At 42.3% G+C, this 142,526-nt stretch overlaps 5 protein-coding genes across 7 annotated transcripts in view; 3 read left to right on the top strand and 2 right to left on the bottom strand.

Moving 5' to 3' along the window:
- Positions 1-27,811, top strand: part of ZC3H12B (zinc finger CCCH-type containing 12B) — a 31,129-nt gene extending 3,318 nt beyond the window's left edge. Inside the window, exons 2-6 of the mRNA XM_015626420.1 lie at positions 17,248-18,013; positions 20,084-20,223; positions 20,931-21,165; positions 21,253-21,359; positions 21,886-27,811. Of these exons, the coding sequence (XP_015481906.1) occupies positions 17,412-18,013; positions 20,084-20,223; positions 20,931-21,165; positions 21,253-21,359; positions 21,886-23,306 (2,505 nt within the window). The 5' untranslated portion in view covers positions 17,248-17,411 and the 3' untranslated portion in view covers positions 23,307-27,811. The remainder of the gene's footprint in view (positions 1-17,247; positions 18,014-20,083; positions 20,224-20,930; positions 21,166-21,252; positions 21,360-21,885) is intronic.
- A 1,442-nt stretch (positions 27,812-29,253) lies between these two features.
- Positions 29,254-42,278, bottom strand: LAS1L (LAS1 like ribosome biogenesis factor). Of its 2 annotated transcripts, XM_015626421.1 has the most exons (13): positions 42,058-42,278; positions 41,222-41,347; positions 40,980-41,049; positions 39,755-39,836; positions 38,548-38,745; positions 37,879-37,925; positions 37,403-37,512; positions 36,630-36,715; positions 35,500-35,715; positions 34,157-34,292; positions 33,205-33,584; positions 32,129-32,270; positions 29,254-29,629 (listed from the first exon to the last, which is right to left on the bottom strand). In XM_015626421.1, exons 1-13 carry the CDS (start codon positions 42,252-42,254, stop codon positions 29,539-29,541), a joined length of 1,881 nt encoding a protein of 626 aa, XP_015481907.1. In that variant the 5' UTR covers positions 42,255-42,278; the 3' UTR covers positions 29,254-29,538. The 2 variants fall into 2 exon arrangements, with proteins under 2 accessions (XP_015481907.1, XP_015481908.1); XM_015626422.1 differs by lacking the exons at positions 41,222-41,347; positions 42,058-42,278 and having other exon boundaries at positions 29,259-29,629; positions 39,755-40,565.
- A 23,106-nt stretch (positions 42,279-65,384) lies between these two features.
- On the top strand, positions 65,385-106,813 carry MSN (moesin). 2 transcript variants are annotated; one of them, XM_015626728.3, is made up of 13 exons: positions 65,385-65,510; positions 88,057-88,140; positions 96,248-96,343; positions 96,869-97,143; positions 97,603-97,686; positions 98,034-98,180; positions 98,645-98,741; positions 99,794-99,957; positions 100,425-100,555; positions 101,161-101,321; positions 101,827-101,919; positions 102,330-102,563; positions 103,593-106,813. In XM_015626728.3, exons 1-13 carry the CDS (start codon positions 65,499-65,501, stop codon positions 103,755-103,757), a joined length of 1,743 nt encoding a protein of 580 aa, XP_015482214.1. In that variant the 5' UTR covers positions 65,385-65,498; the 3' UTR covers positions 103,758-106,813. The 2 variants fall into 2 exon arrangements, with proteins under 2 accessions (XP_015482214.1, XP_015482215.1); XM_015626729.1 differs by lacking the exons at positions 65,385-65,510; positions 96,248-96,343; positions 96,869-97,143 and having other exon boundaries at positions 88,082-88,140.
- A 6,115-nt stretch (positions 106,814-112,928) lies between these two features.
- On the top strand, positions 112,929-119,273 carry LOC107203959 (adrenodoxin-like). The gene is made up of 4 exons (XM_015626665.3): positions 112,929-113,205; positions 116,282-116,406; positions 116,782-116,911; positions 117,168-119,273. The coding sequence occupies exons 1-4, from the start codon at positions 112,952-112,954 to the stop codon at positions 117,286-117,288; spliced, it is 630 nt and encodes a 209-aa protein (XP_015482151.1). The 5' UTR covers positions 112,929-112,951; the 3' UTR covers positions 117,289-119,273.
- Positions 119,274-120,801: 1,528 nt separating this feature from the next.
- On the bottom strand, positions 120,802-137,217 carry LOC107203958 (rho GTPase-activating protein 20-like). Its single transcript, XM_015626663.2, has 14 exons — positions 137,113-137,217; positions 134,362-134,532; positions 133,685-133,834; positions 133,120-133,161; positions 132,321-132,405; positions 131,373-131,450; positions 131,123-131,189; positions 129,668-129,856; positions 128,757-128,932; positions 128,075-128,236; positions 126,889-126,998; positions 125,774-125,963; positions 125,071-125,188; positions 120,802-124,522 (listed from the first exon to the last, which is right to left on the bottom strand). Exons 1-14 carry the CDS (start codon positions 137,190-137,192, stop codon positions 122,796-122,798), a joined length of 3,345 nt encoding a protein of 1,114 aa, XP_015482149.1. The 5' UTR covers positions 137,193-137,217; the 3' UTR covers positions 120,802-122,795.
- Between the last annotated feature and the right edge of the window lie 5,309 nt (positions 137,218-142,526).

The raw sequence follows: 142,526 nt of genomic DNA, 5'->3' as shown, positions 1-142,526 counted from the left end.
GCTGACTCAAGTTCTGTTTTAATTGGATGCTGTAACAGGGGCATCAAGTATCAACCTTAGGTTAAAGCCAGAGGTTTAGACTCTTATGTTTAGTGAGGACATGCATAAGAAGTATGCACTCCTTTAATGGGCTCACAGACAACTCCACCAAATCACATAAAGTCCAAACTAAGTCTGACAATTTCAAGCTAAGACCACACACTATTGCCCCCTCTGCACAATGCTTTTCCTTTTTTTGTAAGATCAAATACTACTTTCCACCTCTTTGCCAAGTCTCTCCCTTTTTTGATTTCTAGGTTGTCCTGATTTAAAATACAAACAAAAACCTCACTCCCTAAAACAAAATAATCCATCACACCAGAAAACCTTCCTTGCTCAGGTCTTGTCCATAGTTAGATCTCCCTTTAGAAAGGGAGTGGTGAAGTTGCTGGGGCATAGGGATTTGCTGTTTTCATTTTCAAAAGCAGAGTGCTAGGCTTTTTCTCTTCTCTTCTCTTCTTGATGATGACTTTCCAGCTTCTTCACCTTGGAAATGAGTAGTGTTGCCATTATATGAATAAAGGAATCTTAGCATCAAAGAATTAGTTTGCATTGGACCTCCTTCAGATCACTTAGTCCAACACCATGCTTCAGGCAGACTTAATTAGCCATGGGCTGACTGTTTTCCAAAAGCACAGTAACCAGAGTGAAAATAAAAAGTCACAAGACGCCTTCAAGCTCCTCTTGCTGCTTTCTGTAAAGGTACTGTTTGATGCTTACTGAGTGAAGTGTCTTTATCTGCTTCAGACTTTTTTTTTTTAGTAGTTTCTGAAGTGATTGTTTCAGTTTATCAGAAAGCTTCTGCCCTACCAGGTGAGTCCATCCTGCCTCTTGTTGGATGGCATAGCATGTGAGGGTCCATCCAGTATATTGAGGTCTTTAGAAACAGAATATCCCTTTTTTTTCAGGTTTCTCAGAGATTTCTTCTGGATGAGAATTTTGGTTAAAGGAACATTTTGTTTAGTCTGTCAGAGTAGTATTCTAAATATTCAATTACAAACTGAATTGGTGTAAGTTAAGATGATAAGATGCATCACATCCTTGATGTGTCTTTGATTTAGCTGCAATCACAACTTTTTTTTTCCCTTCACAGAGCATTAATGAGTCATTTATATCTGCAGAGTAGGTAGTACCAAATGGCCTCCTATCAGAATGTGGATTAGGAGAACTAGTGTATTCCTTTGGTCATAGATCCAAATAAATCATCTCAGTTTATAAGAAACTGCCCACAAATAAGATTTAGGAGTTACATGTCTGCTCTTATTTTATGTAATGTTGTCAACTGAAGTGTAAATGTTGCCTTAGTAGGGTCAGCAGTCCTCTTTTGAGTAGCAATAACACTAGCTGTAGTATTAGAAAGGGAAAACTGGTGGGAAAAGAGTACTATATATAATTGTTAGAACATCTGCTTTTAAATGTGTGTTTACTGTATAATTATTTTCCTTTTTTCCCCTGTCATATGAAATAATGATTAAATGCCTAATGCAATAGAAATACTCCATATCCTTCCCTTCAGAAGGCCTGTACTTTATACTTGTGCTCATCAGTACCTGTTCTTTCTAGGTTGGGTTAACTCCAAACAGGAGTCATGTAAGAAGGAACTAAAATGCTGCTTCCTCTGTTTATAATTCTGACTATGTCCATTCCGTCCCTTTGAATTAATTCTTACGAGTATGACAAAATTAATGAAGTTTGAGGCAAGGTGCTTAAATTTTATGCTACTTTTGCATTTCTCTTCAGTTCACACTTGATTTGTAGTTCACAGAATTATAGAATATACTGAGTTGGAAGGGGTCTACAAGGATCATCAAAGTCCAGCTCCTGGCCCTTCACCCCAAGAATCCTGTGTGCCTGAGAGCATTGTCAGAAGGCTCCTCCAGCTCTGAGGCTTGGTACCATGACCAGTGCACTGGAAGCCTGTTCCTCTGCCCAACCACCTCAGGGGGAAGAATCTCTTCCTAACAGCAAACCTAAACTTCCCCTGTTGACTCCTTCACAAGCGATTTCAAATTCTTTTTGTGATATGGTAGAGACAGCTTGCTTTTATGTATAGTCCAGTACATATATCAGAGATCACTGAAAATACTTGCTAAAGTAAATTTGGAGTACCTCAAACATTGCTGTAGTTTTTTAGGACAATTTTTCAGTTTAACAAAACTCCACAATATGCTAAGAGTGCAGTAAAAATGGATGCTTTCCTACCAAGTTTTCTATTCCATGGTGTTGTTTCTGTCATGTGGTTTGAGTTAAGTTGTGTAGTCATGATCAAAACAAAATGACTTCTTGTCAAGTTTAGATTTGGTAAAAGCTGTAAATTTGGGCCAAGGGATTAATTGCGTATGTGCACAGCAAAGAAAACATTGTTTTATTTAATATATTTTATTTTGGGATTTCAGAAATAGACATAATTTCTCCAACTTTTAGCTAATCAAAATGCTTGTTCTCATTTCCCTGGTGTCTGTTGGTAGGTTCATGTTTTTCTGTTCCTGGCATTTTCTAAAAGGTCTCTAGGTTAATTTCTGAACTCTTTATAAAAGGTGCCACAAATGTTTAGTCATACTCTTGTCAATTTTGCAGGGCCAACACCTGTTTGTGATGTACAAATCTACAATTTGTGCAGAGTTAGAAAAAGAAAATGAAGTTCTGAGCACCTTTTTTGAGGTCTTATTTCTGATGCAGCAAACTGCGCTGCTTTTCTATTTTGTTGCTTGCTTGTTATGGGGAGGTTGAGCATAGTAACATAGTAATTCAGTACAATTTCTGCTAAGCTGAATGAGGAAGTTTTCATCAAGGTCAGCCAAAAAAAAAACTAAATTTGAAACGTGTGCAACTCAGTTGCAAATATGGGATGTTCTTAAGATTGTTGGGTTGGAGTTTTTTTAAGTCGTGATCACTAGAAATGCAGTATTTAATCTAATTTTCCTGAAATAAAAAGACCATTGAAAGGCAGAGCTGTGCTCATTACTTTTTACAGCCTGGGAAGTAAGGACTGGCTCTTGAATCTAATTCAGCTGAATGTCTTGTCATTGCTGAAGGATACTGTCACTCTCTGATTCCTGTTCAATAATTCAGCCAAACACCAATAGCTTACATTCAGCAACCTTGAAAAGGAAAGTGAGAAACTTAAGTCCCTAGGGTGGTACTTGCACAATTACTTTCTTGCATGATAATGCTTAAATATATTTGTCTGTCATGATGGTTCTTTCTTGCCTTTGTGTTGCAGGGTGTTGTTCCCCTTTGCACAGGTGTAATTATTTTTTTGAGGTGCACTGTAAACTTGATCTGTGTTAAGAAACAAATAAATTCCTCAAAAAGTTCCCACCCAATCCCTTTTCCAGCTGTCACAAAATGAGCCCATCAGCTTCTTCATACTCTCGGGAGAGTCATGAACAAGTAGGTTCCAGTTAATTAGGTGTTTCAGTGAAGTGTCCAAGGCATGATTTCATGAATCCAGTTTTTCATACCCACTTAATGATACTCTCATGATGTTTGAAAATTCCTTGGTCTGTTAACTCAGGGGCTTACTTTACATAGTTGGCAGTGCTCTGCATTTCCATAGTTCTCAAACAGTTTTCATGACTTTTTTAAACTGAGCCAACTGTGGTAAAAGGATTTCAGGAACAGTGGGCTAGAACTTGGTGAGGAAGGAGAACAACCAAACTTTTAAGTGTTTGCAGCATTTGGGAAAGAAGAGCTCTATTTCACTTTTCTGAACTGATCTGTGAAATGTATCAAGTGATACACTGACAGAATTAGAAGTTACATGTATACATGGGCATATCTATCTATCTGTATTTATTTATGTATGCACATGGTGGGGTTTTTCCATCACTGTTCAGTGTAGACAAGAACTACAGTATAGGTTGTAGATCAGAAAGGTAAAGCCTAGTGGTATTTCTAAAGTAATTTCCACTTCTATATATTCTGGTGTATGAACTCCTGAAATTCAGCCCTCTCTGCACAACTCAGCTTTTCTTACTATTACAAGTGTTCCATCAGCATTTGTCAAGGAAGAACATCCCCGTCAGGGTTGGGTGGTGGTAACAATTACATTTATCTTAACTGGTGAGTCAACACTGAAAATCTTTCTTTGTCCTTTGCCTCTGTAATAGAAGAGTGCTAAGTCACATTCCTTATTGTTCTTCTCCAAAGATGGTTACAAGAGGGAGACAGATGCAGAAACAGAAATGGCAAATTTGTTTTTTCTTTTAAAATACTTTATCTGAATTGACTCAGAAAAGAGGAAGCTTCTAAATAAAATTTATTACTAACCATAGCTAGAAGACTATTTTTCAATTGCTGTTTCAATATTAATTTTAAGGACAAGGTATTCACTGCTGGTGTAACCAGCTAGTACTTCAGATTTAATGTATTAGTGTTTTATTTTAGAGAAACCATAATAAGAAAAAGTAAAATATTTTTCTTGACATTGTACCGAGTTTGACTTGATAAAAGACTATACAATACTAGACCTTTGATTTGTGTAAATTTAAGGTTTCTCTGTTCATCAAAATGACAGTGTTGAGACTTCCCAGGAATGTGTTGAGACTGACATTGCATAGTAAGATAAGAAAAAAAATTCATTAAACCGAATCAAAATGCTGTCATTTATATGGCTCTAATTATCAAGGGACTGAAAAGCCTGATCTGCCATTTTAACACTTCAGTTAAAAATGCTGCTTGACTTAGCACATATTCTGTGAATACTACTATACACGTCTCTAAATGTATAAATGAGCTGCGGATCTGTGCTCAGATCTTACTTTAGACCATATCTAATTTATTAGATTAAAAAGTACAAGAACTATTTGAACATGTATTCATTTTAAGCATCTTAAAATTAAAGTATTCCTTTCATATAAGCTTCCTCACTCCTCAGCAAGCACAATATTGTAAGCACTGTTAATGCCAAATATTTGCATCAAAATGCTTTTGATATATTTGCATCAGATGCTTTTAAAGCCTTCACTTGTTTTCCTTCACTTATATGTATTTTGGACTTTTTATGGAATCTATATCAGAATATATGTTCTATGTATCTTCACTGATTTGATGCTTACATCAGTGTTGTTTGCTAACTAAGGAAGCTCTTAGGACAGTTTTAATGAAACTGTATAAAATAGTTCTAAACTGTGACTACAAATTGTGAATATTGTAGTTTTCTAAAAACACCTAATTATGGAGTCACTTTAATTTCCAAATGGCCAAGTTAAATAGGAAAATATTCTAAAAAGCCAATTTTGTCCTATTTTTCTACAATCATGCAACATTTGATGCAACAAATGAAAATTAAATATGCTAAGCTACCACATTTGTTATATAGTGAAAATAATTCATTTTAAAGTTAAAAAAAAAAATAAATTGATGACAATAATTAATTCCTGTTAAACTGCAACATATTCATAATTATGATATGCATTATTATGATATGCACATGTAAACTGTAATGTATTCCTGTTACCTCTATTTTAAATAATCCTAAGTATGAAAATCTAGTAGTTCAAGGTGTGCATACAAGGCAAAGTGCTACTAGTCTCTAATGTCCTTTTTATTAAGGACAAGAGATAATTGCCTTTTGCCCGACCTGGAAATGAAACTTGAGATAATTTTAGTAAGGAAGTAATATAAAAGAGGATCTTTATTTGAAGGCCTTCAGAGGCTGTTATGGAAAGATGTCCACAAAAGCCCACCCCCACAGGGATGAGTACATTTTTATAGGTTTTAGGAAATTAGCATAATTGATAAAAAGCACCAATTAGGAGGACAAGTGATGATGCAACTCCCCCCCAGGTCAAGCCCCTTCTCTGGAGTCCCTCCCTTCAGCACTAGCTGTACTTTGTCCATGAGAATGGATCTGAAAGAGTTGTTCTCAGCCTTGATTCCCAGGAAGAACCAAGATAGCCCTGGAGCCTTGTACCTCCTGGTGTCACCCTGAAAACTCAGTTTTCTGAGCTTGCTGACATGGTTTTCTAAAGACTTTCCCAGGACAGTAACTGTGTACATAGATATGTGTACATTCTTTCTGATACATGTCTTTTGATGGACATCTCTCACGGCCAGTGCAGTTGGGAAGGTGTCCTGACCATCCAATACCTGGCTGTGGTCAGAAACCTATAAATTCTGAGAGAATAAATAAAGTGCTCTCTTCCTTTCACCACACCTCAAACTGTGTTCATGTGACCTATTTCATATCCAGCAGCAACATCCTGGGGCTTGGAGTTATGGAATTTGTTTTGTCTTTCTGGTTAAGGAAAGGCTACGGAAAAGTACTGGGAAAACTAGCTACTAATACAATAGCCTACAGAGCTACAAATATATGTGTGAAGAATATAGAGAACATTAAAAAAAAGGGCAAAACCTAAACAGCACCATTCCCTTCGTTTTTTTAGAGACTAATGACTCTTGTTTAGTCTCTACTCCATATTTAACTCCACTACTGGTTTATACAACCAGCTATCTTACAAGCTGTTATACAGATACCAACTATAGTTACAACTACTATGAATACTTTTTATCTAGGCTCAGTTTGGTAACCATGATGTGAATGTATTGAAGATACTCAAGATTCAGTGAGCTCTTTTGAGAGCTAGCTGGTATAGAATGGGTTTGCTTCCAAATTTCAACCAAATCCTTAGCAACTCTTTCACTCTGATCTGCATAAGAACAACAACCAGTGGTAATTACATGGTTAGTAGGAAATTAAGAGCCATTCTGTTTTGTTAATAGCCTTAATATGATTAAATATTATATTTGGCATCACAGTCCCAGGGACACAGGCCTGATCTTTATCCAGGGGCAAGACTTACCAGGCCAAATTTTCATATCCAACACCCCCCTGACAAGTTGTTCCTATGAAGAGTTTTTGGATACATTTTGGACTAGAGCTACACGCAAATTTTTAGGGCCAAATCTGAATCATGGTTATCAGCTGTGAAGATAAGAGGCACAAAAGAACAATTCAAGTCACATAATCTTGATTTGAATCAGTCTTTGTTTTCTGGTTGTTTCAGGAACAGACGTCTTCTTAACTCTGGGGCAGTGAATTCAGGGTTCTTTGTCAGCACCTGGTTTTGGTGAGGGTGATCAGAGCTTGGAATAGTCCTTTCAACTTAGCTTGAAGGTTACTGTTTTTCCATTTTACATACACTCAGTCTCCAGGCTGGAACAGATGGGCAGGTATGTCTGGATAACATGACGAATCTCTGGAGCTTCTGCGATGTGGAACTTAAAGCTGTTAAATACCTCAGCCAGTCAATTTTCCCCTCATATGGATTTCTCCCATAACATACACAATTTGGTATGTCCTGCCATGCAATATTTCATAAGGATTCATGTTGGCTCTGCCTTGATTGCATGCAGATTCTCAGCAAGGCTATAGGCAAGACTTGAACCCATGTCATAGATGTTTCTGACAAATATTACTAATCTGTGTTCTGAGGGTTCCATTCACAGACTTAGCTTTACTACTCATTTGGAATATTTAGGGAATTTACAGATCTCAAACAATTCCCAACATTTGACCAATTTCCCTGATCACTGGGGAACCAGCCCCAAACCTTTGGAATTATATGTTTGAGAAAAACTTTCACCACCTTCCTCAGTGTTAGTGTGACAGGGGTAAGTTTTAGATGTTCCACTAAAGGTGTGAACTAACACAAACACATTCCTGTTTCTTTCTTTGCTTGGTAACTCAGAAGAATCTATTTGTCAATAATCTCCAGAAAAATCTCCTGGCTCTGTTATTTTTAACACAACTCTTTTGCCCGTGTTTGGGTTGTTTCTGGTGTAATAGCCTGTTCACTTTCCTTGATTTCAGCCTTTGTGCCAGAAAACTGATGGTCCTTTGGATCACACTTTGGGGCAAACCTTGACAAATCGATTTCCTTCTGTGGAACCACTGTTAAGATGCCTTTTTTTGCAGCCCCTTTTACTATTTTATCAGCAAAATGATTCTTTAATTCAGGAGTTGTTTTCCATTTTGCTGAGCTTTGAAATGCATAAAAGCTGCTTCTCTACATTCCCAAATATTCTGTAGCAGTGCATGGATCTGTTAAGTGTTCAATTCTATTACCTTGAATAATTTGCCAGTCTTCTTTCCTTCCTGATGACTTTGCTCAGTTTTAGATCTTCCATTGATGTAATCAGTTCAGCCTTTTGTGATGATACATTTGATGGCAAGGCCTTTTCCCTGGTTACCTGGTTCGTGATTGTCACTGCATAACTTGTCACCTGTTTGCCATCTCTCATGGAGCTGCTCTCATCGTCATGCAGCTCCCAGTCTGGCACATCCTTCAGGTCTGGTCTGCTGGAATAGGCTTCCTCTACGGTTTGCAAACAGATACATTATCAGTTAGTGTTGGGAACAGAGACATACCAGCATTAACAGCAAACATTTTCAGAATAACATTAACCTGTTTCAGTAACACAGCATAGGGTACATGTCTCCAATGTTCACAGAACAAACTTACAGTGGGTTGCATGCAACTGTTGCATGTAGCAATTCTTGGCTGCTGATTGGATGCAGCAATTCTCAGTTGCTGACTTCTCCACTTCTCTAGTTCCTTTGCCAGCTGATTTCTTAATATAGTTGGGCTTGCTTTAAACCCTCTGGCAGCACTGTCTTGGTGAGCTGGCTCCTTTTTCCTTATTTCCTTCCATGTAATAGCAGAGTCCTTGGCCTTTCTTATTCACAATGATGTAGGAGAAGGTACTTTAAATTTTCAGTTCAGAAAACCATCCTAACTATTTGTTTTTCTCCTTTTTCAAAATTCCAGTGGATCCTTCCTAGGAGTTTGGCAAATACAGAAACTGATAAATCACCCGGAATTTTTCTAATTCATATTTTAAAGGTTGAAAGAAAGGCCTCATTTGTCTTACCACTCTGGCACTAAAAGCCCTTACAGTATCTTGTCTCAGTTTCCATACTAAGGTATTTGTTAACACAGGACTCTGCTTGCTTATAGCCTGGTTTAAGGGAGCCTGAAAAACAATTTCTTTTTCTTTGGACTCGGTGTTTCCCTCCTGAGTACTTCCCAGCACAAAGAGCGCTCGCTGCCCGCCGCACGGCCCGGGCACAGGCGCTCGATGCGGGCACACCCGCCCCGGGGCTGTGCCGCTGCTCACAGCGGCTCTCGGGTCTCTCTAAAACAAGCCTCGTTATTGTGGAAACTGCGGTAGAGTCATTCCTGCCCACAGAGGTGGCGCTTCCTGGAGGGACTCAACTCTGCCTTTTCCCCGTCTCCCGCAGCAGCAAAATCCGTGCTGCCCTCGGGGGTGAGGCTGCCGCCGACAGATTTCACACCCGCGGCCCCTCTGGGGCCGAGCCGGGCCGTGGCTGCGCAGCGGCGGCCCCGGTGCCGCTTGCCGGGGCCTCTCCCCCGCGCCATCACCATCCCGGCCGTCACCAGGGCAATCAATGTCAGGAGTCATCTCGGCTCCTGTCAGAGCCGCTGTCCCCTCTCTTGTGACACGGGGAGCGTGGCCGCCCCGCTCGCCGAGCCGTCCCGGGAGTCCGGGAGCCGCCCCTGCCCTAAAATCATGGAAAAAACTTTCCACAGATGCAACACAGGAAGGGGGGCGCTTCCCCCCTCCCCTGCAATGGTGCAAGCCCAGCTTTTTTCGCCGCTCCGCAAAACCTGTAGGAAATGGGAACTTCTCCCCCTCCTCCTTCCATCCTGTGGGAAGTGGGGACCCTTCTCCCTCATCTCATCAAGGAGCGGGCCTGGCCTCCCCCGGCCGCTCCGTCCCCAGGCCAATGCTCAGTTCAAAACCCCCGCGTGTTAAACACGAATTAAACTTTGCCGTTGTAATTTGCTTTTCTCCACCAATGAACAATAGCCAGAGGCAAACACACGCACGCCCCGCCTCCCCCCCAGCCGAATTTGGGCTCGTTGGAAAAGCGGAGAAAGGAAAAAAAAACCTGAAAAACCAGTGCAAAAGCAAATTCCCCCTCCACCAAGCCTGGTCGTCCTGGGATTGCAAGCAATTACTGATCTTGAACAGATACACAACAGACACAGATACGAACTACACACTACACAACAAAAAGCTATCTTTATATTACCTCCTGCGGGATCTTGGAGCCGTGGTGTCTCATCCTCTGGCTGCTGCCCGGAATTCTCAAGATTGCCAGCAGGAAAGAATTCCTTGCAGGATGTTCTCGGTCCGGAGGAACCATACCAGGTTCTCCCATCCTGTCTGGATTTGCCAGAATAACTTTTGCCCTTTGCCCAGCCTGGAAATGAAACTCGTGATAATTTTAGTAAGGAGGTAATATAAAAGGGGATCTTTATTTGAAGGCCTTCAGAGGCTGTTATGGAAAGATGTCCACAAAAGCCCACCCCCACAGGGATGAGTACATTTTTATAGGTTTTAGGAAATTAGCATAATTGATAAAAAGCACCAATTAGGAGGGCAAGTGATGATGCAGCTCCCCCCCAGGTCAAGCCCCTTCTCTGGAGTCCCTCCCTTCAGCACTAGCTGTACTTTGTCCATGAGAATGGATCTGAAAGAGTTGTTCTCAGCCTTGATTCCCAGGAAGAACCAAGACAGCCCTGGAGCCTTGTACCTCCTGGGGCTTGGAGCTCTGGAATTTGTTTTGTCTTTCTGGTTAAGGAAAGGCTATGGAAAAGTACTGGGAAAACTAGCCACTAATACAATAGCCTACAGAGCTACAAATATATGTGTGAAGTATACAGAGAACATTAAAAAAAGGGCAAAACCTAAATGGCACCAATAATGTCATGCAGCACAACTCTTCCAATTTTTTAATCTGTTCTGAAGTACCCAAATGTTAATTTTAGAATATTTCTGCTTTTCTTCAGTTGTAAATCTGTCCCAGCAGATGTGTACCACCTAAGTGTATAATTAGAATGAGAAAAAGTTCCCATTTTTATTTGTGACTCATATTTGACCACTTTCTTAGTAGATGAAATAGTTTACTACCTCAGAAAATATTCAAAGCAGCAGGCAGCAATGTGTAATATCTGTGCTGCTTCTGAGATAAGGATACAACAAGATAGTTGTATCTTCAATGCCATGAAAACACTCATGTTGAACTGTGTTACCTTCTTCATAAGCAGTGAAAAAATGCCACTTTCAAAATCAAGGGCTTATTCAAAATCCAGGGCCATGTATGCATCTTGAGCTGCTCCTGGTCTGTGTCCTGACAGTAACTGCTGCCTGACAAATACTATTCTATCGCATTCCTGAAAACAACGGGGGAGGCCTGTGCAATGCATTTTGGTGCTGGTTGGTTTGTTGGGATTTTGTGTATGTGTACTGCAGGCTTGAATCACAATGCCTTTAAAATGCCAGTCAGTCATGTGTTGGGGAAGTTCTTAAAGCTCAGAAAAATGTACTTGGAAGTGCTTTAGAGTTCTTTAGAGTAACCACTGGTCTGTGCTGCAGCACACTACAATGCTGGACGTCTTGTTGATTGTAGTGTCCATGAACACTATTTAAAATAATTTTTTAAGTCTCTTTGTCTCTACCTATTTATGTTGTTTCCATGGGTTTAGACTCTTCTGACAATAGTTGGTGTGTGTCTAACAAGGAAGTTGTCAGCTTTCTGTTAGTAGGCTTATACACTGTCTACTCTTCAATCATAAGGCATAGCTGTTGATGCATCGTATGCCAGCCTGATCAATTGTTTGGTTGTGAAGGTGATAGATTTGGTTTCATTTGTAGAACAAGAAACCTGGGACCATGATAAGTTCACCCAATTGCTGTTAAGGTCTGTGTTGCTCTTCCTGTCAGAACAGATGACATGAAAATGAGTTTGGGTAGATGTGTTTGTGTACTTCAGTCAGCTTCTGATTGCATAGAAACAGCCACGGTAATCAAAGGCTTGGCTGTTGTTTGGAACGGCCTCCTTCCAGAAAGATACCTCTTCCTTCTACACATAGGTGCATGCTAATGATAAGTTAGTGAAATGAAGAGTACAGAGACACACTAAGACATTAAAGTTAATGCTGAAGCCATGGAGGGAATAACTTAATTTTCTTAATAAAAAACACCCCCTTTTTTTAATATGATTGTCAAGTTGTTTATTTTGTTTAATTTGGTTTATTGAGACAGTTTAAAAAATACAAAAGGAGAAATCTGCAGTATTTATTCCCTACTGTGCATGTGGAACTCTCCTAGATCTTACCATTTCACATGTCATTTTTGAGTTATTTTTGGGGGGGGAGACTTATTTAAAAAAAACCCCCACTGATTAGCTACATGTATCTCAAAAGCACACAAGGGAAAACAAATGAACTATCCCTCCTTAAAATAAATAGTATAGAATCATTATTAAGTATTTCTTATCCAGGTGAGAGAGATATTAAAGAAAATACGTGAGTTGGGGTTCTTTGTTTTGTTTTAATTTTGCATTTTAGTATCTGCAGTGACAGAATAAAAGTAAAAATGTTTAAATGTTGGTGAAAGGAGTTGATAAAATGTTTCATTTAAAGGTTGTTCTTCAAAGTAGATGTGTTTTTAATATATTTGCACCTTTGAAGGGCATGGCTCAGAGCACACTGAGATAATGGAAAGGCAGTGCCATAAGGGACCAAAAGAATCTGTTCAATCCATTCTTTTACTTGAGTTTCTGTTGGTCCTGCTGAAATGAACAGGCTTAGAATAGACTATTTCTAGCACCAGCTCTTTAATAGTCATTGTCATTTGAATAGTGATTGTTGAATAATTTGAAAGTGTTTTCATTTATATTATAGTACTTTATTGCTGTGTAGATATTTTCTTTCTGTTTTAATACCAGCAGGTATAAGTTGAGGAGATGCTTTCAGTTTAGCCCCTTATGAACAAAATATACATGATTTTGTCTGACTCTTTTTTCTGAATCACATTATCAGTTCTACTAGTTGCTCATGACTGTGCTGAAAGAGGTGTTTAGGAAGAAAACTTGGTTGGTTGCTTAGCAGCAAGCATTATGAGAATTAAAATTTTAAAGTTGCAGTGTCTGTGTTTTTGAGTTGCAATAGCTTTAAATTAGAAATTCGTAGTAGCTTTCTTTTCTTTCCTTTAAGTGTGTGTTCATATTTGGCTGTCCTTGGGGAGAATGTAATGCATAATAAACAAATTCTGAAATTTCAGTGAGAAAACGTTGCTGTTCATTATCTGCAAGATGAGGTTTGATTCTATCTTTGAAAATATTTTCTGATTTGTTTCTCTATTTTGTAGTTACCAGCAAAATCGAGCATGACTCAAATTATTTATGTTTTTAAATTTTTAGTCTGAGTTTGGTTGTAAGAGGATTTAAAAAAAATTTAATTTAACCCACTGTGATAATTCCTTAGTACATCTATATTAGTTTTAAAAAATATTCATTATAAACAGTAAGAGAAAAAAAAAAGGTGGAATATTATTCACAAGGGTAGTTCTATTAACTGATAATTTGTAAGTTTTTTTCCCTCCATAAACTCCCTTAGTGTGCCCACAAAAGTACTGCATTCTAATGATGTCTTGACAAACAGTACCAAACTTTTCCATGTGTTTTTATTGATATTCCAGCCTGTTTTCATAATTCTAGATTGTATATTCATTGTGCAAGGGACTGGATGGTCAGAATAGGCTTGCAGCTGGTAGAGATCCCTAGGTACAACTGTACTACCACTAGTAAATAATTTAGATCAGAAAGGAAAGAAATTCTGTGTTATTGTCAGTACTCTGCAAGATGATGTTTGAATTTCTGAGAAGTACAGTGTGGAAAAACAAATAAACAAACAAACTATACTGTTGTTGCTTCTGGGTTGTTTGTTTTTTTTTTTTTTTTCAGTCTAAATGCCAGTGAGTTAATTGCATAAATATGTTCCTGCTGACTGGAAATACCCTTGGAGATGTGGCTATAATTGTGCTGGTTGTTTTCACATGTATCAGAGGAATTATGGCATTTGTCACTGAAAGTGGGAAACAGGAGAAATATTAATAACTAGGAGTTGTTTTAATTTGGGTGTGGAAAACACAAACTACCAAGTAGTCTTTCATGAAAAAAAAGTTTTCTGTTTTTGCACATATTTTCTTTCAGACTGTATACATACAAATTATGTATATTACATGCAGACTATCACTTCTCTTTTTTTTGTAGAAAATTTAGTGGTGATTTGGCCAATTAAAAAAATTAAGCCATGAAGTCATTGTTAGAGAAGAAAATGATTACATATAGCTGTAGCTGAAATTTGAAGATCTAAGGGCACTGAATTAAATGTGTGCTCTGTACAGTTACTAGAAACAAAGATAGGCTTTAAACTCAGTAACAAGGGTACATTTTTTCATATGTTGAGTTCTTTACATTGTAGTTTTGCATTTTGCACTTTATAAATATTTTTTTCAAATAAGGCTAAAATTGCAGTGTTTGGGCCCAACATGGTCTTTGGGAAATGCGTGTAATATTAATGTAATATTATATTTTTTATATTTAAGAACTGCAGTATAATTTTTTGTGTGTATCAAGCTTTCTGTTTGAAATTTTCTCACCTCTTATTTATTATGATGCTAGAATATAATTTGATTGTCTTCTCAGTCACAGTTCGTTCACTTGTATGGAAAACATTGTAAAGAAAGACTTGTTAAAAATTACCTGAAGAAGTCCAAGTAGCAGAAATGTAGATATTTATCTACACATAGTAATAAAAATGCATCTTTCCTGACATGTTTGTAATAAACTGATACAGTGTGTGATAAAAACTCATCTTCAGAACCACAAAGGACCTTGGGATTACAAAGGCCAGCACAAGAACTCCAGTAACACAGAGGAATGGTGACCCAGACACGCTTCTCTGGGGGCTGTCACAGAGAGCCACCAGCCCTTTGCTGTGGGGTGACACCCATCACCATGAGCCTGGGGCTACCTGCTCCATCTCACAGACACAGGGAGTGTGGGACACAAGGAAAAAGTGTTTTGTGGTTGATTATTGCTTGGACAGGCTGGGGAAGCATCAAGGGCATTGTAGGGGTCAGGGGAGAGAATGGAGGTTGCAGCATGATAAGTTTAATGAAAGCCAAATTCTTGTGACATTGTGCTTAGAGAGATGACAACTGGGGAAGAAGAATGGAGCTCTTTAAACTTGGATGAACAGAATCATGCTGTTCTTTGTCCAGTGCCAAAGCAGTACAGTCTCGGTAATTTGAAAAAAATCAGTCTTGCCACATGTATTGTAGAGCATTCTTTCATTGCAATATTTTGTAAGCTGCGGGTGCAGTGTGCTGATAACCTTGTTTTTTAACCTTCTTTTACAATAATTTTTATATTTTTTTTTTTATTGGCAAGGTACAAGGTTATGTATGAGACCTAATTAAATACCCAGTCCAGGTTAAGCTATTAATACATCTATGTTGGCAAGTACTTGGGTTGTAAATACACTGCTATTAGTGCTGTGTGAGAGAAAAATCATGTAGAATGAAAATAGAGGGTACTGTAAAAATAATTAAGTATTAAGGGAGATACTCTTTGAATAAATAACATGAAAGAACAGCAGTTTTTAAGTCTAGCTTAAACCTAACTAATCAAGACTGGAATTGCCGTTCAAACACAAGGAAACTGTTTTTATTCCATATAGCATGAAGGACTTAGACTATCACAGAATCCTTTAGGTTGGAAAAATCCTCCAGGATCATTGAGTTCCCACCTTGTCAAATAGACCAGAGCACTGAGTGCCATGTCTGATTGTTTTCTGAACACCTCCATGCGTTGTGACTCCACTGCCTCCCTGGACAGTCAAATCCAATGCTTGACAACCCTTTCTGTGTTGAAATTCTTCCTGATGTCTGATCTAAACCTTCCCTGGCACAGCTTGAGGCCATTTCCTCTTGTCCTATTGCTGGTTGCTTGGGAGAAAAGACTGATCCCCACCTGGCTACAGCCTTCTTTCAGGCAGCTGTAGAGAGTCATAAGGTGTCCTGTGACCTTCCTTCTCTCCAGGCTGACAAAATATAAATATAATAAGAATATATGAAAATGTGAAAAAGTATGGCTCTTCTTTATTAAAAAATAGTGTTGATTCGCTCAAAACTTGACCTTTTAGGGTTTTTATTTAGGTACAAGTGATTAACATTTTCCTAAGGAAATTAGGCTTCTGAGCAGCTGTCTCTGCATGTGTGTACATTTTTGTTTGCATAAATTGGAGTGCCATCTGGTAGAATGTTACTGCATGTTTATGGTAATTATATATTACTGTATAAAGGTTTTGCAGGTTAATAATCTTAGTTTCTCTTTGAGACAATTTTAGGGGGTTTGGTTGTTGTTAGGCCAATATGGACCTGTCTCAGAGATCCTTTGACATTTTTATGGTTTTGCTTATCAAATTTTATCACTCTTTGGTTGTTCTCTGAAATATTCCCATAGACAATAGAAACCCACCAGTTAATGTAGGGAAATATTTAAGAAAGAAACCTTTCTAAGACTTAGTAGCAGAGCTTTGAACTAAATTCATCAGGGGAAGGGATGTGCTTCTGAGTGTCAGAGAGGAACCAAGAAACACCAGCACTCTAGGAAGCAGCAGGGAAACACCTGTAAATTGTCCCAAAGAAATTAGGGATGACCTCTCACAAATGGTGAAGAGGCCATTTTATGATTCTGTGAGTGGTATAATAGGTGCTGTTATTTTCTGCATCTTGTTACCTAAAACCAAAAGGATGTGTGAACTTAAAATGAATAAGCTTTGACTTACATGCACACTGGTGATGCTTTTAGTTTTCTTTTGTGCATTTTATTATTTTGTTAATTTTCTCTTTTGTTTTCCAGAAGATACTTTTGCTAGGTAAACTTGTTGGTTCTGATAATAAATCCTTACTGAAAGAGGCTGAAACGGTTTGTGTGAAATTTTATGCATACTGGAACACTGCAGAGTTGTTCCTAGTGTAGACAGGCTGTTCCTGCAGTAGAAGACAGGTTACTAGTGGAAATGGTGGCTCACCATTTTCTGTTTTATTATCTTTAAATATTACTGAGATAACCATTCATTCCAGCTCTATGTTTATTGTGTGGGAATTGTCCTTTTTTCTGTAGGTAGAGTAACTGAGGGAGGGAAAGCAACTTTTATTTGTGATTACAGAGACAGTGTAATTATATGCTTTATTATAATCAGTTTACATAGAAATGTGAATGACTGGGGACATCTACTGACTTGTAAACAAAATCATTGTAATTGAATATTTTGCAGAATTGATCAAAACCTAATTTTTAATTTTTTTCTTTTTTTTTTTAAGGAACTTCATGTTGGTGTTGCTTATGCCAGAATATAGTAAGCAAGGCAAATTAGCTCCAGCCTTGTGTAAAATTTTAATTGGCCAACATGATGCAATTGAGTATGAATTCCTGGTGGCTTTGGAAATGAAAGAGAACTGAGCGCTCTGGCTGGAAGTTGAACGTGATGACGGCCTGGTCTATGGTAGGGAAGCTGAAAATGGAGAAGAGGCACTCCAGAGAAGACAGAAATGTGGAACAAGATGCGGGGGAATGCAGTGCTGAATCTGAGGAATGGACGAGCTCAGAAAGTGAGCCTGAGCAACCATACTTCAGAAGCAGTACTCAGTGGAGAGAAAAGGAGGTTTCCACCAAACCGCATCGGCCGCTCTGCCGGTCCCCATGTCTGGATCGCCCAAGTTTTTCACAGAGCAGTATCACACAAGACTTGAAGCTAGATGAATGCAAAACAAATTTGGACAAGGAATACCAAGCTAAAATGGATTTTGCTTTAAAGCTTGGGTATGCAGGAGATCAGATCCAGGCTGTACTGAATAAGTTGGGAGCAGATGCGCTCATCAATGATGTTCTAGCAGAGCTTGTGAGACTTGGCAACAAAAGTGAATCAGAGGGACAAAGCACTGCCAGCAGTACCACTGGTACTCTGGTGCCAAGAGGCCCTTGCCCAAAGGAAATAGCAAGCCCTGAATTGTCACTGGAAGATGAAGTGGTGGATAACAGTGATAACTTGAGGCCAATTGTCATTGATGGAAGCAATGTCGCTATGAGGTGGGTCTCCCTGTCACCTTTCAAAAATATTTGAAAATAATTAATCACTAAAACATTTAAGAAAAAAGCCAATATTGATGGCAAAGTAATTTTAAGTCATGTAGACTATTGCACTGATAATATGTCTATTTTATGGACTTTTCAGGCTAGGCTTTTAATTATGCTGTTACTCATTTATACGTAATCCATATTCCAGTTCCCCTGCCCTCATTTTAAATCCAAGTTCTCACCTCAATTCTTTTGTTCAAACAGTCTATTGTAGTGTGCTTTACTAGATGAGTTTAGAATTTTGAAGTCCTTGAAAAATACTGAAAATTGTTTCTGGGCATTAAAGGAAAGTAACCATATAGTGTAGGAAAACTTGGTTCATTCTAAAGTGACACGCAGTGTATGGTAATGAAATACAGTGAATTAATGGTATTTGAGCTCTGATGATTGAGCCTGCTCAGTATTCAAAAGCAATTTAGCTGTGTCAGAACAGGGATAATGCAAACCTGCTGACCTGCACAGCTATGCTGCTTGCCCCACCTCGAGTACTGAGTGCAGTTTTGGGCATCCAAAGGGGAGCCACAAGGATGGGGGAGGGTCTGGAGGGGAAGACTTTGAGGAGTGGCTGAAGTCACTTGGTTTGTTCAGCCTGGAGAAGGAGAGACCGAGGTCAGACCTCATTGTGGCATCTTCATGGGGGGAAGCAGAGAGGCAGGTACCAATCTCTTCACTCTCGTGACCACTGACAGGACTCAAGAAAATGGCAGGAAGCTGAGTCAGGGGAAGTTTAGGCTAGATATTAAGAAAAGGTTTTTCACCCCAGGGGGTGGTTGAGCACTGGAACAGGCTCCCAGGACAGTGGTCACAGCATCCAGCCCTTTCAACTTCAAGAAATGTTTGCACAGCACGCTCAGGCACATGGTGGGATTCTTGGGGTGTCCTGCATGGGGCCAGGAGTTGGATTTTGATGGTCCTTGTGGGTCCCTTCTGACTCAGGATATTCTATATACACTTGGCTGCTTAGATCAACACTAACCCAAGAGATACCTGTCCCATACCACTTTTGAACATCTGTAGAGTACAGAGTTCACCTAGCCAATTATTTGTTTATCATTGAGTTAGTATGGGTTTTTTATGAGGGAGTTACTTAAATTCTGTTTAGTGATCAGTGATACCAAGATTTCTTCGGGTAGTGTTCATACAATAGACTTAGTATCAGTCTTCTGCTCTAAAAGAACTTGTGATATGTTTATTAAGTTTATTAAAAAAATTCGTGTTTTTATAGGTGTATTGAGTATGCTGACTTTTCAAATACACAAACCCTTCAAATCCTGTAACAATATTTTATATACAGATTTTTCCAGTGTCATGTTGGGGTTACATCAATCCATAAGATGTTTCTGTAAAGAAATCTTGTTTTCTATCAAACCTCTTAAAAATTTCTCCTTTCCCTTGCAGAAATTTCTTGGGCCTTTTTTAAAATTAAGCTCTTTTATTTGAATTGTGTGCTGTCTTAGAGACTCCTTTGTGTCAGAAAACAAATTTTTTATGGGGATGGGACTTAAACAACTTAGACACAACTATTTCTTTCCTATAAAAAGTTCTAACAAAAATGCAGAACATTTAGTATCAAAGGAAAAGATTTTATTAATATAGATGTTTAAAAGCACTGATCACCCATGGCAGTCAGCATTGTTCATTCCTTTTTGTGCTTGCATTTTATAGTGCTACTTAAGGTGAGCTCAGTTGTCGGGGAAGGTGATATTTTTCATTAGGTCAGCTAATAAAATGAAGAAAACTGAAAACCTTCATGTTTACTTGCTTTTTCTCTGGAGACAGTGAAATGTCACCATTTATGGACTTTTTAAGTAGCAGGGGTGCTGTAATCTGATGGCTGAATAGCTCTGTTCAGTTGTCTTTTTCCATGTAAAGGGGCCTAATAAAACTTTACAGACTTTGTTTTCCTTATATCGTTTGACCATAGCAGCTTTAGAAGAAAAAAACAACCAAACCACCACAACAAAACCCAAAACCAAATGTAACTTCTGTCCTTGCTGTTTCTAAATCTTGCATGTTCTTCAGCCATGGGAACAAAGAAGGATTTTCCTGCCGGGGAATTCAACTAGCTGTTGATTGGTTTCTGGAAAAAGGACATAAAGATATCACTGTGTTTGTACCTGCATGGAGAAAAGAACAGTCTCGACCTGATGCACCAATTACAGGTAACATCAAGATTTTCTTCAACCACTTGGTTAAAAATGAAAAGAAATTATTGTCGTGTTTCTGATGGGTCCCAGTACTGGGCTGTGGATGTGGTGATGATGTTGCAGTCAGCTGTTTGTTTGAAAACCGAACAGTTTCACTGGTGAGGAAACAAGCATTTAAATATCTGCATGTGTAAACAATGTTGTGTGTTTCTTAACATTATTAGATGGTTTCAACGCCTTTGAGAAGCAGTAGTTGAAATTTTCCCATTCACAAACATTGTTGAGCATACAGGAACTGAGCCTTATTTGCTGGGTGAATATAAAATAAGTGGTAACAGGCCAGGGACTCAGTAGGATTATCTTGAACACTGAAAAGGCAGCATGTGTTTTGACCCATAGAAAGTCCTTGCATTTTAGTCTAGGCTAAGAAGACTATTGTAATACAGTAACACCTGAGTTCCTGACGTGTTCAGGAAGACTGAGTAAAGGTACATGGCTACAGAGTGGTTATGAAGTTCAAATATTGAATATTTACTCAGTGCTTTGAAACCTCAGAAATAAAATCCACATCTAGGTGTTTTTTAATCATAATGAGGACTGTGTATGAATATAATTGCAAGATACTTTGTCGGATGAAAAAGGCAATATTTTCATAATACAAAGGTTGCATTTCTTTCTTTTAAAACTTTTTAAAAAGCTGCTCAACTAAAATTTTTTTACAGATCAAGAAATCTTACGTAAATTGGAGAAAGAAAAAATTCTTGTTTTCACCCCATCTCGAAGAGTTCAGGGAAGAAGAGTAGTTTGCTATGATGACCGATTCATTGTAAAACTTGCTTTTGACTCGGATGGCATCATCGTGTCAAACGATAACTATCGGGATCTTCAAAATGAAAAACCAGAATGGAAGAAGTTCATAGAGGAGCGGCTGCTAATGTACTCTTTTGTGAATGACAAGTATGGGTTTTTTCTTCAAAAGTAAATGAATTTACTAATCCAGCATTCTCAGGAAAAACTGATCATGTTTCATTTCTTTCCCCTTAGATTTATGCCTCCAGATGATCCTTTAGGACGCCATGGTCCAAGCCTTGAAAATTTCTTAAGGAAAAGGCCAGTTATTCCTGAACATAAGAAACAACCGTGTCCTTATGGTAAGTGCTCAAATCAGATTAATTTGTTGAATTTAAAGGTAGGTGAAGCAAGCAATTAACATCTTGTCATTAGAAGAACAAAAAAAAGTACCACTTTTCATGTTGCCATCCAAGCACAATGTCCACTTTTATACCCTTCATAAACATATTTATAAAAGTGTAGCAGAAAATTAAGGATTGCCAGATAAATCTTGTGGATAATACAGCTTTTTGCTTTTTTTTCTTTCTGGTTTGTATTCGAGGGAGGAGATTAGTAATTAGTAAAACTGCGTTAAAGCTGATTTGTTTTATATAGCACTGTGTAAGTTGTCATTATTGAAATCATGAGCCAGTAGAAGAAACATGGCATGGGTACAGGCAGCAGTCTGTGACTGCCTATATGTATCAAGTACATCATTATTCCTTAGGGGTTTAATATAGAAATACTTCTATTGAAAAAATGGTGAAAAATGTAAAGAAAAAAGATAACAACTGGTGGCATTAAGGAGTTTTTGATGTATTTAACCTGAAAACCCTTTTCTTCCAGGTAAAAAGTGCACCTATGGGCACAAATGTAAATATTACCACCCAGAACGTGCAAACCAGCCTCAAAGGTCAGTAGCGGATGAGCTTCGAATAAGTGCCAAATTATCTGCTGTGAAAACTATGAGTGAGGGAGCCTTGGCCAAATGTGGCACAGGGCCATCCAGCTCCAAAGGAGAAATCAGTTCTGAAGTGAAACGCATTGCCCCAAAACGTCAGTCAGATCCAAGCATTAGGTCAGTAGCTGTGGAGCCTGAGGAAAAGTTATCAGCAGCCCGGAAGTCCGAGGCCAGCTCTGTCCCGTCTCTGGTTTCTGCATTAAGTGTACCAACGCTCCCTCCACCAAAAAGCCATGCAGCTGGTGCATTAAATACTCGTTCTGCAAGCAGTCCGGTGCCAGGTTCCTCACAGTTCGTACATCAGAAATCCTCACTGGAACATATGTCCAGTGTGCAATATCCTCCTATACTAGTCACCAATAGCCATGGCACCTCAGTTAGCTATATTGACCAGTATCCCAAATACGAGTCACTGGGGGACCATGGCTATTACTCCTTACTCAGTGATTTCTCCAACTTAAGCATAAGTAGTATCCGTAACTCAGATTATTACGGGGCTGATATGGACCAGGGGATGTATTCTAGAAACTCAAGCCCCTGTCCTGACAATTGCTTAAGCCATACAAGTAATGATTCTTATTCCTCTTACAATGACTTGTATCTGGGTGTAGCAGATGCCAGTCCAGAAGACAATGTGAAGAGCCACAGACTGCCATCGAAAAATCGTCTTCAGCCTTTCCCTCATGGTTACCATGAAGCCTTAAATAGAGGTCAGAGTTACGGAACTGAAGAGCCTAAGCAATCCCTTCGGAAACAGTCAGTTTCCCACTTAGGCCTCCATGCCCAGCATCCCGTTGTTGGAGCACGGTCCAGTTGTCCAGGAGAATACCCTGTGCCTCAAAATGTTCATCCATCAACTGCACAACCAAGCCGTGCCTTGGTGATGACAAGAATGGACAGTATTTCTGACTCACGGCTTTATGAAAGTAACCCTACAAGGCAGAGGCGACCACCTCTCTGTCGAGAGCAGCACGCCAGCTGGGATCCATTACCCTGTGCATCAGACTCTTACACTTACCACTCGTATCCACTGAGTAACAACCTCATGCAGCCATGTTATGAACCTGTCATGGTAAGAAGCATGCCTGAGAAGATGGAGCAACTCTGGAGAAATCCCTGGATTGGGATATGTGGTGAGCCACGGGAACCTCATATCATCCCAGAACATCAGTATCAAACATACAAGAACCTCTGCAATATCTTTCCTCCAAGTGTTGTCCTTTCTGTGATGGAAAAGAATCCCCACATGACAGATGCACAACAGCTGGCAGCTATGATTGTTGCCAAATTAAGAACAGGGCGTTAGAGCAGTACAGCCTCTTTTGGATAAATGAACCTGTACAGCACATAGGACCCAGAGGAAAACTTACATGAAGGAAGAGGCCAATCTTGTAAATATTTTCTACTAAGATAGTATAAAATTCTGTACACAGTAGCAGTCATATATATGCTGAGGCACTATATAAAAGTTGATTGCATTGCAAATTTTAAGATTTTAAATATAGGGATTTTTAATAGTATTTTATAGGAAATGCATACCTTGCTGCATGGATAGCTCACTAAGAACTCTACTGTCACAATCAGTGTCTCAAAGCTGTTACTACAAAATTAGTGTTAGCAATTATATTGCATGTATTAGTGTACACTTACAATTTGCTTATAAATACCTAATCGGCTTCTAAAAGTATGCTCTATACACACCCAGATGACTTTTAGGGTTTCAGCTTTGTCTTTTGACACTGCCTACTGGCATCTTAAGTACTGAAGAAAAAGTAAATTTGCTAAAAATTAGAATTGGTTCTAAAAGGAAAAACTGATTTCAGTTTTTCAATGTCAACATGGTTGTTGGTACTTAAATTTCACAACTGTCCCTCAAGAGTGTGAATAACTATTACATTGTTCAATGTATTGGCTCAATCCAACAGAAGCCAAATACTTTATTAAATTAGGACCAAAACATTAAGGAATGTAAAGGCATGAGTGCCATTCAGTAAACTGAAACTTTAACTGTAGCTTCTCTCCAGAATCTCCTCTCAAACGTGCAGTAAGCAGCTGCTGGCCCAAATGACTAGACAAGCTGAAAATAAATTGTCAGTATTATGTAAACTGGATTATTCAATTTGAAGCAGCAAAAACTGGATGTTAACATGAAGTTCATCACTAACTGCAGCCCTTCCTCTGGGAGCAAGGATGGTGTTTGAGCGGGCCTGACATTCAAGGTCGCTGTACAAGATCAAAAAGGGTGGAGGGGAAAGGCTGCTTCTTGCAAAGAGATGCTCCAGTTTGGGTTTGTGGCAAAGCTGTCCTGGTTTTTGCTCTTCATATCCACGCAAAGGTGTGCATTTGCCTCGTGAAGGCTTTTAGAATTCCTGTTTCAACAGGTGAGATAATTTTGTGTGGCATTGTTTGCGCAACTGGTATCTTGCTCAGGGTGGGAACCTTTGTAGCTAAATGTCTCCAAAAGAGGCGTTTATTGGTTTTTTTAAGCTGCACTGACTGTACGCCCTTTTTTGAATCCACTGTATATTTCAACATTTTGAACCATGACTAACTCGACATGTCTCGAGCTAGGACTTGTTGACTTCTACTGTAGTTTTTTTCATGAAAGTTGAGAAGGCCTGGTTTATGGCCTTTTGTTTCTTCATGAGAAGGTGTGACACTGCCTAAATGTTTCTTACTGTGAAACACACAGAACGTGAGGCTGCAGTCAGGGTTGTTTCTGGTGTTTTGATAATGGCTTGCATGCTGCTTTCTAGTTATCTGTTTGTCTGAAAAACAAAGTTTATCATTTCCTCCACTTGTGTTACTGTAGTGGTTGGTTTGATTCAAAATATCTTGTGGGCTCTTTATCATGTGCAAAATAGGTTCCTGTCATATTTTAAAAACCCACCAAATGAACCAACAAGAAACCACAATTAGGGGTGCAACTACAGTTAATTTACTGACATTTGATAACTGTATCATTTCACACAGGATAAATATCCTTGTGTTGGTACAGGTGACGTATATAATGACTATGTCATTATGTATTTGAAATGAAGTAACTTGAAGGTGATTCTGTACTTACACTTGGTGTTTAAAAAGAACTTGTTTTAATTAATTGGTTATTCTCTCTGTTAGTGGGGAAAATAATTTAGACACTTATAACAGCTGGGGGAAAACAGATTTAACTCTTGACCAGTTTTCAAAAACATTTCATATTTTTAATTTGCAATTAATTCTTATTCTCTTCTCTTGCATGGTATAAGCAGCTGAGAGCAATGCCTCAAATAACCAGAAATGACCTTTTGTTTGTTGATACAAATTGTATCTCTTTTTCTTGATTGTATAAAAACTGTGTATAAAAAAAAATAATCTCTAGATTAACTTCAGTATTACATTTTCACCACAATGTTTGTGACACCATGTGTCACAGGGAAGTAGCCCATGAATAATTATGGATTTTTTTTATTTAAAATGGGCACTTGTAGTTTATAGACAAACAGGGATAACTTTTCAGAACCAGGTTATTATGTGCACAAATACTGTGTGTACACCTCAAAGCATTACATAGGTATCTTCAGTCTATTTATTAAGCAGATACATTCTTGCACTAAACTTTATGTAAAAATGTTGCTGTTAACTCATCTGCATGTGTTTAAAATGTAACAGTAATTGCTATAGACCCTATTTTATTCTAACCAATTAATTTATAAATTATTTAGGTATGAGATGAAGTTTATTGTGCACTCATGTTTTCCATCTTGCATGGAATTAAATATTTGTATGCAGAAAAATGTTTGTTCTGTTTTTCTCCATTTATAAAGATAAGCTATTTTAAGAGAGGGTTAGTAGGTGATTCTGATGTTCTCTAATGTGGAAAACTGAACTGAGATTTCTGTAGGAAGTGCTGGGTGGCTTATGGAGATATCCATTTTTGTTGGATTTGTCCAGTCATTTTAATTTTCACTAACCTTTGTTTTACTGATGGAAGAATTCCTTTTTAAACAATGGGAATGCTGTGAGAATACAAACCCAGCATACTATTTCCCTAAGGCACTCCAAAGGCAAATTGTCTTATTCTGAGGAGCTATTGGCATCTCTCATGCAGAGTTACAGAATTGGCAGAGTAGCCTTGTGGAAATAACCTGTGCAAATTTTGTGCTTGTTTAGTCCTCCTTAGAGGTAATGAAACTTTTCTATGTGATGTAGTCTTTCCTGATCAACTACTTTAAGTGATAATTTGGTCATCCACACCTGTTTTCAGATATGTTTACAAGACAGTTCAAGACACTGACGCATTCATTAATCTTTAGCGCATAAGCTTGGATTTCTTCTTACATGGAAGAGTTGATCTTATTAACACCTGATCATAACTGTCTATATTGTAAATATAAGACTTTGTATAAATGCTCTTTTTTAGAGCATGGTATTTAAATGTTTTTAAAACTGTAAAAGAACAGTTCTAGAAACTATATTTTAATAAAATCCATGAAAAAAACAATTCTAGATGAGGGGGGAAAAATGTGTGAAGGTAAAATCATGAACTACTGCAGTTGATAAGAGTTGAGCAGTAGATTTTAGTGCTTTACTGGGGCCAGAGCATTCTCTGGGAGTTCTGATTTACTTATCTTTCATCTTCAGCTATATTGCTTTCACATAATTTGTCACTTAAAAGTGTGTAACTTTAAATTCATAAATCAAAAACCAAATGCTTTATGGAATGTCAGTCTAAATTATTTCATGTTTTTTGTAAGAATTACATGTCAGTAATATAGTAAATTGTACATGATTTCACTGCTGTTAGTCCTGTTGTTGTCATATTGAGCTGCAGTAGTTGGCTTTATTAATTTGTAGAATTAAACATTACTGTTTAATTGTTGTAAAATTTTATAAATCTCTTTGGGTTTTTTTGGTTGACCCAAATATAATGTAAGTCTTAATGACAAAATGAGTGAAAATGGATGTTAAACCAGTATGTGGTATTCTTAAATCTCTGTAGTGGTAAGTGGGCACTGCTCTAGTTGCTGCAGCATGTAATTTATTTACTAGCATGAGTCTGTTTAGCTTTTGTAAAAATGCTTTAGCTGTAAAGTTAAAAACAGGTATGGAGTATGGTTGTTAGAACAGGTAGAAGGAGCTTCATTGAAAACAAACAAAACCAAAAACATCTAAGTAGGTGAGTTTCCCCCTACATACTTCTAATGCCAGTTTGTCTCAAGTTATGCATTTTGGCATTTTGTTCAAGTAACAAAGTTAAAAATACTTGGTGACATGTATGCGTATCAACCAGCAAACAGAAACATTCAATTATTGTAATTTGTAAAACTCCACACTAAGGAACATGCATCAGTTCTGTGAAACTTTGTTCCAAAGTTGAAATAATACTTGATCTTGACTTGCCAGAAGTTCACCTGAAGCATTTGTAGTCCAGGACTCGGAACAGTCAGACCTTTAGATCTGTCACCGTTACCTCTATGGTGAGAATTCAGCTTTCACACTCCTCTTACGTACCTATTGCTTGTTTGTGTGACAGAGCCCTCATTAAGTGTATTTCCTGCAATATTTCAACTGGAAAAATACAATTGCACCATCATGTAAATTAGTCTTATGCCAGTGAAGAGTCATTATACAATACTGCTGATTTTGGTCTGTATTTAAAGTTTGTAAATGTATTAAAAGAATTGCAAGAATCTAAAAGAAGTGTAGGCTATCACCTGTTCCCCTCCTGCTCTATGTAAATGTTTTGCACAATTATTTAATAATATTAAATATGTTATAGTTTATATATATAAAAAAATTTGCTTATTTAATAAAATTGAGAGCCATTGGATTATTTGTTTCTAGCTTTTTATTTTTCAACCCTCTTTAGAAAAGACCCCCAAAAAGCTTTTTTGCCCAAAACAACTGTTGCAGTCTGTCCAAGTTATTTCTTGGTGGTTTTTTTTAGCTGATTTACTGAAAAAATCCCAGATTTTCTAGGTGGGGTAATGGCAAATACACAGGGCAGTAACTACAGCTGATCAAAATATTGTAGTAGCAGCACATGATTTTACCAAGTGCACTTCCTCCAAGGAGGGAAAGAAGTTACAGATGGTATAGTATGTGCAAGCACCACACATCCCTATTTGAACTGTTACGCTTGTTTGCAATACAAAATACAGTAATTTAAGTAATTTCATACTCAGCCAAAGGCAGTAATAAAGGAACAAATCCCTTTCACTCAGAATTTCCTAAATAAGCCTAATTAACTACTGGGTAAAAGAAATATTTCTAAAAATACTTGAAAGAGGAACAGCTTCCACGAAAAATTCCTCATAACAGAAAATCTATTTCCTTTTGCATTGGCACTGCTTGCTTTTACAGAAGGAAATATGCAATGTACGTTCCATTTTTGGATGTGTGGTAACAAGCAACTGCAGTGGAGCAGGTTAACAAAAACCTAGAGAAGAAGGAATAAAGAAATAATGTTTTCATTTTGGACATCTAGCTAAGTTTTTACTTCAGAGCCAGTCCAAAGCATCCATGAAGCTGCTGCTCTAAGCACGCATTTCAACTCTCTGCAATGTACTGCTAAAGTTGTATGTCCCTTCTTGTATCCCTTCCTACTGACATGTTATTCCTTTTGTTTACTTTGTAAAACCTAAAAACTACTCCATGGACTCAGAGAAAGCCTCTGTTCTACCCTCTAGCAGATGCACTTTAAGAAATCCTTACTGAGGAGTCCTGCAGTAAATATACACTTAAACTCCTGGGGTTTTTGACAGGTAACTGCAGAAGCCTCTTAAGTTCCAAGAACCTGTAATACAGGTAAAGAAAACTGAATTGAGGAAAAACTATCAGGAAGCCATTTTTCTCAACAACTTTCCAGCAAGGTCCTTGTTCAATCCATTTCTGCAGTAATCATACCAGCTCCCAGCAAAAACCACAGTATTGGTTATGAATATCTGCAAAATCATGAATAGAAGTAACGTGAAGCAAAACACTTCAATCAAAAAGAGACAGTAGTGGCTTCAAGACTATCACTTGAAAAAAACATCCTGACAAAATCATTTCAAAGGTGTTTGTGTATCACAGTGCATTCAGCCATGCTCTAGCTAGGATTGATCCCTGATGCTTCATGTGATATTGTAGCCAGGTGAAAACTTATCCTGGCACAATCACTCCTCCAGGACAATATTAGCATCACTGAAATAAGAAGGGCTCAACAGTCTCACTAATGAGGGCCAGAGGACACTTTCCAGAGTGAAAAACTGAGAAACAGCACCCAGGAGCAAGGTTTGCCTTCTGTCAGTTGTATTTATTTATGAAAAAGTTAAGGAACATGGAGGGATTCCAAAGTACTCTTAACTGTATTCGGCAAACTTCAACTGGTTAAGTAAGACAATGGTTACTGTACATGCAACTTAAAACACAACACCTTTATAAAACATTGATTTTACATGGTAAAAAACAATAAATTGCAGCAACAACAACTTGTCCTGGAGTGACTGTTTTCCCACCACCATTACTAGATCTTCCATGCCACTTGTGCAATACAAGAGCGCTCTGCTGCTGTCTCAGAAAAGTTGAAGGCCACTTTTTATTTTATGGAAGTCATTCTGGGTCCATAACAATCCTCCTGTCATGGGAGGATTCAATTCTGCAGAGCTGTGAGGAAGAGAATAAAGCACATTAGCAGTGGGCTGTTTTGGAAGTTCACATCACCAAAGTAATTTTGATAGCACTTTATTTCCAAAACATTTCTCATTTTTAGCTCTAAAACATTTATCTGCTTGTATGTCCTCAGTTTTTAATCAGTTTGTTCAAGAGTGGCAATAGTCCTGAAACATGAAAGGTACAAGGCACAAACCAAAAGAAAGGTGACCAGGTACTAACAATTGTGAGGGAGAAATGACTGCAAAAATCACCAGAGAACAATTCTCATCTGAACTTTCATCTGTCCTTTGCAGCTGGGATTACAAGCTCACGTGAAATGCAATTGACATGAGAACAGTCTCTCCCAAGTTAGAAATCTTACAATACTACCCATTTCTATGGCTTTAGAAAGAATCATGGGACTTTCAGAGACATTCAAAGATGCAACCCCTAAAGCACCAGCATGTCAGCAACTCCATCCTCAGAAAACTCTCCAAGTGGTCATTATTTGCTGAATTTGCTTCTGCTGTCAGGTAAAACTGACACTGGGAGCCAATAAAAAGTGTGTAGGTTTATCACAAAACCCAAAACATCTGCCTGAGGATGCCAGCAACTATTTAAACCTTCAGAGATCGGCTCAGAAACACTAAACATGAATTTTTACAATAAACATGCACAGGATACACCAGAAAACCCACCAAAAAATGAACACAACCTTTTGGGAGGAAGGAATTACAGAAAGACAAAGAAGGGCATTGCTTTTTAGAAGGGTGTGTCCCATGGCCTGTGCTGCAGGTGCTTTTTCCAAGCTAATATTTTCAAAGTAAAACATCAAGTTTTCACAATCTCTCATACCATCCTTTAGTACCTCCCTTCATGAGCCTGGTAGAACAGCTTGCTGCAGACAGAGAACTTAGAGGGCAAGACCAGAAAAGTAAACAGCAAACACCCCTCCTGGATCAGGCCATACAAACACCTTTGATGGGGAAGCAAAAAACCCACATAGCTTTTTAGACAAAGGACAAGGTTTCTACACAGAAGAAAATGAAAGCAGTCAAGAAAATCTTCTTCCTGCCTTGGGGAAGTCAGACCACGCTTCTAACTCCACAAGTCCTTTGGCAAATGGAGAAGCTGCTATGCAAGGAAAATAAGACTAATGAACAAGCTGCAATTGTAGCAGTCCTGATGAAACCTGGATTGTTTCCAGGCACAGCTACAGAAATAAATTAGGTTCTGCTCCTTTCTATTTGTGGTAGCAACAGGTTTTCCTCATGTTTCTTTCTAAGATTTTTTTTTCCTTGGCATCCTGTCAGGCTGTAATCTGAGTGGAACAAACTGTCTGCCCCTTTCCCCACACAAAGAGATGCAGAAACACATGTTACTGTTGGCCTGGTATGTGCTTTCTCCTTTTCTACATGAGTATTTCCTAGTAATATGAGCTGTATGACACATTATACCGTTCAAAAAACAGCCTGAAATTTATAAATCTCGTGTATAGCTTTTCAATATACTATCAGTCCTCACCATGACTGAATCATATTTCAAAATGCAGTTTAGGGCACTTCCTCCAAAGGAACACAATGTCACTGATAAGGGAAGGTTGGTAATTTGATGCCAGGGAGGATGACCAAGAGAATGGAGAAAAATGGAAGCTCTTCTCAGATTTGAAACTGAAAGCTTGGAACCTGAACACAACTCTGAATATGTGAAAATATGAACATGTGCAAGATTTCTTCTCAATGAAATATCCCAGACTGCATGATTCCTAGTTCTTCACATTGCTACTAGATTGGGCCCACCAACCACAGAAAACAATCAGTGATTAGAAAGTTGTCCAATCGAGTGTTAAGGAAAATAACTACAATTCATTTATATTCTGAAGCATTACTTGGATTAAAATAACAGAAGACAGGTTTATATATATGTGATGAAACTAATTTCATGGCTTACAACATTCAAGTTTCTATGACTTTAAAGTGTGAAATAATGACCCTATTAAAACATCTCCAATGGGATGCTTTAACTGGTTAAGCTTCATTCAGTAACAAAGGTGATCTGACTAAAAGCTTTATAGAATGCCCCAGTTATTTCCAGGACAATCTGTGTTTCTTTAGTCAGATCTGCAGCTCTAAATTACTAGCCACAGCTCTAAAAGGTCACTGGGCACTGCCAACATATTGAAGATCAAAGCCCCAGCTAACAGAAACTTCAATTTTCAAGCCTGCTGGGGCTGTGCTGATACCTGCTAAACAGCAGTATTTCATAATCCTTGGAATGGCTTCTTTTAAAAAAGAGCAGCAGGAGTGAAGATAGGATATTATGAGATGGCATCACCAAAGGATATCATTAGGGACAGCTTTAGAGACAATAGTAGATATTTGGGTCAAACTATTTAAATAGAAGTACAAAGGAAATCTCAGCCTTAATTTTTCACATGGTATAGTAAAAGGCACAGAGAGAGAAATGCATTTCATGGTTCAGGGGCAAAGTCCCACCCACACCTTTACTCACTTTGTATTGAGAGACTTCCACTCATCCCTCACTGGCTGATCAAGCAGGGACATCATAGAATAATTATCCAACATGAGACCATCAGGATCATCTGTCTGACCTGGGAGTTTCCCAAGAGGAAAGTCTTTCCATCGTACTTCATCTAGATAAAAACAGTACAAAAACGAGAAGTCTGAGTTTCCCAAAGAGATATTTGAAACACAAGATCATCCTCCCCAAGGCCACAAATACTGCCTCCTGCAACTCAGCCATTCAGCAAATGATCTGAACCAATGTCACAGAAGCAGAGGACAATTTTGCATCAAAACATCCAGTTCTAAGAAGCTGTTCACATCAGCATACCTAAGATGTCTCTCTTTTTTTTTTACTTGAGAAAATTTCCCATTGAATGGAGTACAAGAGCTCAGTCTTCTAGAGGCTGCTTTTTTTTCCTTTAAATGTCATTTTGACTCCAAATCCTCTCCACCAACTTCCTCCTCCTGTGTCTGAGTCCCTCCATGACTCATCCAAAATTCTTAGCTACACAGACCTCCAGCCCCAGTGAGAAAGTACAGCTACTGCAACAAAGCTAACAAAACACTGGATATACTGCTTATTCCTTATAAAAACCTGTCTTGCTCCTTTCTTTTGCTTGCCACCATGTCATAAGAACCATTTTCCTAGAGCATGGAACTTGGGTTCACAGACAGACTGATTTCAAATACCCCAAAGTCTGACAAACAGAAGTCCAAGAAATATCTGTATTTTCTTCACCATTCTCAGCTGGCATATATGCTGCCCCATCAACTGGATACACTGAAATTTTAAACAGTTTGGAAAAGCCTAACATAAAAATAAATAAGACAGTAATAGCATGCTCCTGGAAAACACACTCACAGTATTTTACGAGCTTAAGTGAAATGACTCCTGAGCATAAACAAAACACTAGAAAATCCACATTTTTCAGTAATTTGGCATTTAGATGACTTTGAAGCACAACTTAATTGTGGCCAGGCCCAAAGGGCTGAGATGTCCTTGCATTTCAATTAACATGTGTCAGTGATGAAGACTGTCCAAGTCTTAGAATCACTTTTTACCTGCAGTGATCTGCCAGGGGGACCCCTGCAGTGCTGCCCTTTTCTCAGCAATGGCCACCATGGTACGAGAATGATCAAGTCCTTCCAGAGGATTTGTTTCAGTCACCATCTCCTCCTCCTCTTCTTCCATTTCCTCTGCACCACTGTCTCCCTCTGGCACATCTTCTTGTTTCTCTACAGTCTGCCCTTGATTTTTAACCTGATTTTCTTGCCTGACTCTCCACTGTAAGTTCTCTAGAGTATAAATTTGCTGTTCACTGCCATCTGAAGAGAGTCCTGGACTGGACAAAGGGTCTCCTCCTTCTATGTAAATGGAAACAAGATAGAGAAGCTTCTTCCGAGAAGAACGTGACAAGCGAGGTCTCATGACTGCAAAGATCCTAGAAAGGCAAAAGGGCAATGGAAAAGTCTTAAAAGGGGTTGATAAATCCTCATCTGGAGTCTTTTTTACTTTTAAGTGTTTGTTTTCTCCAGGACAGCTGGCTCACACAGCTCATTTAACAGGCAAAATCTGATTATTCCCTGGTCAGTAGATGCTGGAATACTCTGTGATTAAAATGAAGGACTTGGGATATTTCTAAGTAAATTACTGCTTTGCTGTTTTCACATGTAGAAGTTCGGAGCTGTGGTAAATTTCTGTCACCTGAATAAGGTCACATCTCTACCAAGTCACTTTGCTTCTGAACAGGTTGCTTCTTTAAACACCTCCCCAGATAACCTCTGCTTTCATTTTGAAGGTGCAATCCTTTAAAAATCCTTTTCCTTATTCTCTTTGTGTGTAATCAATGGGGAGATGAATAGCAGCAAGCATGGCTTTATCTGCACCTGTTACAATTTCTACCAGATGCAAAGAAAGGCAAGGGAATGCAGCTATAGCTCAGCATTTCACTAGGGAACCAAAGCTTTTACAGAGCACTGTTTGCTCTTTTCTAGGTCACAGCATCAAACTTACATCTGAAGAAGATGTGGGGTTGCCCAACAGGGAGCTTGCAAGCAAATGTCAGTCAGTTTTATCCACTGCAAAGGAACTTTACGGATGAACAGGTCCCTTGCAGACACCTGCTTGTTACACTGTTGTTTTTTCTTCCCTTCAAAGAAGATAATGAAAAGAACAGGGTACTCAAAACTCATCCAAAATACACCCTTTATTCTTCTGCATTTTTACTGGAACATATCCTCAAGTAAGCTGCCATTTTAACCCAAGTACATGACCAGATGTACCACACCAAATACATCAAGGTTGTTATAAAGGACTTGACAACACATGGACAGCTTGGGTAGCTTCACCAGACCTGACCACAAAGCAGTGAAGACATTCCCTGAGGCCCTTTCCAGACAGGAAAGCCACAAGATGTATTTGAATTACGACAAATAAATGCAGTGTACTGTATCTGGGGCCCAAGATCATTCCAAATGCTCTGCAAACAATAGATGTAACAGCTGGGAACTAGCAGCATTCAGGGATCTTGGTACATCACAGATATGCTCAGCACTGACTGAAAGCACCACATCTTAACCTATGACTGCCTGAGATACTGCCAAAATCTTTGTGCAGTCTGAGGCAGACCAGGAGAAGACAGAAAAGGCACCACAATTAAGGGGCACAAACCTCTGCAAGGATGCAGTGTGTTCCAGTACAAAAATCCTGTTAGCAGAAACCTGTGACACTGAGTAATTAAGGCCCTTCAGCACCCATCTCTGGAATGAGACATAGTCTGCCAAATCAAAGTTCTAAAGAGTTAGGAACTGAAAATAAAATATTACTTCTTATTTGTGTGTAAGTTTAGATGGCATAAAAATCCTGTGATGGGATGAGTAAGGACAGCAACACTACTTAGTATCTTATAAAGGCAGGCTTCTGTTAAGGGAGAAAAGAACTGGGAACAAGGATCTCATAACACCACATGTTACAGCAGCAGACAGCATGTAAGGATGTCATTTCCTACAAGTATAAGGATGTTATTTCTAAAAGTATTGATATCTGGAGAAATTAGGAGAAATTAGCACTTAATGGCCTGATCTTTCCTGTGAGAGATTTGCTTTCCCTATCTTGAGGAGGCTGCAGCAAACTTATCAATAACAATTTCATTTTTTTGTTAAGAAATGCATGACATGCACAAAGTGTAGGTTGAAAAGTCTAAGAAATGCAACAAGCTTTATGTTCACATGACAAAATACACTAATTAGGCTACTGCACTTTATGTATAAAGGTCCCACCATTTTACTAGTATAGTTTTACACTAGTACAGAAGAAACTCTTATGCTTTTTTAAACACAGATTCCAGACACACTCACCATTATTTACTTTGGCAATGCCAGCCAGCAACTCAGAAATCCAGTTGATCAAGAACTGAGGCCGGAGCTCTGAAGAGTCACAACATTCCTTCAACTCTATAAACATTTTCTCTAATAGGACCTGCGCAAAACTTCGTGAAAGGAGGCCTGACAGCAAAGGATGCCAAAAGCAGTAAAATATTGAGGGAATTTTGAATTGCCATTCCTCTTTATTTTCTGCAGTAAGAAGAAAAAAATGAATCAGAGAAGCCAGAAATTTGTGCTTTGTAATTTTTTTTTTATGAAATACAGGTGTGACACTTGTGCCAGACTAAAGAGGTTTTTTTCTCAGATCACTGATTCCAGGATGTTTCCTGAGGCCCTCACTGAACCTGAAGCTATTATTTTTCTTATGCTAGGCAAGTCAAATAAGTAGCAATTTGATAATTAGCACAAGGAAATTAATAACACAGGAAGATCTGTTTTGCTAATTCCTTTCCAGTTTCAGCTTATTTCACATATAATTAAGAGCTATTCTACCTAAAAAATATACTGCAAAAAGAAGGTTCATTGAGCAAAGCTGCATAAAATCAAAAAGCTTTTAAAGTTTTCTACTGTTATAAAGTCATGGAAATTTAAGAACATTTTTTGGAAAGTTCTTTGGCTGTGAAATAGGGAATTTATTTATTTTCATTCCATCTAGGTGCCTAGTTCTCTTGCAAACAAAAAATGTAACTCCACATATGGGCAGCAGCTTGGAACTATGATGCAGCTGGTGAATGAAGCTTAAAAAACCCCAAGTATTTTGATTTGCTTCAAATCTTCAGTGTAGAAGAAAAACAAGTGGGAGTTCCTGAAATCAGCAACTATTGCAGAAAAGGGCAGAGATGCAAGCTTTGAAAGATGTTTTGGCTAGATATTAATTGCCGAAGAGCTGAGATCCCAAGAGATCTATGCAAAAGCAATAGCTAAGCATGGCTATAAGGGGTTCTGGAGAACAGGGCAAAATTTGTTTAAGGACCCAATTATATGTATGTGATAAAACTAATTTGTAGCCAATTACAGATTTCAATATAATGAGAAAAAAAGAACAGACTTGGTCATAACACTAGCTATGCATTTTCTACTTGGGTGATGCATAAAATACTCACCTTCATACTTGATATTTAGCATCTTCAGACAATCCATGCTTGGGATGAGAAAACCATCACTGAGAAGAGCTTCAGCCACTGTATCCCTAGAGCAGAGAGATTTATTATTGCCACTTATTCCTTTATGTATCAAAACACCACTTGCACCAGTTCTGAAACAAGTTTGACTGCCAGTACCTGGAACCGTGAGGAGGGAATGGAGAATTTTTTGTTTGAACAAGAGACCTAATAATGCTGTCCTTGTATGGTATATATATTTATATTCAAAACATCAGGAGTTATAGCTCTTATCTGTAAGATGATACTCTCTCCCCTCTGCAGTTACAGTGATTAGATTTCTCAAAGCAGGTCAAGATTTCCATGCAGATTTATATGGTAATATGGAAGTCTCAACACACTAGGTCCTAGAGGCTCTGCAGTAATAGATAAAAAATATAGAAAATGCCAAGTATTGCCCTGCAATTTTTAAGAATTCTAAAGGTTACTGTGAAATCAAAATCTCTAAGGGTTGTTGGGAGCTTTTGAAGACACTGAAGATGCTGCATGCCTTGGTCCAGCATCGCTAAGTCTGGGACAACAGCTCAGAGACCATCTGGCACAAGGACCATTGCTCATTAGCACAGATCAACAACTGAATCCTTAAAGATGTTGAGGAAATTGACTAATTGCTTTCTCTATGATCAGCTACAGGACACTATGAAAAGGCAATTTAATAGGTCTACAGCCCAGTTCAGCACTGTGCCTTCCACCTCAGTTCTTTATCAGAGACATACCTGTTTTCCTGTGTCAGGTCTTTGATCTGAGCCAAAATCCAGTCCATTTCTGAAGAGGACTCAAGCCACAATTCTTGAGACTTTGAAACAGATGGCATAGTCTGCATAACCTGAGTGAAAGAAAAATTCAAGCATGAACAGAAAATATACTCCCATGGCAAACACAGACATTATTGCTATGACAAGAAGATGCACATGGCACGTGTACTTCATCACCAGCACTTGAAGAAGCTCACAAATGTTCCTCTTTCTTGGAATCTCCAATAAGTACGTATCTCCTTTATAAATCTGAACAAAGTACCCACATTAGGAACTGTCACAGCTCAAATTGCTTGTTCCCTGTAGTGAAGTTTTCCTTTGGCTAGCCACGTATGACAACACTAGCAGACAGACCTGAGCAAGGAACTAACAAGGAAGAGAAAATGTATTACCCAAGAAAGAGAATTAACAGAAGAGATGATCATGAGTGCACTTACCCGGAACTGCTCATTCTTGTAAGATATCAGAACATCTCTGACTTTTTCTAGAAATAAACATAAATACATTGTTTAAGCAGAAGATCAACTATGTAAGGGAATTTTATATCTAAGGAAGCTGCTTAGTTTTGCTAAATTTACACTCAAGGAAGGCATTGATCAAATGAGGCCAGCAATTCTGTTGGCAGACTGAAGACTCCCAAAACTCCCTGACTTTTCCAGCAACATAAATTTTCTCAAGGGGCATTGAACCATGATTTCCATACTTTCTCACTAACAGTAGCAAAAGACAGGTAAGTTGGATAAACCCAGACAGCTCAAAAACAAATTCCAAAATAGATCAGTGCAGGTAAAAATTGTTCCCATATGCATTTTATGTTCTGATGCATATTTGTATCCCTTATACTTGCATTTTGCATCAATTGCAATAGTGCTACAGCTGTACAAACCAAAGTGCTAAAAATTTGGAGAAATACTAGCAAACCAGTCATTCAACCCCAGGAATCCACCAGGACTCAAAGAGGAATCCCAAACCTGAGCTGCAGGTCCATCTTTATGCTAGAAAAGTGCACACATTTAAACGTTTAAACATTCTAAAAACTACACATTTAAACTGCTTTCTCTAGCATATCTAATCCTTGTATCTTCTACTGTTCTAGGAGCTCCTACCATGGAATTCCTTGTGCTTCTCATGGGCCTCATGCTGTGGGGTTCGATTTTCCCATGCATCATTGTCCAACACTTCATTTGCTTCCACTTCTTCCTGCTCTTCCTCCTCATCCTCATACTCATCTTCTTCACACAAGTTATTGCCCAGCTGACGGTTCCAGTACATCTTTCGTAGCCAGTCCAGCACAACATCACAACCTAAAGGAGAACAGAAAACATCTTCTCAGTGAAGATTTCTTTGTTATGGCAAAAAAATAATAGGTGGCATATTGTTAATTTGTATTATGAAAATAAATGCTATTAACCAGTTATGAACTGTGAAAACACAAAAAACTCCATTAATGAAAACGTGAACAAAATAAAAAAAATCCAAACAAATTAACGACCCCCACAAAAACCAAACCAAAACCAACCTCCAGAAAGAAGCCAGGAGAAAAAAAAAAAGATTGGACACTGCTATGGCACTGCACCTTGCTCAAGCTAGCTCAAATTTAAGCAGCAACTAGGTCCCTGCAGTGGCATTCTGATGAGAAAATGAATCAGTACTTTAGTATCACCATGGTCAACACAGCATCTACAATAACGTAATTTTTTTGTGCAGGGACTACACTATGCATACATTAGATAAAATGGAAAGAAAATGCCTTTACTTCCATCAGCATTTTTGAAATTCAATCTAAGGACCATGCTGAAGATTATTTAACTGGATCCTCAAGCCTTAATCCAAAATTCCCAGAAATCTCTTCAAATGCTCTGAGCTGGTCATTCACTCAGGCTTGCAGCATCCACATTTCTCCTTAAATGGGACTTTTTAGAGTCTTAGGTATCACTAAACAATCAGGAAAAGCTTTTTACCTATTTCCCCAAGACAAACTTCCTGCGCTGTAAAAAACCAAAAGCACCAAATTGTTGCAACCAGATGTTGTTATTTCAAGTCATTTTTTCAGGGACAGGAGAAAGCCTCTGAGCATCCGCCCTGTGAGGAACCACAACCTGGAGCCACTTGACATGGCTCAGCTCTCCTGACAGGGAAATCCTCTCAGTGTTTGATATCACAACTCTCCCTGCCAGGACAAGCACGCTGCCTGTCCTGCTTCACCCCAAAACGGAGGCAGGGGTGCTCTCCTCAGGGCCTGCAGCACTGGCATTGCCACCCCAAGCGTGCCTCAGGCCACCCCTCCCAATGCCAGCCGCTGCTGGCACTCACCCTTGCGGCACAGAGCCAGCCGTGGCAGCTTCCCGTGCGTCAGCTCATGACGGAGGTCCACAATCCACACAGGGATGTCCACCTGCAACAGCAGCCAACACACGTTACCCCTCTGCTCCCACTGCATCAGGCCACACCTGCATGCTGCCCTGCAAAGCTGCAGAGAGCCTCTGCCAGGTGGGAACAGCACCTTACTGGCCACTCCTGCACTGTGGCTCCCCTGGTTCCCACTTCCGAGAGTGGGCCAAGATCCCCCAGCCCTCTGACGCCACTCCTCCTGTGGCCCAGGATCCATACAAACTTGCATTTTACAGTTTAAGTTCTTCAGTGTTACATGCAACAAGAGATTTCTTTTTAGACAGAGGTGTTACATGTAATTTAATGATACTGAGAAGCAGTTAAACTATATTTAAATGGATGAAACATTCTGGGTAACTCTATATCAAAGACACAAATAATATCATATATAACACTGAAATTTACATGGTAATTTGCATGAAGTTTTTTGCAACTTTCCTGAGGACAACGACCCTTAACAATGCAAGACCTTTGCTTTTAAGCTTGATCAGTTTTAAAAAGTGAGAAGCACTTTTCTCAAAAACCCAGGAAAAAAAAAATCAATTCATCATTCTCACAGGGGCCCAAACATATACAGAAGAGTCTCAAATACTGTCTGTCCTTCACTGTCAAAACTTGTTCAGTCCCAGGTATGATGTCCAGTGCAGCTGGCAGTAAAAGGACTCAAGTTGGTCCTGCTAACACAGTTACAGCTTGAAACTTTCCTCCTCCACACACAAGTGGAAAAGCTCACCTGAAGAAAGAGATACGAGATGAAAATACCTGCAAATGTGTTTTTTATGTATAGCCTTGCTTGTTAAAGACTAGGATTTAAAAAAACACAGGTTTAGCTCTTTTTCCTATCTCAGTAGCTAAGAAAGAAAAACGTGAGATAGTATGTCAAGTAGGACTACACACATGTAAATCAAAACTTTTGATCACATATGATGCAAAAACTTTTAAGGATCATCAGCCTTGTTGCGACTTCAAAGAACAAAGTTTTAGATCCAGTTGCAATAAACCTGTTTAAAACTTTGCAGCTGGAATAAACAAGCATCTATGGCTGTTATTTTGGTTACAAAAGAATGACCCCCCACAATTTCATCCACTCAGTGTTGTTAATAACCAATGCATATACTTTCTGTATAGATGTAAATTATCAAGTTACCTCTCTGGCTAATTGTCTCAGAGAAATGCTGACCATCTTCTGTTTCCTTTCCGTGATCAAGTTGACAAATCTGCATGCAGGTTACAGAAAAGATAAATGACTATCAAGAGCTGCAGAGACAAACTCCCCATGTGCTGTCCAACCCTGTGGTCCCAGAGATGCAAAGTGAATTCAGACAGTGGAATAATGACATCTCTCCAGGTTTTTCTCTCTCAAAGCACAAGGGCCCTGAGAGCCCTTACCTTACAAGTGCAAGCCCATAAGAGAGGATGAGCTCATGTGATTTCAATCTGCCAGATGAATCGAGGACCTTACAACAAATCAGTTCTGCTGTGCAGTCCACTGCAAGAGGCATTTTTGGACCATACCTGGAAGCAAAGGAAAACCAGGTGTGCAGGCTGACACAAATACACTCACCCTGTAAAAAAAGGCAACGTTCCCACTACATTTTGTCCTCTGTAGTACTTAACAGCCTAAGAAAAGGTGTGCTGAAACAGCAACAAAGGCTCTTTTTAGGCTTCTACTGCAACAGAGTGGTTACACTGTTACTCCTAAGCACACATTAAATGAGTATTTACTGATACGCTAAACGCATACACAAGATGCTTTACCTAGTCGGGGGGGTCTTGTGTACGGATGCAGCAGAGGCAATTTAGGGGCCCTGGATGTGCTCGCTGCCCAGATAAATCAGCCCGTGCAATTGCAATTGCCCGTGCAAATCAGCCCGTGCAGGGGGGCTTCTGCCTCCCCTGCTCCCACGGGGCCACCGTGGCATAAACTACGTGCCCGGAGCCGCCAGTGATGAAGAAAAATCCCTGCAACACGGGGCCGCCTGCCCGGCTGCACCACCGGCCTGCCCACCCGGCGCCGGCTGTACCACCCGGCCCCGGCCAGCCCGCACGGCTCTGGCCTGCCCACCCGGCCCCGACCTCCCCGCACGGCCCCGGCCTCCCCGCACGGCCCCGGCCGCGGAGCTGCTCCGCTGGGAGCGGCGCTCGAGTCCTCGGCGGCACCTGGGCTCCAGGGACAGAGGGGCGGCCCCTAGAGCCACATCGCGCTCCCCGCCCGCGGCTCGTACCGGCTCTTCCACGCCGAGACGCGGTCCAGCGCGTCCTGCTGCAGCCGGCTGTCCCCGCAGTACAGCCCCACCATCACCTGGTCCCACTCCGCCCGGCCCCTCCACGCCACCACCGTCCTCAGCGGGTTCAGCCGCTTGCGGGCCGGGGACGAGGTGGGCCGGCCGCGGCGTGAGGCCGGGCCCGCGCGGGCCGCCATGCCGCCACCGCCAGCGCCGCCCCGCGCCCCGCCCGGCCCTGCCCGCGCTGCGCCGCTTCCGCTTCCGCTTCCCGCGCCCGCCGCTGGGTGCGGCCACCTCAGGTTCTGGTCGGGGCCGTTCTCCCCTTGTGCAGCTGCGGGGAGCTGAGGGACGGAGAGGTGTGCCCTTGAATCAGGGCGAGGGAAGCCTTGCGAGAAAGCGCTGGAGTATCCCTAGCAGCCACACCCCGTAATGTTGTCCAAACGCTTCTTGAACTCTGTCAGCCTTGGTGCTGTGGGCAATTCCCTGGGGAACCTGTTCCAGGGCCCAGCCACCCTCTGGGTGAAAAGTCTTTTCTAAATAGTCAATCTAAACGTCCCCTGACTCAACTTCATGCTATTTCCTGGAGTCACGAGAGTGAAGAGATCTGTACCTGCCCCTCCACTTCCCCTCGTGAAGATGTTGAAGAACACAATGAAGTCTGACCTCAGTCTCCAGGCTGAACAAACCAAGTCACCTCAGCCACTCCTCATAGGCTTCCCCTCCCGACCTCTCCCCTTCCTCCTGGCCCTCCTTTGGATGCCCAAAACAGCACAGAGTACTCAAGGTGGGGCAAGGACACTTCTTGCTGAAGATTTTTTTTCTAATATCCAACCTAAACCTCCCCTAACACAATATCAGGCCATTCCCTTGGGTCTTGTCCCTGGTCACCAAAGGGAAGAGAACAGTGCCTGCTCCTTCTCCTCATGAGGAAGTTGTGAATTGATGAGGTTTCCCCTCAGTCTCCTCCAGGCTGACCAGAGCGAGTGACCTCAGCCCTGCTCATCCAGGCTCCCCTCAAGGCCTTTCACCAGATCTTGATTTTTATGTAACAAAGTCACTGGGCTACTAGTCAAAATATCTACACTGGGTTTTTTTATTGTTCAAAAAGAAGAACATAATCTACACCACTCAGTACCATTTTAATGTAATTTACTTTCTTGGGGCATAGATAAAAATTAGGAATATTTCTCTTTTAACTGGATAGTCTTGTTATATATGTTTAGTTCTAAAATAACTGAAGTTTTTGAGATATAAAAAACCCAATATCCTGTTGTTTAGCAGGATGATGTGCTACGATTGTCTTGTTTAGGAAGTAAAAAATTCAGTATACAATAACATTTAAGTTTTTAAATTTCATTAAGGTTGTGTTTTTATTTCAGTTTTGATTAAGTTTTGTCTGTATGTATGATTTTTCTGTTCATAATAGCATTTTAAGGCTGCTTTATTTTTCTTGAAACGTGAGGTAACTTCCCTCTATTCCAGTGCAATTATAATGAAGTAGTTTTTGTCTAAAGTGGAGGGAAAAACACTGCAAACATTTCAGGCACAAAGCACATGAGAAGCTGCAGAGGCAATGATAGTTGGTAAAATATTTGTATTTTGAATCAGAATAAAAAATCAGAAGCTGGATATCTCTTAAGAATCAGATTGTCAGGATGCAGTGGGGGTCAGCAGTTCCTGGCAGTCAGTGAGCCAGAACCCAAAACTGCTGGATCAGGATCCTCATCAGCCAGGCCCCAGCTACACAGTACCAGGTGAGGTGTGCTGAGCAGGGCAGACCCAGAGATGACAACCAGATTCAGCCAAGACTCCTCATCATGAAGCAAAGCTGTGCTGGTGAGGAGTGAATCTGCAGACCCTGATTAGGACCACATCCAGTGACTGTTTACAGTGACCAGTGATCACCAGTTATATCCAGAGTGAAGCAATCACTTTGGTGAGACCACCACCACGAGATATTTTGACAGAGTAAAACCATTCAGCTACAATAAAGACAAAACAAGAGAAAACATCTACATGCTTAACATGAAGACACAATAGTGTATTGATACACAAGTAATGTCCAAAATCAGAAAGATGTAATGAGGCATTTTTAACTCATGAAAATCTTTCCATCTTTATTGGTTAGAAAGTGAAAAAAACCCCCATTTTTCATAGAACCCTAGAACATCTCAAGTTTGAAGGAACCCATAAAGATCATAAAGTCCAACTCCCTGCTCCTTGCAGGACTTTCATGTGATACTAAACCATATAAACTTTTGCCTCCTGTAATGAAAGTATCAGTAAAAAGAACATATTCTTGCAAAACTGCTTAGGATTTTTCAGTAAAAAATTACTTCACACATGCTGACCAGTCCTGCTAACTTGAACTGACCTGTGAATCAGCATAGAATAAATACAGCTCCCCCTTTTTTTTCATGTTCCCAGCACTCCCCAGTGTGGAAGCATGAGGAGTTGCTTGTCACTGGAAAACATCAACACAGCTTCATACAGTGTAGAGGTGATGGGGAAATGGAGCTTGTGCTTGGCAACATGGCTTTGCCAAGAAATTGAGAGTCCTTCCCTTCTCTAGACCACACTTGTCTCATGGAGTCTCTTAGATGCATGTTTCCCAAGCAAGAGGAACACATTGAGGCATTTTGCTTTAGTCAATGATGAGGGAAAAGTGCTGTTGCCTGCTGGAATTACCTATGATGAGAACAGTTTGTGGTGTGGTTCCCTGATGACTCCAGGGAGGCAAGGAAGGGACTTAGGCTTACCTGTTCTTATGACTGGCTCCTTTGGCTCTGCTGGGGAGCTGGTAATTATAGACTTGTAGAATCCAGTGAGTTGGAAGGGACCCACAAGGATCACTGAATCCAGCTCTTAGGCCTGCACAGGACACCCCAAGAACCCAAGAACCTCAGCCATGTGCCTAAGATCATTGTTCAAATGCATTTTGAACTCAGACAGGCCTGGTGCTGTGACCACCACCCCAGTGAGCCTATTTCAGCACTCAGCCACCCTCAGCGCGAGAAACTTTTTCTTGATATCCGAGCTAGGAGTAGATGAGGGCAATGGCATAAGCATGGATTGCATTGGGTCCCCAGATGTGATTTTTAGCTGTGTGGTTTGCTTAACCAACCATACTGTGCACTTCATGCTTAGAAGTCACAATCTTCCTAGCTTCCTACATTCACCCCCAGTGCTTTTATTTTTACCCTATTCCAGAACTCCATCCTCTTTCACTTATAAATAACACAAATTGTGTTATATGTGTAATATTTAACACAAATTGTCTCACAGTGGGTTAAGGACTAAGCTGCTTCTGATGCTCAGCATGCTAAATAAATTCATGATCATGAGGTGTCTGCTAGACCCTTAGACCCTTTGGCACTTCCTTGTAACCTTGATTTCCTGTCTAGGTTTCTAAAGAAGTGAGTTTTGTGCCTTCCCATGCCAGCATAGTCCTTCCAGTCTAGCATTGTCTGCTCATCAGGAGCAGCACAGAGGAAGAATCAGGCCTTCTGCAGCAAGACAAAATGAGCTATACTGGCTATCAGCTTTCTCCTTCAAATGAGATTTTCAGGCATAACTACAAAAAGTGATGTACTTTGCTACTACTGCAAGTGGAAGCCTGACCAAGGTAGCTTACAGTGCTGTGTCCCACATCCTTTTCTTGCATTGATTTTCAGCTCCATATCCCTACCCTTTTGCCACAGAGTGGCACCAAATTGGCTGATGCAATTTGAACTTGTGACTTCCAGCACAGTTACAGAGTTTGTGATGTGAGCAGGATTTGAACTGAGGTGGAGGACTGCTCACTGTGGGCATTCATCACTGTTAAATAATATTATCTCCTACTTGCTTCTCAGCCACTGACATCCTGAAAGCAATTAGAAGTTCAGTACTCTTATCCCTCTCTTCTGTTTTCTTAATATTGTCTACATTCAGTGGATTTCCAGTGATTTTAGCCATGTTATCTCCATAGCATCCATCTGTGCTCCCTGTGCTTTGAACATGGTGCACTTATTAGACCAAACCTGTCCCAGGCTGGAACAAAAAAACTTCAAATCCCTTCAAGAAATCACTTAATCAAATATTTCATTATGGGAAGAGCCAGACCTGGTCCACTGCTTCTGTTTTCCCCTACAAAGGCTATGACAGAGGTGGATATTGCTCACAGAAGGGATAGTACTGTCAGAGTTACTGTAGCCATGAAATGGATGAGAGGGGCCACTGACACTCAGGGCACTTTCAGACAAATAATCCATGTTCTTACCCACCCTGAATACTGCCAGCACCATGACTAGTGAAAACTGGTTGTGCCAGTGCAAGCAATGACTTTCCTGGGCCCTCAGGGTATGGAAAAATTAGAGTTTGGTGCAGCACACTCACACTATCTTTCAGCCTGCATCTGCAGAGCCTATCTGCACAGCCTGTCAGTCGCCAGTGTGACTCAGCAGCATAGGGAAATTTGGTTTTGGATGATGAAGGCAGAGCCTGGTGAAGCCCCAGGCTCTGACTCACAGAAAGCAAACGCATTTGACATATGCTGGACGTGAGTGTAAGTTCCCAAATCTGGATGTTCCTCAGGACTCAAGAGCAAGCACCTTCAAGACAATGCTGGCTCTCAGATGGTCATGCTTTAAAGAGTTTGCTCACTGAGGTGCAAGTAGTGCCCCTTGCAGATATTTCTGCCTTTTACTGTTTCTGTGCAACTGTAGTGTGCTGGATACATTTAGATTTAATGTCATTGTAATTCTCCAAACAGATTTTCATTCTGATTCCACAGTGTTTGCAAAAAAATGGTGGAAAATCCTTGGTGACTGAGTGATGGGAGAATGTGTGTGTTTATGGGAGGGTCTGTCCACTTGCTGTGGCCAGGAAGCTTGTAACCACTCTGACACTACCACATGTTGAACAAACCTGTTTTCATCCTGAAGATTGTGCCTGGAAAAACAGCTGATTGCACTAAGGCCAAATCTTTCCTACCTAACATTCTGAATATCCTTCTTTCAGCCTACTTCTGCCTGCAGAGGAGCTCTGGAGGAAACTGGTGAGGAATAAGTCTCAGAATCCTCACCAAAGGCTGCAATTGTAGCCACCCTCCATCCTGGTTGCCAAACTGCTGAAGTCATTCTCAGTGAGGCCACCTTTGTCACTATCTAAGAAAGAGACAGAGATGATGTAGTGAGGTTGATTTTAATCTACTTCTTCCTTGGCTTTCTTTGAAACAAGTCCCTATCCCACCATTTATTTGGGAGGAAAATATGAAGTGAATATCCTTCCCACACCCCAGCCTTGCACAAAGTTGACCTGCTGTGCCTTCTGTGTTAGCAGTATTAATAATCATATCCGTATCTACTCACGTAGTTCTTGGCAGAGAATATGGCTTCATAGCATAGATCAGGTTGGAGATTTAGGCTATTGCTTTTTGTCTGTTAAAAAGATTGTGACAGAGTGAACAATTGTTTCCTTTCACATTGGAGGTATATTTAATATATGCCTTGGAGATATATTTAATAATAATAATTGGTTTGCATAGGACTTCATCTTTATACTGATTCCCAAAGATGAGCTAACTGGTCTGCACAACTTAGCAGTGGGTGAACCCTTACAATTTATCTTTGGGATTATTAAAGAGAGGAAAGCCTCAACCCCTCATTCAGCAAAGCATTTGAGATTGTGCCTCATTTTGAGTGTGTCTGGGAGTGAAGTATCTATTTAAGTGGGCTTAAGATCCCAGCTACATGGTTAGCTGGGATCTTCCTATTTATCATAGATAATAAATGTGTGAGTGCTGCTGTGATGATTTTTCTCTCACAGCCCTGATTAGATGCCTCAGGTAATGTCATCATTAGTAATAATAGTGAAGCCAAAGCACCCATGGTTTTAATGCAGTTTGTATCAGCCTGTCACTGACCATAGATAAGCATTTGAGTAACTTAGAGTGGTGAAATCACATCTTTGTGGTTCCTGTTCCTTCTGCTAACTGCTGTAAATTGCACTTTGCAGTTGCATCATAGATGCAAAGTGTAAGTCCCTGTGACTGTATTTTTTTCTGGAAGGTTTCCTGTCTGTCTGTTCTTGAGCTTATGAACTGGAGACCCAAAATTTCTAAAGGCACTGAACAGAGCCATGGTACTCTGAGAAAGACTTTACATATCCTAGTAGTTTTACTTTAGTGAGTGTCTCAGGCTTATCTCTATTTGGGAGATTTCTCAGCATGATTTAAACTGTCAGTGTTGCTGATGTTATGTAAATGGAGAAAAATAGACAATATAAATAAAATTATTTGCTACTCTCTCCCTTCCTACTTTGTTCCTGTCTAGACTTACAGAATCATAGAATCATAGAGTATGCAGAGGTGGAAGGGACCCTGAAGGCTCACTGAACCCAACTCCTGGCACTGTGCAGGACCATCCCCAAGAATCCCCCCATGTACCTGAGAGCATTGTTCAAATGATTTTTAAACTCAGACAGCCTTGGTGCTGGGACGACTCTCCTGGGGAGTCAGTTCCAGTGCTCAACCACCCTCTAGGTGAAAAGCTTTTTCTTCATATCCAGCCTTGATCTCCCCTGACTCAGCTTTGTGCCATTTCCTTATGTTGTGTCACTGGTCAGGAGAGTGAAGAGATACCTGCCCCTCCACTTCCCCTTGTGAAGATATTGAAGACCACAATGAGGTCTTCCCTCAATCTCCCCTTCTCCAAGCTGAACAAACCAAGTGACCTCTGTCATTCTTCATAAGGCTTCCCCTCCAGACCACCCCATCCTGTGGTACTCCTTTGGACCTTCTCTAATAAATTAATGTCTTTTTTATATTGTGGTGACAAAAACTGCACACAGTATTCAAGCTGGGGCAGTGCCAGTGCAGAGCAGAGCAGGACAATCCCATGCCCAGCTGGTGATGCTGTGTGTGATGTCCCTCAGGACTTCCTGGCTGCCAGGGCACTGCTGGCTCAGATTCAATTTGCCATTGTCCAGGATCTCCATGTCCCTTTCCCAAGGCACTGCTCTCCAGCCTCTTGTGCCCCATGCAGCCAGGGTTGCCCTGTCCCACTACAGAATCTGGCCCTTGTTAAGCTTCATACAGTTGGTGATTGGCCACTTCTCTAATTTTACCAGGACTCTCTGCAGGGTCTCCCTGCCTTGGAGGCAGTAACTCACAATTTCGTATCATTGGCAAGATTACTTAGTATTCCTTCAAGTCTTTCATCCAACTTCCAATGCTGAAGAGAACTGGGCCAAGGATGGAGAACTGTGGAACATCACCAGTGACAGGTCACCAGCTGGATGCTACCCCATTCACTCTTTGTGCCCAACCTGTGAGCCAGTTGCTCACCCATCTCATAACATGGTTATTCAGCTGTATGCTGGACATTTTATCCAGAAGGTTACTATGAGAGACAGTATCAAAAGCTTTGCTGAAGTCCAAAAAAATTACATCATCAAGATCAACTAGGGGGGTTACTCTGTCACAGAAGGAAACATGTTTGACCATCAAGACGTCCCCCTCATGAAGCCATGCTGGCTGTGACCGATGCTTGCAGGGTCCTCCAGGTGTTTTTCAATACCTTCCAGAAGAATATTTTCCATTATTTTAATGGGCACTGAAGTAAGATTGACCACCCTGCAGTTTCCAGGGTCTTCTTTCTTGCCTTTCTTGCCAATTGGGAAAATGTTCATCAGCTTCCAGTCAGCTGGGACCTCTCCAAACTCCCAAGACACTCAAAAATCATCAAGAGGGGCTTTGCAATGATATCAGCAGCTCTTTGAGGATTCTTGGTTGAATCCCATCAGGCCTCTGATAGTTGTGCAGACCCATCTGGAGCAGCAGATCCCGCACAATTTCAGGGTCAGCTGGGAATTAATCATTCTTGTAGTCATGGTTCTCCAGCTCAGGGCACTGAGACCCCTGATGTGTGCTTTTTTTTTACATTTTCATTTACAGAAAATGTAATTTTCTGTAATATTCTTCAATATTTGCAGTCTTTCTTATCTCAGACTTCCTTCCACACTGCTGTAAATGAGCCATCCTCCCTAAGCTCCTGATATCTGCTCTAGAGTTAGCCCCTTCCAGCTACTCCTTGATGTTCCTCCAACTTGGAGCCACTTGTGTGCATTCTGCTGACCCAGTGCAATAGCAATCAGCTGGAATATATCAGAATACATGTATATGATATGTATATCAGAATATATTAGATGACAGAATCACAGAATATTCTGAGTTGGAAGGGACCCACAAGGATCATTGTGTCCAACTCTGAAGTGAATGGCCCACTGGGTATCAAACACACAACTTTGATTTTGTTAGCACCACGCTCTAACAAACTCAGCTAATGCCAGGTTCTGTATAGTCATGGAAACATGAACATGAACATGAACATGAACTACCCTGGAGCCAATTAGTCTCTTTTACCTCATTGGAATCCCTTGTCTTGTCTTCTGGACACCACCTTACATTTTCCTCCTTCTTGCCTTTGTATTAATTAATTAATTAATTAATTAATATTGGAAAGGACACAATGTCTAGCATTCATACTGTGCATCAGTGGCACAAGCAGGACCTGAACTCTAGCACCCTCCCTTGCCTCTGAAACTGAAACTGAAAACTGATGTTTACCAGAGATTGTGGTACAATCTCTGGGTAAAAGTCACTTGCATCCTTGCTCTGACCCAAGCCCTGAAAATGTGGCCTTCTCCTCCTTGGAGTCCATCAGCCCATGTCGTATATTTTCAGATGTGCCTGTGCAGCAGGAAAATTCAAAAAAAACTTTGCCAAGGAGATCTTTTCTGTGACTCATCTGTGCTAGGAGGGGAGAGTTTCTTTTTCATGTCTCAGCTGGGAGCGGTCCATCCTCCAGTTCCTCAGCAGGCCAATTTCTGACGTGTTTCTGAGCCACTGCACTAACACAGTATGTGCAGGGCCAGAGAGGGAGTACTGTGCTTTCTGTCAGTGATTTGAGGGGAATCATCCTTTTTTAAAATATGCCTTTCTGTCTCCCTCCCCCACTTTCCTTTTTCCTCCTTCAGTGTTGCCACCTTGTAGTATTTTAATCAGAGGAAGCAGATATATCACGGAAGTCAATGGCAGGGCGAGGTGGGCGGGGGGGGCAGAGAGGAAGAGGAGGAAAATCACATCACAGCCCAGTCTGCCAGTGTAAACACTTGATGATTTCCTGTTATTGTAGCCTAAAATGTACCATGACATCATTTGCAGGCCTCCCAGAATCACCCAGAAGGAGGAAAAGCCAGCATTCCCAGCCCGCCCCCAGTGTGATTCCAGGGGATTCAGACCCTATAAGGCAGTGAAGCTCTGCAAGCAGCAAAGATAGTGTTTCGAAAGCTTTCTTGTTCTTGGCAATGTGGAAATTTCACAAACAGGAAAAACTGCTTTTACTTTTCCTAAAGGGGAACCGTTTATGCCTCATGAAATATTAATGCCTTGAACTATGGTTACTTTGGAGGCAGAGCTGAAATACATGAAATGCTCTTAGCTGAGGACAAATACCAGGAATCCCCTCACCAAAATCACATCAGTTCATCATTACCAGACATCTATTTTTTTATAATACCTACTTTCATTCCAAATCACTCTACACACAAGGCAATTAAGTCAAAAGCTGTGGATTATATAAAAGAGTACAATATGAAATTAATCTGATGATTTTGAAAGGTGAAGCTAGCCCTCAATATAGCTGACATTGCCAATGAAATGTTCTTCTTTCATTTCTGAGCATTAAGTCAATTTCTGGAAAGTGAAGAGCCAAGCTCTGTGGAGCCTAGATTCAGAAACTGTCCTAGAATTTGATCCAACAAGTCAGATTTCTGTCTCAGTTACAGTTAATCACTCAGTCTGCACCAGTGTAAGAAAGAATAGAATCAGGATCAGAGTGATGGCTCTCATAACTTTTTTGAGAAAGATGATAACTAGGCAGATTTCACAGCATGCCCTTCAGCTACAATTTCTTTGGGCAGACTTTCACATGATCACAGTGAGATATCTGCAAAATATCCCCCATTTTTCCCCTAAACAGAGCTAAAAACTTCCTAATACAGTATACTTCATACACAGTACTGTATATGTAATCATTTGGATATATACCCTCCTTTGCACACCTGCCAACTGCCTGGCAAACATCAGTAACTACAGTGACTTTTTGTTATTGAAATATGAAAAATCAGTCTTTTCATGTTATATCTAAGGAAAATGAGACACTGAGATTAAATGAACCTCTGTTCTGCATAATAAAATGAATTGTCTTAATCTGGGATTAAATCAATCCTATGCCTCTAGATAGTATCAGGATATTAGATTTGTTTTACCATAAAGTAGACTTGAAATTCTGAAGAGAGTCAGCCTAGAGAAGAGTACAAGCAAGTATAATAAATAAAGCACACCTGAGACTGATATTAAAAGGAAACAGAATGGTCTTGTGGTTTACTGAACAAAAAGTAAAATCATGTATAAATTTTGCTGGTTTACTCTCACTTGGACTTACTGGAATATAGAAGTGGGCTGTTCCCCATGAGCTATTTTTGGATAGGAGAACCAAGCCATTCAGTTCTTCACCATGCTGAGCTCTTTTCAAAGTTATATATACAAGATTATCACTCATTAAGTAGTTTGCTCTTCGTTCCCAATGCTGCAGGGCGCAGCACAAGGAACTGGAATGAATTTAGGCACAGCTGTGCCAGGACCCTGCATCCAATGAAGTCAAGTGCTAGGTTCCAATGACAACATCAGGATTTTACAGACTTACACCCAGCTGTGCTGCAAGAAAGGCACCAGGACAACAAAGTGCTCAGGCACCCTTGTGAGAGCTGTGGGGTGTCAGGCCTTGAATTAACTTCTGTTATTCTGTGTCATTAGAGGGCTGGGGTAATCGGGTGGGCTTGGCAAGAGATTCTTCTGAACACTGAGCTTGCCAGGTCCTTTGTGCAGTTATCCTCTGTTTTTTTGCTGAGTTATGTGATAACTTGTGGCCTGCACACTGAGGGGGGGGAAGCAGCAGGGCTGTGTACCTGGCAGAAGATGGGCGGCCACAGCTTTGGAGTAGGGGGACAGGAACCTGTGTGATGTGTGAATGTTCATCTAAGGTACTGGTTTGTGTGCTTCTAGGATATTTATCTGTGTTTGTGCAGGGGGAAATCTGGGTCATGTGCTGAGTCTGATTTCATTCTCGCAGCACAAAGATGACTTTCTACATGAGACTGCTTTCACTTGGTGCTTACGCACTGCAGGCTGCTTCAGTGCTCTGCATGATAGGTTTTTTTCAGGTGATTTTTGGTGTGAGTAATCTTTGCTGCTAAGTGTTTCCCAATTTGGTTTTATGGCATGATGCGATGCCATGTTTCCTGCGACTGGGCAAGATAAAAATGACACATACTGTGATGTAGTATGGTTGGGATTTATGGGAATTCTTAATCCCTTATGACAAATATTAAATGATGTAGAGAGAAGATCAGAGAAGATGACAAAGTAGAACTGATGGAAGTTTAGTTTATGATACATTTGGGAGAGGAGCAAAGTGTGCTTGATTCCCACTGGTTTGTACAGGATTATCTCTGCTTGCAGCCAGGGTAAATCCCCCACGGAAGTCTCCATTTATTGGGAAAAAATCTAGGCAAAATCGAAGTGAAAGAGAAAGCAAAAGAACAATCATTCACTAGGGCAGTAAAGTCAGATTTAGGACTCTGAATATCAGAGCAGAAGCAAATCAGTCTGGTGATACAAAGAACCAGCCCAGAGGTGGCTACTTCTTCTGGTCCAAACTTATTAAACAACATTACTGCATTTGTTTGTTCCAGGAAGAAAGATCAGACATCACCTGTCCACATACCTATAGACTTATACCAGATCAAATCTCATGTCTGCTGAAGTGTTTTAGCATTAAAGCATGAAATCGGCAAAACTCAAAATGCCCTAGCTAATCAGACAGAAATGTCCTGTCTGCTTCAGATGAAAAGTTTACTGTCAGCAGTACAGAACTGTGTGAATCCAGTATAAGTATTCACACAAACACAGCTTGTGTGAAAAAAAAAAGTCTTCTAAAATAAAATAAATACCTTATTTGTATTTCGTTGGTCTACTTCCTCTAAATTCTTTAAAATGGAAATTGCCAGAAAATTCAACTGAAGGGAAGCTGACACAGTTCACATCTGTGGTTTGGCATAGATTCAGGTAGTTTGAACATATATTCTGTCCTCACACTTGGCCTTTTTTTTTGTTCCCTGAAGTAAATAGACAAGGTTCACATGGCTAGTGAACAGATATAAAATTAAGGCCCAAGAAATGATCCATGTGAAGTAACTTGAGAGGAACTTAGGGAAGGTGTTGACTTTTTAAGTTTTGTAGTTCATTAGTGTGTTTTTGTTTTGGTCTGCTGTGGACATGCAGAGGCCTGGGGCAGGGACTGAACAGGCATTAGGTTGTTCAGTAGGTTAGTCCATGAAGGTTTTGAGGCAAGGGAAGGGGATGTCTGCTACATTTTAATGCTAACAAGCAGGGTATGTGATGCATCATGTAGTACAGGAATCCCTCTAAACAACATAATTTCAAAATCTTCTGTGCCTTTATGGAAAGGAGGAAAAAGCCTGAGGAAAACAGAGTTTTCTGTGATTGTTTGTGGTAGCTGAAATAACTTCCTAATTCTATTCTGTTTTAAGTAGATGTCAGCAGTCTGCACATGTCTTCAAGTCACTGGTTTTGTCTGCACCCACAGGAGAAGTGGGCCAAGTCATGCAAGGCCAAGGAATACCTTGGGATATCAGCTGCTCAGCAGCCCAGAAAAGTAGGTGGGCACTGTTTTTTCGACATGTTTTATATGTATCTAAGGTACAGGATCTTCTGTCTGGAATGAAAAAGACCAAAAAGTCAGGCTCAAGGCTTTTACACAAGGAATGGAGCTCGTACAATGTAAGCATTGCACTGTTTTGAGATCTCCTTGTCTCTTTGTATAATACTGGTACCAGCCATCAGGCTTAGGTGGACTGGGCTCTAGCAGTTAAAGTAACACCACCTGTATTCTGAAATACAAGCAGCTACTCAGCACTTCTGAGCCAACCCCACAAAAATCAGCATCAGTTTTCTTCTCCTTGCCTCGTGTCTTTTATTTGTCCAGAGAATCATGCTTTATATCCCGTTTATTTACTGATAGCAGCAGTGCTGGGGCAAAGGGAGTGGGTCAGCTCTCTCCATGCAAGCACTTGGGCAAAGATCTGGCATATGAAATCTCTTCTTGTGATTCCTGCAGAGTCCTTAGCAGAGCTTTTAACAGTATTTTTAACACTTTTGTACCATAACATCCCCACATGTTCTCAGGGCCCAGTGGTTTGTCTAATAAGATATGAGGCAGATTCCCTGTCAGTCCCTCAGAATACTCATACCAAATGAATCCTGGGAAGCTAATGCCATAATACTTTTTGCTTTTGGGCCTCAGTGTGCACTGCAATTGTTAATTAAGACTATTGGCATTCCAGTGATTAAGAACTGACTGAAAAAATTGAGGCAAGACAGAACAACTTGCAGTAATTCCTCTTAAGATAAATGAGCCATTCTTTCAAAGCAATCCATTTTCTCAGAGAGAAGGCATCAGCCTGAAGGTGCAATAATGAAATAGAGTGTGGTCTGGTGATGTACTTCACCATTTTTTTATGTTGTAGTGGGGCAATACAGGGTTTACATTTTGTTCCAAGAAAGCTTGTTACCTTGGCAGGCTGTGCAGATGGTGCCTGACCATGTGTTGCTTAATATGGATCTTGTTGTCTGTGCTGCTGAAATGAAATATTTACTGAATTGCCTGAAATCTTTACTGTAAATGATATTTTTATTATGTCTTTTCTATACTATATTTTATTTTAATGTATCTTTACTATAAATACTATAATTGTAAACATTGAGGACATTGAGACCAAAGATAAGATCAAGTTTGCTTCTGTGCTATGCTCTACCTTGCTATTCTTGCTATTCTTGCTATTCTGTCTGCCTTACACCGTCCTGTTCCTATACTTATTATTCTTCTGGAAACATTCAGCTCCTACAAATGGAGCTTACATTTTAGTAGCAGGGTTAGTAGAAAATAGGAATGGACTTTCCAGAAACCACCTAGTCCTGTCCTTAAAGCAAAGTTAACTATCCAGCTTAATATTTTCTGACAGTGCCAACCATACTGCAGGCAATTAAATACTAGAGTCAACCAGTGGAAGACCTTGGAGCTCTATGGCAAAGTGAGTTCAGTTTCTAATTCTGACCTCCACTGTCTTTGGTGATAGTGGAAGGATCTGAATGCCAAATCCAGGACGGGGCCTGTCCCAGTTTCTCTGTGTGACTGAAAACCTCTCCAGAGCAAATCGGCTCCAAACTCAAGCAAACTCATTGTTCTGAGGTCCTATAATCAGGGAAATGCAGGGAATGCGTATGGTGGGGAAAGGGAAAACTCCTGGGCTTGATCTTCTCAAAATATGTTTGGACTTAAAAAAATAATTTTGACATTAGAGGCTTTTATCCTTGTTATCTTAACTCAGGGGATTTTCTTTTTTTAATAATGAAGAAACAGAAATGGGTTAAGTGAGAGAAAAAAATTGTAAGACAAAGCAAAAAAGTCATGGCTGTGTTTTAAAGGTAGAAGTCTGTGTTCCTTATGAGGACAGAAGAATTCTCCTGAAACAGAACAGGTATAATTGGGACTGAGTGCCTGCTTCTTTGTGTCTGTTGCTGAAGACAAGGAAGTTCTGTGACACAAAACAGCCAAGAACATAGCATGTATCTATATGTGTATATATGTGCCTATCTGTCAATCTGTGATCTATCTATCTATCTATCTATCTATCTGTAATTCTTCTTACCCACTCGCTCTGCTTGTACAAATATCCTAAATGCTTTAATCCTCTGTACTTTTTGATCAGAGATACCAAGTGTTTAGCAAAAATCTAAAAAAAATAAATGATGTAATCTTTCATGCCTTCATCTGTCTGGGTGGGGTGTTCCTTGTAGTGCATCATCATGTTTCACTGTAGGGAAGAAAAATGCTGGGTGCAGAGTGTGTGTAGAGTTAGGCTTGCCCAAGCATGCACATCTCTCTCAGTCATGTAACCCTGACTGCATATCACACCCTGTGATGTTAAAAGGGTGGGAGGGAATTCCCTTCACTTGTGAGTGTGTCAGCTGAGTGGGAGAGGCAGCATCAGCAGTCCCAGATTAGACTCCTGCTCTTGGCAGCTTCTGCACAATGAAGTCCTGGGTTTGAGTCCACTTCATGCTCTAGCACAGAAACAGATGCAATACTTACCTAAATGACTGCCATGGGTCAGGGCTTGGTGTTCACCTTGAAAAAAACCTGATATTCGATCAAGAGCCAGAAATAATGCCTTCAGTATAAAATGTTCCCGCATTGGAATAAAAATGGCTGGCAACTCCCTGTATATTTTTAAGGTTTCCAAAAATAGATCTAAGTCACAGGCAAAAATGAATGGAGCTGAGGCTTAAATGGAAAGAACTGGTAAAGGGTCATTTGTCTGAAATGGTTAGTGCTGAGATCATCTTCCACATTACATGCCACTACCTAGAAACATGGGCCAGTTTTCTTTTCCCTTTTATGACTTTCTGAGCCCTATTTTCCAATGCATTGATTCACTTGACCAAGTTTCAGTACAGTGGGGAGAACTGACTTAATAATAGCATTGAGACTGAGAACCCCACCCCTGCTCTGATTCTGCTCTGTAGGAGCTGGAATTCCTGGAGCACAGAGTCAGCCTTGGAGCCCTGGAGTAGCAGAAGAAAGTTAGATTATAAGCAGTTGCTCTGTGTGTGAGGGGAGAGAAGGTTTTAAAATCACAATGTCAGGTGATAGAAGATCAGGAATAGTTGAGTGGGAGTAGGGGCTGACTGGAGGGTTAAACCTCTGAGGAGGTGCACTCCTCTGTTCCAGGAGGAATTTGATGTTAATCAGAATTAATGCATGAGTGAATCTAGGGCACTTTGTAGAGGGGAGAAGGAGAATCCTGAAGCCAGCTCCAAAACTGCAGTTTGGTGCTAAACCCAACCAGGCATGTCTCCCAGGCATGGCCTGGGGCTGAAGGTGCTATTCTGGCTGCATTTGAGACTGCCAAATATCCTCCTTGGAGGCTGCTGTCCCCACAGAGGTGCCAGTAAATCTGCATGTCTCCTTGCTTCCTAACTTACTTCTGTCACCCTCATTAAAATCTAATCTTGCTAAAAATATTTGAACAGGTTCTATAGACACACAATCAAGTCTGAATCATTTTGACAGGTAAATATGCCTACATTAATAAGTAATGTGGTGTAATAAGAGCAGATATGGAAAACAAAAGAGCTGCTGCTGATGATTTAACATTAACACTAAAGGCTCTTCACTGTGAGATTATTTTGGAATTGCTCTGTTTTGCTGCAATTAACTGAATGCTTGCCAACAGCTGGAGCAGGATAGATACACTCCTGGAGCATATCCAAACGGAATTCAGTTCACCGGGTATGACACTGCACCGTGATGGGAAACAAAATGCACTGAATTAGGAAATTAGCTTCAAAACCAAACTCCTGGTCTGAGTTAAAAAGCTAATGTAAATGTGACTTGCTCATGCAGTTGGTGGCTGAGAAGCTGATCATCCCCAGGAGACCTGAGGGTAGTGATGATGGGGATGTGTGAAAACTTTTTAACAACTATTTGTACACTGGTACAAGTTATTTCTATATGTGCAGAGTGAAAATGTCAAATACATGACCCTGACTTTCCAGCTGTTCTTGACACCTGTGTAACATGAGCACATGGACACTTTCCAAGTAGAGGGGCATATTTTAGACCATTACTGTCCCTGATGACACAAAGTATTAAGATATAGAGAATGAGACTCCAAATTAATCTGCATCTGTTCTACAACTCTGCAGCTGGTGGGATTTGGGTAAGACTATTGTGCAGTTTTTCCCTCTTTATGTATCATAGAGCCTGGACAAGAAAAACAGCTGTTGTTCTTGTCTTGCTATCTGCTTCTCTGGCTCTTGATGCTAGCAGTGCTCTGAAGTACTTAAATTGTAACACCACAAAAGACTTTAAGAATAAACACTTCACATGGACAGCTCCAAAAAAAAAATTTAGGAAACTAGTCTCTTAAATTAAGAATTGAAATAATATGTTGAGGTATTTATTTATAAACCATTAATATAAAATACAGAATTTGCACTGTTGCCTGAAGCCTTAAGATGACAACTTTGTCAGTCACCTCTGAGATAGCCAATCTTATTGTATGACCTTCATAGTTAGTCAAAAGGAATATAAAACCATCCAGTCACCCACTGACACAGCTTGTAGTACCAAGGAGAGCTATCTGCTAGTCTCTGTCTCTAGTCTAGAGGACACTACTACCTCCACTATCTCCTGTCATAACTGGGTTTTGTTTGCAGCTGGAGGTTCCTGCTACTACAGCTCATTGCCAATGTTAGTGACCCACGTGCCTTTGGGAGGAGTTTAATTTTAAATAGTGAAACTGCATGACCTGAAAATCCCTCTCAGAAGTGGATCTTTCCTGATTCTTGCTCAGTGACACTTGGTTTGGTCCTTCTTTGGTCCTTTTCACAATCGAGGAAGGACTCTATATACAATTACTCCTGATTATTTAATATTGGTACATTCAGAAAACCCCAGTGTAAGTGGATGCCTTCCATACAGACTCCTATGCAGTGGTCACCTGTATCAGAACCATCTGGAGCCTGGTCCTCAGCCCTGGAGGTTGGACTGGCCACTCCCATTCTCTGGCAGGCAGGGAAGGAAACGCCTGGTGTCCTTGGTTACAGCCTCCAAGTTCCCAATCTCTGAGTCAGAAAGGCAGTGGCCCTACATGGTCATCACACCAGTACCATCATCTTGGCTCCACACCAGCCATCTGAGGAGGCAGAGCAGGAGAGAGGGGGAAGAGAGGAGAAAAATCCCATGGAGCCTGTTTCTTTGGGCCACTGAAACTCTGAAGATCTTGGCTGAAAACTCCAAATCACCTCCCTTTCTGCAGCAAAGCCTATTAGTACTGCATGTAAACTCTTGATGATCTGAGCTCTCTTGAATAAAAAATTGCTAGATTTTATGTCTACAAAGTTTGAATTGTCCTGTTAAGAAAATAAGATGGATGAAGAGCAGAGCCTCATATTTTGTTAGATTTTGGAGATTTATTTGGGTTTTTTTTAATCATGATTGGTTACAGTGAGGTTTTGCTGGTCAAGACAGGTCTGGTGGATGTCCCACAGGTTTTGTGGACTGCCTGTTGAGAAATACATTTGGTGCAGGTAGCTCAGTGTGCAGACTCCAGTGCAGGCTGAGGATTGAGCTCTGGGACAGGAGGTCATGAACTGGCACCAGCCCTTTGCACAATGGTAAGAGGACCTGTGGTGCCAGCCAGGTGACCAGACACTCAGAGACACAGCAGGAGCCAATGACTCAGAAGATCCCAGGCTATGGCCAGCACAGACTGTGAGGATGTAAAAGCCCAGGGAGTCCTTTGTTCACGGTCCCTCCCTGGAGGCACCAGGACAAACTGTGATTCTGTTGCTGCACCGTGATAAAATTACTTAAAAGAACCAGAGGCCTGAGACTCTGCTATGAGAAACCTGGTAAGGAAAAGGTGTCTGACTGTGAGAGTGGGGTGTGTAGGGAGTCAAGTGGGGCCCCTTCCCGGTCACTGGGGTTTCCTGTTGAGAAGGGGCTTTGGTCCCTGCATTAAAGTCTCTGGTGCTGGGAGTGTCACTGCTCGAGTGGCTGTGGAATGGTCACGTAGGGAAATTTCCTTAATGTGCCTTAAGGGGATAAAATGCAATGGGTAATATAGGTTTTTTACCTTTTGCTTCCAGTATGTTTTTAGCTGACCATGATTACTGTAAATGCTTAATGGTCTCTGAGAAATACACATGAGTAAGCATGTTTCCTTTTGAATACACATCACACCACCAAACCTATCAGAAAAAATACCAGCAGAGTTCCTTTCTAGATTAGATAAATTTTTCTAAAACTGGAAGCCCTACCTTGATTCTTCCCATCACCCACAGTAATAATTTTCTTCACTGGTTTGAGGTGGAACAGAGCAGTGGGACTACTCCACCTTCTTGCTCTAAGGAGAAGACCAGTATCACACCTGAGGAGAAGATGCCAGTATCAGTCTCCAAACCTCACATTGTTCCTATTCTGCACAGATTTAAGAACATTTCTACATCAGTACCTTCCACACAGACTGGCAAAACATATTCCTATTAATTGTATTGTCCTTCCTAGTGATATCTGCCATTGGGATTGTTAATATTTGGAGTAAAGTCCCAGAATATCCATTAGATTTCCCTTTGTTCCCCGCATTGCTGCAAGCAGTACAAGATGTAGAAAGCATGAGCATTTTCTCCTATATGGTACAAACAAAATAAAAATGAAGGTGAGACAATTCTAGGAGATGGGTTGTTCTTATATTTTTTTTTCATATGATCATTGCATTCATTGCACACCCTTTGCCTGGTTTGAAACCCTCCTCTTTAGTCTCCCCTGCACAAACAGCACATTCCCAGCACATCCCCAGACATGCAGGAAGAGATGAGTGGTGTGGGCCATACAGTGAGTCATTGTTCTTAGTAAAGCCTTGTCCATGTTCCTTGCAGGGCTGTCACTGCCAGTGCAGGATTTATATGCTGGAGGGAATGAGGAGCTAGGGCTTTACAAAGAGTCTGGCAGACACAAATCCCTGGGATTTCCAGGAAGTTTCATCTATTTCTGCCCTGGTAAATGGACAAGCCAGGAGCCAGGACCATATGCTGTAATGAGTTCCTTTTCTTGATGTGGAAAGGGGATCAGATAAATGGGTTCAAAAATCCAATGGTCCCATCAGCTTCTGCCCTGTCACTGCAGCTGCGTGTGAATGGAATTATTCTGGCCTTTTCAAATCCTGACTTCCTGAACATGGTATGCTCTCCCCTTTACCCCTCTTGTCCTTCCAGCCTGAGACTCACTGCAAAAGATTACCCTGATTCTCAAAACATAAAGGTGTGGATGGAATGCTAGTATTTGTTTGGGAGGAAAGATGCTTTTTACCCCTAAATACAATTAAACACTAAAAAGATTCAAGACATCACTGTCAGCAACTCATTGTGAACCTATATGTCTGAGCAGAAGGAAAGCAGTAAATTTAAATAGAGTCAATCCAGGACTACTGCGTGTTGAAGGCACAGTTCTCATACTATGGTAACAATTTCATTTTGTGCCTTCCTTTATTTATGTGAATCAAACTAAATTTCAGCCCTCTGAAATACACCTCTAGCATGAAACACCTTTGTCTTCTATCCCCTGTCAAAGCCATGCAAAAGGAGCCCAAGTTACTCCTCATTAGTCAAAAAACTTATATGCTGATCAAACAGCCCCTTGTTTAGTGCTCATGCCAAATAATTCTGGTATGTCAGACCAAATAATTTATGTGTTCTTTTTGCTTTAAAGAAGCTACTACAAAAGGTTTGATGAAAATAAAACCAAGACAATAAATCCCCAGTGAAATACCAGACCTCTTCCCAGGAGAATGCTTAATGTCATCCTGGTCTAATTTAATTCTGAATTTTTTTAATATTATTTGGGATCTGAGCAGTCTGGAAATAACAGCATTTTTGAGGCCCTGGGTAATGTTACTCATTTCTCCAGCCTCCTGCAAGGAGCACTTGTAATCAGCTGATACTTTTACCCCTTGGAATTTCATCCTGAAGTCAGAGGGAGATGTAACTCCTGCCTGCAATTCTCAAGGAATCCACCGATATGCTTGCTGTCACACATGGCCAGGCAGGGAGGGCTCAGCAAAAGGCTGCTGGATGACACCATCACTCCTCAGCTGCTGGTAAAGGAGAGGTCTGTGGGGAAGATCAGGTCTTGGTGCAGCGCCTCCACCACAGGAATTCATCATAAAATGTGGCTGAAGCACCGCAAGGTTCAAATTGCAGATGTCTTGTTCTCCACCTCACCAGTGAAGGGGAAGGGGAAAAGAAGAAGCAAGAGAGGAAGTGAAGTGTAAAGACTCATGTGCCTGTCACAGGATACTCATGTCTTTCAAAGTGGCATGAATGGTATTTTGTTTGGCTGTTGACATGAATAACTGTGAAGAAGGACAAGAGAAGTGGCTAGGGTCAGAAACAAGTGTATGTTATGCTGAAGCTTTGTCTCAGCCCTTCAGACTCTTTGACATGGTGTTTATGACTCTCTGTGGACATGGCCAATGCCTGGCACACTGTAAGTGGGAATACAGTTGCTTTGGACCTGATGGTTTCACTGGCATGGGGATTCATTTGCCTCATTAGCACTCTTGTCATTAGCACTATGAAGAAAATCTTAGGTCCCTGGATGTTAAACTATGGTCCCTTAAATTTGGCAATGAAATAGCTAGACTTCTATCATGTAAAGTTTCATTACCTTTGCAAAAAAGATTAATGGAATTCTCCAAACTGTTTCAACAGAAGCAGAACTGGGCCCTCCCCATAATATATGTTGCTAGCATAAAAGAAGTCTCCACAGAGTCTTTTGAATTTAGGGAGAAAACTCACACATAATATTTCTAGATCCAAACCTGGTAAAAAATAATTTTTATTTAATATTTCATTATTTCATATTTAATCATACATTATTCTGTATGTCTTCTGTCAGTATCTATTTCTGTAGGAAATAAGTGAAACTCTTTAATGGACCAGTCTTGTTTGACCTAGTCTAAGAAATGTAAAATGTAAAAAGGAGACAGAAAATGAAAACTTTGTAGAACAGCCTTCTAGGCATCCCGTGACTTTATGTGCAGAAAAGTTACACCAGTTTACATCAATCCAATTATACTCATGGTTTTTTTCCTATGTAAGCACGGCATAGAGATTCTAGTTTAAGTGAAACCTGCATATTCAGCTGAAGCAAACAAAGCCCCTGGACCCTGTTTCCATCTCCTGCCAGACAAAAATGTTAAACAGATTTGACAAGAAGACACAAAATTAAGGGAAAAAAAAAATGTACGTTCCTATTTTCTTTAAAAATACGACATTACATGAATTTAATTTCCTTCTTCTGGACATTGTTAATGTTAAAAAGAATCACTTCTAATTTCCTGTGAGAAAATAGGACTTAGTTTACTGCATGAAAGTTGTGTTCAAAGTCTCAAATGAGATGAGATGGCTTCTTTAAATCCCCATGAAAATGGTGAGCCTTGATTCCCTCCATCAGTGGCTGCAAAACAGAGATGGCAGGAGAAGTTTTGGTGGATGGACTGCCACTGGTCCTCCACTCTCTTCATCCTTGAATTTGATCGCTCATTTATATTGTGTGGTTATGTGTGTCGCCTTGGACAAGCTTTGAAGACCAGACCTGACTTGCCAAGCATCAGGGAGTCACAGTTCCTTGGGCTTTTGGGGCACCTGGATCTTGAGAGGGAAGATGTGTGCTAATGTCTTTACAAACAATTCGGTGAGTGAAAGTACTGATGTTAAAGTCTTTGAAATGGGTCTTAATGTCTCTACTAACTTTGGGCAGCAGGTTTGTTGCAGATCTCAGACAGCTTGGCTCCTGAAACAGTCAAGTGGATCTGCACGAACTTGAGTTTCTGATCTTTGGGGTAAAATGACAGGTTGAAGGGAAGAATACGCGGTAGTTGGTTCGGAAGGCTCTACCCTCCTAGTACCTCAGCCAGTGGGGAAAGGAAGAGGGCAACGTGCGACCGGGAGTTTAGGACAAAAGGAAGCTGCGCCCTCCAAGACCTCGAGAGAAAAAACTCCGGGGATGCACGTGTACGCTCCAGTGGACTCTTTCCCTTTACTCAAATAAAGTTGCAGGACTCTTCTGCCTCTTTTATGGACGCTGGCTTTTCATCGCGTGATTTTCTGTACAAGCTGGAAGCGTGCTTTTTAATCAAACAGATGGCTGTGAAAACCTTGTACAGAACAGCACACTGACCGGCCGCGGACACCATGGGCTGAGGAGCACGCTGAGCTTCACCTGAGCGCACACAGCTCTGGCTGCACGAGGGACAGAGGGACTGCTCACAGGTCAGTGCCGCGGTCTGGCTTTGAACAGTGCAATCGCCGACAAAATAGCATTGTTTTCTTAAATAATGCTTTTGTCAAGGACCAGAAGTCCCAATGACAATGATCCCCGCATAAACTTCTGCGACCGGGGCTGTCTAGGCACCAGTTTATGGGCACTGGAAGCCCTCGGCTCTTGCAGCGGTGGGAGTGCGCCGCAGCCCCCGCAGCCCCGCCCGGGCCGCTCGGCAGGGACCGCCCGGCTCTGCCTTCCCGGGGCGGGGGCGCCGCGGCTCCAGCCCCGCACGGAGGCGGCCGGGCGGGGCCGGGCGGGGCCTGGCCGGGCGAGAGGCGCGGCGCGGAGTCCCGTTAGAAGCAGCGCGGAGCCCGTGCGGATCCCCAGCGGCGCAGGAGGAGCGACGGCCGTGCCCAGCCCGCCGGGAAGATGCCGAAAACGGTGGGTGCCGCCGGCGCGGGGCAGAACGGAGGCCCCGCCGCGGGGTCCGGGCGGGTGCGCGGGGCCGGGCGGGCGCGGCCTGGGGGCTCCTCCCGCCTGGGCTCGGCTGCGCCCCGGCCGGCGGCGGCCGCCCCAGAGGGAGCGGCGAGGGGCACGGAGGAGATCCGCGGAGCGGAGCCTCCCTCCCGCCCCTCCATCTTGCGCTCCCCTGCCCGGCCGCCGCCGTTCTCCCGCCCGAGGGGCCGGGCCGGGGCCGCGCCCGGACCGCGGGGTCTCGGCGCGGCGGGGCCGCCTCTCCGCCCTAAAATGTCCGGCGGAGCGCGGCGGCGCCGCCCGCCCGCGTGTGCGGCCGCACCGGGGGGGCAGCGGGGCGAGGCTTCCCAGAGCCTGGTGGGAGCCGCGGCTGCTATGGCCGCCTCGTGCGCGCCCTGGAGAGGAGAAGTTGGGGTTTTCACAACTTGCACTTAGTCGGTTTGGGTTGCCAGGGAACCTTGTCCCAGCTTGACTCGAGGTATTTCTTGGCTAAAGAGGTTTTAGTACTTTAGAAAGTCTAGTCAAGTCCGTACTTGACTCTCCTCGCAGCAGGAGTTCGGTGACTAATGAGAAGCATGGGGTTTTTCCATTTATTTTCTCCTGGTTGGAGTAAAAGAATTGGTCCCAGCCCTTCATTGATAAAACAGGAAGGAGCAGGCTGGAAGTCTCTGGATGTTTCCGTACTGGACCGATCTGAAATGGCCTAAGAAAATCTAATGTTTAAGCTAAGAATCTGTGGTTTACGTAAAGGAGAGAAAAAATTAAATCCAAACAAAACCCCACCCCTATGGAAATAGAAGTTGAAATGAAATCCACAGTGATTTTCTTCTCTTTTAATAGCTTAATTTTTAAATTCTAGATATTGAATGCCTATTTGATTGACAGCTACTTTTCCTGATGTCTTAAATGCCATCTCTGATAGCATGGATAGTAGATGATGGTTATTATTATTTAAACATCAACAGCTTAAAGGATATGAAACTTCAACCACTTCAAGGTTAAAAGAGGTTAAGGTTTTCTTAAGCTGTAGAAAGGCCTTCCATCAAATATTAGTGATGATTAGTGAAGATTTACTTGCTAAAAACGCTAAAGTACAGGCAACAAGTTCAGTAAGATAAACAGAGATAGCACAAGTTAGGGCACTTCTGTGTAAAATGCAGTTGAGACCTTTTAGCTAGAGAGTTGACAGTCGTGATGAGTGATTTTTTTTTTTTTTTTCTTTAGTGTGGATCGGCCAAGAAATCCCGAACAAGAGAGGCTTGTGGGGCGGGGTTCCCAGCAGCAGGCTGAATCTGAGTGCTGGCTGTGCGAGGTGCTCATTGCAGCCTCCGCAGACACACCCTAGGCTGGATTCACCTTCTCTCAGTCTGTTGCTTTCTGGTTTTGACAGAGCAGTTCTGGTTTTGACAGAGCAGTTCTGCTTTTGGAGCTTTTAAAAAACGGAGCAGATAGAGGAATGCAAGTGTTTGGTGTAATGCTTTGTATTGCACACCGAAGGTTCTACAGAAAGCTGTTCCAGTGTCTGTGCCTGTTGCAGTACAGAGCTGCAGGCCTGCTGCTGTATCAGCCTTTGGTTTTCTGCCCCATCTGCTCTAGTTACAGACCCAACTGAAATAATATTTGAAACATTATTTCTTGATCTTTGGTGTGCAGGAACAGGATATGCTGGCATAACTGTGTAATCAGTTCTTCATGTGAAGTATACATGACTACTAGTGTGCTAGCTTAAGATTTGTTAATAGCTGCTTAATTAACAAAACAGTAAAATGCAAGAGACTTTTCTGAATCAAGGGAAAAAATCAAAGTCAAATGTGGGTGAAACCTGGGCACTTAGATGCAGGTTTATGTGGGCTTCATCACAAAAATAAATCCATTGTGAAGAAGACAGATGGAGGAAATGTTCTAGGCAACAGCTCTGGCTGGGCAGGAAAAGCATTTGTGTCAAAACTACTTGGTTGGTAGCTCTTATCATTCATCTCACCAGGCTTACAGAAACATGCTGCTGCGTGGCTTAAGCAGCAAAACCTGTTGAGTTCTGGGTCTCTACACCTCCTTAAGCTCGGCTAAATGTTAGCACATGTAGCTGGAGATTTCCATTTTGTTTTGTGAGGTTTGCTATGAGTGACACTAGGCTGTGTGGCACTATTAATAAGAATCCAAGATTAACTCTGGTAACCTTTGAACTAGTGCACATGATTTGCTGTTGTGACATGTAATGGGAGGGTTTGGTTGCTGGAGGCTTTGTAGGCTGTGTAGAAAGTCCATCATGCATCAGCCTGCTGATCCTGCCATGCTCTCAACAGGAACCCTTTACTGTTTTAGTTAGTGATACAACTCTGGTTTAAATATTTTGTGTTCTGTAAAGTTTGTGAAGTGTGAGCAGTTAAAGCAGACACCAGAAAGGGCATGTAATTCCCCCTGTGCTTTGCATTGCCGAGAGTAGAAATAGTTGAGTGCTAAAAATGAGTCGTCAAGCTCTGAAAAGGCTCTCCTCCAGTTGTGAGCAGTGTGTTTATTTGCCATGGGTAGGCTCTGATCTCTCCCTGACTGATGAGTGCAAGGCTTCTGTATCAGGATTCATTGACTATTTTGCCTATGCATGTGCTTACTCTGTGGCTTTGTGAATGGATTGGCCACTGAAGGTGAAACATGAGCACTCATCACATGTGAGGTGTGCACTCGACAATCTTGTCTGAGGACTTGGCAGTTCTGTTTCAGGTAACACAGTCTTCACTCATTGTAGAGATAAGGTTTTGATCAAAGTTAGTCTTGTGAATAAAGAAAGTTTTAGGACGTAACAAGGGAAAAGGTACCAGTCCAATCTTCATTACACCTTAGTTTGAAGATAAATGTAGAAGTAGTTATTAGGATCTTTAGGGACCCCGTCTGTATGAATTGATGGCCCTAATTCCCAGCAGGACTCAAAAGCTTTTTTTCCCTGTTGTTATTTGGAACTTCAGGGTTCTGGTTAGAGGAAAAGTAACTGAGAGATTGAAGTTTCCATTAAGAGAAACCTCTGGTTAATTAGTTTCTTGTGTGTAGCTACTTGCTACCAAATGCTGCAACAAGATGGCAACTATTAGCAGAATGCTACACTTGTTTGTGTGATAGTTTTTATTCTTTTTCTTTTTTTCCTCTTGTGGAATTTGCTTGGTATCTTGAAGGGGGAAGGCATACTGATGAAAACTGTGACCTTAATAGATGGGCACTTCTCTCTTGATCCTATTGTGCTATGAAGGAACTCTAGAAGCATTCTAGATGCCTCCTGTCTTATTTCATGACTGACCCATTGGTCATATCTCTTCTTTTCCTCACTCAGTACTTGGAAATCTTGGTGACACTGATCCAAGTTTAACATGTGTGCTAACTTGTTAGGCAAGCTTAATTCATTATATGTTTCTTCTAATGCCATCAGATATCTGACTTGCTGTAAAGAGGTGTGTTTGAATGCTCCCAAAGACCTTCCTTTATACATAAGTGTTTCTTTCAGATTACTTTGTACTTCAGATGAAACAATAGCTAAAACATTCTGCATTTACAGTGGAAACTGTAAATTCAGGTAAACTACTGAAACTGGTAAGCAGTGAATTATCTGTAGCTGTATACCATGGGACTTTGCAAAACAGGAAAGGCCTTTACACCCTAGCTCGTGTTGTATTTAACAGCTTGGTTGCTAGGTTCTGCAAGAATAGCTAAGTTTTACTTCATATCAGATGAAGCAATTGAGCCTGCCAGTGAGCAAAGCTTCTGTTTGGTACTTTTAGGCCTTCTGTATTAAAGTTAGACAGGAATTTTTAAAATACACCATTGATGATGAACAAACACTCACTTTGTTTTTGCATACTAGTGAAATCTTCCTGGTTCTTCTTTTGGCAAGCCCTGAGCCTGACTGGGTAAAACCTCTCAGTTTTAGTGGTTTTACACTGTTGTGAGCAAGAGCTGTTCCAAGCGCCTGATCTGAATTGGTAGTCTTGATCCAGTTTACAAAACTTCAAGATGACAGTGTTATGTCTAAGAGTGCTTATCATACATGAGGTTTTAGAAGATGAAACGTCTTAGTTGAGTCCTTTAATTTTTTGTAGTCTTGATTTGTTGCACGAGGCAGCTGAGCAAGAAGCAGGTTGGTGATGTGGAGCCAATAAAAGGGGCCAAGGAGAGCTTTAGGTCTGCTGCTTCAGCTGGAAGAATACTACAGGAAACAGGGTGTCTCTTCTCAAGGGTTCACCATCACTCGCTTCTTGCAAATACCCTGTCACCATAACGTTTACAATGAGCATCTTTCTTAAACCTTCAGGGCATTGTAGCCCTTTCCTTGGGGTGATTCTACTTTGATTAGTCACCCCTGAAGTTTAATTACAATTTTTGCTTTTCTCTTGAGGACGGTTCATAAGATGTCTTAATACGGACTCCTTTATTTTGAAAGGAAATGGCATGTCTGCCTCTAGAGGAAACTTGCTTCAGTTGTTTTATGTATGATGTCTACTCTGAAGTGAAATTCTCCTCAGAAAGCTCACTAAGTGCCTAGTAGCTGCTTGAAAGACGGATGAACTGAAACTGAAGGATTCAAAAACGCGCTGCTTGTGCCACTGGGTGTGCCGGGGGAGAGCTCCCTCCTGGGGCTGCTGGCCTGGCCACTGATCCCTGCAGCCCAGCGGCTGCTCCACAGAGAAGCCCCTCTTCCTGCACAGAGCTGCCTCTGGCTCTGCTCCAGGCTGTGAAGGAAACTGACTAAAAGCTTCCTCTGGCTGCGTCACCTCCTGGACTCTTTCCTGGCTCGGTGCAGCTCAAGCAACCTTATTTGGCTGACTTCATTTATTATTTTTTTTATTCCCTTTCTGTGCAGCAAGAGGGCCTCCCTGAATTTGCACAATAAAGCTGTTATCTGTGCTTAATCGCTGTTCTGAGAACTACAATGGGGTTTGTTTGAAAAGAGCTCCAAAATTCAACTCCTTGGATCTCTTGTTATTCTCGTGTATTTTTTCCCTTTTGTCTGTTTGCTAAGTGATTCCACCAGAAACCTCCAGAGAGGAGTGTCTGCTGCTGTAGTCACACTATTGGAAAAGAGGAAATCTCTCTCTACCCAGGAATAATCCAGGGCAATTAACTGATGTAAATTAAGAGCAATAGTAAGCAGCTAGTTAATTGCTTGCTTTTTCCTAGGGGTATTTGGGAACAGCGGGTATTTGCATAGTGCAGCCAATAATACTGAATTAAATTTGTTTTTATCCCATCTGAAACTTCCAAACTAGGCTGAAGTCTCTAGGTTGATGGAAGGCTGCTCTTTCAAGCACATCTCTTTGTAACATTCCTGTGGCTGTTTCTAGGTGGAGCATTCAAGTGTTTGGGAAGTTGTGGGCATAAAACCCACCCTTCTGAGCCCAGTAGCTAATGCTGACTCTTAAGGTAGTGTTTAGAGCAAATACTTGGTGGGGAGGTAGGAAGAGACAGTCACTGGCAGGCTTGGTGATTATAAGACCACAGGATCATCTACAACTTCTTGGGGGTTTAGAACCTGAAATTGCAGAGGTTTGGGCCTTATATTGACAAGACACAATTATGGCTGCAGCCACTGTGGCTATCAATAGGTAGGTGATCTAGTGCTGCTTCCTTCCTGTGCAGCTGTGAAAGGATATATTCACTTCTATGAATGTGTGATCCTCCACTGCAGTACTGGGGCAGTCAAACTCCTCACCTTTGTGTAGCAGCTTGTTGAACTTAAATGGGGGAAAAAAACACCCTTTGAAGATGTTTTTAAAGGCATGACTCCTGCAGAATGCTTTTTCCTAGCTGTTCTAACATCTCTGAAGCTTCAGTGTTTGTTTTGAGGAACCTATTGAAAAATGCAAGCTGTGGATGAAAGAATGCTGACCAGTTCTCATCCTATTGCCAGGCTAAGGAATAGGAGTACTTGGCCATGCTAAGCCTCTTTGCCTTTGGCTGTTGCTGGTTGATGAATAGCTATGGACAAGGGCACAGAAGTGCACTAAAGGAGGAAAGAATGAAAAAGCTCTGAATCTGATCAGCTCCGTATAGAGAAACATGTAATTAGGCAAGAGTGAGGTGATGGACTAGAAGGGGGAAAAGACACTCCTTTCTCTGCCAGCTGGGATTTTGTGTAGAGTAAAATGAAACCACAGAAGAGTTCAGAAAGAATACCTGAAACAGTGAATTAAGTGCCATGGTGTTCATGGTCCAGCCTGAGCTGTATTCTTGCAAATTCCTAGTTCTCTTTGTCAGCTTGTTTGTTTCCTAGAGGAAGGCTTCTCAGGAGACAGAATTTTACTGTTCTGGAGTGTGAATACTGTAAAAACATGTTTGTTTTATTTTTCATTGTCTCTTGTTTTGGTGGGGGCAGTGGGGTTGTTAAATTGATATTGGAGAATTTTGCATGCAACATATTGATGAACAGTTATTCTGCCATTGGATGCCTTCCTATGTTCTTGAGGTGGAATCATAGAATCAGTTTGGTTGAAAAAGACCTTTAAGTTTGAATCCAGCTGTAAACTGATGACTTTCTGCAACCACAAGCCATTCTTGTCTGTCTGTATACCACTGATTTGTAGTAGTCTCCTTTGTAGGCCCTTATCAGAGCATTTTTTTTCTCTCTTGATTAGGAATCAAGTTGTGGTGAAGTGACTTTGCACTGGCAGGTTTTTCCTGTACTATCTGATCAATCACTTAGTCACAACATTTAATAAATATATTTGGTTTTATATATCATGGGCTAGTAAAGCACAGAATTCTAGGCTAACTAATGGAATTCTGGGCTTTTTCCTTGCCATAGCCTTTCAACTGTACAGTACAGTTGAAAAGCTGTGGCAAGGAAAAAGCCCAGAATTCCATTGTGCATTGTTACAGTGCAAAAACTGAACTGCCAGAGAAATTATTAGGATGAAATTAGGAAAGTATTAGGAGAAATTAGGAAAGTATTAGGAGAAATTAGGATGAAGTGTCAGGATGCTTGATATCTTCCATCCCCCAGAGGTGTGGCTTTTCATTCATGATGTCTCTAAGAATATAAATATGGCATAGGTTTTATTTTTTTAATTCGCTTTTCCAGAACAATATATTCAGAGAGTAAAAAAAAAAAAAAAAAAAAAAATAGCTCATCTATATGCTTAATGTTTTTTCAGGCAATTTTCTGGATGGACAAGAGGGTTTTGGTTGTGTATAATTTTTTTTATCTGTTAAAATCCAGAACTTGATATCTTCCTGATTATTGTAGTCTACAGGACTTGCATAATGTCAGCAAATGATTCTGAAAGCCACTGTAAGAAATAAGGCAGTTCCACTGCTGACAAATTCAAGCAATATCAGGTTTCCCAGTAAAAAAAGTTGTATTATAAAACCCACACAATACTTGGTGCTCCAATACATCTTTTTACATGGAAAGAATCCTATGAGTCCTATTAGTTAGAAGTGATAGAGAAGGAGGGATTTGTACATACGTATTAAAAGTAAGGGCTTGCTTACAGATCATTAAGTAGACACTTTAATGAAGATAACCTCTTTGGATTGGCTGTTTTTGCTGTGTTTGATGCCCCCCAGGGTGTGTTTTGCCCTCTTGAATACAAGGGCACAGTGCTGGCTCCTCTTGAGCCTGCTGCTGATCAGATCCCTTTCTGCAGGGCTGCTCTCCTCTCCCAGTTTGGGCTTGTGCCTGGTATTGCTCTTTTCCATGTGCAGAATCTGCCATCTGTTCTTTTGAAATTTTATGCCACTGATCAATCATGCTCTGATTTACCTAGATGCCTTTGCAAGACCTCGTGTCCCTTGAGAGAGTCAACAGCACACCCAGTGCTGTGTTGTCAGCACCTTTGCTCGTGGTGCATCCAGCTCCTGCAATCCAAATCCTTGACAAAAATACAGAGCCACACTGGTCCTGTTATGGAGACCTGGGGAATGTCACTGGAGACTGATTTCCAGCCAGACACAGACCCATTCCCTGCAGCCCTCTGAGCCCTGCTGCCACTGGTTCTTCATCCAGCACACTTTGAACTTCCTTATCTTGCAACTGAACCACTTGGCCAGAAGGATGCTGTGAAAAGCAGTATCAAAAGCTTTACTAAAATACTGAAAAACTAAATCCATGACCTCTCCTTCATCCATTGAGTGGGTGACCTTATTGTAGAAGGATTCCAAATTATTTACAACTTTCTCTTCATGAGCCCATGCTGGCTGTGCCTGATGATTGCATTGTCTTTTAAATGCTTTAATGTCCTTTAAATGCCTTTCAGTAGCACCCAGTAACTTGGTAAATTTAATTGCTGCTAAGACAGTTCTTCAAGAAAGCAAAATTGCCTGGAAAGCTGGAAGGATTGAAAGAAACTTGCTTATAGCACAGCAGAGACAATAGAATACTCAGTGTCTAAGCAATAAAAACATGCAATATTGTGACATGTTTGGTTTGGTGTATGGTTTATATGTGTTTTGCTTTTAAAATCAGCAGAGTTATCCTTTAGGGATGTCACTAGATTATATTACTCATTGTATTCATATGTTCCTCTAAGTTTTGACAGGAGTCATTAATGGAGACACTGCACAGCAGTCATAAGAAGGGGTTGCTTCTCTAGTGTATTGTTTGTTACTATTGTATGTTACATCCAAATGTTAATAAATGTCTGTGGTCTGTGAGATGAGATTGAAAGCTTAAGCCTCAATAACTCTTTTGCCAACATCTGTTTATTTCATTTGTTCCTATGTGTACCTCAATATTAAGAAAATGTAAAACTGCTTTTGAAAAAGTGAATGATTAACTTAATTTGTTTTTTTTTTGGATAGACAATGAAAGCTTTAGCTGAGACATATTGAATCCAATGTCTGTCCATATTCTGTGTTCTGTGGCTACAATTATCCTCCTACAGTGAAAAATCAGGATCTGAGCTTGCCTGAAGTTGAGAAAATTGGCTTCTTCTGTTACTGAAAATGTGCTGCTTGAGCAACTGGATTTTTGTTGCAGTATCTGTAATTTTCACTAAGGCACCCTCGACATGTGAATTTGTTTGCATTGGTGAAATACTGGAAGCAGAGAGCAGTAAAATTATTATGTTCTATCACTTCACTCTTCACAGTCCCCTAGACAACCAGAAGCTGCTGTAGGAACTGTTAGACATGACTGCTCATTTTGTGAGCTGCCTCAAAATACTGGTAATTTGAACAATGGAGTCAAAAAGACTAGAATTACTAAAAATGTCAAGAAGCTCCAAGACCACGGTTGGGACTGTGGAAGGCTTGAAGAGGTTTTTTATTCAACACCATAAAATGCTTTATCACTAAGCCAAGAAAACATTTTGTTAAGTGATGTCTTAGTCCTTCAGCCTGCAGCTCCATTGTGCTGATTTTGTTACAGAAGCTGGACTGTAAGTTATTCTTTGCTGTAATACTGAGGAGACATACTTTCTTTGTTGCTATGCTTACACTTCAGAAACTGTTGAGGAAAGCCTCTTAGCTGAAGTTGGTATTGAAAAAACCCAAGTATTGACTTAATATTTTTTGTTTTGCTTAAAACAGTAAACTGCACCTGAAATTGATAGTATTCTGACCCAGCCATGACAATGTGGGAAGCAGAAAGTTCCTGAAAATTAATTTTCTTACTCTGCTTGTAATGGCTTGCTGCTGCATGTGTCTTGGGCTTTGTGAAATCTATAGACACCAATGTCTTCTGCACTGTACACCTGTGTACTCTGTGTTGGCAGCCATACATGCAGAAGTGCAAATCTCAGAAAAACCCAACTTAGGGCTTTTTTTCCCTTTATCTTGCTCTGTGGTTTGTTACTACCATGTCAAATTGAAGGGTGACTGCAAGAGGCAATGCAATGTATTATGCTCAGTTGGAATACCTTTTTGCAAATCCAGCAGTTTAAGGTAGAGATCTGATTTTGAAAGGGGGTCCATGTCAGCATTTTCAGCTGTAAGAATATATCAGTATAGCAGTGCTGTCTTGAATCTACCAAAAGAATAAATAGAAGGACTAAATAACTTCCAACTCACTGAAAGATCAGACCAGTCTGAACAGTACTTGCTTCAGCATCATGCACAGGAAATACAATGCTTTGTGTTTGTTCTGACAAATTCTAAAAAATCAAGTGAAAATCTGACAGAAGGCTGTCCTGCTCCTTTGCTGCTTCAAGTTCTGACAGATTTAATACATAGGCTTTGTTGCTTGCTCTGTACTTGATTCACCTCTGTGCAGTCTCTTCTGCCCCTAAGCATCAAATGTACCTTAGTCAGAGGTGACCAGCCACTTCTCCCATGGCTAAGTTTTCTATGTCTTTAATATTGGAAAAAAATGCTTGGTGAGTGTCTCTTTTTTTCTCTCTAGAACATCTTGGACTATGTGCTGCATTGCTCTGTCAAGTTTTTCCTTCTCTTATTACAAATAGCTTTGTGCAAATGCTCTGGACTCAGAAAAGTTGGGCATAGAGGACTTTCCCTAATTAAATGTTTTTACTGTATTCTAATGACAGCTTTGATTTGGCACTTGGGAAGGATTTAAAAATAATTGTGATTTGAGAGGATTCAGATAGTCTTATAAATCAAGTGATTTTTCTGGTCTGCTATTCCCTTAGAGAAAGAGGGGTTGTTAAATTCATTAATGTGGATCTATCCATTTCTACAACAATCCTGAGTGGGAGTAGTTAGCTTCTCTTACTGCTCCCAGTGTTCTGGAGAAGTGCTGTTAGGGGTAAGAAGTGCAGTTAGGGGTAAGATATCTGCACACAGGAGCATTGAAGGAGGAGCCCCTGACTTGGATCAAAGTTGAATTCATGTCTGCCAACCCTATGCTGCTGTACCTTAGCATATGGAAAAACCTGAAAACATAAAGCAACCCTACACAGCAGGTCTGGGTAAGAGATAAAACCTCAAGCTGACTTCTGAATATTCTCTGCAGAAGGCTGGTTTTCAGGCTCCCTGCCTCTCCTTAGTCTAATGAGTTTTACTGTTTGCTTTTTTAGGCTATCTCTGCATGTATGTTGACCTGTTCAGGAGATGTACTCTGCATCTGGCTATTTATCTTCCTACTAACCAGTTGAGTTTCTCAGTTTTGACCTGCAGCTTTAGGAAAACCACTAAGAGTTTGGCTTATCTGCACGTTTGGCTGCATAAAGATGATCCATAACACCTCTGTAGAGGAGAATCAGGGATCTAGATACTGAAACTGCAATTTGTGTAAGGAAATTACTCTTGCCTAGTTGATACAAAAAGTTTGTTTATGTTAGTAAGTCTTACTTGACCACTGACATTCCTGGGCATTCAGCAATGTCTTCATCAATGCACCTAGGTCTCAAGTGTTAGTTGAAGTTTATCAGGCTTTCTTTCTAAAATAGCCCCATTTCAAACAGTGTATTTCAAGAAGTGTATGAATGTGAACCCGAAAGAGTGGATTTAATTGCAGCCTTGAATGAACTAAATTAACTTGGTTGATTGCCTGAGAGCTTTGACAGATTGCTGCCACTGTAAAGTTTTGCATCAGTTCTGTTCTGAAGTTCAACAAAAAATGGGGTTAATGGCATGTATATATGTGGCTTGATGGTAAATCTCACCAAGGGTTTGTGTATCAGAGGTGTCAGAGTTGCTGCAAAGGATAAAGCAGGTATGCCTGGGAGTGAGAAATAAGTGGTTCAACAGCTTGGTCCATCTTGTCCAGTTGTACCCAAAAAAGCCATTTTGCCCTTTCTCTTCTATGGCCTGTAGCAGTGCCCCTGTGTAAATGTAGTGAACAGGACCAAAAAAATTATTCTGCTAGAGAAAATAACAGAAGAGTTATTCCCACCCTGATCCATCCTTTTTAATTCCTGCTTGTGGTGTAATTGTGGAGTACAAGAATGAAGCCAGAGAGGTGACTGGGAGGGTTCAGGTTGTTCAGGATGGCTTCCCATGGTGGTGGATACAGACATTGCATGTGCTGGCACTGCTCTCCTCAGCTCCTGTGCCCCTTCAGGAACCTTTTGGGACACGAGGTTCTGTGTCATGGTGGTGTAGCTACTCTCCTCTATTAGGAGAGCTCAAATGCTAGAACTAGATGGAACTTAAAATGACAAAGAATATTTCAGCAATTCACAATCTGGTCTTTTATAAACTGTGGACAGTTCAAACAGAACTATTTAAAATCTAAAATAGGTCAGTGGTAGGGAAGCAAATATGGGTGGGGAAACTGAATATTAAGAAGAAGTGTAGAACTGAGCCATTTAGGGGAAATCCTGTGTTTTAGGGAACTATGACCTAAATAGATATGAAAATGCAGCCAGCCTAAATGAGACCCTGTACTGAAAGGAAGTTGCAGGATTTGTCTAGCGTGCTGGAAATGATAAAGCTGAAAATCACAGGATGATGAAACAGCTTTAGCTCATACTTGACTGTGCATGTAGTTAAATTTGGAGGGATGGCTCATAGTCTGGGCAGTCAGATCCCACAGTAAGACTGTGTTCTAGCTCCTAGAAGTCTGGCCATTGTTCAGAGGTTCAGTGAGGGCTGTGAGCTGGCCAAGAACTTGATGTGCCACACCCAGGCCATGCTCTGGGTGTCTAGAACAGGCAGCCCTGTGTTCAGCTCCCCTCTCTGTAATAGAGCTAAACTGCTAGGAATCTCTTAGTTGAAGGACAGAGAGAAGCACGTGAAACAGATAAGCTTGCTGTGACTTTTTATCTAAATGTGAGGCTTTTAGAAGGAAGAGCTTGGCCACAGCAATTATCCTCATGCTTTCTTCCCTGTGGAAAGTGTCTTTAGTGTTTAGCAGAGTGTTGGAGTGGAGCCATTTTATTTGCCCTCGATTCCAAGTTACCTCTGAAATGATTCTTAACTGCAGGTGAATTTAGGGACCTTTACATAGGGACTGAGTATTGAGTCTATTAGCTCATGAACCTCAAGTACTTACTGTACATGTGATGCCTCAATGCAGGTAACACTTGTCTTGTTAGCATCCTGTCTTGATCTTGTTTTGAGCTCCTTCCAGCAAAGTAGGTGCTTGTGATTTTGGCAGACATTCACTGGGTGCTATGTTTGGAAAACTCACTGGCTTTTTGGGAACATATCTTGGCTCCCAGTCTTGACTGATCAGCCCCTCCAACTGTCTTTGCAACTGTTAAAAGGTTCTGGGGAATTCCCTGTCCTTGGCTTGAGGATGGAAGGGGAAGAACTGGACTAAGGGGAGGTTGGGGTGGGGAAGAAAGTTGCCTTCTAAGAGCCTTCTCAGAAAATCTGAAGTGTCTCTGATGGTGGTAGGGAGTGCAGTGACTGTTTTGCTGGCCAAGTGACTGCAGTCACAGCCAGGATTGTAACACCTTTGTGCAGTGTTCAACATAAGGGAGGTGGCACAAAACACTTGTTTGTAACCTGTGAGTGGGATTGCCTGGGAGGAGCACAAATGGTGTGAGGAATGTCACCCATACCACTGCTGGCATTCAAACATGCCCACTGCCTGCTAACTGCCCTTAGGTTGAGGAGCTTTAGCAAGGGATATGGTTAAGCTCTGGCATGTGAAATACAACTGCCAACCCTACTATAAGTGTGCAGAGCCCATAATAGGTGTGTATATTTCTCCAGAGAAAAGTTCTTCTAGCAGGCACAAAAAAAGAAGTGTTTACAAAACAAGCAACCTCCCCAAAGATGTACAGATTGTAAAAGCTGAATGATGGCAACTGCATGTTACTAGATTTTGCTTTAAGTTTTACCTCCTGATCCAGATGTTTGGAAAAGGGGTTGGGGATTTTCCCCGTGGTATTTTAATTTCCTTCTGGGTTTTGACTAGTAAAGGATGTTCTCTCTAAGCAGGTCAAACAACAGGTATAAAAATAGCTATTCCAAGGGCTTCTTCAAACTGACTCTAAAGAAACAGAAAATGGCAATGTTAATTACTTGGAACAGCTACAGGAAAGCAAAGGGAGGTGCATGAATAATCTATTTATGGAAAAGGAAATGGCAAAAATAGAGGAATTGATCTATTGCACAAGGTTGGGAGTAAGTAGTGTACTAAGAGGCATACAAGTATCTGGTCTTGACTGTAAATGTGGGGATCCACCCATGGCTGCTTCTACTGGCTTAGTACTCTCATCTTGCAACTCCTTTCCTCTAAGTGAAACTTTTTGCCCTCTGGAGAGGATGGCAAGCTGCTAGTAGCCATGGTGTTCAAACATTGTTGGTGGGATGTGACTGGCTGAAAAGTAAAGGATTGCATTTAAGTAGCTTTAACCTGGAAACATCATTAATGATTTTGGAAGCCAGATTCTGTGGGCAGTAGGGGAATTTTAATAGTAGTTTTGAATTGATAGCTTTGTAGTAGCCTTTGTAAAGTAGAACCTTCATTCCTGAAAAGGAATCAGGTAAAATCACTGATTAAATTTGGTAAATGATACCTCTGGAGTTCTAAAATGTGGAGTTCTCCTGCCCTATGGAGCCAGCATTGGCACAGCCCTGGCTGTGCAGTGTTTTGAGTGTGTGCTTGCTGGTGCTAATGAAGCAAGGTGCCTCCAGAGCAATGGAACATTGATTGTGAGCCAGCTGCAAAGCTGGGGCAGGGTGGGTGGGTGAAGGCATCTAAAGTAAGGCAACTGCAAACAACAGACCCTTTGCATGAGGAGTAGGCTTTTTTGAAGTTTTTTTGTGAATGCTGTGAACGTTTTTTGAAGGAGACCTCATTTTTTAGAGAAACTGTCCTTGAGGGTAATAAATCTGATTCTCCATCATTTGAGGGAAAAAAGGAATCTGTAATTAATATAAGGGTGTCTGAAGTAGACCCCCTGGCTTGATATGAATAACTGATCTCTGGGCTGACAAACATGTCCTGCAAGGATGATCCCCTCTAACTCCACTTAGTGATTCTCTGCTCAGGCCTCTCTGAGTACCAGGTATCAGTCACGTGCAAAGGAAGACTTTAACAGGAAGGTACCTGTGGCTTCTCACACTTGATCTTGAGAACCAGATAAACAATACAGCAAAATATTGCTGTGTTGCTGTGCTCTGTAGAGATTGCCTTTTCAATGGCAGCAACTGTCTTCAAGGAAATGGATTTTTTAATTTTTTTTTTTAATGAGAGCATTCCTGATTACCCTTTGCTGTATGGAAGAATTTTATTTTTCTTCTCATCACTGTGAGATAAACAGTACAAATTAACACAGGAATATTTTGAGATTAACAATCAAACAAATACACCAGGGCTCTAACACTAAAGAATGAGAGGGTTTGTATTAGAAGAAATCACTTGGTTTCCTTTTTTAAAACTGACTGCTTTAGCATTATATATTGTAGCAGATTTTTAGTTACAGACACAGAGAGAGAGAGAGAATATTCAGAGTTTAAAGGGACCCACAAAGATCATCAAGTCCAGATATCAAGTGAATGATGTGTATGGGGATTGAAACTGCAGCTGAGGATGTTATTAGCACCATGCTCTAATCAACTGAGCTGATCTCATTAATCACCTCAATCAGTTTCTTGTCTTTTCTCAAGGATAAGGTTAAGTTTTCTGCCACTGGATGGTTGAAATGAAGCAAGGTTTTATAAACCTTGTTAGAAAACTCCTATGGAAATGCAGTTGGAATGGGCACAGAATTGGCTTATTTTGAACCCTTTTGTCAGGTAAAGCAGAAATCCTCTGCTCTTCCAAGCTCTGCATAGGAAAGATTATCTTTTTTATGGCTGATGTGATATGTTTTCCCTCCTACCCAGTGTTTGTAAATTGGTGCTATGAAGGTGAGTTTTGCTGGAAGCTATGGGCAAGCACTGGCAGCATCCCTCGGTGTCTCTGTTGCAGTGAGGTATTAAATGCCACAGATGACACAGAGCAGGTCTGCCCAGACACTGCTGCTTCCACCCTTTCTTAGGTGCTGGTGCCTCCAGCCTTTCTCCATCCAGGCTTTGCAGACAGACTTCTGAAAGCTGTGAACTTTCTTGGTCTTGCAGGCTGGTGCTCTGGCCTGCTTCCTCTTCCTGTCCTCAGCAGTGTGGCTCCTGAGGCTGTGTGGGTGCTGTGGTGCATTGCCCACACGAGCAATCTTGTCTTGCTGTGGATGAAGAGCAGTTGCTGGTGGTGGGGGTACAGCTCTGGTGTGACTGTGCTCAGGTGTGGCTCCACAGCAGCTTTGGTATCCAAGCTGGCTTGCTGCTCTGCTCCTTCACAAGGAAGGCATAAGACCATGTGAGCACAAATTTTGTTAGATTTAGCCTGAATTCTTCCCTGACCAGGCTTGCTGTTGCTCACAAGAGAGGTTTGTGAAGCTGGGTAGTAGCAACTACCCCTTCACTGGCTCTCTGTCTTCAGGCTCCATGCTAAAGTCATTAGAGATGCTTTAAAAGATGCATTCCTGCTACAGGCTGTACTTAGGTACCAAAAGAAAGCAACATACTCTATAGGATGTAAGTCCTGCTTCTGGCTGACTGGTACCAGAAGCACCATGGCAAGTTTCTCCTCGGGAGGTAGCTTTATTCAAATGTGGGGTGGGATGGGATGCCTTGATTTACTGCGTGGCCTGTGCTCCAGTCAAATGGGAAGTGCTGTGTCCCCAGCAGAGCAGGATTGGGCTGGTGGAGAGAGCTGGGAAGCTCCCAGGAGCTGCTGGGAGGGTTAACCTCTCTCTGGTGTCTGCAGTGCGGTGCCTAGGGTGTCCCTGCTGCTGTTCCGTTCCCTGATGGGCTTAGAGGTATGAAAAGGCCCTTTAAGACTGGTGGAAGGGGGCTTGGTTAATTAAGTGTAATCCTTTGAGAAATTGCAAGCGCTTTCACATGACCCGATCCCAGCCTCACCCTGACACAGAGGGCCCGGGGCTGTTTCGGCAGGGTGCTGGCACTCGGGAAGGAGCCAGATGTCTGTGAGTATGGCTGGTGCTGGAGGTGTGGGGCATCACCTCTGGTTCCTCTCCAGGGCAATGCAGAGCTCTGCTGTCCTCACTGAGCAGTGGTGGGAAGGGAAGCGCAGCACTGCAGGGTGCTCGTACTCCAGAATCCACCTGCTCACTCCGAGGAACAGAGTTTAACTTCTTGTTAAACTTACCATATTGCTGCTAATCTTGCTAAAAGCTAAAACTGGGCAGATTTTTAGATTATTGAGATGCTTTATGAGATCTTAGTTCATGCAGATCCAGCTGGATTTGATGGGCTTCCCAGGTCAGACCTGTTGGAACTGATGCATGATATTGGGCTGGTATTTTTACATGGAGTAACTGCTGGGTAAACTGGTGCTTTTCAGTGCAGAGGCTATAAAGGTTGGTCTGGAATTTCTTTTTAATTGAGCTTGCTTCTGTTGCCAGTCAAATTTGCAATAAAGTATAAGTTTTCCCTATGTTATATTCTCCAGAAATAGTCCACTTGGTGGCTTGGAACCTGGGAAGCAGGGAATATCTGAAGCTCGGAGCCTCCGGCCCAGCAGGGTATAACAGCTTCCTTGCACGCAGGAAATGCAGGGAGGAAAGAAGCTTTAGCTCAGGGTCAGGGTTTTGTAGAGGTCGATACTCTGTTGTGCTGACTCCACTTATTATTCTGACATGAATTTCCTAGTACTCTATTCCTGTCTCAGCTTATGACAAACAGAACTGTCTTTTCTACCTCTCATGCTGCTCAATGCACTGGGGCATTAGCACAAGCAATACATCCGTTACTGAGCGTGACAGCATCAGCCTTTCCTGTTTGTCCTGCCATATGCAGTTACACATTTTCATCTCAGGAAGTTGTTATAGCACACTGCTAGGAGGACTTATTTGCAGACCTGGAAGATACCTGACAATTAGTGCTGATAGTAAAATTTATTTGGAATCACAGTGTGGCAGAAAGTGAGATTTGAAGGTACATGGGCAATTTTAAAATACCTGAGAAGATGCTGCAGATAGGTGCCTGGTACCACTGTCCATGAAGTGTGTCTCTTGTAGACTGCTGAACACCATGGGAGGAGGGGGACAGTGGTGGCATGTGCCTTCAGAAAGATTTTGCTGGTTTCTTTGGCTGCAGCTGCTCTGGGGGTGGAAGAGTATCCCTTCCATGCAAGAGCTTCTGTGTGTGCAGGAGTTATCACACTTGACAATACTGTCCTTGGCAGCAGGAAGCTCTTTAATGTGCTCTGGCAGTGGCAAGCTTTAGCAGTGCTTAGACTGGTGGAACCATGGTAATTCCCCAAATAGAGAAGAGGAAGGGTTGCTAGTTTTCCATCTCTTTCCTGTAGCTGTTATGAAAGAAATCAGTTAAATATGGGTACTTTTTTGGGCATGTTTTTTAAATTTGGTGAGTATAAATTTGCCTGTTGAAATGTGATAGTTAAATGTTCTTGCAATGTGCAAAATAGCATCTGGAAGCATTTCTTATAGTGTTACTAGCTGTTTGTATGAGAGCATATTAAATGATGATGGAAAGACAAAAAACTATTTAGAGGCCACCTACTAGAATAAACTTCTGTTACTTTATGATTCAAGCAGAATTTAGAGAGTTGCAAATACTTGTATGCTGCAGTGGGTGTATTATAAAAGCTGTGATGAATAAATTCAATTAATTGCTTTAAACAGAATTTGAGTACAAATTACTGCCTTAGGTTAGTATTTTTGATAAATCTGTTGATGAAATCCAGTAAACCTTCTTAAAACACCTCCTGAGGGTTGAAAGGTTGATAGATGTTTAGTAACTGAATATTTGGAATAGTAGGGTAGTATACTTGGGGATGAGTACTGCCACTAGACCTTGTGATTGAATCACTGGTGTGCATTGTCTTTCTCTTGCATATCTCTCAACACACTGCACCTCACCTGTCTGGACTGACAGAGCTAAGCTTGTATATGCTCAACAGTCCAAGTCAGATACCTTATTGACATTTTTGTCCATTTGCAACCCAAATTATAAACATGCCAAGGCTTATGCCAGCCCTCAAACCTTATTAGATGGTTTAGAAATACAAAATCTAATAGCTTAATGCTGGTGAATCTTGAGGCTTTTCTTAGAATAAGCAGTGGTAGTAAACTAGATAGATAAATGGCTTAATGGTGCTTTGGCAGGGTAACTCTCAAGAAATGAAGCAAATGAGTCTAAATTATGATGGGACTGCATAGCACTGGCTTTGCTTTGTTATAGCATTTTTATTCCTCTGTGTAACATTTGTGTTGGTCAGTACTTAGCTATGAATACCTCAGTAAAGTGGTTTTACTTAAAGTGAGACTTCAAATGAATGAGGAGGAAGAAGGTAAACATGCAGTGCCTGGCACATACTTGTCTGGTAGAGATTATAGCAGTCTGTAGATCTCTTCTTGTAGCTTGTTGGAGCTGCAGGCAGAGAGCATTGAGATCAGTACCTCCCACCACCTGAAATGGTAGAAACCTCCCTTTGAGCCAGCTGTTGTGAACTGGAAAAACAAAACCACCCTGGCTTGGTAGCATATGGGGAAAAATGCCTTTGTGTGTTGTTTTCACACCAATGAGCCTTAACAAAGCTCAATTTTATAGCAAACTAGCTTCTCAGCCAAGTATTAAATTACCACTGATGGTTCAAAGTAAGTAATGGTTAAAATGTCAGTGGCCCAGGCAGGGTGTGCTCGTTCTGCTGACAGCTCACAGCAGTGTGCTGTTGAATGTGTTAAACCCTGTTCAGTTTGGGGAAACAGCACTACCGGGGTGTGGCTCTCCAAGCACAAACCTGTTTCCTGTGCTATCTCAGCTTCTGCTCCCTTAGAGCAGGCTCCTGGGGGTGGGGAAATGTGTAAATCTTCCTAGTGAATGTACTAATTGAAGGATAATATCGGGTCAGATAGCTTAAGGGCATTTAAGTGACTGACAGTGAGGGAATTTTGCTGGTTCCAGCATGGGACCTTATTTTGCTGTGCTAATATGTGAGTCTTAATAAGTATTCTGCATGAAGTATGGGGTTACTTCAGCAGCTTTATTTTAAATGTTAAAGTGTGATTTGTTCTATTAGCTCTAAGAGCTATTTAAGCATAAGTTGCAAAGAGGTGCCACAGATGTTTCTGTTTTCTGGTGCTCAGATATTTGGCCCTTAATCACCTATGCACATGGTATCAGATAAGAGTAGCTACTTTGTTTTGTCCATAAACAATGGAGCAAAGACTTATTTTCTTTCATAGTAGCTGATACATTAATGCTTTAGGTGAACAGGAAATACTTCAAAGCTAACAAAATGTGAGGTGTAACTTAATGGCTCATTTCATGTTTATGAAACATGAATGTTTATATTGACATTCTTATATGTGAATGTAGTTTATGGGGAGCTTTGCTGTCACTGGTGGCTGTGCTGGGTGAATCAGGCTTACATGCCAATGTCTTTCTGCTAGAAGAGTCTGCTTCCAAGTGTAAGTAGCAAAGCTGTTTTGGGGAGCATTCGGCCCCTCTGGAAGTGGCCAGATTCTTGTTTCACCAAAGCACCATGAAATTAGCCCACTGTCAAGGTCTAGGATTCAAAGAGAATAATTTTGGGAAGGTGTACACTATGAGAATGTAGGGCATCTGCATGCTATTGGAAGCTGCTAACTAAAAAAGGAAAAGCTTCATCCTTGCGAGTTTAGGCCATTTGTGCTTTCCTTGCTACTTCTGTGGGATGGTTTTGCCTTAGTTTGATATTGTGTCAGAAGGTTTAGAGGGCTTCAAAACCAACTTATTCCTGATGTACTTGTTCATGATATCTTTGTTCTGGTAATGGCTAAATAGCATTCCTTTTGCAAGAAACAGCTAGAAGTTCAACTTGTGTGTACTTCAGCTTAGCTGTGCTCAGCCTACCTTTAACCTTACAGAATTTTTAGCTTAACGTAAAACAAGAAAACCTTTAGGTTCATCTCAAGAGGATCTCAAGTACAAAATAGTGGTGTGCCTAGTCTGAAGCAGGCTTTCTGTGAAACCTCAAAAAGTATTTGTTATCCTTAATGGTCTCTTTTTGGCACTTAGCTAGATTGAACTAGCATTTCTTGCTTGTTGGGGAAAAAAACAACCCTGGTTCTTGTTCTCTTGCATGGTTTCTTAGTAAGCAAGATGTGAAATCTGTACATATTTTTGGTAGAAATACAGGAATTAGAACTGTCTGTGATCATATTGGTATTATGTGGTTCCTTGAATATTTCTCTGCTTACTCTTGCTTTTTTTGGTCTCCCGTGTCATGCAGTTAGCTTATAGTCCAAATATAACTTTGAGTTGTTCTTAAAGCTGTTCACAGTGTAATTCCCTCCACCCCTCACCACTGGAAGTCTGGTGGAGTGTACTAATAGGATTGATTGCACTGGAGAGCAAAAAAATCAGGATTTGTTGATCTCAGGTAAATGACTGTTGGCAAGAGAGAGAACTGTTAGTGCAAGGCCTGTGTGCTGGGGTTTGGTCCCTTGTGAGTATCTTGTCTGTTCAATTTCAAGCCTTGAACCTTTGCTGGAAAAATACTTTAGATAAAACTGGTTTAATATGTACAGCTTGTGTTCAAAAACTGTGAAGTATCTTTACCTTTTCCAGTTGATAGGCCTGCAAATAGAATTGGATTCTCAGGTAGCTTGATGTACTCACAGACCTCACTTATGCCTGAAGTTAAGGCATCTGATTTCAGGTCAGGGCTCTTTCTGTTTAACCCCAAACACCTAAATCATGTTTCCTAGTAATTATCAGCAGTTTTGAATGGGCTTAGCAGTGTTTTACACTAGCAATTGAGGTGAAATGTCCCTGCTGTTTAACGTGCCTCAGGAGAAGTGAAAGGTGTGGATATGTCTTCCTGCTTCTGTGGGATGAGGCTGCAAACTCCCTTGCTGCAGTTCCTTGCCACTTTCATGCCATAAGTGAAAATGTGATGGTGAGAAATTCCTGTCAAAATAGTGCATCAAATAACATTTCTTCTGGAAGACCATTCATGGTCTTGCATCTAAGGCTAGTATAGTCATGGAATCTTGACTGCAATTTTAAATAACACCTAAACAATTTCTTGTTTTCAGAAGTCTTTAATCTCTCTGATAGAATTGGAAAGCAGTATTGGCAGCTCTGCTGCTATGGGAAGTGTTCTCATGTTCAGCATGCAACCTTTTTGTCTTAGCCTGTGAGGGCATCCTTGCATGCTGTCTTCACACCCACAGCCCTTGGAGCATGTCAGGGATTGTGCCTTATAACTTCTCCAAGTACTCACAAAGACTGGAAATGTGTCATTAATATTGACCAGCCTCCTGTGGCAGACTGAGTTGTTAATGCTTCTGGGAACTTCCTAGATATTCACCCTTCAAACAAAAGGGTTGGATGTCTTCTTGTGTGCACCAAGGTTTGGAACATCTCTGCTTTTGTGAAAGACACCAGAATGTTCTGCTCTGGGAATTAAACTTCATCAGATGTAAATGGCTCTCGTGTGTGTCAGTACATGTGGATATTTGTGGGACCAGAGAGGATAAAAACACTTCAAAAGTAATATTCTTTAGGAAAATTGTGAGTACCATGCTGGCAAAGTAGATGACTTTGATGCTGGCATTGAAGTTCCTGGAGACTTGAGAGCTTCCTGGTCCTGGGCAGTGCTTGTTTTTGTTATTGGGTAGCATCACTTACAGCATGTGTTGTAAAGATGCATTTTTCTGTCTTCCAGATCAGTGTGCGTGTTACCACCATGGATGCTGAGCTGGAGTTTGCCATCCAGCCCAACACCACAGGGAAGCAACTCTTTGATCAGGTAAGCCATAGAGGTGCAGAAGATATAAAGTTGATAAAGACATTATCATTCTATTGAGGCAACAAGAAATAATTTCTAAAGGACTTCAAAGGTTGAGTATCACTATATGTAATTAGCTTCAAGAGAACTCAGCACAATAAGAAATTGTACTTTTTTTCCAAAGCTACTGCATTTTTTAATCTCCAAGACTGCTTTAAGAGCTATTACTTCTGATTGAATTACTAACTGAATTTGTGCTATGGCTCATAATAATGGCAATTGGAAAGCAGTAGATATCTGCAGTCTTTGTTTGTGAGAAAAGTCTTATGGGAGGCCTAGTAAGCTATTTTACCTGCAAGCATTGTGTAGTTGATTCCAAAGGGTAGTTGGTATCTAAACCTTCAAGTGCAGGTGAAGTGATATTCTGTACTCCCATCAGGCCCTGGGGAAACATTGGGCAGTGATGTACCATTCTGTGGTGTGCTGTCTGCATGGAGCACTTCAGCCTTCCCCTGCTTTCACTGGGCAGGCAAATTTCCTGCTGCTTTGGCCCAAACAGAAGCAGGGAGGTGTGTACAGCCCAAAGTTGGAGCAGCAGAGGACAGACATTATCAGCTGCAGTGGGTGAAGCTTTGACAGACTCCTCTGTGTTTCTCTGCTGTGATTGGCCTTGGATTTGCTCCTTGGAGAAAAATTGGAACAGTAAATTCATAGCTCAAAGATATGCAAATTGAATCTTGGACTAATGACAAGATGAGGGAACTGCCAGACCAGATATGTCAGAGATTTGGGTGTGGTTCAGTAGAGCTAAGCACTCTGGGGTCAGCTCTACGTGGTACTTATCATAATGAAGAGAGAAAATTAAGGGCTGATTCACCCATTGAAGTCAGCTATTTCATTTGGGGCCAGCAAATATACTTTATATTATATTTTTGTATATTTTTTTCAGATCTTTAACCACAAACTACTGTTTTCTCTTGTACTCAGCTGGATGATTCAACACTAGATGATATATTGCTCTTTGCAGCCCAGCCCTGAAATGGATTGAGATCCAAAGCTCTAGTGAAAGAGCATCCTTTCATAATGGGAGAAGTAAAAAGGCTTTCAAAAAAGTTCTGAATTGCAGTGTAGCTCTCAGCTGTCTATATCTTACTATGTAGTAGCTCCTGCATATTTTAGCCCTGTGTGGTCTCAGATCTGACAGGTCTGCATTGATAAAAGTGAAAGCCAAGTTCTGTCCAGAATCCATGTGTGCAACATGGAACTCTGCCAGAGCTGGCTCATGAGAGTGTTTGCTAATGAAGCTGTCCCCAAGTTCATCAAAAAATGTAGTTTTTTTTGTGTTTTGTTTTTAGTTTGTTTTTTTTTAAGGGAGTGTTCTTCATGTGGATGTTTCCCATGATTATTTTTCAATATCTGGCTTCTGCTATTATCCAAGCAAAGCACCAAGTGCTGAGAAACAATACTACTCACATCAGTAATATTTTTAATCTGCACATGATATTTTCAGTCCTAGGTCATCTGTGGCTTCTGCTGCAAACTGACATTGGTAGCAGACTTGGGCTTCATCAATTTGTCTCTGAGAAGCATCCAGTCATGTTTCCAAGCTCTTCATGTCTAGCAATTGATTTCACTCCTTTTTCAGGCTCTTGGGCAGCTGTGGGTTTTCCTCCCTTCAGTGTAATTCACACAGCACCTGTCTAAACAGAAGTTTTATTTTGCTTTTTCCACACTAAACACTTTGCCAAGGGAGAAAACAAATGCTGTTGCAGAACTGAGTTTCTAAGTTGAGGCAGTGCTTACTTCACCTAAACTGGATTGTAGGTGAAGCTGGAAATGGGGAGGGGAAAAAAGTGTCTGAAGCTAGTTTTAAACATTTCTTATTTCTAAAAGGTTTGGTTGACATAAAATTTGCTCGCTTTAGGAAAGGGATGGACCTCTAAATGTATTGTCAGCTGTTACAGTATCTTTCACATGACTGAGCTGTTTGTGGGTATTGGTTCCTGTAAAGGGATAGTCCAGTACTGCTGTCCCTGCTGACACTGTGACTGCTCTCTGGCTGGTCATTGTTCACTCTGCCTCAGTTTCTATCCTTAGCTTGTCTGGGGTCCCGTGATGGGGTACATAAGAACAAAGTTACTTCTGTTTCTTCTCTAGCTCCCTAAAGCCATGCTGTGCCCCTGGACTTGATAATCTAGTATTTTCTGCATGATGCTGGTTCAGAAAAAATATCTGCTTTCATCAGTGCTTTTTTGAGGGAAGAGAGAGCTCCTCTACAAAGCAGACCTATGATTTTGCTGTTGTAAGACATTGACTTCTGGTGTGAAACCTGATTTTTGACTCTTGTACAGAAAAATTTTAAGATATCCAGCATCTTTTTGCCCTGGGTGCCCTTTCATTTTGAACTCGGTTCTGAGTTGAGCAAGAAGGAAGCTGCAAAGCATTACCAAGCTTTTTAGCTTTAGCTGCATAGCTGCCTCAGTGCAATCTGCTGGCTTTGCTCAGTAACATTTAGGCAGTATTTATTTTCACCTGTCGTGTATAAAGGTAGATAAATGTATTCATTATGCCACACATGATCTTGGCCCACTCTGAATAGGATTCAGAAGATTTTGGAAAGCTTGTAGTTAGGTTTTAGCTTAATGAGGAGAAAATCATTTGAGTCTAAAGTTCCATATTAATAATATGTGAATGGGCATGAGGTAGAAATGTTCCTGTGTTCCTCTTTCCTGCTTGGTTAAATTTCAAAGTGAATTTTTTTAGTGACAGAACAATGCAGGTGCCTCACTGCTTTGTCAGAAGTGGTTTCTGCCCCAGAGTAGCTGGCTGTAGAAATACCACTGAACATGTGCAGTAACATCATGATTTATACTAGACCTCTTCCTATTCCCTAATCTTGTAACTGTACAGCTGTAGCTTAAATATCCTAGGCTTGTGTAAACCTGGATTAAATGAGACAGGATTGTATTGTCTGCTTTCTGCAGCTTTGCTGATGTACCTCAACATCAGCTGCTGAACTCCAGTGCTTACTGACTTGCTAGCAAGAACTGTAACTTTGCTCCTATTCCTCAGCTGCCAGTGGTGGAATAAAAGAAGAGCTCAAGGATGAGCATGTCAGGGGTGCTGCTTATCCCATAGGCCTGATTACTTCCCAGGTACCTTGAAATATTGCTTTCCTGGGGATGCAGTGCACAGGCACTATAACTGTGATAGCTGCCTGTTTTCCTTGATTGCTTTTGTTTTCAGTAAAACAAAGCTGTGCTTTGCACTGTATGTCTTCTACACATCAAAGATTAGTCTGCTGTCTGGTGAAACTAGTTACTTGCTGCTGTGGACAGATTTGAAATCTAATCTTTTGCCTCTCAAACCTTCTTTTTTTGGGCAAATTGATTCTAGATTGAATCACTGATCATCCAGTCTCTTTAAAGATGATTTCTTTATTAAGAGCCATGAAGGCAAGTCACAGGTTAAAGAAAATGTGACATGAGAAACTTCAGTAGCTATCACTTCAAACTTAAAAAATGTGTGGTTAACCTTCTGAAGAAGCTTTTCCTTATTATTGTGAACTTTTTGGGCCAAAACTTAGCTTGTAATAGAAAAGTGCACTTATCTATGAATTAAAATATAACAATAAGCATCTCTTAGCACACTTTAAACCTGATCACTGATGCTGTATTTTTTGTTCAGCATTAAGTCTTCCACACAGTAGAATGTGTGTTGGGAGTTATTTTTGTTTCATTTTCCTTTTAATTCATAAGTTTTTTTCAGATTTTATGAAGAGCCAGATCTCCTAAGATTCTGAGTTTGTGTGCCCTGGCTTGTCTTGCCTTGGTTTTCTATCTGCATGGCCACCGAGGCAGTTATGCAGCTAAAAACCTTGGTAATGCTTAGCAGCTTCCTTCTTGCTTATCTGCTGCAGTGAATTTAGTGGTTTAGTAGAGTACCAGTTTGTCAGACTTCTTTCATGTCTGCTTAAGCTTACAGCACAGGGCTGATCAAACCCCTCTTGAATTTTGAGTAACTCCATCTGAGTTGAGCTGTGTTTGGAATAAAAGTGGTTGGTTTCTCATGGCCTGCAAACTAAGCTTTTTGAGGAGGGAAAGTGTAAGAAAAATCTTTGGCCTTGGTAAGGTCCTACCTATAGTGTTTAAACAGAGGAAATGGCTCTGGAACGTTTAATCCAGTAGGTGAAGCACTGAAACCAAAACTCACTAAGGTAGTTTCTTCATGCCAGGGGGAGAAGTCTAAGGACAGTGGCTGGTTGCCCCAGCAAACCCCAGAAGTCTTGTTCCTGTAGTGAAGCCTTGTGGTTGAGTTGTATGAAAATGTGTCTCAAATTTCACAGGAACATATGGAAACTTTCTGACTTTTAGTAAGAAAGGCAGTAGTTCCAACCAAGAATGGATTGCATGTTGCTAAAGATGTCAATGGCAAACTGTAGTAAGTACAAAAACTTGAAGATCCTGGAGTTTATCACACTGGCATTTTAGCACTTTGGAAGGGAAAATTAGAAGTACATCCACCAGCTAAATGGAAGGGGAACAGTTGAATACTTGTGGCTGTAGATGGAGCCTATCTTGGGTACTAAGTTAGGGTACCTGGAAGACCATGTTCTAAGCTGTTTTTGACCAGCATAAGAAACTGCAGGTGTGGCACCAGTTCAGAGCTCCTCCAGCAATAAAGTTAGTGGCAAGTTTTCTCTCAGATGTATTGACATGCCTGTCATAGAAAGGGAGAGAGACTTAGCTCATCTTTAACTAGGGCAACATGCAAGGGACTTGTACCATGATATAGCCTGAGATATTTGGCCTTTGATGCAGGAACATGATCCAAGTGGAACGCCTTTTCCTCTGCTTGCATGCTTTGGTCTTGCCTGTGTGTAAATAGTGCTTTCATCAGAATCTGTACTTGTTTGCCAGTGTGGTGGTGTGTTTCCTGGGCTGAGACTGACAGCCATTTTCAGTCATCATCTTGGTGCTAAAATGTACATTTAAGAGGCTGCTTATGGCTCCCTCTTCTGCTGTGGAGCACCACCCAAAAGCAGGAACATAGTTCAGAGGGAGCTGGGTGAGGGCTGAGAGGAAGAATAGGAATTGTCATGCAGTCCTAGAAAATATGGATTAAGTAGTGGAGAGAAACTGTTACCTGAAAGATCTTCTGTTTCTTCTCTGAACATAAGTAAAAAAACCCTACTAATGTGTGCTTAGACTTTCTGCTGAGGATGAACTGAGTCATCAGAAAGGCACCTTATTCCCTATGTCAGTATGGCTTACTGAGTAGAAGATTAAGCTAAAGGTAGTACTCAAGAGTTTTGTAGTAGCTGGTCAAGGTACCATGGGACAGCTGGATTTTAAGGCTGCATACAGTCTGTTGTCTATTGTAAACCTAGCTTTATCCAGCAGGCTAAACAAGGTCCAGGGTCTGACTTAATGCTCCCCCTGGCATGAAGAAAAGATGCTGCTCTCCAGATGAGAGTGTGGATTTTAAGTATTTAAGTACTGTGGTCTGTGTTAAACAGTACTCTCTATTCTCCCATCCTTTGTGCCAGCCCTTCTCCATCCTTAGCCACTGCCAGTAGCTGTTTGCTTTTTGGAACATCTCACAGTTCATTAAGGCTCCAATTGCTGTACACCCCCAGACATAATTATGCTGCTGCCAACCAGATTCCTTGCAGCTGTAGAAAGCTGTTTCTTTTTCATGCTTTTCCCCTTGCTGAATGGAACTAAATAGCCTGCTAAAGCTGAGGAGGGAGGAGGACTATCCTCCCTGCCTTAGTTCAGTGGCAGTTTGGGAGTGTGATGGTGAGTGCTGTGCTGTTCCCCCTGTTCTTTGCCCCCAGCTCGTTGTTGTCTCTGCTGTTGCTGTGCAGGCTTCTGCTGTGGAATAAAAGTCCTTTTGTGTGGGACCACAGTGTGGAGCCTTTCAGCTCCTTGCTGGCAGTCCAGCCTGTTGAATTCCCAGGCATAAGCTGCTGTCAAGTGGAAGGAGGAAAGCAGACCCATGCAGTCGAGTGAGGAGCTTCCATCCCATTCATATGTTAATGTTTCCAAGAACAGAGCTGTCCTTGGGCTCTAGGACAGCCTTTCTTCCCCTCCTTGAATCATCTACTTCCAGTCACAGAATATGCTGGGTTGGAAGGGACCCACAAGGATCATTGAGTCCAACTCCTGGCCCTGCCCAGGACCATCCTAAAGAATCACACCATGTGCCTGAGAGCATTGTACAAATGTTTCTTGAACTCTGTTAAGCTTGGTACCACTTCCCTGAGGAGCCAGTTCCAGTGCCCAGCCACCTTCTGGGTGAGGAATCCTTTTTTCTGGTATCCAGCCTAAACCTTCCCCAACAACTTCAGGCCATTCCCTTGGGTTTGGTCACTGGTCACCACAGGGAAGTGATCAGTGTCTGCCCCTCCTCTTCCTGTCACGAGGGAAGTTGTAGACTGTGATGAGGTCCCCCCCCTCAGTCTCCTCTTCTCCAGGCTGAATGGGCCAAGTGCCCTCAGCTGCCTCTCATGGGGCTTCCCCTCAAGGCCCTTCATCTTCTTTGTCCCCTTTGGACCCTCTCTAGTATCTTAATAGTAGAGATTAATATCTTATATTACAATGACCAAAAGTTCATGTATATAGCAAACCCTGATTCTTCTCCAAAAACCTTCTCAGCTGTGTGCATCATGCTGTGTGATGCACAAGTAACCTACATTCCCCCAAATCTGCAGGGGCTCTAGCCCAGCTCTCCAGTTCATGTTTGAGCAAGGACAGCCTGAATAATTTCAGGAACCCCAGTGGGTTGATGTACATGGACTACATGACCTAGTGTAGGTTTTGTCTTGGTGTGTGTCACCAATGGCATGCCTCTGCTGAAAACTGGATTTGGTTTTTCTGCCTGAAAGGAGCAAAGGTCCTAATGCTGCTTTGAAAGGCCAGAAGAAATGTCTGATCCAAGCCCTAAACAATCTCATTAGTGATATTTTTGGGGAACATAAGTCTTTGGTGCTGTATCTTGCCAAAGTAGAGACCACATCAGAAGGGAACAGAGTGCACCTTTGGGCAGTACAAAATTCTGTCAACTGACCTGGCAGCTGGTTTTCATAGGGCAAGTCTGAGTCTCTGCATCTATGTTGGCCCCTTTGAAAGGGGGAAGCTCTGAGTTGAATAGTATGTGAAAACAGTTGACAGTGTCATACTTCAGGAACCAAGTCAACCTGAAGACAGATGTCTTCTTCCTTCCCCTATCTTGTTCTGTAATGGAGATGAGCAACGGGTGCCTTGTTTGTCAGTATGAGACCAACCCCTGGTTGTGAGGGGTGTGGGGAAGCTTCACTGTGTGGACTTGCTGCACCATGTGGCATGTCCCAGGCTTTTCAGGGTACAAAGGGGCATGGTCTGATAGCACTCAGGACTTTGGAGAAACTTCCCCCTTCTTTTAACCAACAGTGGCACTGTACTGCAGTAGTCTTGCTGCCCCACCATGATGCTATTGTCTCTTGTCACAACACGTCTTTAAAGCCTTAATTCTTATTTACATAGCATGCCTGATGTGCTGGGGAAGTAACTACAGAGAGAGCTTACATAGTGGTGTAGTTCATGTCTGGTGGCTCTTTGTCCTGGCACAAGGGATAGCATATGGATTTAGCCGCTGCACTTCCTCTTAATGGTGCTGCTCAGTAAAGAGCTGTATGAAAGGCCTGTCTATAGCTATCAGTGGAGTAGAGACAAATCTTAAAGTAGTACAGCCTAGCAGGGAGATTCATGACTTGCCCAGGAATAGTACATTTGCATTGTAAGTGTGGGGTGTACCTGAAAATGGAGCTGTGTTCCTCATTCCTGCCAGTCACTAAACCTGTCAGAGCTGTTACATTGTATTTTGGCTATACGTGTTGGCTTATAAGTAGCTGAAAAAAATAATATCCCAGCTGTTGTTTATAAATAGCCACAAGCCTTAAAGAGCTGAAGGAGAAGAAATAATATTACACACATCTACTTAAGACCTCTAAGATGCCAAATCATCTTTCTGTGCACTGCAGCAAGAGAGGCAGGTGGTCTTTGCCTGAACTTACCTTTAACACGTTCTCAACCACTGGTTAGTTCAATCCATCTGGGCATCTTGCTAATAATCATCTTTCTTTCAGGTTGTCAAGACAATTGGTTTGCGAGAGGTCTGGTTTTTTGGACTTCAGTATCAGGACACCAAGGGTTTCTCAACATGGCTAAAATTGAACAAAAAGGTATGTTTGCTCCAAGATTTTGAGTCTCCTTGTTCCCTTCTCTGAGAATGCAGGGACAAATTCAGACCTCCATACTCTGTCAGAGATCTCTTCTTTCCTATCCATGCACCTCAAGGACTGCAAGATCAGTGAATTGGTGTTGTGTGTCCACACAGTCCCTCTCCAGGGTTTGAGGAGCTGTGGTACCTGACCTGGTCCTGAATCTAGCTCTGTTTGTTACCAGGCCAGATCTGGTACCTTTCCTGGTAAAAGGCTGATGTCATGCTCATGTGGGCATCTTGGTTGGGGAGAAACCTGGAAAGTAACTTAGCTACCACTGGTCATAACTACTGGCTTGTGTAAGTCCAGCAAAGAGGTGTGATGAGGTATTTAGTAGTAAGTAACTGAAAATCCTTGGTTTTCTGCCCACTCTCTTCTGCATTGGAAAGGAGAAATATTTTGTCTAGTGCACGCTTATCTTCGTGTTTGTAAAGTGTTTCCCTTCACTTGGTACATAGGTTATAAAATCTGCTAACTCTGTTCCAGGTAACAGCACAGGACGTACGTAAAGAAAGCCCCCTGCTTTTCAAATTCCGTGCCAAGTTCTACCCAGAAGATGTGGCAGAAGAGCTGATCCAGGACATCACACAGCGCCTTTTCTTTCTCCAAGTGAAGGAGGCAATTCTGAATGATGACATTTACTGTCCTCCAGAGACAGCTGTCCTCCTGGCTTCTTATGCTGTCCAGTCCAAATACGGAGACTTCAACAAAGATGTGCACAAGTCTGGCTATCTTGCTAGTGATAAACTGCTCCCACAAAGGCAAGTGAACCTGGACAGTCTTAGACATTCTTAGTCTCTAAGGGTTTGTGGTTTATTAATTTCTTTTTTCTTTAAATGAAGGAGGTTTTTTGATTGCAATGCTCAGAATAAAACAAAGCCTTGTGCCGCTTTGAGCATTTAGATTACTATTCAATTATTTTTAACCTTAAATTTCCTATTGCTACTCTGAAACTCTAATCAGAAGTAGTGAGAGAAGCTCCAAAACAAAATACACTATAAGGAGAAGCAAAATTGAATAAAATTTGTCATTTGTTACAAGTCTCAATACTGACCATGGTGTCTCTATCTAACCTTTTAATAAAACTGTATTTCTTGGAATATTTTTGTGGGGAAACTCTGATGTCCATGGAGTATTTAATGAAGCATTATTACAGAGTGATTGTGTGTATGCATATATGTAGTGCTTGGTTTTAAACATCCCATGTATGCTCTTTCTAGGGTTTTGGAGCAGCACAAGCTTAACAAGGACCAGTGGGAGGAGAGGATCCAGGTGTGGCATGAGGAACATCGAGGAATGATTAGGTAACTGATGCAATGTGAAACTGCTGTATTTAAAGTGGTGTTAGTGTGTAATGTACGAATGCATATGAAAATCTGTGACTTGCTTCAGGGTAAGTTAGCATTCTTCACGTTATTTTGCTCAGAGTAACTAGGTTCATGTGCCCCTGCTCTTGCTGGTCCACATCAGGTGGCTGTTCTTAGTAAAACAAGACTGAGTTTGCAGAGTTCATAATTATCTACTAGGATCTAGTAGGATTGACCCTTTGCCAGCTTGTTGCTGCTCTGTCCATGTGGGAAGATGGCACCTTCTTGCTCTAATGGCTTAAAGACTCAAAAAAGAGTATCTGCTTTCTTTTTACATGCTGCAGAGAAGATGCTGTCTTGGAGTACCTGAAAATTGCACAGGATCTGGAAATGTACGGTGTGAACTACTTCAGCATTAAGAACAAGAAAGGCTCTGAGCTCTGGCTAGGTGTAGATGCTCTTGGACTCAACATTTATGAGCAGAATGATAGGTAATAAACCCCTCTCTTTTCATCATTGCCTTCAGCTCCTTTCCAATATAAAATCAATATCTCCTGGAATTCAAATCTTTAACTAAACTCCACAATTTCTGTATCATTTTTGGCTGTGCTTTTGACATTGCCAGAATAATCAAAAAAATGTGCTTCCTTGGACCAACAAATACAAGGAATTGGCAAATCTGTTCAAGATAGTTTCACTTGTATCCCTAGTCTTCCTGCTATAGATGCATTCTCCAGTTCTGTTTTTCATTTAAAAAAACCAAAAAAGTGGGATTGAAAAACTGCTTCTTATGTTTATATTTCATCTGCGGGACTAATTTTGTCTCCTAATTTCAACTACCATAAGAGTACTGAAATATGAGGGTGGACTTGGTATAATTTTGAGCTTTATAGTTGAAGTCAAGAATTTGGAATGACTTTGGACTCTCTTTTCTTTTTGTTTCCCATTTCTGCAGGCTAACACCGAAAATTGGATTCCCTTGGAGTGAGATCAGAAATATCTCATTCAATGACAAGAAATTTGTTATTAAGCCTATCGACAAGAAAGCACCAGTAAGAAGCAAGATTCATATTAATATATTAAATTTTCAGCTTCTTAGCTGAACAATTTCTGTGGGTTTGGTTTTGGGGGTTTTTTGGGTTTTTTTGCACAGAATCTTTTCATCAATAGCATTAATGCTGATGTATGCAGGGAGACCTGTTCAGGGCAGTCAAGTGATAGTTAGGATTTTTTTTTCTGGCTAAGAGGGTAAAAATTTAGTGTAAGCTTAAGCTTTTAAGGTCAGTGGCAGGGAGCTGCTCTTTTCTTAGGGTTTCTGATTCTCCTAAGACTGTTCAGATTCTCTGAGAATACAGTTAGGGGTCTGAGGTACCTCTGTTAGCCATGGATGCTTCCTTTGCAATCTGTTGGCTTTAATAGCATGTGCAATGATCCTTTGCAGGTTTTTACTTTACTTAAAGTAGAAGCTTTAGGTCATTTTGTAGGGTAGGCTGGAAGTTTTTTTCCTTGCAAATTTATATTGAATGTAATTGCTTTCATCTTTAAGGCCTAATAATTTCCTGTGCTAGCTAGTACCTTCTGTTCTTCTCGTCATTCTTGTTCTATTGCTTCTTGAAAGTATTTCCCTGCTGCTGTTGCTCCTTTTTAACAGAATAAAGTTACTTATCCATTGATTGTAACATTTAACATCCTTTCTGGCATATGCCAAGACATTACATTCAGTGTGGCTGGCCAGGCTATTGTACAGATTGCTGAAGTGGGAAGGAAGGTGGGAGAAGCCAGGGACTCTGTGTGCCTGGTAAACCAACCCTGCTGGTGTTTGTAATGAAATGGTGATGCTAAGACACTGTGTGCTTGGTGCTAGGGATGTGTTACAGCAAAACCCAGAATGCTGCAATGACACATTGGGTGCTCCTGCCCTGGGTGTGTTTGTCAGGTTGAAATCCACTCCAGAAAGAAGTGTCCATCACCAGTGATTTAGTCATTATTAAGAAAAGCTGGCTGGCAACTCTGAAAAGCTCGGGGTCTTGGGAGCATAGTGCATACACAAGGGGCTTCTAATGCTGAAGGAACAGGTCTAATGCTGCCTTTTTCTTGTCCCAAGGACTTTGTTTTCTATGCCCCTCGGTTACGGATTAACAAACGAATCTTGGCACTTTGCATGGGGAACCACGAGCTGTACATGCGCAGACGTAAACCAGACACCATTGAGGTGCAGCAGATGAAGGCACAAGCTCGGGAAGAGAAACATCAGAAACAGATGGAGAGGTTGGTAGGGTTCTGAGTAACCTGGGTGTGACTGATCACTGTGAAAGTAGCATCATGTGCTACATAAATGGCTGGAAGCACCTTAATCTGCTTGAGCCAAAAGTAGAGCAGGTTCCTTTTTGCTTCAGTAGGTCTAATGGGTTGATAGTAATGGTACTCATCACAAATGTGACTCCCCATTACTTTCTTGGACTTAAAGATTTGTCTGTCCATTTGATGGGACTAATACAGACCTTGAAATGTGGAGATTTCCCTTATAACATTGCTATTATGAACTTGTTATTGAGATGAATGCCACCAGAGCTTTTCATCTTTGCACTTCTATAAAGGGGTACATTTAGAATAAAGCTCATTATCTGAATGCTGTAGGGCACATCTTGTGTGTGCTCTTTTTGTGTGTTTACTAGGAAGTGCTCCAATTTGGGTGATAGCTGGTTTGAAATTACATTGTGACTTCCTTCCATCAGAGCCCTGCTGGAGAATGAGAAGAAGAAGAGGGAATTGGCAGAAAAGGAGAAGGAGAAGATTGAGCGTGAGAAGGAGGAGCTGATGGAGAGACTCAAGCAAATTGAGGAGCAAACCAAGAAAGCTCAGCAAGGTAGTAGGAAATCTTCCAGTGTTTCCTTTGATGATGAATAGTCTTGAGTGAGAAGGGCTCAAACAGTAAAGCTATGAGCATCTCTGAGTAATTTGTCTCTCCAGTGTTGTGTGCTAACTGGTTTAGCCTTCTGAAGCCAAATGTAAGCCCTCCACATGCAGTTGCTGAAAAAAGATTTGCATTAAAGAAATGGGTAACAGCCAAGATGTCTCACTGGGCAGAGGAAGTACCTTGCCATTGTTCCTGTGCTGGTTGGAAGCTTTATCCCAGCATATTTGTAGAGGAAGGAGTCAAAAAGTGTAGCAGGGGTCACACCAACCATTGCTGTGGTGATTTACTAACTAATTGCTTGGCTAGAGTTAGTGTGGTGTGTCCCAGGCAAAATACTGGCTGCTTCTCTGCCTTTAGGTATGTAAATTTGGGATGGGTGGGCCTGACTTATAGTCTTACAGCTCCAGGTAAAATGTAAAGGAGAGGAAAGGGGACAGTTGCTTGTGTTCCTCCTTTAGTTGTCTCTGAAGGAAAATGCTTATCCAGACAGACTTTCCTCTTCTACTGCTGTTCTTTACTTGATCTGTCTTGAAATGTGCTCCCTTATTTTTCAGAATTGGAAGAACAGACCCGCAGAGCTCTGGAGCTGGAACAGGAGAGAAAACGAGCTCAGGAGGAAGCAGAGAAACTGGCTAAGGAACGTAGAGAAGCAGAAGAGGCAAAGGAGGCCCTATTGAGAGCATCCCATGATCAACAAAAGACCCAGGAACAGTTGGTAAGTTGGTGAACTGAAAACCAAGTAGGAAAAATAGTGAAAGGGGATGCATCTAAGCTTTTGAGGGAAACCAGGCTATGAATATAGTGAGGAAACACTATATTTATAGGTTCTCTAATTTTTATCCTCAAGTAGATGAAAAGACACGTAAATACAAGTGTATTTGTACAGTAGATTTATATTGCTTTTTGCCTTTTTTTCTATATGATAATGATAAATTGTTGCTTTCCCTAGTTTCAATTCAAACAACTGATTTTTGTAGCTCTGTTTTGGGGAGAAGGAAAAAGAACCAACCCAACAACTAAACAAAACCCAAACCCACAATGAAATACAAAACTTTTTTAGCTTTATTTCCTCTTTCATCATGGAGATACTGGTGGAACTGAAGTTAACAGGAAGGTTTTCTTCTTACTGAAAAGATGTGTTTTCACTCAAGACTTGAACTAAATGCTTCATTTAGCAAGTACCTTGGGTTTTGTTTCCAATAAAAGCCTTTCTTCTGCAGGCTGCTGAGATGGCAGAACTCACAGCTAGGATCACACAGCTGGAGCTGGCCAGGCAGAAGAAGGAGAGCGAGGCCCAGGAGTGGCAGTATAAGGTAAAGCAGAATCTGAGCAAATGGCATACTTTTTGTGGAATTGTTTTTTGTTCTGGGTTGTAACCTAAACTACTGCACTAGATTTCACACTAGACTCTATGCTTGCAAGCTTGAGGCTATTGTAAATACACAGCTTTGGTTTTCTCCACGGAATGGGTGACTTATTCTAACTTCGTGTAGCAATTTTTGACGAATTAGACCTGTAGCCCATTTTCCATTAACAGTAGCCATTCTTCAAACCTCTGAAGTGTTATCCAGCAGAAAATTTTGCAGATGATGGTGACTGAGTAGCTTGGGAATATTCCCCTTCAGAGGTGCAAGGTTTCCTGTAACAAGCACCAAGTGGTGCTTCTGTGACAAGTCTCATCAGGATTATACCGACTGACTCACTGTGGCATATCCTACTGCAGGCACAGAGGGTGCAGGAGGACCTAGAGAAGACCAAAGAGGAGTTGAAGACTGCCATGAGCACCCCTCATGTCACTGAACCCATGCACTCTGAGAATGAGCATGATGATGAGCAGGATGAGAATGCAGCAGAAGCCAGTGCTGAGTTACGGTCGGAGGCCACCATCAAGGACCGCAGTGAGGAGGAGCGCACCACTGAGGCAGAGAAGAACGAGCGGGTCCAGAAACACTTGAAGGTAAGAAGCTGGCAGCAGATTGTGTGTGTGGCTGGCTGCAGCTTCTACTTTTCTCAACGTTTCTTGCAGCTGGAAGGTATTACTGTTATTTTAAAAAAATTGAGGTGGGGAGAGGGTTGATTGTGATCTTGCCAGATCGCTGCTTAATCATTGAGTAGAGAGGCAGATCTTGTCTCCTGGCACTTGACTTCCATTTTACTGGAAGCAGTGAAGTATTATGAAGCCGTGCCAACAAGTAGCATGTGTCAGATGTAGTGTTCTTTGTGTGAGTATTGCCAGCCACCTGACAGCTGTTCATAGCCCTGGCTGCAAAGAATTGAAGAATTTGGTCTGATTCCTATCCAGAAGCTGTCTCTAACTGTTGAGTCTGGGTTGCATTGCAAAACTCTGCATTGCAAAACCCTGGAGTAACCCACTAGGGCTCAGCACAGAGACAGCACTACTGCACCATCTTGTGAGGAACTCCAGTGTTCTGGTGTTCAATTCCAAGCATTTAATTGTGCTGTCTGTGCTGCACCAAGCTTTGCTCATTCTGTATTGTACTGTGGTGATTACACACAGCGGGGTAGAAGTGCATTTCATCCTCTGCAGCAAGTTTCTTTTAGTGGAAAGCTAGCAATTCCTCAAATTCTGCGAGATGCTCCTGCTGTCTTCAGGGATCCTCCACATGGCCGTTCTTTTAAAGATTGGAGACAATCTTTCTTACCTGTGCTAGATGAAGATCAATAGGTGCCATGACAGATTGCCTGATGTGTTCTACCTTCAAATGTTAGGGAGAAATATTAACAACTTCCACAAAATCATAGATCTGTTTAGGTTCATGGAGGGGCCTCTATGAGGTCATCTAATTCCACTTCCTTGCTCAAGCAAGGTCAGCTAGAGCAGGTTGCCCAGGAGAATACACTGGGGCTTTTCTGTTTCCTGTCTCTGTAGATACCAAATCTTTAGGAGGATCAGCAGGAAATCTTGTCCAGCTTTGAGTCTCTGGCATGTACTAACCTGTTGCTGTCTGTTTCTCCTCCTCCAAAGGCTCTTTCCTCAGAGCTGGCAAATGCTCGGGATGAAACCAAGAAGACAGCAAATGACATGATCCATGCTGAGAACATGCGCCTAGGCCGAGACAAGTACAAGACCCTCCGTCAGATTCGGCAGGGTAACACCAAGCAGCGCATTGATGAGTTTGAGTCCATGTAAACTCTCCCCTGCACCTGCTGCCCTGCACTCTCTTCTCCCCTCTTTCCCATCCTCTCCCATCATTCACTCATAATCGTGCTATGCTGGAACCACTACAGAAGAGTGACCATGGTCTTATTTATCAAGTTTTGGGCAAATGCTGGAGTTAAGTGACAGAAGAAAGAATAGTAATTATGTCTGCCTGGGGTGGCTTGGGAAAGCAAACATGTATTGGGGCAAATCTGAAGTTGTTTGGCTTGGAGTAAAGTCTTAGTGTGCTGGGTTTGCCCACTGAGGTGGCTGTGTTGCTGTCTTCTCCCATCGTGTGGGGAGACCAGCAGATACTTGTACTGCGTTATATACAGTCAAGAGCTGACTCTCTGACACTCTGCCTTCCTACTAACTGTGCAAGCTTCAGGATTAAACTTAGTAGCCAGGGTCTGAATTTCTGACTTAACCCAGAGTCTGAATCATGTAGTTAAAAAGGGGAGACTGGATCTTAGGAAGAAGGATTGAAGGTAAAATATGGACTTTCTCTCTAAAAGACCAAAGCTTTTGTCCTACAAAAATAAGCAGACCAAACAGATTCTGTGGTGTTCCTGCTAGTGTTACCTTTGGTTGTTTTATGATGGAGCTTTGAATTTCCTAATCATGAGGAGGCCTTTGGAATATTTCCACTGATACACTGTGGTTTGAAGCCTTGAATTCTCTGTTTTCCAGAGGTTTTGTCTCTGGTCAATGGCTTTGTTCACTATCATTTGTCCAACTTCAATGTAACCAGTGAGGCAGAGATAGCTAAAGTACACTGCCTTCCTTTTTGGTTTTCCAATGAAAACCTACAGTGGGAGGTAGAAATGTAAAAGACTAAAAGTTATTGTAGCTGTATTTTCCCTTGCTGAATAGATACTTTTCTAGTTACATGAACAAGATTTCAGGTTTTTTCATAAGAGGCCTTTTTAGCACATAGTCCTTGGTGCCTTATGACTGTGTATAGATCTACTGTAGCTCAGATACCTTTAGTTTAAACTAGATGCAATCATAAAAAGCGATCAGCAGCTGGGGACCAAAAACTGCTCTCATATCTGGGTCATGTACAAGACTGCATCTTTCTTCCTGGCTTCAAGCAGCATTTGAGGGGAGAGGATCCTGAGGCACTTGTCCAATTGCTTTCTTAGTCCTCACTAGCAGTCTGCCACATCCCTGGCTAAAGTGCTTTTCCTTCCCCAGAAGAATGCTTTGGCCTTTTGTAGCTTTGAGAACAGAAGGCTTTCTCTTAGAAATGGGATACAAATGGTTGTGAGACTGGTCCTGAGAGCTGCTTGTGCCAGTTATGGTAATAACCATCACCTCCAAGCTGTCATCCAAGCTGTCCATGCTGTAGCTACCCAGAATCCTCCCTACCATTTCTGTGGAGGAAATAGCCATGTATGCTCAGGGTTGTATTGAATGTTGCCTTGATCCCTCATAAAATGAACAGTTAACCTTCAGGAGAGTCATCTTAAAAATGGGTCCCACATAAAGTGAAGTCCTCCTTTGTTTTGCCCTCCTTGGATTAGCCTGTCCCTATAGGAAGCCATTAGGCTAGCCTGGGATTTATTTTCTTGCCTAGCATAATCCCAAGTTTTGTCACTTGCTCAGTTTTGTTGATTCTCCCTTTGTATGATGTTACTGGTAATGGTGATAGAAGGAAAACATCTGAAAACTGCAGCATGTTCAGCTCCCTGGTGTATGAAAAAGGACAAAGTGGGGGGACTGTGCCAAACAATAAATGTTCATGATAGTGTTAACAAACTGCAGTATTTTCCCAAGAATTCCTTGGGTGGCTGGAAACAACCTCACCAGTTCTGTGTTACTTTATTTTTTGAAAGCAATGCAAGTCTGTGTGGAGATTCATACAAATACCAGCCAACCTCTGTTAGAAGCAACATGCCAACTTATGTTCTTAAACATCCAGGTGTGTCATGTGAGAGTCCCCTTCTCTCCCCTGGACACAGAGTGCTTTTGGGGGACACATGACATGGCAAGACCAAGAAAAATATGCCTCAGTACCATGGAAGTCACAAATGAAAGATTGCAGTTAAATTTATCAGAATGTATTTGTGTATTTCTGTACTGAAGGTGATTGGCATTGGCTCTGTGTGAGTCTCATTACTGGGGAACAGACAACCTTTAAACTTCTGTTTTGGTGCTTTAAAGCTGGTTCTCAGCACTTCTGCTCTGTCCATGGCAACTATTGATGCATTTGAGGGGAGAAAAGCCTATCTAATATTTTAATAATTTCCTAACAAGCTGACGTATGGTGCCTGGAATATGTGTTCAAATAATAAACCAGTAAACCTTTCCTGCTTTGATGGGTCACACAACACTGCTGAGCTCTCATGTGTTATGATGTTGGCATGACTTCTGTTTATATGGTTTTTTTAAACGTTCTAATTCCACATGGTCCAATAAAGGAATAGAACGGCTTGTGCCAGTGAGTCCACCTAACTCTTTGTAGTTGTTTCAGCCCTGCCTTCTTTTTAACCAGTATTATATTCCAGTGGTATCTAATGATATTTGATTTCAATATTTCTAGCTATGCACAATTAGAAAATATTAGTCAAGGGATGGAGGGTATGTTTATGGTTCTCCTTCCCTTGGAAATGTATACTGTATTATAAAGATGATATTTTGCAAGAAAACTAATGTAAGAAGCTTTCAGTATTATGGTGAGATTTGTAGACACATTTTTTATTTGTTAGAATACAGTGAATTGTTCTTCCTCTTCATGTTCCAGTTTAATTGGATAACTACTCCTCTTGGGGGTGGGGGGAGGGAAATACTTTATCACATGTTGCCTGGCTTATTTTTTCTTGTTTTATTTTTTGTTGCTGTAAATTATGTTGAAGGTTTTTGACCAGTTATTTTACTGGATTATAATAAAACATCAATTCCTTAAGGTTGTGGAGTAATTCATGGGTCCATGTGATTATCTACAGAGAGAACCTTGATTAAGACACGTTTTTTTTTGTTCAGAGGAGTTGTTAAAATCCATACCTTGTTCTTCCTGAAGTGCCAATAAAGTTCAGAGAAATTCAGCAGATTGTGTCTGGCTGGTTACTTAAGGTTTGCTTTAAATGCAGTGCTGTGTCTTGTAGCTGAGCAGATCCACCTTGTGGTGCCCAGAGGTCAGCCTGGGAGCTCCCCTGCAAATAAGGAGATCTTCCTTGCACTCTGAAAAGGAACTGCTTCAGTAACAGCCCTTTCCCCCTCCCCAGCCATCCAGCTGGAGTCAGTACTGGAATTGACACTTCTTTGTGGAGGCACTGAGTATAAATGTTCAACTTGCAAATGGACCAGCCCGACGAGGGGATGGAGCTGCTGTGGGTGAGCTCCTGCTGGGCTGAGCCCAGGCCTGTGTGCATCCAGGTTAGTCTGGAGAGGGTGGCTGTGCCTTGGTGCTGCTGCTTGCATGGACACCCTGCCAAGTCTGTACTGCCATCAGCCTGTACTGGGCATTTTGGCACCGTTTCCTTCACGGCTGCCTTGCTGTGGCTGTCTCTACCTGTTTCCCAGTGGATGGGTTCCAGAATGGAAGAGTGGCTGCTGCCTCCTTCCTGCTAATCGACTGTGTGATCTTTATTTGCAGCTGCTTTCTTTATGGTTGTGAAGAGGGACCTCACAGAAACTCTGCCTAATCGTTGCTGCACTGCAGAATAAGGGGAGATTTTATTGGAACTTGTTAGAGCTCAGAGATCTGGTGCTGGGGAAGAGCCCTGAACTTTTCTATCAACAAAACTTGATGTGTTGAGCAATAGAGGCTTCTGCAATCCCCACCAGGCATGGCTTGGATTCAGTTTCTACAGGTGAGTGGTTTTTTTTGTTCCTTCCTGCCAGGATTCAAAAAACCTGAGCACTCAACCAATTGCTTATCTCCTTTAATGCTACAGCAGCTTTCAATTGAAGATTGCACTGTTCTGGAAAGGTTGATCCTGTTCTTGCTGTTTCTAGTGCCCTTGCTCCTTCAGTGGCTGTTACCTTAGAGGCTTGAGGCTTAGTAATTCTCCATTTAGGTATATCTATATTCAGTTTGTCTTTGAAGAAATGGAGGTGTAAAGCATTAAAGGCTGAGGGCTGCTTCTGTACAGGACCATGTTAAAATTCTCACCACCCTATTCTAGTTTGTTGTAAGGCATTCTGTAGTTTAGGATCAGAAATTGCATTAAACTTCTAATTTTTGTAGGCAGCTTCTGTTGGATTTGCTAGTCTGTCTGGGATGTTTCAGATCCAGTTTAGGCTATATCTACATATGTTTGGGGCCCAGCTACTTTTGGCTGTGGGATGGGGCAGACTAGAGCATGAAAGACTCTCAGAAGGCTGGGGGGCTATAAACACCATCTTTTTGCAATGTTGCTTTATTAAGCAGTGCAATTTATTAAGAACTCTAAAGAAAAGCCAAAGTTACTCATTAAGCTCAATCTGTTTGGTAGACTTATGCATTTGGCCTGAGATGCACTGACTCCAAGTAGGACAAAGAAACTGCAGAAATAAGACTCTGATTGCTTCCTCCTTCTGTTGTTTGCTCTTTCTAAAGCAGGGAATTGCAAGGGCATGGTCTTCAAATTCTGATTTGTTTTGATGCAGACAAGCCCTGTAGGGATTTTGCTAGGTCGATGAACAGCTTATTAGTTTCTTGCTCAAAATAATATGTTTGGAGGAAAGCACAAGCATTTTTCCAGCATCCCAAGGTTGGTAGTGCAATGTACAGAGTAAGGTATGATAATTGTAGGCATTTGTATGGCAGCTGCTTGAGCACCTACAAAGTCAGACTGCAAGTGAGAAAGCAGAGAGCACCTGAGGCATGGCTTGTTTGCCCTGTACCATCAGTATGACTCTTCTGTTCCCTGCCAGCTTTGCAGCTGTGCATAACTCAATCTTGCCTATGTAGTTTAAATGTCTTATAGCAGGGCATGTAATCTCAGAGCATGTGACAACTGGCAGAGAACAGAATTCCTCTGTGGTTGATGCCATAACTGTTGCATGCCCATATGCAAATTGATGCCACATGTGATGTCAATGTCTCCCTTGTAGAAAAATAACTTGTGTAAGAAAAATGCTCCATCCCTGGAAATGTTCAAGGCCAGGTTGGGTGAGGCCCTGAGCAACCTGGTCTGGTGGGTGGCATCCTTGCCCATGGTCAGGGGATTGGAACTAAAGGATCTTTACCCCTTCCAACCCAAAGCATTCTGTAAAAAATGGTCTGGGCCTCAATGTATGAAATGCTAGGCTGAGGCTGGCTTTTGCCTTGCAGGTTTTCTGTTCCAAGTGCAGTTTATAGACAAAGGAGCAGGCTCCAGTGTCTGAACCATGCCTACATGAGTATCTAGCTCCAGGTGATGGGTCTCTAAACATTACTAGCAATTCCAAGATGAAGCTTTTCAGGACAGGTGTCAGGATGAAGGGTATAGTGAAAAGTGGAAGAAAGAATGAAGAGATATTGGAGAAAAAGTAGTGCTGAAACTGCAAAAAGTAATACTGGATGCTTGTAGGGGAAGGGGATTGAACCTTCAGCTTCTGGTCAGAATGCACTTGCTCAGAGCAGGTATTAATACACATCTTTCTGGTGAGCAGAGCTAATTTAAAAATTACAAGCCCCCATGATTGCTATAGCCTGTGGTTTTGCATCATCCTTTAACAAAATGCAGCCTGGTCTGAGTCAACAAGTTTGACTGAAGGGGTGTGAAATAAACTGCTCTTGAGCTGGGAGGTTAAGGTGAAGGCTGTCTATACCTCACATGCAGCAGTATTGCACTCCCATCCATCTTTGAAGCATCCTTGACTGGATGCTTGAAGGAGAAGCATGTGTGAGTGAAGGTCTTGGCTGGGGCACTGTAACTTCTTAGTGTCCTTCACCCAGCCAGGCAGCAGCTGCATTGTCAGAAGTGGCTGCTGTCCAGAAGCCCTGTTGTGAATTCATTGTGCTTTCTTGTTGCAGTGTCAGCCCATCTCTGATTGCATGTCTGCCCTCCTGCTTCCAGTGGTGACAATATGGTCCTTGCTCCTTTTGTTTGTGCAATTCTCAGAAGGTTGCTGAATCTCTAGGGAAAGTTAGAATGGGGCAAGCAGTCTTGTTTGAGAGATGTAGAAACTGAGGCACATTTACAGTTCTCTCCCCAAGCCCCAGCCTCTGAGGCAGTATCTGTGACTTGAGCTCACTTGGTGTGTGCACTTTGTCCTGGATCTATGCTCAGTGCATCTCTTTTGAGGCAGCAGAAGCACTCTCTGTCTGGGCTTGCAGGCTTGCAAAAAGTCAAACCAGTACAAGTTGTTCTGTTTGCTTTTATTAGCAACTTGCTCTGGAACAGGAAAGGTGGTTAATGGTTTTTTAAAGTGACAGTGGGAAAGGTGAATTTTAGTTTTGCTCAGTGCTTTAGTTCTGTGTCAGCAAGCAGCCCATATCTACAGGAGTGTTTGTGAGGCAGTGTGCTTGGTAGGTGGGGAGGGAAACTTGCTTTTCCAATTAATGAAGGCTGGCTTCCGGAAATCTTCATTATTCCTGGGTCTGTGTGCCTGCTGCTCTGACTACAGTCCCTGAGACTTCCCCCATAGGACTGTCTACACCTGAATAGCATGGGCAGTGACTGAGCCAGGGCAGCTCTGCTGCTGGCAAGAAACTAGCAGTGGTCAGAGGAGCTGGGTTGGGTGTCTCAAAAATCCAAGTATGCTTCTCAGCTGTGGAGGGCTGCAAAGGTGTTTTGTAACTTCTGGTTGGAGTAGGCCAGTGCTGATTTCAGTGTTTAATTCCTTGTGCAGAAATTGGGGCTGAGATGGAGTTAATGGCAGCTCATAGGTAGTTTGGATATTTGCATGAGAGTCCCTAGACTGGGGAGAGGGAGGACCACATTGTTTGGTGCGTGGTACAGAAGATATTGGAGGATGTATTTCAAGCTAGAAAACCACTTCCTTACAAGCATGTGCCAACACATGACTGGATGTGTGGGTATAGCCACTGCACTGACAGAGTGTGGGGAGGTGGGGGGCACTGTGCCTGTGTGAACTGCTGGGAAGTTGGTTTCTGCCAAACCATATTTGAAACAGAGCTAAAGATTCTTTTCAGCTGTTTCTGGCCTGCTCATAAAATACGTGCTGACCTGTGAAGCAAAATCTTGAGGTGTTTTTTGTTTTTTTTTTTTAAAGCAATGGTATTTTTTCTTAGTTGGTTGGTTGGTTTGGGTTTTTTATTGGCTGGTTTTGCATTTTTTTTTTGTGTGAGGGGTGGTTATTTGTAAAGCTTTCTATTTTTGTGGCCTTGGCTAAATGAACAATGATTTATTCTGGAAAGGAGATTTTGCTTCTGTCTTTTCTCAGTATTTCAAAGACCTTAAAACAGACTATTCAAAACCTATAAGGGCCTGAATCTCTCCTGCCTCAGCAGAATTGTTTTGCTTTCACCAGGGAGCAGTTGTCCCCTTTGCTGCTCCTCATATCCCTGACTTCTCTCTCTTCCATCAGGTGACATTGACCTGTCACTTGCTGTGCTCTGAGTTCCTGGTAGGGAGAGGAGTCAGTGCCAGACAAACACACAAATGTCCTTGCTGTGGAAACTGCTGTGCATATATCTCATGTATCTCCCTCAGCTCAAGGTTTGCTGGAGAGATAAGATGCTTTGTGGTTTGTATGTGCTGTGGCCCCTCTCCTTGTGTCTCTCATGGCAAGCTTTGCTTTCTTGCCGTGGAAATGGCTGAGAGATGGAACTGGGCTGTCTGCTGCCTCTGTAGGGCCTGAAAAGCAAAGGCAGAACTGGCCAGAGTCTCTCAGCTGCAGAGGCTGCACAGGGTGGTTTTAAGTTTGGGGGTGAGATGGAGCTCAAGAATTTGGCTTTGAAGACTGAAGCATTTGGGGCAGCTTGTAGGAGAGAGCAAACCACCTGAAAAAGTCCACCTGAGAATTTTTTTGTTTTTAATCCTTTATGCATTGCCCATGCATTTGTTTCCACTGGAACTGTCTGAGGGGTTTGAATGCTTGAACTCTTGCCTTTGAACTGAAGAATACATTTCTCTCCCAGCTTATGGAAAATACTTGCATTCCTTAATGTCATTGATGCTTTTTTCAGAAAGTTTAAGGACCCCTTTCCAACCCTTCCAACCTGAAAGCTTTGGGAGGAAAATTTTCATTTTGAGGCAAAAAGCCAAAATGTTCTGGTTATCTTCAGAACTATGAATCCAGCACTGTGTGTGTTTTGAGGCAGACATTTTCTATCTTAGGCTGTCATTTTTCCCCTGTACAGATGGATTAGAGAGTCCAGTATCTACATTTTTTTGCTTATAATGGCTACCAAATATGTTACTGCATTAATAAAACTTGATTAAAGCAGACATCCTACCAAAGGGTGAGCTGTTAATTTGGTGGAAGGAACCATTCAGGCTCTTGAGGTGAGAGCTGTTCCCTAACTCCACAGAAACCAGGAACTGAAACTGTCTTTTGTTGTATTTTTGGCCCTTGGGTTCATATGGATTTACCCTGTAGAGGAGGGTAGACTAAACCAGCAAATGTGCTTCTGGGAATAAATTAAAAGTTTTCTTCTCCAAGGCTTCAAAGCTTAGTAGCATGGATTATCAGTCAGAATGAAATGAGTGACAGTTATCTGCACCTTTATAGTACTTTTCAGCAGAGAGTTTAGCAAATAAGCTAAGTGTGGCTTCTTCTCATCACCATCATGTGAAGCAAGTGAATATTCACATTTTAGAGATGGAAGCCTGCAGTTTTGGGTAAGGCAATGATGTGGCTGGATGCCATCTTGTCAAGAGAAGAATTCCTGTGTTTTGCTTTCACTCTATTTCTGTAGGAACTGCATCCCCTCTCCTCAAGGCAGCAGTCATCAGCGCTCCTGCCTCTCTGTTCTCCCAATCCTCAACTTGCAACTCCTTGTATGATTAGACATCACAATGAATATTTCTTCTGAAATTTGATTTAGTTCTGGCTCCTAAAAGGGAAGTCTGTAGGGAGAACAAAGTGAACGTTGCTCAGAAAATGGCATGTGGAGGTGATTCACATGTTCCCATGCTTCAACCAATTCCCATGCCCTGATGGGCTGGACTGCAGCAAGATCCAAGCACAATCCCTTTGTCCATCCTTCCTTCCTGCTTCCCTTCCCTCCTCCCTCCCTCCACCCCCAGGGAGGCTGTCCTACTCCTTTTTTTTTTTTTCTTTCCTTCCCCCCCATCCTCCCCAGCTGTATGTATAAGTCCCTAATCAAGCTGTCCTTGCATCAAAGGACAGCTCGGGGGACACGGAGCAGCACCCACAGCAGCAGGATGGCTCACGGCATCTTGGGGCTCATGCAGCCCTTGCGGAGGGGTCTGAACACGAGCAAAATTCGCCTCATTTTTCTCTGTGGTGTGACTCAGCAGCACCACAGCCCAGCAAAGTGGTGGCCAGAAAGAGGCTTCAGCTCCACACATGGGTCCCAGGATGCCCCTGGGGAATCAAGGTGAGTCAAACGCTACATTGCTGCGTCCAAAGGGATGGGCATGAACCTCTGCCCTGCCCTGAGACAGGAAGAGGAGAGAGGCCAGCCAAGCCCTGGCCTGTGGGATGTGGGGGACAAGACCACCTTAGGTGAGCAGACACTGATGGGAGGAAGATGGTGCCAGGACTCAGCCTGAGAGGTGCTGCTTCCTGTCCCTGGAGCTCTGGGGACCTGTCAGAAGTGCTAGTCCTGCCTCCAGAGCTGTGGGGGCCACAGCTAACAGCTGGGATCCATCTGGTGAAGGTGACAAAGAGGCACAAGAGTTTTTTGGCCCATTTCCACAGCAGGAACTACTGCAGGCTCCCTGCCAGCCTTTCCTCTCTCTGCTTCAGGGATAGTTCAGGAAGAGAAGATAAAATAAATGTAATTTGTGAATCTCCTAGACTAGTATAATCTGGGTCAGACTGTAATGCTAGGCAGGGAGAGAGAGCCAACCAACATCGCAGAAAACACAATAAGCTATTTTGCTATCTGACCTTAGAGAAAAGTCACAGTGATAACCCTGCTTGGTGGGATTTATGAAGACTCATTATCAATGGGATTTTTTTCTAATTGGTTTGTTGCTTGTGAAATTATCTCTGGCAGTACTTGTAGGCATCTTGCTGGTTTGTATGGCCTTGGAAAGTATCTTTTAGGGAAAACATTGACGGGGGAAGAACTACTTTCTTGGAACCTCCTTCACCACTTTCCTGTGTCACAAAAGGTTTGAGATTTTATTTTTTAAAAGGGAATAATCAGTTGGCATACACTGAATTTGCAGTGTAGAATTTATCATATCCTGGTAGGACCTTTACAAGCCTCTGACCACGTATCCTGTGACAGTAATGCCATTGTAAAACTATTAGTTGATCCTAAATGAAGCAAAATTTAATCTAACCAATTTTGGTGGTTTTTGGCGTGTTTTTTTTTTTAATCCTGGTTCAAAATTACTTAACAAAATGTGAAAGGAATTTTTTCACTCTTTCAAAAACACCAATAAACAAATTCAAAAGTAAGGAAAATAAAAATATGCAGACTTTGTTTCCAGCTTTGGCTACACAAAGCAGGTGTCTTTCAGAGGACACTTGAGCAGCCCAGCACTGATTTGAGTGATATAAAGACAATGAGACCAGTATGCAAGTCAGTTACTGAACTGAACAGTGAAAACAAGGAGTCATCAGACTGGGTTTATCTCTCAGCAGAGGCACCAATCCTGAGAACACAGCCAAATACCTTAAATACTCCCTTCAGCCAGTATAGAGGGGAGCTGCTTGAAGGTGCTCTCTGCATCATGGTCAGGAGTGCTTGGCATCATCCCTGCTCTTGAGAAGAGTGAATTCTGCTGCCAGGCTTATCCAGAGTCATGCAGGGTGTCTCACCATAGCATCTGTCCTTCCTTGTACCTAACAGGATACCCTGAGTGCTGTCCCTTGCTGCAGCTTGGCTGCCTTGGGTCCCACATAACTGAGAGCAGCAGCCAAAGCAAGCTTTGAACTCAGAGGAACTGCAGGGAACTAGATCTGTGTGAGGTTGGTGCAGAGATTCTCCTGCAATTAATGTTGGCTAAAGCTCTAGGTGCCTCAAGGATAACAGGAATTAAGTTTTCTGACAATAAATGTGCAGACAGCTTTGGGGATTTTTGGATCCAGCAGTCTCTGCAGGTGGTCATCTCTCATTACCCAGCCTAAAAATCCATTTGGTTGCAGCACTAAATGGAATTTATCACTCTACCATTTCTGTTGTGTAACAAATTATTTCACCCATAAAGATAAACCAAACATTGTCTGGAAACATGCCTATTTGCCACACAAATGGAATAAATTGCTCTGATGCATCAAAAATGAGGCAGATTATTTTAGTCTGTTTTGACAATTGAGAACTGGTCTTTAAATCGTGTATTTAGAAATATCTGTAGGTGTCTTTATTGAAGGAAACTGTGGTGTATGTTGTCAGCCTGATGAAAGAGAAGCTTCTGCCAGTGGAGAATGCCCTGGGCTTTGAGATGATGGGCACTTGGGCTACACTGAGAGTTACTGGACAAAAGGCCCACCTACCTCCAGGGTGCTGCCTTCTTTCAGCACAGGAGCTGGGACCTTTGAGTAACAGGAACCTCCTTTATCTTAATGAGCATTTGGTACGTACACTAAGAAAAAAAACCCAGTTGCTCATGTGCTTTCTTTGCTCTCTCTGCCAAATACAAGTCTCAGAATATACTGCATTGGTAAGAAATCCTAAACACTGCTGTCAGAGTAGCAGCCTTCTCCAGATTGGTGTGAGAGCCTGGTCAGGAGGAGATGAACTGGATGCTGTTTCCCCTCTCATTTTTAGATGCCCTTTCTGGAAGTTATCATTAAGAGAAGCTGATGGCCATGTTCATAATGCTTGGCTAGATTAAATCTTGCAAGCTGTCAAAATAACTAGCAATTTTTCCTGAGCGTGGATCACATCAGTTCAGAGGAAGTTACTCAGCCCAGTAGCTCTGTAACCTTGGGCTGGGTGTGTCTCACCACAAGAAAGCTCCCTGCAATGGAGCTAAGGAAAGGAATGGGCAGTTCATGGAAGAAAAAGCAGCAGAAAAGGAACAATCATCAAGTAATCCCCTTGGAAGGGGAAGCAAAACATGAATGACAACAGCCCTTCTTGCTGGATTAGTATTTGATCCTGAGCAATTTGCTTGTTATTGCATCACTCTACCCAGGATTAACATCCCAGGCCTGGGACTTGCAAATGCTCTGTCTGCCTACATCTATTTCCCCTGCCAGCCAGCCCAAGCAGGGGTAGCACATGCAGAGCACCTGTACTTGTTTGTGCACAGATAGACATGAATTCTCTGGGCCATCTGATAAAACGGGAAATATTTTGGGGCAACTCAGATTTATCTGACACTGAGAATGGATAATTTGAATTTTTTCCCACGTGCATGGCATAATCCTTTGAGAAAGTGTTTGCACGCACATTTCCCTCTAAGTGCCATGTCTCTAGCACTCAGCCAAATACCTCAATTGTGGATGTGCAGAAAAGGGTGGACTCCTCTGACTTTTGCAAATTTGTCTTACAGCTCTGAGGATCAGGTGACAGTGCATTTTATAAATCGGGATGGAGAGCGACTTACGACCACAGCCAAAGAAGGGGAGAGTTTGCTGGAAGTGGTAGTCAACCACAACTTGGCCATTGATGGATTTGGTAGGTGTTGCAGCAGGATACATACATGTGCTGTTAGGGCCAGTACATATGCTACTATGTTCTGCTAAGACCATACAAGTTTCCCTTCCCCACCAGCTGCTTGCTGGGTGGCTCACCACGCACAGTCACCACTGGCATTCCAGCAGCCTCTGTCAGTGCTTTTGGCTGCATAGAGCTGATGTAAAAATTTGAAAACTGATGCTGATTCTCCCAGAGAAGAGGCAGGCTGGAAACTACATACATCTGTTGTGTTTCCTAGCATCTCTTTTGACATGCTCCAGATCTTTTAAAGTGCCTTTTCTCATGTTATTCCTAAAGATGGTCTCACCCCCTTATTTTTCCTGATTTGCTGTCATTCCCTTCTTATTCCACCAGGTGCCTGTGAAGGGACATTAGCCTGCTCTACCTGTCACCTCATCTTTGAGAAGGATGCCTTCCAAAAGCTTGATGCCATCTCAGATGAAGAGCTGGACATGCTGGACTTGGCATATGGACTCACTGACACGTAAGCCTCCCTGCTGATTGCAGCAGATCCTCAAACCTCTAAGGCAGATTCTCACCATGCAGCACTTCTTTCCAAGGGGATGGGGCTTGTTCTGTATTATAGTTGTGCCTTGAGAGCTGCTTTCTCTTGGGGCACAGCAGATCATTAAAAGGAGTTTTAGTGAAAACTCATCCTGAACCAGACATCCCAGTGTGGGTGCGGAATTTCTCCCTTTAATTTGGGAACAGAGGAGCCTCACTTCTTGTTTTCTTCTCAGATCGCGCCTTGGCTGCCAGGTGTGCGTTAAGAAGTCGATGGATGGTCTGACGGTGAGGGTCCCCATGGATGTGTCAGACATCAGGAAGCAGCAGGAGGTTGGAAAGCAAAGCAAACAGTAACTGGAAACGATTGCTGCACAGCTTACATTCTCATTTAGGCGTGGCAGCGTACTTAGCTTTTGGTTGACACTCTTGCTTTTTGTGGCTGGCTTGCAGTAGGCCATAAAGGTCTGATTCACTATAAAAGGTGTGTTTGGAAAATCTCTTATTTAAACAAGGCATCATGCTTAATAGGGTCTTTGGTATTTTAAGTGCTTAAATGCTCTGCTGAACACAATTGGATTAAAGTGTATGGCTTTATATTTCCCTGGGTGGGTGTCAGTAAATACCTCTGCTGTATGTGACTCACTTTCTCCTTTGAAATTTAAGAATTCTGCTATTCTGAGGAACTGCTGAGAATTTTGCAAGGCTTAACTCTTTAAAGGTGGAGCAGGCTTTTCCAATTTGGGAAAATTAGGAAAAGATTGCTGTTTGCAGGTCAGTGATGGGCTGGGTGATATAGGTGACTTCAGTTTGACCAGCAAGAGCATACTGATGACATTAGTGTGCTGACAGTTCCTGTAAGCAGTAACCACTTCTACAAGCTTGAGATGTTTCAGGTGCCTGAATTGCTCTTTTCTGGGAGCAGCCACTTTCTCCAAATGTTAAATTTTCTTATTGCTGTACTATCCCCCATGTCAAATAAAATTCTTGTAACGAGCCTTTTAGACCTACAAAATGCACTGTTCTGGTACCATGAGCCAGGCTGGAATAGAATGAGTTGGAAGGAAATTTGGTTGGCTGCATTAAGCACAGCACTGCCAGCTGATCAAAGGAGGTGATTGTCCTGCTGTACTCAACACTGTTGGGCATTGAATATAAAAAAGACATTATTCTGTTAGAGAGGGTGCAGAGCAGGATTGTGAGGATGATGAAAGGTCTGGAGGGGAAGCCTTATGAGGAGGAGCTGAGGTCACTCGGTTTGTTCAGCCTGGAGAGGGGGAGACCAAGGTCAGACCTTGGTGTGGTCTTCAGCATCTTCATGGGGGGAAGCAGAGGAGCAGGTACCGGTCTCTTCACTCTCATGACCAGTGATAGGACTCAAGAAAATGGCAGGAAGCTGAGTCAGGGGAAGTTTAGGTTAGATCTCAGGAGAAGGTTCTTCACCCAGAGGGTGTTTGGGCACTGGAACAGGATCCCAGGGCAGCAGCATGTCTGAGTTAAGAATCATTTGGACAATACTCCTGGGCACATGGTGGGATTCTTGGCATGTCCTGCACAGGGCCTGGAGTTGGATGATCCTGAAGGATCCTTCCAGCTCAGGATATTCTGCGATTCCACAATTCTGTGATTTATGTCATTTCGGTGTGACCTTCGGGCCTAGGCCGCGGAGGTTGCAGTGGCGCCAGGGGGCGCTCGCGGGGCGGCTCTGAGGGTGAGGGGGAGGCGGAGGAGGAGGAGGAGGCCGCAGTGGCGGCGGGGCCGCTGCGCCGTGCCCGTCTCTCCTTCATCCCGCACGGACCAGCGCCTGGGCCTGTCCCGGGGAGCCACAATTGCCATCTGTGTCTGATGGTCTCTGTGCACCTCCGTGCCTTCCTCCTGCTGACACCAGCCCTGCCACGCCTGGCGTGATGATGTGATCTCAGGTGATGAGTGACACCCTGTGAATCCTCTTAACAGCCTTTGTCTTCCTCTCTGATCGAGATTTTTCCTTCTTGCAAAAATCGGTTCAAGTGTTTATCTATGTCAGTTTTATCATTATCAGGATACCTTCAGGAAGGATTTCCTGGCATGGGCCAGAACCATGTGCTGTGAGAAGTGATGGCAGCAGGGTGGATTTTTGCAGGGTGGCAGTTCTGTTTGGGGAGCACGGATTTGGTGATGTACTAATGCTTCATGCTTGTGACTAGCATGTGACAGGGTAGCCCTATGCTTTGTCATACATTAGAAAAGTCTTCCAGCATGTGCCTGTTTCTCCCAAACCTCTCCTCTTCCAAGTTGTCCCAGGTTTACTGTAAAAAAAGCAGAGAATAAATACGGATTAAAATAAAGCAGTTAAGCCATCACCTTCAGTAGCACTTCACGTTTCTCCCCCTCCTGATGCTGCCACTTGCAAAGCCAAGGTGATCTGGAGCTTTGCAGTCCCACTCCTCAGTCCCCACCTTGTTGTGAGCTTGAAGCTGGACCCCAGGCTGCTGCTGGAAGGTGTCTGCTCTCTGCACACATAATGGCATGATGGCAAGGGATAGAGCAGCTTCTGGCTTGGGAGGGTTGAATAACTGCTGTGCTCCTCTTCAGAGTGTGGGTGACCTCTGAAGAAAGAATTTCTAGGACAAGCTGTTAGCATTGAAATGCAGAGAGTCAAAGTAGCTCGTGTTGCTCTGGTGGGGCTGTGTGTCCTTCGAAGGTGCCGTGAGATAATGGAGAGGCCTCTGCACAAAGAAGCTACCTGCAAAGGATGAGGGAGACTATGTCTTGGAAGACTGGCTTTCCTGACAGTTGAAACATCAGAAATAGAATTGGAAAGTTTAAAGTAAACTACAGCTGCCTCAGGCACTTCCGTTATGTTTCTGTCAGCCTGCAGGCTAAGGAAAGAAATCATATATCCTGAGCAGAAATAAGATGAGGCTGAACTGCATGAGTCATTTCTCTTCAAGGCAGATGAGCTGGACTTGTTTGGCCTTGGTCTAAATTGGGAGCAGGCCCTGAAGGCTCCTCGCTTCCTGGATGGTGACCATGTAACATGACTTCCCAAGAGCCTGCATCCAGTGGGGCAGTGAGTAGGGCTTTGAGTATATGACAGGCCAGCATGGCCTAAATGAACTGAAAAAGGGCAGAGAAAGAATGGAAGCTTGTTTGCATCTCAGGGCTATACATTAAGGGAAAATGTGGCCTTCCTGGGGCAGAAAGCCAACCAAGTGTCTGTGTATTTGTTATTACTTGTTATGAGCAAGCTGGAGTCTATGGAACATTTTCAAGATTGGTCTCTGAGTTGCATTATTGTCTGTCTCATGGAAAAGGAGGGCTGCAAATTTCCAAGCCCAGAACTCTGTTTTGTGCTATGTTTTGCAGGATTTTGTTTTGTTTAAAATAAAGAAAAATGCTATAGTACAGACCTGGGTTAGAGCAGCTATCCAGGGAACTGTGTCCACACTAGGCAGCCTAAGATGAGGCAAGGGAAACTGTGTTTTTCCCTGCCTCTCCCAGTGTTTCTCTAAACGAATCTAAGTTTCTTGTGATTCTTTCAGGTGATGCAAATTGTAAGCTCTTACTCTGCACTTGGTTAGGTTCCCTTTGACCTGAGTCCAGCCACTGAGTTTACAATCTGTTAGTATGTTTAGAATACAGAATAATCTCTTTTACAAGAATAGGCAGGCTTTTCTTATAATATTTAGTGCTGTTTCACCTTCTTGACAAGACAAGAGTAATACCTGGACTGCTGTGCTGGCAGAGGGCTTCTTGCCAGCGTGGCCAGCCTGGCAGACCTGGGCTGGAGGTGAGTGTGTTTCACAGCAGTTCAGTGCAAATGCCACCACCCTGACACAGGGGAGAGGGGAGGAAGAGCAAGGGAACAAAAGGTGACAACACCACAACGACAACTCGTGTGTCTTTTATTAAAACAGTTACAACTGTAGCTCTGGAAAAAAAGACTGTGGATGCCTTGTTCACATGTGAGGAAAATTATGGTGGTGGAGTCATATTATGATTATATACACCTTTCATTATACAAGGGCCACAAAGGTGATCTGGGACAGAGTGCCACATCTGAGAGTTAAACACCCTTCATCTAACAAAACAAACTGTATACACCTTGGAAAGTGGGCTCTGGGCTTCCCCCTGGTTCCCTTGCCCTAGTATTTGATGATGTGAATTTGGAGTGCTGGGCTGGGTTCCTGTCACTGACCCTCATATGCACCTGGCAGATGAGCAGAGGGATCTGACACCTGATAATTTTACAGAGGTGGCTCTCCCCTCTGTGCAAGGACTGAACCATGGCAGCTGTCATGCAGCTCCAGCTCTGGCTATTTGCAGACGCTCAGCAGCTTGCAGGGATAGTTATTCCACAAGCAGAACCTCTCAGTCATCAGAATTCATGTATTTCTCTCTTCTTTCACCCATTCACTGTTCACTGACTAAAAGGATTGTCTCTCTGACAGATACCACCATAGAAAACTCTCATGTAACTTTCAACTGAACCATCCCAAACCTTTTAACCTTTGAGACTTTTCCCACTGTTTTCTTAAAACAACCTGTCAAACTAATGTGGTGCTGTCAGCATCTTTTTAGATCTCAGCTGGCAGTGTCACAGCCCTCTAACAAGTCCCTTTACATCTGTGGCACTTTTGAGCATGGCTTTGAGGGATGCTTCAGGAGTCCACTGGCTGCATCTCTTTGGTTGTCCTTACCAGCAGCCTGCTTAGCACACCCCTGCCTGGAATTCCCCATACTTAATTCTGCTGGAGCACACAGGGCCACACACTCTGCTGAGTGGGAAGTCAGTGTTTCTCTGAGCCAGCATCAGTGATGAAGCCTGGACAGTTTCAGTGTATGGACTGACAGCTTTCTGGCCACATGAGACTTTCTTTTGCATCTACTCAACAACATTCCTGACAACTTCCACAACTCCTTGACCTCATGCTAAAACCAAGCCCTACTCAAATCCCTCTCAGCATGACTAGGAATTTGATCAGTTGCCTCATCCACACTGCCTCTAGAAAGAGGCATCAGCATTGACAGAAAATTGTCAACTTTCACTAGGACTGAAACTCCTAGCTACTGAGCTACTCCCAGAAGACAGAGAAGAACATTCACATCCCTGTCAAGGTGACAGTACTAAAATCCTTTATAGCAACTGTGTCCCTGTCAAATGCTAACTTTGGGGAAGGCAGGAGAAGCAAGAATCACTGCATAGTTAATTCCAGAAAAAAGCAATCTTGGGCTTAAAATGATACACATGCTATCTGTCAGTGAATGCTGGACTTTGGACTCTGGGCTCCAGCTGCTGATTTTGGAACCCAGCCTCAACCAATAATGGATGTGGGCTTTGAGCTAGACCAGAGTAGACAACAGATGAGCCAAGTGAAGCAGCAGTGATTTCTGGAATGAAGGTAAAGGATGAATGGTTGTGATGAACAGTGAATAATGGTGGGTTTTGTGCAAGTGTAAAGATTTTTAACTAATTCTTATGGAGCATTAGCTGTCCCTGTTGTCCAGTCATCCACATACATCAGCAGCTGACTGGAGAAAATAAAACAAAGTTTCTCTTTTCCTGCTATAAAAAAAGAAATGGAGTCAGGCCCTGTACAGGTCAGCTACTAAAAGGACAGGGAGAGTCTGGTGGTATTCACTCCACACCCACCCAGTGAAGTCTCTTCCCATCTGAAAAGGGCATAAAGAAAACACAAGAACAGCCCCCCCACCTCCCAACAAAATGAGTATTGAACCCCATCATTACATACACATTAGTGTCACTTTACACTTGTTGCCCCATGCAGCCTGCTAAATTCTTCACACCCTGATCATATATTACAGAATATTTTCTGTTGCACATACACAAAATAATATTTAGTTCCTCCACATCCATTGCCTTAGACAAATGTCTCTTCTGCAAACACTGCTGTGTCACGCTCCTCTGCGGCCACCTCTGCCAGAGGCTGGCTCCTGAGCCACTCCACCCTGCTCCGGAGGAGTTCCTTCTCCACTGCTTCCACCTCTGCTGCGGGACAGGGCTCGGTTTCATCGTGGTTGAAATAGTCCCTGATGGTGTTTCGGATGGAGTCGGGGAGGATGATGCGGATGGTGTGGCTGAACGTGTCAAAGCCCTTGCTCAGGGTTGGCGCCTGCGCCATTTCCACTGGTTTTCTCTCCAGCTCCTCAGGAGCAGAGGCACTTTGGGGGCTCTCTCTGTGCTCGGCCTGCAGGGATGGGACTGTAGGTTCACGGTGGTAGCGCCTGGAGATGGACTGCAGGACAAGAGGGGTGTTTTGCCCATAGAAAACTGTCTGGGGGATGTGGACTCTCACAGTCTGCAAGCTCTTGGACAGGCTCTGCTCACTACTGCTGCTGGGTGAGTCTCTGCTGCTGGTGTTTGTCACAGATCTCTCCTTTTCTCCCACTTGAGACCCCCAAGAGCTTTCTTTATTTGGGGCCACGTAAAAAGTTATCTTGGTGCGCTTCAGGCTTTCCTGGTTCAGAGGGCAGTCATCAATGCCTTTGATTTCTATGTTCTTCACTGCCTTCTCCCTGTGCTGCTGCTGGCTGACCTGTGGGGATGTCTCACTGGATGGGCTGGCAGCTGGGTACTCAGGGTTTTGCTCAAACTCTTTGGTATAATCCTGGCTCCTGAGCCCTGGGCCAGGAGCTGAACAACTCAGCTGTCTCTCATCTTCTTCCCAGTCAATGTCAGTAAATGGGCTTCCCATGGCAGCTCTGCTGACACATGGAAAACTTTTCTGCTCTCCTGAGCAGTGACTGCTCTCTCCAGCCTTGGGTTCATCCTCATGAAAACCATCCAGATGTAAAGGCACAGGAGATGTGAAGGATTTGTGCCACTCTTTTTGGGACCTCTTGACAGCCATGGGAGACACAGCATGAAGCCTGGCAGAAGTGCCAAACATGAATGGCAGGGATGAGACATCTGTGGGGCTAATGGCTGATGACTCTGAGCAGTAGGAGAAAGCACTGTCTAAGGAGCTGAGTGAGGAGGCAGACGGGGAGGTGGTGGTAGAGGACAGACTGGAGAAGCTGGACCTGTTGGACAGGCTGGACTTCTGAAGGCTGAGCTGCTTCACCCTGGAGGTGGTCTGAGGTGACTGCCACAAGTTCTGCCTGGCCTTATTAACCCCAGGGCTTAGGCCTTCATCAATCAGCTTCTGGCTCTCCATCTGCAGCTGCCTGAGCCTGTGGATGTAGTCTGTGTGGCTGCTCATGATGGTGGCATCGCAGCTGGACTGGCGGGCCACTGGCTCATGGCTCTGTGCAGGCAGCTGGGAGCTGAGGCAGACGCTGGGTTCTGAGGAGCACCGGTCCCTGGCCGGGCTGAGCGAGCGTATGGAGCCAATGGAACAGAAGGAGCCATCCTCCTCCAGGAGCTCGTAGCTATCTGCACTGGCATTGGTCTGGGCTTTGCTTTGGTAGCAGGCTGTGATTTCACTGAACAAGTCCCAGTCTTCCTGATCCTCATCAAGTAACAAGCTGCTGGGTGTGTCAAAAATGGCATCTGTTTCAGATTCCAGGTGGTGCTTTGGCCCTTCTGGATCACAAGTGGAAAACTCTAGCTCATCAGAGGAATCATCATGCTGAGCCAAGCCTATATCTGGGGCAGAGAACACAAATTAATTTGTTTCCATATATATAGTACCTCACAACTAAAACAGGGAAATTATATCAAGAAAAACAAAGATGATCCATTATTCTCAAAGAAAATAAAAAAAAAATCTGGCTTAATGTCCAGTTTTCACCACTGGCCTGTATTCATAGGATAGTTAATAGAGACAACTCCATCTCTTTCCATACAAACAATGTGGTTTAGTTTTGCAGAACTAACCTGGAAAATGAAAATACTGCTGGGATGTGGCAGTCCTGAGGCTACACTAAATTCTTGCAATGGCTAGACTAGGTTTAACAGCAGCCACAGAGAAAGGCAACCATCCCTAGGGACACATTGGAGTTTCTGCAGCTCAGCTCTCTGCTTTGCTATCTCTTCCTGCTTATGCTTGACAGGGAAAAGGAAAACCAAACCCAGCTGGTTTTCAATGCTGTTCTTTAGAAGAAACATGAAGGTAAAGCAAACTATTTTGTCTGAGGACTTTATCTACTAAAAGATTTTAAATATTTCTGGAAGATTTGCTACCACAAACTTACCCAGAGATTCTGCTGAGTTTTTGGACTTCTTTTTGTCAGGTCTTTGGAACAAGGAAGCAATATCACCCCCAAAAATCTCTCCTGAGTTTTCAATCAAAAACTGGACTAACAAGGCCACCTGGCAGAGACAGGAATTCACAGATTCAGTTTCATGAAAACAGAGCAAGTAAAATCATACCCAGATCATTCCCTTTTTTTACAAAGATGCAATTTCCTCAAGAAGCTGTTAATAATGTGGCAGTGCATCTGTATGAACACCTGAGGCAAGAATATGAACTATGCAAACTGGTACTGTGAGCCAGGTATAGCACATTCTACAGTTTCCCTCACTATTGCTTACACCTCATAAGCTACAAGCAAGCATTCCTCTTTTCTGGTGCACTGTTGTGCTCATTGCTTACTTTGTCCCAGCTGAGGTGGCACTGCCCAACTTAAGCTGCTCCAATTTTCTTGTGCTTGTTTGACCATATAGGAAGTTCATCTGGTACAGCAATCACTGTTTTCCTTTTCACCCTGAACAGTCTGAGCAGCTAAACTGCTCCCAGCATGGGCACAGCTGCACAGAGGAAAGGATGGGGCCTGGATGACACTCAGCCAGCACTGTCACTGGCCCTATGCCTTCCTTTGGACTACAAATGGCAGTGCCCATAAAAAAACAGTGAAAGGGGAACACAGAGGTGAGGCTAAGCCCATGGAAGATTACCTTCTTTGTAGACCGGCTCTCCTCTTCAGGTCCAGTGGGACTTGGTAGCCACAGCATATTGGGTGCTATGCAAAGAGCCAGGTTAAAGGCATTCATCTGATTCACTCCAGAATTCTGCTCAATATGATGGAGGACTCCAAAGAGGTGTCTGAGTAAGATGAGGTTGGCCTCTGGAAGCTGGTTGACGAGACTATTCAGGGAGTGGGAAAAAAAACAACAATGCTGTTCACAAACATCTGCTCTTTGAATTCCAGAAGTTACATCCCAAAGCTTTTCCCCCCTCCTGCCCCTTTGTACCCAACCTGAGACATCCACATTTGATAATAAGGTGAATCTGTGTCACTCCCCTCCATCAACTCATGTGAGAGCCACAACTCTGCATCCAAATTGCCCATTTGCTCTGGTCACAGAGCGGGAGGGACAAGAGACTTGGGTTCAGAGCATGTGGGAGGCAACCCCCAATGTCTTCACCAAACAGGGACCACCCAGAGGAGACAGGAGACAGCTCCAGGCCAGCAGCATGCCAGACCATGCCACTGCCATGTCATGTGCTATGGAGAACGTGGAGGAAGAAGGCCCAGGCTAAATTGTAAGGTTAAAAAACTGAGCTGAGCCACGGTTGAATAAATGGGATGTGCAACAGGAGACTGATAAACTGCTCATGCTCAAGGCAGCAGTTTCAAGGCAGTAAAGCTGTTTTCAAGGTCCATGTCTCCACCTTGACAGGGCTGTTTCTTCTAACTGCCAATATGATGATCAGCCTCATTTTGTGCACATAAGAATAAAGTTACTGTCATTAAAGATCTAATTCTTCTACAGTAGAAGCACTCCTGGTTGCTGAATTATTATGCTTTTTCAGTTTACTTGTTCTGGCAATTTGAACTAATCATCAGAAGAGAATTTTTAAATTAGTTTTTGGGGGTCAGAAATGTTAAGGATGTTCAAAAAAGACCATTGAAAAGAAATTTTTCTAATCAGTGACACTGGCAATCAGGAACAGCTCCTTCAATGCCTGGAGCATTGCCAGTAGTCTCCCAGAAAATGAAGGTGATTCTTTGGGCCATATGATCCCCCTTTTCCCACCAAAAGAAACTTTTACAAAGGATTTTACAAACCTTTTGATAGCTTCAATCTTATGTACCCGATTTTCTGTGTCCACAGCTTCCATCCACAGTCCGTGCATGTCTGAGGATAGAACACTGTCAGGTATATTTCGGAGAAAATCCTGAATTAAATATATATATGCAGAGCAGTCTGGTCAGTTTTGAATTCCTGGTTTCAGTTTCACAATGCATATAGTCACTGTTTATTCATATTAAGCACAAGATAAAACAAGACACTACACAAACATCTCCCCTCCCATGCCCACCTCAGGCTCTTCTATGACAGCACTGCAGGATGAACAGGCAGCCCTCCTGTTTTGCCCCTCCTCCAGAGCAGGACTGACTTCCAGTCCAGCAGACTCAGCCCTGAGGCTCTGCACAGATGTCTCTGAAACATTTCTCAGCTAGGAGGACTGCTGTTTTTTCTCAGGGGACTATTCAACAACTCAATATATGTCTTGTATTGGGAAGTGCCTGAATATCAGGACAACAAGAAAAAAGGGGATTTTTTGGGGGATACTTTGGTACCTAAATTACACTGACCAGATTTAATTGCCAGTACAAAATACAGGCTTTTCTTTATTGAAACATGGGTCTTATCACAAGCTTCATCCCCCCAACCACCACAACCCCTCTGCTTGGATTTAGCAGCTGCTTTCCCTCATGCCTGCTGGCTGATCAGAGGGTGAAGGCTGGGAGTCCAGAGAGCACAGGTCAGCTCCTGTTTTGAGGATTTCAAAGCAGCTGCCCTCAAGTGGCACAAGTCTTCCCAAACCTTCTGCAGCCTCTTCCTTGCATTCAGAAATGACAAAGAACGTCTATGCTGCTGACACCAAAGGGTTTTGTGCATATGTCAGTGCAGCATCTGTCATGTTATTTGGCCCTGTAGAGACATCATGAATGCCTTGCAGGTGGACATCACTGTATTTCCTGCTGGGGGTGGTTTGTTACCAGGAGGTGCCAAAGGAAGCCCCATCCTGAGGAGCTGAACATGTCTGCATGTGAAAACTAGGGTCACTGTACTGGGCAGACACCTCTGTGTACACAAACACACAAAAACACCATCAGGTGAACATGTTCCATGCTGGAAAATGCTTTCTGTTTCCCTGAAATCCTCCCCACCCATAAAGACTCATTGCTTCCTTAAGGAAGAAAGATACCATTAGCTCAGGCAGCTGAGTTACTTGGCCAAACATACCGTGATGACAGCTGCAGCTACAAAGACTGACTCTCCATCCACCTGAACATCATCTCCAGAGTTCAGCTTCTCTTTCAATTCCTTGCAAGTCTTGGCATTGGCAGAACGTCTGAAAATGCCCCTAGTAGAGGGACCTTCATGGTACAAGAGGAGCAGCATATCCTAAGAAATAAAACAGTTGTACTTTAGAGCCTAACACTTTACCCTCTTGTTTATTATACACCATGTGTTGTAATGTAATTAGCAGAAGATCAAGTCAGTAATGGGAAGAAAACAATACAAGAAATTTATCCTGATCTAACTAGGGACAAGAGCCTGGCAGCCAAGCTGCAGATACAGTTTATGCGGGCACGCTTATCCTGTGACAAGTGTGAGCCCAGGGGACTCTTGTAGTGAGAGAGTTCTAGGCTACATAGCAGGGCAGGATCCACTGATGTTTCCCCTTGTCATCTGGTGATGACCTGGAGACACCTACTGAAACAGGACAGACATCTGTGAATGAAGTGATAGGGATTACCCAGGAGAGAGTTGTTCCCACCCTTGTTACTGAGCTGAGTCTGGGTCACAAGTAAACAATGGTCCTCTTCCCCATTCAATCCTCATAAATGCTGCAAGTGGCTTTAAACGTTGGGCTAAACACATCAAGTTTATGTCAAGACAAGCAGTCCAGGCTGCTGCTTACCATGATTGGCTTGGGAAGGATTCCATCAGGACAGACAGAGGACAGGGACAGGCCGAAGAGTTTGCGTGGTGTGGTAGGTGACTGGGAAGGAGGGCTGCCCGTGGGGGTGCTGGTGCTGCGGCGCAGGGCCCAGTCAATCAATGACTTCTTCCTCTTGGTGTGTTTCTGCAGTGACTCTGAAAGAAAACACAGACTTTCACACACCTGTCTGTCCTCCTGCTGGACACTGAGTGATCTACAGTGGAGCCAGAGTTCCCAGCAAAACAAGCACTTTCTACCTTCACCTGTTTATTAACTGCACTCTTAATGGGGATGGCTAGACAATATACACAAGTGAAACCACTTGTTCATCTCTCAACCATCAGCAAAACTCTCAATCATCATTCTTCAGAGAACCTTGCTGTCTCTGCAGAGCAAGAATCACTTTGCTCTTATGACCAGTGATAGGCCTTGAGAAAATAGCATGAAGCTGAGTCAGGGGAGGTTTAGGTTAAATCTCCAGAAAAGGTTTTTCACCCAGAGGGTGGCTGAGCGCTGGAACAGGATCCCAGGGCAGTGGTCACAGCATCAAGGCTGTCTGAGTTCACGGAGCACATGCACAATGCTCTCAGGCAAATGGTGGGTTCTTGGGTACAGGGCCAGGACTTGATGATACTGATGGTTCTCTTCCAACTCAGCATTTTCTATGATTCTATTACAATGACTTGCAGGTGAAGACTAATGAAGGACTGAAAGCTAAGTCTGAACAGTTGCACAGAGAAATTTCACGTCTCTGCAATCTCTTCCTCTTTACATTACATTCAGGTATGAGAGCAAGTCTGGGATACATGTATGATGCCATGAGAGTTCAGCAATGCAGTGGAGAGCAATAAAATCTCTATCTGGCTGTACCACACTCCTGCAGCCCCTACCTCTCCTCAGCTGCATCGGAGCTTGGAGTCTGGGTTTCAAGACAAACTGACACTGTTTTTCCTTTGGGAGCTGAGCAAGGAAGGAAGCCTCTGTCCCATCAGCCAGGAGAGTGTTATTGTTGGTTTTTTGTTGCTGGTCAGCAGAGTCCCGGAGACAGCTCAAGGCGATGCTGAAGGGATGCTCGTGCCCTGTTGAGCAGAGTTGTGGAAAGAGCAAGCAAAGATGCTGAGCTATGGTGAAAACTTATTGTTATTGGAAGATTCCAGCTTTGGTGATCTCCATGATGAACGCTTAGAACTTAATAGACAAAATTCCGTGTTTTATTTTAAAATGTTTATTCTATTTCTGAAATCATCCCCTACACATCTGTAGCACTCTTCTCCATTGTGACTGTCCTCAAGGCCCCCATATACACACCTACCCTCCCTCAAGCCTGAAGAGTTCCTAAAACCTAAACACAAATAGTTAAAAAGGAAATTTTTCAAATAAACAGCCTGCAAAGGCATTGATGCAAGTGGCCCACATATGCTCATGAGGTCAATTTAGTATTGGATTAAGATAACAACCCATATGCAACAAAGTGGGTTTTCAATATGATACAACGATTTGTGTGGAAGGCAATTTCATTATTTGTGAACTGAAATGCAATGAAAACTAATTGAGTACTGAAAAAGTAGGATAAACATGTTAGCTTCCTAACTAGAGGTCTATATGTCTCCAACAGACCTTCAAAAAATCTGCTTCTTTCAATTGCCAAAGTGCTTTCCTCTAGATCTAACACACTCTTGCTGAATGACCACCTGACTGCAGCAACTGGTTTGGTTCTGACAGGGCCCAAAGGCAAAGGGCCTGGGGAGTGTCAGGAGATGCTCTGTCTGGCAGAGGTCAGTGGACACCTCTATCTGACAGTGAAGGTGGGCTGAGGCTGCCCCTGACCTCCTGCTCTGCCCATGAGGAAATGCCTACAAAGCTGAGCAGGAGACTATGATCAGCCTCCAAGCCTGTAGCCCTGGAAGCTCATACCAGCAGCCAGAGGGATTGAATTAGGCTTTGAGACATGTCCTACCCCTGCATCACATCTGCTGCAAAGAAGATATGTCTTTGGGTCAGCCTAAAGATCTGCTATTCATTTGGAGCATCTGCTGAAAAGTGTGATGGGCTCCCACCCAGAAATGCACAAATTTGCTTGGAAAAGGGAGGTAAGTGCAGTTTATGAAAGATATCATCATGCTTAGATTAAATGTGAATGCTAAGACAATAACAGCCAAGTGACATCTCACAGCAACTTGATGTCACATCTTACATCAGCAACAGTGTCCCTACTGTTACTTTTTAAGTGAAGAGTGCAATATTTGTGATGTTTCTCTGCCACACACACTAATATAATTAATCAGTTGTTCCTCTGGTGCCAGAATTAAGCACCAAAATGATGCTCAATATGGGTGGGCTCTTACCAATGAGAGGGTAAGCAGGCTCATCTTTTCCTGAGACCACCCAGAGGTGGTGTTCACTGGTCTTGTCCTGTTGGGTGAGGAATAGAGAACAGAAAAAATGTTAATTGAGAGGGGCCAGAGTGAAGCTCCATGAGGTTGCCCTCCACTCAGAAAGCAATAGACATCAAATCTACACTTATCCACACCCACAATGTCCTGTCAACCAGATGTTGCCAGCATCCTTAGCTAAAATCTGTCACCTGTCACTTACAGAGAGCCCAAGCTGTAGAAGGGTCTTCTTTATCACACTCTCTGCAGTTTCCACATTGGACACATTGACTGCAGTGTTCTAGAAAGGCAAACAGAGAAAATACAGGAAGCTCAAAGGTGAGAAGTTTGGTTGCAGTTTCTTATAGCTTCAAAATCTGGAGAAAATGTCACATCTCTGTCTAATGACTGTCTTTACTAAATGTTCATGGATGGATAAGCTGTACAAATTTGAACTACACCAGAAAGGATGATGGCTATACAACATGAAAGCTCTTCTCCACTACTTCTTCTGTCATGGGTCTATCATACCATCCAAAGATTTCATCCAGCAGAAATCACAGGAGGTGGGTGGTGCTTGGCTGCTGTGTTGGATCCCACCAGTGTTTGGCTGATTATAGTGCCACTGTCACTCTAAAGAGTGAACATGGAACATGGCAATGCTCATCAACCATGAGTGTCAGGGGTCACTCTTAGAGGGAAGAATGTCCAGGAGGCAAATGTGACCCACCAAACTCGGCATGAAGCCAAGAAAAGTATACTAGACAGGGACACATTCCAGTAAATTAGTTCAGGTCAACACACTAGTGACTCCATGATCAATATCCTCAATTCATAGCACTGGAAAGAGGAATTGACTGTGGCACTCAGCCACAAACTGTAATTAATTCTGAAGTAAAAGAAAAAGAGAAAAGAAGTCAGAGGCAAACAATAATCCTGAGAATTAAGTGCTGTTTGGTAAGGGTCTGGCTACCTCATTTCTCAAACCAAGACTCTCCAAGTGGGCTTCCAAGTGGGAAGTATGTAGATGCCTGGATGCACACCTTCTAAATCTTTTAAGCTGGGACTTGAACTTGAAGCTGGAATACCAGCACAGCCCTGCATTCCTTCCCCTACCCCACAGACCCCTGTGTAGTCTTGATCTGATGAGCAGGTTCTTAGCTTTACTTACAGAAGAACAGTTGTCGTCATCCAGCACAACGATCCGAAGGGTCAGATTCTTCACATACTCATTTTGTTTTACCTCATTGATATGCCTGAAAGTCAAAGAAAAGGGGAAGGATGTAATTTCCCAACCAAATTTGAAAAGGGCCCTAAAATTTGGATGGGACATCCTCCTTGGCACTGTAATAAATACAAGTTAATTATGACATACATTAATGTAATGTTCATAATGAGGCCACATGCTCTTACTGACTTCTTTATCTACCTGGAGCACAAAGGCTACCAATCCCCCACATTCAGTGCAGGCAGATGTGTCCTGCATAATACCTTCCAGTGCTCCCTCAGATCACTATGTTCTCCACAAATCAGAAGATTTCTTTCCCTCTGTCTCTTTATAAACACTTTTGTTTGGGTGTTAGTCGAAGGAACATATAAAACATAAAAGAAAAAGAAAAAACTGTAGCCTCTAGATGCAATGTAATGAAAAATTTAGTTAAAATCAAAAAACATCTGAAGAATGTTTTGCTAATCACTGGTGACAGTTCCACAGTGATCAGTAAAGTCGACCTCCAGCTCCAAAGGAAAAAGGATGCTTCAACAATATCATCTTCTGATGGATCCCCTTTTTTCCCAACTGTTACCACCAATTTGGTACTCTCCTAGGGACATTTATATTCAGATTTCAAAGGTGGATTTTTCAAACAGCACTCAGACATGCTGAAAATCAGAGCACAGTCTGACAGGCAAATTTCTCTAAGGCCTGTAGAGGAACCACCTGGAAGGGGGATGAAAGGAGGGTCACTTACCACAGTAATGCTGACAGCCATCGTTCCTTCACATCAGCTGAGCTGAAGACAAAAAGGGAGGCAGATCATCAAACAAGTGCTGAATGGGTAACAGCCTTTGGAAACTCTACCCAATTTCATTTATATATGGCTGTAAGTCAAAGTTGCTTCCTGCAAAGCCCTGGAACAAAAGCACAGTCCTTTCCTTCTTCTGTTCTATTTTAACAAATAACAAAAATAATAATAACACAAAAATCCCAGCAACAAACTGGAACAGGTTTCCTGTCACACTGGTGAGTGTTCAGATAAGCGACAAATCCCTTTCTGTGAAGTTGGAGTTAACTCATCTTGTGGGCCCTTGTTATTTTTGCAGTGACCTTTAATTGCTATTTTCTTCTCCTAGTGTTTCCTTCCCAATGTCTGCAGTTCCTAGAACTCCTGCTGCCAGCACAGGTTGCCTGGGTTTCAGGGTAAGGAAATGGAAAAGGAAATGGGCCCTTTAGACTCAGTCATTGTTTCACTTGACACACGGGAGACCTGAGTAGCTACTGGGATGCAGAGAGAGGTCTGATGTCTGATAAAATACCTGAAGGTGACAACATAGTTGGTGATAGGCCAGCCAATGACAAATGAATTCTCGGGACTCATCTTTTTCTCTGTCACTTCGCTGAGACAGGTGCCAGTCCACACTTCACTCAGATGCACTTGCTTTTTCAGCTTCAGGCTGGAGGAGGATCTACAATGGAAATTATTAATTCCTTAGGCCAGAGAAAAACATTTAGACCTCCAGAGTCTGATCATGCTCCTTTAAAGTCATGCAGATGCAGAGAGAGCTCTTAATTTATATGTGACAGAAGGACTCAGACTGAAAGTCAGTTTTGTCCATCTGCCTCCTGCCCTCATGGTGTATCTTCAAGCATCCTCATAAGGAAGTGGGCAAAACTGATTAGACAACCTTTTTCTTCAGACAAATGGAGTGAAACATTAATACCAAGAAGAATTTGTGAAGGTGGAAGGGGGAAATGCCACATTTCAGATCCACATTTCCAAAGAAGCATTGTTTTGGAGGCTGCTAGGTTCTCCACAACTAGATCAGAGCCTCATAGTATTACAGAATTTCATGAGTTGGAAGGTACCCACATGACCATTGAGTCCAACACCTGGCTCTGCACAGGACTGCCCCAAAAATCCCAGCACTGAGGTGCTGAGCCTAGCTTCAACAGCACCTACTGGAGAAAAGGAATGAGTGGGAATTCCTCTTACTTGGACTTGGCAATGACCAGCACATCACTGAACAAAATCAGGTGTCTTTCCTGGGTCTGCAGGCCCACAGTTAGCTGCACTCGCTCGTCCAGGATGAAGGTGGAGCCTGGGCTGCTGAACACCCCACTTGGCAGCCCATTGTCTGAATGGGAAGAGGAAAGAGTAGTTTCCCTGGAGGAATAAGAAAAATCACAAGACTTTGTCAGAAGTTTTCCTTAGAAGGGTTTGCATTTGCCTGCACAATTACCTTTACCCACCTCAGACTGCTGGAAAACTCCCTAAATGCCCACACCAAATCTTGTGAGATTAAGCTGCTGAAATAGTAGTTTTTGAGTAATTTCTCACTCAGGTAAAAGACTTACTACCTGCACATGTGTGTGAGCTATGACTTGAACATGGAAAACCCATGGCTCATTGTGTGGCTCAGCTGGGCTTCACTGCCCTTTCTGTGCGTGTTTTCCATCCAGACTGAGCAATTTGTCAGCATGAGACAAAAAGCAAAAAGAAAATGAACTTCATGTACTCATCTAATTCCAGACATCTGATTCTGGCTTGCTTGGCTGCCATCCAGCTTGTTTTCACTGAGATTCATATAGGTGCTCACCATTTCCAAAAGTCCCTGAGGGTTTTTGCATGTTGACTGCAACAAGGCAGCATGGGGATTGAACCAGACCCTCTCCCTACGCTGTCACCAGCTGGAAGAGCTCTGCCAAGTGCAATCTCCTCGCTTGCACCTCAGCACCCACAGAGCCCCTCCTCAGCACTGTTCCAGGCTCAGCTCAGCTGGCACACAGCAGCTCCCACAGCCATTCCTGCGTCTCAGCGTGTGGGATGTGCTGCGTGAACACGGAAGAGTTCCTGTTCACACAGTGTGTTCGTGTGCCTGAGCCTGACTTAGTGAACCTCTGAGACATGGCCTTAGACCAACACAGAAAAATCTTCACAGAGATCCTCCTGTGTTTACAGATAGACAAAAATATGTATCTTGCTTGCAGGCAAGGATACTTGTCTTCCCTTCATCCCTCAGCAATTCTGCTCTACCCTTTACTCTCTAGTCTGAGAACACTCTACACATAAAAAACAAACATGAGCTGAAAGTGTAGTATTTTTGACGTTATTGGTTTTAACTCAGTTTCCACTGGCCTCATAACTGAACTCAGCTGATTTCACAGGAATGAGGTTAAAACCAGCCAGTAGCTGCTTTACTGAAATCCTCCTCCAGTCACAGGAACACCTGTACCCTGACAAACAGAAATTCCCTCTTCCCTCCTCCACAGCCACCACCAAGTGAATGCTTGACTTATGCAGCTGTGGGGCTGTAAATGAGAAGCTTAATCACCTTCAGATATTATATTAAAAGCTCTCCATGTCCATCAGCTGAGCAGTGGGAGCAACAGCATCTTACAGTCCCAAGCAGTGGATTTCCTAAAGCTGGAGGATTACCCAGCTTTATAAACACAATGGCAGGCTGGCAAAAAAATCTCGCTGATGCTTTCATGGCCTAAGCAAAGATGGCATTGGACCAGCTCCCTCCATAGCAATCCATCACAAGAAATATTTAAAGCTTCCCTCCCTCACGAGGAGGTCCTCCAGCCAAATAAAGTCAAGAATTTCTTTCTCTTCCTCACTTTTTTTTCCCCTACTGCAATTTAGAGGGGGTGGGAGGAAGGAAAAAGAAGTCACATAACTTGGTCAAATGACAACCAAGTGGAAATCAGTCCTGCCCTTCTTATTAAATGATCCTGTGAGACTGACACCCCTGCTCCATTCCAGAGAAGCAGGCTGTACTGTGCATCGATCACCAATGGTGTGACACAAATGGGATATTCTTTGGGAGGGCTGGTCCAGATCAAAGTGTCAATCAGTTCTGCTTTATCTTCTGTTTCTTACAAGGAAAGAAAAAATCAAACTAAACAAATCCCCCAGGAAATTTACACGGCTGCAATCAGAGCAAGGCAGAAAGGACGATGGTATCCCCTTATCTGTCTCTAGCAGTGACACAGTGCTGCAGGAGGGGATGAGGTCAAGGAGGACTCAGCTCCCACTGGACTGAGGTGCTCAGAGCTAAGTCAGAACATTTAGTGTTTCAGCAGAAGATGTGCATGTCTGGCATGTGGCTCCCTGTCTGCTGACACTCCTGGTGCCTCACACTGCAGGAGCAACGCATCAGCAGACTTGATGGAGCTGCAGACGTGGAGGCAGCTTTCCACCTGAGCTGGCAGTAAGGGAAAGCTGCTGTCCCCTGACAGGGCTGGCCTGGAGCACGTCTGGCTCTGGAGCCTTTTCTGGCAAATGTCCTGAGCTGATGCCATCCTGCACAGGGCTGTCAGGGCCTGGGCATGCCTCCCACCATTCCCTCCATCTCCAGAAGCAGCTCCAGCCCCCTCACCTGCCCAGATGTACCTATAGCTGAGCCAGAAGCAATTCTCAGGACTATCCCTCCCACTGGCAGTCCAGCACGTGGAGCAGGGGCTGCAGGGAGCTCTGTTAGTGAGTAACCTTGGGGTGGCTGGACAGGGAAACTCTGAGGTGGAATGCCAGGATGCTCCCCAGGGTGCTAAATCTGCATCATCCCATGTCCTGCAACCCACCACGTCTGTCTGGTGCCTCATCCCCCTCCACCTGCCCCTGCCTGCCCCTGCCGCAGGACCAAATTGCCCTCAACACTGTTAAATTAATTTGAAACCAGTGTGATTTCAGTCTGTGTAGGCAGAAAGATGGAAACAGGAGTCAAAAAGGTATTTTTTCTACCTGGAATGGGATTTTGATTTGCCAAGAGCTTTAGTAATGGCAGATGAGGTAGATCGTCTTCTTTGGACAATGGGCTTCATCTTCTGCAAGACAAAAAGATGTTCAAGTTAGCCTGGCCACCTTGGAAGCAGATCTGCTCATTTCACTCTACAAATGTTCTTTTTGTCTAGCTAATAATCATGAAATGTCATGAAATGTCAGCACTGATCATGTGCTGTCAGACACCTCCCTCCCCTTCCTGATCATTAAAACATTGGCCAATTCTCACATTTATGTTTATACAGTCAAACTCAAAGTAATTATATGAATAAACACAGGGAAAAAACAAAGTGTGAAGTTCAAGAAAAACTTCCAAACACTCATACCATGGAATACTTTGTTAAGGAAAGGTATAGAAATAAAATTTAACACTGAACCAGACAAAGAGATGAAGAGCATATAACACTCTAAGGAGTTGTACTTTATCAGTTGGAGGAATGGATGAGGTTCTTTAGTAGATTTTTCTCTATTTTCATTTTCCATACTCACAAGTTGTTACTAGCCCCCTCTCCAGGCAGCCTAACCTCAAAACATTTGTGTCCTTTTTAACAGCCACAGCCACCAAGTCTTGTGTAACACAGAACTGGAGTTACTGTAATGGTGAGACCTTAGAGTTAGAAATGATAACTATCCAAGTCAACATATACAGAGGTCACAGGTCTCATTTTATTTGCTAAATTAATTTTGTGCTGGAGAAAGATGAGAGATTTTAGCCTGGGAGAGAAATCCTTAAATCAGTGACTCTTGATTAGTAAGCATGGGAAAATCTGTCCCGTGGCTCATTTCTAATTTCAGCATTTGCCTATGTTAGAGCTTTAAGTACCAGAGTTCAGAGCATGTTGAGACTTACTGATCTTTTGACTTCTGAATGTTACAAAATATGAAAAATTCTAAGAATAAAAGAAACCATGATTGCTGGTTGATGAGGGAGAGCTCTTATGGGGAAAGTATGTTGCTTTTGTTAACTGTACACTTTTCAAGGTCTGTGCTGAACAGTGAAAACATTCACTGCACGTGAGCTCACTGGTCCCATCTCTGGAGATGCAAGGCTGTTACAGCTCAGCACCTTATGACAACATTACCATTCTTGTGATGTCAGAGGAAGGTATTATCCTCATATCAGTGATGGAAACATGAAGGACAGGGTCATTTCAGTCTTTTTGCATGACTAGTGTTCACCACATTGTGTCTGGTTTTTCAGAGCAAACTGGAAGGCTGGCTGGGGCTGGTTTGAAGTAATTGCTTCTGTTTGCTCTCCCTGGAGCTACAGGAGCTCAGCACAGCTGCAAGTCTGTCTCCAGGTGTTTGTGTGAGAAAATAAAAGTTGGTGGAAGTGATTTAATGCTGTTCAGAAAGGAAATCCACGGCAGAGGCTGGAGTGGAGAAAAGGGACATCCTCCTCATCTCCCATTCAGTTTACAAGACACCTTTTGACTTCTGCAGCCAAGGACCTGGGAATCCTACAGGCTAGAACTTTCTACAACACAGACTCATGACTCCATGCCTGATCAGGTCCAACAAAGGCCTCCAAAGCACAAATGACCTTGTGAAAAAGAATGTATGATTACATAACACAAAGTTAGAGTGGGCTTGCAAGTATGATTTAATAAATCAATTTCCTAATATATGAATATTCAGCTTTGCAGTATCAGTAGTGCTCCCTGAGTAGGTTCTCTGGGTGCATGTACATATGTAGTCAGAGGCAGATGGCAATTTCTCCCTCATATCCTGCTGTGACACTGCCAAGCAAAAATCTGTCTTTGGAAATTTCACAAGGAGAACTGAATAAAAATAACATCAGCTTAGAAATGCTTGTTTTAAAAAAAGGAAGTCCCTACTAAAACAGAACATCTGGCTTCTGGAGGTGCCTTAATAGGAGAAAACATTCCTGCAAACGTAATGCAGCAAAGCATCAGTCATGCACTGTCTTAAGGTGGGGAGCGAGGATGGGTGTGGATGCCTGGGGGCAGACAGCAGCAGCTCCAGCTGCAGAGCTCACTGATGAAGACAGGGTGAGCTGATCACCTCTGTGCCAGAGGCATTGCAGACTGCAGCAATGCCTTCAATGGCATTGTAATAAACCCTTGCTTGTGACAGTATCTTCTGTGCCAAAGAATCCCTCAGCACACAATACCTTGCTGTAGGTAAAGCAATCATTTTGGCCACCCCAAAACCACCCTCTTCTAGGGTATAAGTCATACTAAAGACATGATGGAATTTTAGTGTAGGAGAGCATTTATCTCAGAATAAATTTCAGGGAGTCAGAACTGGTGGATTTATTCTTCTGACCACAGGGAAAGGTTTCAGATGTATCTGAATGGTGGCAGCAGTGCCTTCCAAGCAGCCTTGTCTGAGGACCTGTCCTACAGGACCACCTCCAGCAGGCACTGGACTACTCCTGGGAGTCTGACAAAGACAGCACTGTGAGTTTCCAGTGAAATGCTGTGACTACAGGACACAAGGTACTCCCCATACTTGATCTCTTCAAAAAAAAAGTGCTGAAATCATCAGCTGTCCATAGGTCCAGGTGCTGTCCATCAGTTCTCCTGATCCCAAACAGACTCTGGGCAAACAAAAAAATTGTCTCCCAAGACCTCAGCCAGTCATTTTGATCCTAGCCAGTCACATTCCTTTGGCAGGACATCACTGAGATTATGGAATCCCCTTACTGTAGGTAAGGCAATCATTTTGGCCACTCTAAAACTATGATCCGACTGAGGGAATTGGACAAAACTAATTGGCACAATTTCGGGTTTAATGTACTTACTTTGCTTATTTAATAGAAGAATAATAAATTGTTCTGTCTTTGGTTTCAGTAGGCATCCAAAGTAAAATAGTTGCTTCTGTGCTCCCTCTCTGCATGAGAGAACCTAGCTGTGTACCCAATTTTAAACAATTTGAACGTGTATGGGCCAGCCCATGTAAGTGATATTTTCTTAAGGGACTGCTGGACCAGGACAGAATCTCCTAACACCTTGAGTGTTCTCTCAGTGCCATGTAAATGCACTCTGAATCCAGCATGTTTCTAAGCTCTAGTCTTTCAGTTTTCTTGCAAAAAAACCCTCCCATCTCACTACACAGAAGCAACATTACAAATCCTCTGTCTGATGTTGGAGCCCCTCACTCTCCTGCCCAAAGGCTGGGCTCGAGCAGAGCTGGCTGGGCTCCGAGGGGGTGGCTGGTGGCTCCCAGCCAGGCTCACCTGGCTGCCAGCAGCGATGGGCAGCCCTTGCCCATGAGCATTGCTTCTAGATGAAGAGCACCTCCTTGTGCTCCTCCACACTGGAGCCAGGGAGTGCTTTTCCTGTTGGTCAGCTCTGCTCTCATTCACTGGGCACAGAATCAGAGAACCGCTGAAGGACATGGTGTGATCTCTGTGCTGTTTTGGTGGCATGGAAACAGATACTCATTTACCCAACATACTCTGGAAGTGCTTGAACACTTCTAACACTCTGGACCATGTTTGTGCATTACTCATCTCTGAGCTGCTGATTTTAGCTGTGTATTTCTTGGCACCAGGGAGGTTGTGAGTCTGATGCCCTTCATTCCAAATCCATGTATGGTCTATGCTATCGGCTCAGCTGGCCAGCAGCAGTGGTTATTTTTTTTTCACCACTGACCTCTGCACTTGAATGTTATTCTCCAGATAGTTAAGGTGGGATGGAGCTGAAAAATAATGACATCTGCTAAGCACAGGGTGGATTTTCCTTCTGATAATAGTTGGTCAAAGTTTGCAATGCCTGTAGCACTGGAATGATGCTGTTTGGTTCAGTTGCCATTCAGAAATGAAAAAAAAATAATTGTATAACAGGGGTATTTTTCTGCAAAACATAAATTGAAATACTTGTTTCAGGAACATTGATACACTGTTTGTTTGAAACCATCCTGTGCTTTCTTCAACCCCAGCGTTTCAGGGTGGGGCTGCAGCACCCAGCTCACACTTCCAAGGGAAATTTGCTGCTCCCAATGCTCTTAACTGACAGGCTCTGTTACATCTTTTATGTGGACATTAAGCTGTCAGTGTCACTCTCCCGTTGTTAGACAAACAGTTCGCTTCCCAGCTGCAAAGATGATGAAAGGGTATCATATACTCTTCAAGAAAACCACCCCAAATTTTAAAAACGTGGACTCAGAATCCATGGTGACATTCTTATCTGTCAGGGAGGCTTATGTTGCTAAAGACATGGTCAGAGGGAGTAAAACATGGGCCACAATGTCTTTGATCATTTGGAGATCACAGATTGTTCAGAGCTTGCAACATCAACATTATTCTTATTCTTGCATAGATGTTGTGAAACATTATCTTCCTACAAACATTCTCCTCGCAGTATCAGCGTGTGGTGTCAGAGCAGACAGCAGATCACTGCTATTGATCAGCTGAGCACAGCTGTCAGTGGTCTACTGGAACAGGGCAAAAGTTACTGTATAAATGTAGCACATGGCCACTTAGTTCTCAGGCAACATTCAAAAAAATACTTAACCCAGTTAAGAGTAGAGAAACAATTCATCACTTGGACTTGGATCCATCCATGTAAAAACAACTGCTGCTGTTTTATCCGATAATGAGTTTACATTAGCAGAGGCATGCCTGTGAAAGTCTCTTAATGAGATAATGTGGGACACTGCTGCCTCCTGCTCTGTTCGTGTGAGCACTGGATGCTCCTACCATGTATCCATGTCAGACTGCTGCTGCATTGCTAGTTAGAAAATGCCATTAGAGAGAGATAACGAGACAGAAGGGGAAATTGTTCAGTTCATAAAAGGGAATCAGGCATTAGGTTACATGTACTGATAAAAAAACTGGGCTTGCCATCGTATGCAGATTTACACTTAAAATGAGTTTAGGGAAAAGTGCACTCACACAACTGCTGTCTCCTCCACTCCTGCTCCCAGACTTCATCTGCCACTCAGCAAACTATTCAGTTTGAACATGACCCCTCAAGCTGGAACAGTTTTAGCAGGGGCTCCAGCAGCTGTTGTCTTGCAGCCATTCCCCCTGGCTTCAAATGGGAAATCCATCACAGGGCACCCACTGGGAATCAGGCCAGCTGTCTACCCTGAATCTCAAAAGGGTTCTGTGCCAGTCTGCCAACCTGCTCTTGGCTGATACTGCCTTGAAAAGCTACACTCCTTCCTACATCATGCCATCAGCTCCTTAGAAGAGATGTGTTTTCTTCTCAGCTTTGGTTTCCTGCCCAGATCAGAAGATTAAAACCCCTCCACTTCTTCTCCAAGTGTCTCTTAAAGGTGAATGTTAGGAGTTCTAGGACCAAAACAAAAGTCTGGTCTGTGATTTGTTTTCTACACTAGTTCCCCTCTCTTTGCACAATTTTCAGCCAGGGGAAGAAGATTGGATCATCTCATTTACAAGGACT

The sequence above is a fragment of the Parus major genome, chromosome 4A, assembly GCF_001522545.3.
Source record: "Parus major isolate Abel chromosome 4A, Parus_major1.1, whole genome shotgun sequence".
Lineage (NCBI taxonomy): Eukaryota > Metazoa > Chordata > Aves > Passeriformes > Paridae > Parus > Parus major.
The sequence above is the reverse complement of the archived record's forward strand: the minus strand, read 5'-3'. Positions and strand labels throughout refer to the sequence as shown.

Excerpts from the sequence above, each read along its gene's own strand:
- LOC107203959 (XM_015626665.3), top strand. The coding sequence starts at position 112,952 with ATGTATAAGTCCCTAATCAAGCTGTCCTTGCATCAAAGGACAGCTCGG. Across the intron at positions 113,206-116,281 it reads GATGCCCCTGGGGAATCAAG|CTCTGAGGATCAGGTGACAG; the intron begins GTGAGTCAAACG and ends TTTGTCTTACAG. Across the intron at positions 116,407-116,781 it reads CTTGGCCATTGATGGATTTG|GTGCCTGTGAAGGGACATTA; the intron begins GTAGGTGTTGCA and ends TTATTCCACCAG.
- MSN (XM_015626728.3), top strand. Across the intron at positions 97,144-97,602 it reads GATAAACTGCTCCCACAAAG|GGTTTTGGAGCAGCACAAGC; the intron begins GCAAGTGAACCT and ends TGCTCTTTCTAG. Across the intron at positions 101,322-101,826 it reads AAAAGACCCAGGAACAGTTG|GCTGCTGAGATGGCAGAACT; the intron begins GTAAGTTGGTGA and ends TTTCTTCTGCAG.
- LOC107203958 (XM_015626663.2), bottom strand. The coding sequence starts at position 137,192 with ATGAAGCCCATTGTCCAAAGAAGACGATCTACCTCATCTGCCATTACT. Across the intron at positions 131,451-132,320 it reads ATGACGACAACTGTTCTTCT|AACACTGCAGTCAATGTGTC; the intron begins GTAAGTAAAGCT and ends TTGCCTTTCTAG. Across the intron at positions 126,999-128,074 it reads TAGCTGCAGCTGTCATCACG|GATTTTCTCCGAAATATACC; the intron begins GTATGTTTGGCC and ends TATTTAATTCAG.
- LAS1L (XM_015626421.1), bottom strand. The coding sequence starts at position 42,254 with ATGGCGGCCCGCGCGGGCCCGGCCTCACGCCGCGGCCGGCCCACCTCG. Across the intron at positions 38,746-39,754 it reads GCTGGCTCTGTGCCGCAAGG|GTTGTGATGTTGTGCTGGAC; the intron begins GTGAGTGCCAGC and ends GTTCTCCTTTAG. Across the intron at positions 33,585-34,156 it reads ACCCCACATCTTCTTCAGAT|GATCTTTGCAGTCATGAGAC; the intron begins GTAAGTTTGATG and ends TTGCCTTTCTAG.